Source organism: Pleurodeles waltl, chromosome 2_1 (assembly GCF_031143425.1).
Source record: "Pleurodeles waltl isolate 20211129_DDA chromosome 2_1, aPleWal1.hap1.20221129, whole genome shotgun sequence".
NCBI lineage: Eukaryota > Metazoa > Chordata > Amphibia > Caudata > Salamandridae > Pleurodeles > Pleurodeles waltl.
Genome location: NC_090438.1, coordinates 529,730,630 through 529,874,808, shown reverse-complemented (window position 1 = coordinate 529,874,808; position 144,179 = coordinate 529,730,630). Strand labels below are relative to the sequence as shown.

The 144,179-nt window shown below is 46.2% G+C and overlaps 1 protein-coding gene across 1 annotated transcript; it reads left to right on the top strand.

The window, feature by feature from the left end:
• The first annotated feature begins 44,582 nt into the window (after nt 1–44,582).
• Nucleotides 44,583–121,202, top strand: LOC138265975 (selenoprotein T2-like). Its single transcript, XM_069214215.1, has 6 exons — nt 44,583–44,805; nt 50,099–50,209; nt 60,454–60,580; nt 78,342–78,429; nt 110,077–110,240; nt 120,893–121,202. The coding sequence occupies exons 1-5, from the start codon at nt 44,624–44,626 to the stop codon at nt 110,196–110,198; spliced, it is 630 nt and encodes a 209-aa protein (XP_069070316.1). The 5' UTR covers nt 44,583–44,623; the 3' UTR covers nt 110,199–110,240; nt 120,893–121,202.
• The last annotated feature ends 22,977 nt before the right edge of the window (nt 121,203–144,179 follow it).

Here is a 144,179-nt window from a genome sequence, read left to right as displayed (position 1 = left end):
GAATGACTTGTCATGGGTGATGGTACAGTGAAATACCCCTTCCAATGGTATCAGTGATGTCACTCCATAGGTGAATGCATTAGCATTTGTGGATCGCAATGTGGGGAAAGGTCCAAGCAGCAGGATTTGAGGCTTGCTGATCATGGTTACTGATGTGCCAGTACCAATGAGAGAAATAATGGGAGTTTTGCTGACGTATACTAATCAGTCAGGCAAGCTTGATTCGGGATGGACTGACCACAATAGGTGGGCATCTCCAAGAAGCAGCAGACTTTAGTGCCGTTGTACTGCACGGGGGTTTGTTGAATCTGTTGTGACTTCCATAGGGTCAATCTTGATGCCATTTTTGGTGAATATATAGCTGAAGAACTCAACGCTTGTTTCAAAGAAGGAGCACTTCTCATGGTGGAGGTTGAGGCCATGGTCACACAGTTGCTTCAACACAGCTCTTAGCCATTGGTTGTGTTCCTCAGCGGTATCGGAGTACATCAGGATGTTATTGCTGATGTTCATTACCCCTTGACAGCCAGCAGTCCTCATGGAGATCCAACTTGTGGTATCAGGAGTTGAGATCCAGTTTGGAAAACCAGTGGGCCCCCTTTAAATCAGCAATGAGATCGTAGAAAGTTGGTGTAATGTGCCATTCTCTTTTAATGGTCTTGTATGGCTGGCGCATGTCAATGCAAATGCTGATGCTGCCCAGTTGTTTCTGTTTGCTTAAAATTACCATAGGTGAGGTCCACAAGGGTGCAGCCGGAGACCTTTTTGAAGACTCCAGCATCCTCCAACTTTCCTAACTCACTTCTTACGAGGGAGGAAGTTGAAATGGGACTGGGTGTGGGGCAGGGTGACTAACTTTGTTGATAAGCTGATGTGTAGCAAGACTACAGGCCTACGGAGGCAGCCAAGTCCTTTGAAGAGGTTAGGGAAGTCTTTGAGGATGTGATCCATGCTTTGGTCATTGACGGCTGTTGCACAATGGACTAGCTGGTGCTCTTTCACTATGAAACAGCTAAGAAGGGTTTAAATCCCCCTAGTAGCGACAAAGAACTTGGTGTCACAGAATGACTTGTCATGATTGATGGTACAGTGAAATACTCCTTGCAGCGGTATCAGTGATGTCACTCCATAGGTGAAAGTATTAGCATTTGTGGATTGCAACGTGGGGAAAGGTCCAAGCAGCAGGATTGGAGGCTTGCTGGTCATGTTTACTGATGTGCCAGTACCAATGAGGGAAATAATGGGAGTTTTGCTGACGTATACTGTAAGGAAATGCCTCCTTGGCATGGTTACTCCCTAACATTTTGCCTTTGCTGATGCTAAGTTATGATTCGAAAGTGTGCTGGGACCCTGCAAACCAGGCCCCAGCACCAGTGTTCTTTCCCTAAACTGTACCTTTGTCTTCACAATTGGCACAGCCCTGGCAATCAGGTAAGTCCCTTGTAACTGGTACCCCTGCTACCAAGGTCCTTGATGCCAGGGAAGGTCTCTAAGGGCTGCAGCATGTCTTATGCCACCCTGGGGACCCCTCACTCAGCACATGCACACTGCCTCTCAGCTTGTGTGTGCTGGTGGGGAGAAAATGACTAAGTCGACATGGCACTCCCCTCAGAGTGTCATGCCAACCTCACACTGCCTGTGGCATAGGTAAGTTACCCCTCTAGCAGGCCTTACAGCCCTAAGGCAGGGTGCACTATACCACAGGTGAGGGCATATGTGCATGAGCACTATGCCCCTACAGTGTCTAAGCAAAACTTTAGACATTGTAAGTGCAAGGTAGCCATAAGAGGATATGGTCTGGGAGTTTGTCAAACACAAACTCCACAGTTCCATAATGGCTACACTGAAAACTGGGAAGTTTGGTATCAAACTTCTTAGCACAATCAACACACACCGATGCCATTGTGCAATTTATTGTAACATACACCCAGAGGGCATCTTAGAGATGCCCCCTGAATACCTACCTGACTTCTAGTGTAGGCTGACCAGTTCCTGCCAGCCTGCCACACACCAGACATGTTGCTGGCCACATGGGAAGAGTGCCTCTGTGGCCAGGAACAAAGCCTGTACTGGGTGGAGGTGCTTCTCACCTCCCCCTGCAGGAACTGTAACACCTGGCGCCCCAGGGCATCCCAGCTAGTGGAGATGCCTGCCCCTCCGGCCACTGCCCCCACTTTTGGTGGCGAGGCTGCAGGAGATAATGAGAAAAACAAGGATGAGTCATCCACCAGTCAGGACAGCCCCTAAGCTGTCCTGAGCTGAGGGGACCCCTGCCTTGAGAAATCCTCCATCTTGAGTTTGGAGGATTCCCCCAATAGGATCAGGGATGTGCTCCCCTCCCCACAGGGAGGAGGCACAAAGAGGGTGTAGCCACCCTCAAGGACAGTAGCCATTGGCTACTGCCTTCCCAGACCTAAACACCCCCCTAAATTCAGTATTTAGGGGCTCCCCAGATCCCAGGAAATCAGATTCCTGCAACCTGAAGAAACAAGGACTGCTGACCTACAAGCCTGCAGAGAAGGAGGAAGACGACAACTGCTTTGGCCCCAGCCCTACCGGCCTGTCTCCAACTTCGAAAACCTGCTCCAGCGACGCATCCGACAGGGACCAACGACCTCTGAAGCCTCAGAGGACTGCCCTGGACTAAAGGACCAACAAACAAACAGCGGCCCTGTTCAAAACCAGCTACTTCTTTGCAACAAAGAAGAAACTTCCAAAGACTTCACGTTTCCCGCCGGAAGCGTGAGACTTCACACTCTGCATCCGATGCCTCTGGCTCGAGATCCAGAGAACCAACACCTCAGGGAGGACTCCCCGGCGACTGCGGCCCGTAACTAGAGACGACCCCCCTGAGCTCCCACAGCGACACCTGCAGATAGAATCCAGAGGCTCCCCCTGATTGCGACTGCCTGTAACAAGGGACCCGATGTCTAGAACCAACACTGCACCCGCAGCCCCCAGGACCTCAAGGAACCGAACTTCGATGCAGGAGTGACCCCCAGGTGACCCTCTGACTAGCCCAGGTGGTGGCTGTCCCAAGAAGCCCCCCCGTGCCTGCTTGCACCGCTAGTGTGACCCCCGGGTCCCTCCATTGTTTCCTACCTGAAACCCAACGCCTGCTTTGCACACTGCACCCGGCTGCCCCTGTGCCGCTGAGGGTGTATTTTGTGTGGCTACTTGTGTACCCCCCAGTGCTCTACAAAACCCCCCTGGTCTGCCCCCTGAGGATGCAGGTACTTACCTGCTGGCAGACTGGAACCGGAGCACCCCCCTGTTCTCCATAGGCGCCTACGTGTTTTGGGCACCTCTTTGACCTCTGCACCTGACCGGCCCTGAGCTGCTGGTGTGGTAACTTTGGGGTTGTCTTGAACCCCCAACGGTGGGCTGCCTATGCCCCAGAACTGAGACTTGTAAGTGTTTTACTTACCTCCTAATCTAACCTTTACTTACCTCATCCAGGAACTGTTGATTTTTGCACTGTGTCCACTTTGAAAATAGCTTATTGCCATTTGTACAAATACTGTACATGATATTGTTTTCATTCAAAGTTCCTAAAGTTTCTAAGTGAAGTACCTTACATTTAAAGTGTTTAATGTAAATCTTGAACCTGTGGTTCTTAAAATAAACTAAGAAAATATATTTTTCAACATAAAAACCTATTGGCCTGGACTAAGGCCCTCATTACAACCCTGGCGGTCGGTGTTAAAGCGGCGAAATACCACAAACAGTCCGGCGGAAAAAGAATGGAATCATGAACATGGCGGAAACCGCCAACATAGACAGCCACTTTAACACTCCGACCGCCACGGTGGTAGAAACAAACACTGCGGCGGTAACCGCCAACAGACAGGCGGAAGACAATGTACCGCCCACCATATCACAAGAGGCCTATCCGCCACCTTTTCTGGGGCGAAACCAACACGAACAAAAACACGGCGGAAACAGTACACAGAAGGGAAAACACTCACCTCTCCACACCCCACGAGGAACCAGGACGCCATGAAGCCCGAATTGCAGATACTGCCGATGCTGGTCTTCCTTCTCTTCTATCAGGAGCATCAAAGACGGCGGCGATGACAACGGTGAGTACTGCACCTACAACACAGGGGAGGGGAGAGGGAAAAGAGAGTGACACACATACACAACACACAACACCCCCACCCCCACCCTCACCCACAACACCATACACACAAATTCATGCAGCAACATTACACATACACCCCCGACCCCCTGGAGGAACGCAAGAACAAAAGGAAATGATTTGAACGAATGTAATCAAGTGAAATCTCATTATCAAAGTTCAAAATCCAGTAAATACAATTATGTACACCAACTACACAAGTCCGGATAGTACACCAATCATTGTCCGTGGACCACTGGGCCCAAAATGCATGAGCGAAGCCCACACTAGATACCTGACTGGAAACGGAGAGAACTCTGAAGGGGCATCTGATCGAAATGAAACACGCTCCTCAGGGGGAGGGGGAGAGGGGCACCTCAGCCAGATGAACGCACGACGCCACTGTTGCACGAGGGGGCTCCATGCCCACTGCTTTATCGTGGGGAGTGCAAAGCCACAGTCTCTCAAGTCTCTCCAGTGGGTGGTTTGCCCACTGCTTTATCCTGGGGAGTGCAAAGCCACAGTCTCTCAAGTCTCTCCAATGGGTGGTTTGCCCACTGCTTTATCCTGGGGAGTGCAAAGCCAAAGTCTCTCAAGTCTCTCCAGTGGCTGGTTTGCCCACTGCTTTATCCTGGGGAGTGCAAAGCCGCAGTCTCTCAAGTGGATAAAAGTCTCCACTGGACTGAGATAGTGGATGTATCTCTCCACTGGTTCTGGAGGGGGGCTGGTGCCCAGAGTGCTTCATCCTGCCAAGGGCTGAGGTAGTGGATGTATCTCTCCACTGGTTCTGGAGGGGGCCTGGTGCCCAGAGTGCTTCATCCTGCCAAGTACTGAGATAGTGGATGTGATTCTCCACTGGTTCTGTAGGGGGCCTAGTGAACAGAGTGCTTCATCCTGCCAAGGACTGAGGTAGTGGATGTGATTCACCACTGGTTCTAGAGGGGGCCCGGTGCCCAGAGTGCTCCACGTGCAGTGTGGCCGGTACAATTCACTCACCTGGGTGTGCGTGGCACAACATTGGCGAGGTACAGGTAGCATGATACGCCATGGAGGCAGCGACATACCCCACACTGCTCCGGCTTCGCATTCCACCTGCAAGTGCCAACAGTGATGACAGTAATACTTCATGGAAGCTGCCCAGGGTCCTGGAACTCACCACCAGCCTCGGACGACTGACCACTGGGGATGGTAGGCATGTCAGCGGTGGTGCCACTGTCCGATGACGTCGCGGGGCCGCTGGCGGTTCTTGCGGCGGTGTCTGTGGCGGCGTTTCTGGCGGCGGTGTCTGTGGTGGCGGTGATGGCAGCGGGGTCTGTGGTGGCGGTGCTGGCAGCAGGGTCTGTGGCGGCGGGGCTGGTGGCGGGGCATGTGTCAGCACCTGCTGAGGGAGAAAGCAGGATGTCTCCTGTAGCCTCGGACGGCTGCCCACAGGGGAAGAGGCTGGGGACTGTCGCAGTGGCTGTAGACGTGCCGGAGGCAGTGTAGGTGGCCGTGCAGGTGGCCGTGCAGGTGGCGGTGTTCGCCGCCGTACAGGTTGGCGTGGACGTGGACAGAAGGTGTGACACTGGTCCCTCAGTCTGTGCCACCATGCCCTCTCCTGACCTGCCATTCTGTTTTTGGACATTCCCCACCTTTGATGGTGGCGCAGTTGTCTTGCCACTATCCCCTTTCGTTTTCGCTGACCCCTTGGTGGCTGGTGGTTTCGGCTTCTCCCTCCGGGATGTAGGCACCTTTTTCACCTTGGCAGGTGGCGGAATGTCCTTGCCCTCGCTACGTGGCACACTGGCAGCCCTGATGGTTGGCGCACTCCATGACCCCGCAGTTGCTGGCAACACTGTGCCAGGGGATGTGGTGGCTGAGGTGCTGGGCTGGGACCTGGAAAGCTTGGCCCTAGGGGAAGGATAGGGGGGTGAGGTGTAGGGAAGAGGTCAATGTTAGCCAGGAAAAGTTTTTTAGACACACTGGGACGAGTAGATGGAGGGGGTTTGGGAGTGGAGGAAGAGGTAGTGGTTGTAGGAGGTGTACGTCTGCTGAATTTGGGTGAAGGTGCATGGGCCGGAGGCTGTTGTGAGGTGGATGGCTGTTGGGTGGGTGTGTGCCTGTGTTTGTGTACTTTGGGAGGAGGGCTCACAGACACACTGGTACAGGACACTGGGGATGTGTGAATGGTAGTGGTGATTGCATGTGAGCGGTGTGTGTTGATGGGCGTGCTGGTGATGGAGGTAGTGGCTGAGGCTGTAGTGCATGCAGGTGTGAGTCGAGACGAGACTGGGAGGGAGGAGGGAGACTTGGAGGAGGGGGGAGATAGTGGATGAAGTGGATGTTGGTATGCGTGCATGGGTATGTTGCTTGTGTGGTGCTTATGTTTGCCTGAGCCACTCTTGTGTGTTGATATGTGTGCATGCTGGTCTGTTGGTGTGCTTGGTCAGAGGTACAGGGGATTGGTTCTGGGTGGAGGAGGTTGGAGGGGAGGCTGGACACAGGGACAATGGCTGCCATCAGTGCTGAGGCCAGAGCCCGAAATGCTCTCTGTTGGGCTGCCTGGCCAGAATGAATGCCCTCCAGGTGTGCATTTGTTTGTTGCAAATGCCTCTCAACACCCTGGATGGCATTCAGAATGGTAGACTGCCCAACAGTGAGGGATCTCAGGAGGTCAATAGCCTCCTTACTGAGGGCATCAGGGCTGACTGGGGCAGGGCCTGAAGTGCCTGGGGCGGAGATGCCCACCCTCCTGGGTTAGCGGGCACGGGACAGACGCTGAGGGGCTGCTGGGAGGGCGGTGCTGGTGGAGGGGTGGAGGCTGTACCTGTTGATGAGGTGGGCACAGAGGGGCCCGCCACCACAAGGGAGCTCCCATCAGAGAAGGAGTTGCTGTCGATCCTGTCCCCGCCTTGGAGCTCCCCTCGCCCTCTGTCCCACTGGTGGCTTCAGACTCCATAGCTTCACCCTCCAGGGCCAAGTGGGATGCAGCTCCCTCCTGCTCCGGTGCCAATGCTCTTCCGCCTGATGATGCTATTGCACACAAGAATAGGGAGACCACAAAAAGGTGGGGAGAAAGACAGAAGAAAGACATGTTCAGTGCATGCAACACCACTACTATTGGCGGACACAACAGACAGTGAGCAGCCCTCTGCACTACGCCATGCACTTATAGTTCCTAGATTTTTCACATGCCCATGGGGTACGAGGCCTAAGCCCAATTGCTGCACACCTGGAAGTCACAGGAGCCTGACTAGGTGTAGATGGCTCTTACCACTAGTGGGGTTGGGGTGCCACATAGCCTGCCTCACAAGGGACCTTGCCTACCAAGATCGCCCTGGCCTAGGGGAACCCACTGACCACCTCCCCCGCCCAGACACTTCGTAATGCGTGCAGAGTCAGCTGAATGAGAGTGTACTCACCCCCTTGTGGCTGCTGTGATGCCCTCAGTCGCCCATCCAACTCCGGATAGGCCACCGCCAGGATCCGGAACATCGGGGGGGGTCACGGTGCGACGGGCACCCCTCCCACATTGGTCATCCCCAGCTGGGCCTCCGCAGTCTTCTTGCTCCAGCGGCGCAGGCCCTCCCATCTTTTACGGCAGTGGGTGCTCTGTCTGTGGTAGACCCCCAGGGTCCGGACATCCTTGGCGATGGCATGCCAAATAGCCTTCTTCTGGTGGGTGCTGACCTAGAGAGATGGTACAGGGGGAAAGGACATTACTCACCCGGCCGGACCATCATACTCATTGCCCACCAGTTCCCACCCATGCCATGACGCACATACACTCACCATCTGCACATGTAGGCCTCAGCCCTCCCATATATCTTCCTGCCACACCACTCAAAGCAGGAATTGCCCATTCAGCATGCTCACAGTGTACTCACCTGTTTGTCTGGAGGACCGTACAGTTGCGTGTACTGTGGGAGGACCCCATCCACTAGTTTCTCCAACTCCTCTGAAGTGAAGGCAGGGGCCCTTTCCCCAGACACTGTAGCCATCATCGCTTCCAGACACAGGTCACAGCAGCACTTGCAGTGTAGGTCCTCTCCTGTTGAAGGTCAGGTATCAAGTGAGTGAACAGACAGAAAATGGCGGTCACATCCGCAGTGGTGTGTACCATCACCGCTGGCGTACATCGTCATTGGCTCCTCGGACCCATAGGGCCCAATGTTAACCAATGCTGAATTGCGCCACGGTCTTCGACCGCCCACCGCGACGGTGTACAATGCCAGTGCAGTTACCTCTTATCCCCTTGTCCCACCTTACAGGTCAGGCAGCCGCCATTTCAGGCGCCATTTCAGGGGGCCACATGGCATTAATAATAACTGTGTCACATCTGTCTAGGCCTGGAATACTCACAGTTACAGGCACATTGCGGATTAATACATTTCTGCAAATGACATTTTGTGATACCTGTTGGCTGACTCTCTGCTCGCTGTTCTCCTCCATAGGGCACGTCTGCAGGGGCAGGTGATGAGATGGCGGCATCCTCCGGTGTACAGACCCCTGGTGGACCTGTCGACAATGGAAGAGAGACACAATATAGTCACATACAGACTTGATTGTGCAACAATCCAGGAACTGTGTGCCCAGTTGGAGTCAGACCTGAGGTCATCTATCCGCCATCCCACAGGGATATCCCCTCTGGCAAGTGGTTCCTTTCAAACAACAGTGGCCATTGTATCAGGGATATCCCAGCCAATGTTCTCTAACGTGCTGTCTAGAGTGTTGTCTGCTCTGCTGAAACACATGCGCAGCTACATCGTGTTCCCTCAGATGGAGGATTTGCCCACAGTGAAAGGTGACCTCTATGCCCTGGGACATATCCCCAACATCATTGGTGCCATTGATGGGACACATGTGGCATTAGTACCCCCACGCAGAAGTGAACAGGTGTACAGAAACCGGAAGAGCTACCATTCGATGAATGTGCAGATGGTGTGTTTGGCAGACCAGAACATCTCCCATGTGAATGCCAAGTTTCCTGGCTCAGTGCATGGCGCTTACATTTTGAGGAATAGCAGCATCCCTTATGTGATGGGGCAACTCCAGAGGCACTGTGTGTGGCTAATAGGTGAGGCCAAGGACCCAATACAGTGTGAATAGGTGTCTGGGTATGGGGTTGTCCCTAAGGGTTAGTGTGTGTCTAACAGTTGTCCCTTGATATTTGCAGGTGACTCTGGTTATCCCAACCTGTCATGGCTACTGACCCCAGTGAGGAATCCCAGGACAAGGGCAGAGGAACGCTACAATGAGGCACATGGGCGAACTAGGAGGGTGATCGAACGCACAACGGCCTCCTGAAGGCCAGATTCCAGTGCTTCCATATGACAGGTGGTTCCCTATACTACTCACCAAAGAAGGTGTGCCAGATCATCGTGGCCTGCTGTATGCTGCACAACCTGGCTTTGCGATGGCAGGTGCCTTTTCTGCAGGAGGATGGGCCAGCTGGTGGTCTTGTGGCAGCTGTGGAGCCTGCGGACAGTGAATAAGAGGAGGCAGAAGAAGAGGATATCGACAACCGAAACAACATAATCATGCAATACTTCCAGTGAGACACAGGTAAGAAGATGTCACTGCCTCCCACATCTCAATTGTTGGAGCTAGCATAAGTCTGTCATTTTCACTCAGTATATGGACCCTGACTTGTCACTTTGCCTTTCCATTTCACAGATGTGGGTCCCACTTTGTGCCCTCTGCTATATTTACTCCTGGCCTACAGCTGTGTTACATCAGTATCTGCACAAGTAAATTGACATTGCTATATTCCATGGTTATTGCAACCACAGATTGACTCCAGATTGTTTTGTGATTGAAGTGTGTTTATTTCTGTGCTAATAAGTGGAGGGGGTTGTAAAATGGGCTGTAGGGTGGTGGAGGAATGTCCATGGCAGAGTCTGGTCTATTTGTTTCACAGGTGCATTATCCTAAGGGGCATAGGAAGTGGAGCAATGGCAGTTTAAGGATGGGTGGGGTGAAAAAGTGGGACAGAAGGGTGACATTCAGGGGCGTCTCATTTCCTGGTGGGGGTCTTGGCAATGTTCTCTGTCTTGTTCTTGGATCTTAGGGACCGTTTGCGGGGTGATTCTCCATCTGCAGGGGGTGGGGTGCTGGTGTCGTGTTCCTGTGGCGGTGCCTCCTGTCCACTAGCGCCGGTGGAGGTGGAGGGCTGTTCATCGTCCAGGCTAGTGTCAAGGGCCCCTTGTTGTGCCACTGTGTCCCTCCTGGTGTTGACAAGGTCTTGCAGCACCTCTGCAATGGTGACCAGGGTGTTGTTAATGGATTTCAAGTCCTCCCTGATCCCAAGGTAGTGTTCCTCCTGCAGCCGCTGGGTCTCCTGAAACTTGGCCAGTACCATTGCCATCGTCTCCTGGGAATGATGGTAAGCTCCCATGAAGTTGGAGAGGGCCTCATGGAGAGTGGGTTCCCTGGGCTTGTCCTCCCCCTGTCACACAGCAGTCCCCCCAGCTTCCCTATTGTCATCTGCCTCTGTCGCCTGGACCATGTGCCCACTGCCACTGCACCCAGGTCCCTGATCTTCCTGTGTTAGTGGGGTTGCCTGGGTTCCCTGTAGTGGTGGACACACTGCTGGTTGACGTGTCCTGGGGACAGAGGGATGGGCCCGCTAGGTGGGTGCTGTGCTGGTGTTTCCTGAGGGGGGAGGTTCAGTGGTGGTTTGTGACTGTGTCAGGGGAACCGACTGTCCCGAGGTCCCTGATGGGCTGGGCTGGTCATCTTGATCCAGTTGTGCAGAGCTGCTGTCATCACTGTGGGTCTCTTCTGTGGGGGGACTGGATATGTCTGGCACCTCCTGCCCGGTGACGTTGGGTAGGGGTCCTGTAGGGGTGTAAAAGCATGATTATTGCATCTGTGTGTGCCAACGTGTGCAATGGGTGAGTGACCCTCTACTCCAGTGCTTGCATTCTTGGCTTGGTCCTTGTGTGATAGATGGTTTGGGGTCTGTGTGGGTATCTGTACTTGACATGCTTTGGTGACGGGTGTCCATGCATTGGTGTTACATGCAGGGCTTGTTTTTGGGATGTGTGGGTTGTGTTGGTGGGGTATCTGTGGGTTGTTGGGGTGATGGGTGTGAGGGTAAGGGTAAGGGTGGGGTATGTGATGGCATGCAGGTAGGGTGGGGGATAAAGTAGTAAAGATTTGCCTTACCAGAGTCCAGTCCTCCTGCTACTCCTGCGAGGCCCTCAGGATGCAGTATTGCCGAGACTTGCTCCTCCCATGTTGTTAGTTGTGGGGGAGGAGGTGGGGATCCACCGCCAGTCCTCTGTACTGCAATCTGGTGTCTGGAGACCACGGAACGCACCTTCCCCCGTAGGTCGTTCCACCTCTTCCTGATGTCATCCTGTGTTCTTGGATGCTGTCCCACTGCGTTGACCCTGTCGACAATTCTCCGCCATAGCTCCATCTTCCTTGCAATGGAGGTGTGCTGCACCTGTGATCCGAATAGCTGTGGCTCTACCCGGACGATTTCCTCCACCATGACCCTGAGCTCTTCCTCAGAGAACCTGGGGTGTCATTGAGGTGCCATGATATGGTGTGGGTGATGTGTGAGATGATGTGTGTTGTGATGTGTGAGGGGATGTGTTGGTGTCTATTGTTTGAGGTGTGTGGATGTTGTGTAAGTGATGGTGTTGTGTGTCTGTGGGTGCTGGTGTTGTTTAAGGTAGTGTCTCTCTCTCTGGCCTGCTTTCAAATTTCTGGTAGTAAGGGTGTGAGAAAACAGGGCTGATTGCAGAGGCCCCCTAACTTTTTGCCCCCATTTTCCACTTTTTGCTGGTGTTTTCCTGACTCTGATGGTGCCCTGAGTACTGCTAACCAGTCCCAGGGCCTGTGCTCTGTGTAAAATGGATATGCAGATTAGGCTAATTATAATTGGCTAAGTTAACCTGCCTATAAGTCCCTAGTATATGGTAGGGCATGTAGGTTTAGGTACCACAGCATAGGTAGTGCACCCATAGGTGCACTGCTGAGGTGCCCAGTGTCTGGCTGCTTTTAAATTAAAGTTATATGCAAATTCGACTTTGGAATTAAAAGTAGTTCCAAAGACTTAAACTACCTTATTTTTACATATAAATCACCCCTAAGTTGTGCCCTATGTGCCCCTGGGGCTGGGTGCCATGTAACTATAAGCAGGGACTTTATAAAAATAGTTTTATAAGCCCTGGTGAGGTAAAAACAGCCAAATTCGTTTTTCCCTCATTGTAGTAAATGGCCTTCATAGGGTAGAATGGGGAGACTTTATTTTAATTTTTAAAGTCTCCTTAAATGATGCATACTAAGAGTTTGGTATCAAATTAATTGTTGCAATAAATCCCACAACTTCCAGTTGTGGGATTTAATATAACTTGTTCAGGTAAAGAGGTTTAAACTTTACCTGAAAAAGTTGCCAATTTCAGCCCTGCATTGTTTTTGCTGCTGTGCTCTGATTGGCCAGCCTCAGCAGCTTAGCCAAGCTGCCTTGATGAGGTGTGAAGTGGCCTGGCTTCACACAAAGGAATGTGCCTGTGGGAAGGAATCTCCCCTCAGCGGATGGTGAGGCAGGAAGGGAGAGGGCTGCCAAACTGGTCTTCAAGGGCAGAGAAGGACATTTGGAGCAACCAGCAACACCCCCACATCCTGCAACCCCAGACAACTAGGTGCCCCCTTGATTAGATTAGGAGAGGGCAGGAGAGGGGTGTGTTTATGATTTTTAGCCACACCAGTGGGTGGGCTCAGCCAGATGTAACCTCCAAAAATCAGATTCAGCCATGATGGATTTTTAGAGAATGTTGCCTCCTGGGATTGATTTTTGCCACACTTCCCAGGAAGTGGTCATCACAGGGGGAAGGACCCTGCACCTGATTGGAGAACCAGGACATCCCTGCTTTTCACCCAGGAGCAAGGATAAAACTGGCAGGCCTGCACCCACGCCGCAGATCCCTACCACATCCAACAAGGAAGAACAACAGAAGAAGAAGGACTGCCCTGCTGGACCCCTGGCCTGCACCTGGAATCTGCACTCAGAAGGACTGCACCAGCTGCACACTTGGGCTTCAAAACAAGAAGGACTTTGCCTGGCTTCAACTGGTTCAAGGAGGGACTCCCTGTTTGCTACAGGTGAAAAATTGTTATCCAGAGTCCCCTGCACCAACTCCTGAAGAAAGCAACCAGCTGACCACTGTCCAGTGGCCAAAAAGGAGTTTGTGCCAGGTGCATTCTGAGAGCTGTAGTCCGCACCCCCCAAGGACCATCTCCTTGGGGGTGCCACAGGCATGGGCAGTGCAGGGGCCCCATAACAGGGCCCCATATAGATTTTCAGTGTCTGCTGCGCAGACACTGAAAATCGCGATGGGTGCCACTGCACCCGTCGCACCCCTTCAACTCCGCTGGCTCCATTCGGAGCCGGCTTCATTGTTGAAGGGGCTTTCCCGCTGGGCCAGCGGGCGGCCTTCTGGCGGTCGCCCGCCGGCCCAGCGGGAAAGTCAGAATGACCGCCGCGGTCATTTGACCGCAGTACGGTCTTTTGGCGGTTCCCGCCAGGCGGGCGGCTTCCGCCGCCCGCCGGGGTCGGAATGACCCCCTAAGTCCGAAGGTAAAAAGTTGACCGGGACCTCCCAGCCAGCGTCTCCGAGGAGGGCTCCATGGACGTCGGATCAAGATCCAGGTTTACCCCGGTCGAAGGATTTTCACCTCGAAAAAACGACTAAGTCCGAAGGTAAAAATCTCCACCGAGGATTCCAGCATCGCGTATCCGGAGAAGGGCTCCAGGAGGTCGGATTGGACTGGCAGGTTCGTCCCGCTGAAGAAAATCTTTGAAAAAAAGACTAAGGGGGTGATTCTCACCCTGGCGGGTGGCGGAGGCCGCCCACCAGAGTTCCCCCCTCCAAAATACCGCTCCGCGGTCGTGAGACCACGGAGGGTATTCTGACTTTTGCACTGGGCTGGCGGGCGGCCGCCAAAAGGCCGCCCGCCAGCCCAGTGCAAAAGAGCCTTCCCACGAGGACGCCGGCTCAGAATTGAGCCGGCGGAGTGGGAAGGTGCGACGGGTGCAGTGGCACCCGTCGCGTATTTCAGTGTCTGCAAAGCAGACACTGAAATACAAAGTGGGGCCCTCTTACGGGGGCCCCTGCAGTGCCCATGCCATTGGCATGGGCACTGCAGGGGCCCCCAGGGGCCCCACGACAACCCATACCGCCATCCTGTTCCTGGCAGGAGAACCGCCAGGAACAGGATGGCGGTATGGGCTGTCAGAATCCATCTGACCGCGGCAAAACCGCCGCGGTCAGAATGCCCTGCGGGGCACCGCCAGCCTGTTGGCGGTGCTCCCGCCAACCCTGGCCCCGGCGGTCCATGACCGCCGGGGTCAGAATGACCCCCTAAGTGCGAAGGTAACATTTTAACCGAGGCCTCCCGCGGCCTGTAGCCGAGCAGGGCTCCATCGCGGTCAGCCTGAAACTTTGACTTTGCCCCGGTCGAGGTGCAACCAGATGACCCGATTGGCGCTTTTTGTTTCTAGGCGCTAAAAATATAATAATTCTTTAAAAATTAATATCTCCGGTTCCCCTTATCTGATTTTATTCGTTTTGGTGTAATTTTAAAGATAAAAATATAATCTATTTTTATAAATTGGTTTTGGATTTTTAAACTGTTTCCTGTGTTTTATTTAATTACTGTTTTGTGATATTTGAATGCTTTACACTCTGTCTCCTAAGTTAAGCCTTGACGCTCGTTGCCAAGCTACCAAGGGTTGAGCTGGGTTTAATTTCCTGAGACCTAACTGGACCTAAGTGGAGGTTAGTGGCCTATTGCTAAGTGTAGGTACCTACCTGCCCTTACCAATAACCCATTTTCCAACAAAGGGTTTGTGGGTAATGTGGGTAATGTAGGTGTGTGTTTTATATTGGATTGGGTGTGTGGGTGTGGTGTGTGTATGTGTATCAGATGTGTGTATTTCGAATTGTCCAATGTGGTGGTGTTTTGTATATGTGTGTGTATTTTGAGCGCAGTGGTGTGTACCACCAATGGTTTACCGCGGTTGAAAGTCTGCCGCGTTGATTCGTGGGTCATGATAGTGTGGGCGTATTCTTGTTGGCGTGACGGTGCCGGTTTTGTTATCGCCAGTTTATCACTGACCTTTCGTGTGGCGGACTTGTGTGGGTGTCCGTATTGTGGCGGATTCCGAGCTGTGGGTCGTAATACCTGTAGCAGAATTCTGCGGCCGCAGCGGTATGTTGGCGGTCTTCTGCACGGCGGTAAGCAGGATTTACCGCCAGGGTTGTAATGAGGGCTTAAGTCTTTGAGTGTGTGTTCCTCATTTATTGCCTGTGTGTGTACAACAAATGCTTAACACTACCCTCTGATAAGCCTCCTGCTCGACCACACTACCACAAAATAGAGCATTAGAATTATCTACTTTTGCCACTATCTTACCTCTAAGGGGAACCCTTGGAATCTATGCACACTATTTCTTACTTTGAAATAGTATATACAGAGCCAACTTCCTGCATATACTTATTAGTCAGGCAAGCTTGATTCGGGATGAACTGACCACAATAGGTGGCCATCTCCAAAAAAGTTGCAGACTTTAGTGCCGTTGAACTGCACAGGGGCTTGTTGAATCGGTTGCAACTTCCATAGGGTCAAACTTGATGCCTTTTTTGGTGAATATATAGCTGAAGAACTTGACGCTTGTTTCAAAGAAGGAGCACTTCTCATGGTGGAGGTTGAGGCCATGGTCACACAGTCGCTTCAACATGGCTCTTAGCCATTGGTTGTGTTCCTCAGCGGTAGCGGAGTACATCAGGATGTTATCGCTGATGTTCATTACCCCTTGACAGCCGGAGAACACCTCCCTGATAGTATTTTGAACACCTTGGCTGCGAATAATATCCCGAAGCTCAGGCGCTTGTAGCTCCTCTGACCTAGGTGTGTGCACAATTTAGTGATGTACCTGCTGCACTCATTTAGGTCGATCTTTGAAAACCACCAGGTTCCCATGAAGTGTGCAATAATGTCATCCATCATGGGTGTGATGTGTCTCTCCTCTTTGTTTGGAAGGCACATATCTATCTACAGACATATTTTGCCTGGATGCTTAGCTTTTCTGCAACAATGATTCAGGACACCTGTAGCAAGGCCAGGAGACACCGAAATTCTTCAGCTTGTCCAGTTACTGCTGAACCAGAGGCCGTAAGTGAAAAGGAACCCTCCGGTCTCATAGTGCCACTGGTTTGACTGTTTTGTCTATATGGAGCTTTATAAGGGGGCTGGGGAACTGGCTTAGTTCATGCATCTGGAAGTCCTGAATATTTCTAGTGAAGTATACCAGACCCAGGTCCTCCACCGTATGACACTCAATGAGAGTTTGGGCTTCCCTTTCAATGATGTAGAACTTTGAGGGAGTCTCCTTCTCATTCGATCGTACATATATATTCACTGTGCCTTTCAATCGCAGGGGCACCTGCCCTCTATATGTGTAGATCCTGGTTGTCGATGGTGAGGGAAATGGCCTTGAGCACAGGAGCTCATCACATTGACAAACACCCCATGCCAATGGGTGTTTGATGGTTCTGCCTGCCACACACACTATGCCAGTGGAATGTGTCTTCGGAGGGTGTCTCATCTCAAGACTGCACAGCAGCACGCTGCATGGGGCAGGGCTCTGGGTTTCTGGGTCAGTCAGTGAGAGCCATTGAAAGGCATTTGCTGATGGTGCTCTTCCCTGTGCCTTCCCTGACATATTTTAGCAAAGTGGTTGTGCTTGCCACAATTAAAGCACATGTTTCCCTGGGCCGGGCAGTTCTCTAGGGGATGCTCCTCTCACCTACAGTTCCTGCACTTTGCAGCAGCAGCCACTGGTTCGGCTGCTTGGGGGCCAGTGCTTTTTAATCTGGTGGACGCTGCATTGGTTTCCCGTTTAACAATTGGCGACTCGCCGCTACTGCGGCTGTGGGTCATGACAATGTCCATTTATGCTGCCTACGCCACTGATAGGTTGTGTGACCACGCCAGGATGAGGATATCATCAAAAATGATGTTTGGTTGCCTAAAGATCAGACCCCGTAAAGTCTTGGACAGGCATCTTTGGATGATCTGTGCTTGGATCTCCTTTGGCTGGTCAACAGAAGTGCAGGTGCTGGCCAATTGTCGAAGGTTGGCATAAAAGTTGTCAATCGACCCCCTTTCACGTTGACACCATTGGTTTAGTTTAAAACACTCAGTTGGGGGTCTAAGTGGGTGATGATGGCCCTCACAGCTGCGTCATAGTCATCATCTGCACCCATGTTAGGGAGGTATTTAAAAAGATTGTAGACCTCATCCACCCTTGTACTGAAGTAGAAAGGAATGCATGACTGTGCCATCAGGTTGGCGGGAGGCTCTAAAGTAATTGTTCAGCCACGTCTTCCATCTGGGGGCAGCACTGGCAGGATCCTCTAGCTCACTGAAGGGTTAAAGCGCTACCACCAGGTTGTGCTGCGAATGGGCTGTTGGTATAGGTGGCGCCGGGGCACACTCATCATTGGAATTGTTTGCCATTGTGCGTGAATCGCTTGACCTGCGCAATCGTAGAATGAGCTATCACCGTACCTCTAGAGCTGGTCTTGGAGCAGTTGGTTCTCAACAGGGGACACTGCACAGTCCAATGATGGATTTTGGCAGGTCTGTTTAGGAGGAGATGACCCTCCAACCCAATGGGTCTGTGCTGGCAGTGTCCCTCTCCTCTGAGCATGTTGTATGAGATGCTTCCTTGACTAGGTGCCCTAGAGCGCTGAGGTGGGAGTCACCATTTGAGGGCAGTGAGGTTGAATAAAGTCCATGTTCTGGCTGTTCCCATGCCTCAGTGTTGCTGTGGACAGCCCAGGGAGAGAAACCACAAGCGCTGACACAGGTGCAGAGTTCAGGGCTGTTGCACCTACTGACCTGCAAGAGTGGAGCCACGGAGAGCGGCTGTGGAGATCAGGCAGGAGCGAAGCGGCTCCAGGTGCATCCTTATTGCCAGTGTAGTGCAGCCTTCACAGTGGGCCTACGTAGTGATAAATGCCCGAGCACAGAAGCACACAGGTACTCTGGTAGGGGCAAAGACCCTGAGCCACCTTCAGCCCTTTTATTTAAAACCTTTGGGCATGCCTAGCCAGAGGGTGACGTCTGTCACATCCGGGTCAGGAGGTCGGGCATAGTGGTCGAGTGCATATCTGTCAATAGACCCTATTCAGGCGGGTGACTTCTTATTTTTTAAGCTAATAATTGCTTCATTTTAGATTACTCCCACCTGAAATTAGCTCTGCTTCAATAGAGGGAATTGGGAGAAACCCAAGTCAAAAAGGAAGATCATCCTGGAGTCCTTATGAAGTCATCTGATGACTTCAGCTGGGCTATTCCTGTAATTATCTGGGGATGTCATCCCAAGCCATCCTGAAGTATGCCTATAGGGCGAAATATTTAAATGAGATGACTCTAGAGTCATCACAGAAACTACTCCAGGATGGATTCCTGATTACTTCTGTTAAAACGTGATGATAATTTACTACTGCAGGATTACCCCAGGATGATTTCTGGATTAGGCTGGATACTCCAGGATGGGTTCTTGATTACTTCAGTGGAAAACATGTGATGATCATTTACTACTGCAGGATGATTATAGGATTAGGCTGGATTAGTTCAGGATGATCCTAGGAGTATTCCTGGATGGGGCTGTATTATTACAGAATTATGTTGTGATGACATAAAAATGAGGCTGCATTACTCAAGGATGGCACCAGGATAACTTTAGAATTAGGCCATATGATGCTGTAATGATGGAAATGTATTGACCCAAGATAGCATCTGGCTGTATTACTCCATGATTTCAAGATGGGGATGTATAACCCTACAACAGTGGTTCTCAACCTTTTGACTTCTGTGGACCCCCTTTTAATCATTACTGGAACTCAGGGAACCTACTGCATTATTGCTGGAATATGGGAGCCCCTGATGAGTCATCACTGGAAAGCAGGGTCCACAGCTAAGCATTTATGATTTGAACAGCAAAACAATGCACAGCAAATACAGAAACAGGTATTTATCAAACAAACACACAAATGATAAAGGGGGTCATTACAACATTGGCGGTAAAAGCCACTTACCACCGTGCAGAAGACCGCCAACACACCGCCGTGGCCGTGGAAATCCGCCACAGGTATTATGACCCACATCCCGAAATCCGACAAAATGCAGACACCCACACAAGTCCGCCACACCAAAGGTCAGTGATAAACTGGCGAAAACAAAACCGACACCGTCACGCCAACAAAAATACGCCCATGCTATCATGACCAACGAATCCATGTGGCTGTCTTTCAACCGCGGTATTCCATTGGCGGTACACACAGCCGCGCTCACAATACACACACTCCTACAAAACACCACCACATTGGACAATTCGAAAGACACACACCTGAGACACATACACACACCACTCCCACACACTCAATACAATATAAAACACACACCCACATCACCCACAAACCCCTACGACAACAATTGAGAACGAAGCACAGAGAGAGACACCACCATCCACAAACTAGCAGCCACAGACACTCAACACCATCACCCACACTACTTCCACGCACAAAACACCACACACCACTACATATCACTACACTTATCACCACATACACCACCCCACACATCACCTACACCACCCCACGGCACGGCAAAGACACCCCAGGTTCTCTGAGGAGGAGCTCAGGGTCATGGTGGAGGAAATCGTACGGGTAGAGCCACAGCTATTTGGCTCACAGGTGAAGCACACCTCCATTGCTAGGAAGATGGAGCAATGGAGAAGAATAGTCGACAGGGTCAACGCAGTGGGACAGCACCCAAGAAATAGGGCCGACATCAGGAAGAGGTGGAATGACCTACGGGGGAAGGTGCGTTCCGTGGTCTCGAGACACAACATCGCGGTACAGTGGACTGGCGGCGGACCCCCACCTCCTCCCCCACAACTAACAACATGGGAGGAGCAGGTCTTGACAATTCTGCATCCTGAGGGCCTCGCAGGAGTCGGTGGAGGAATGGACTCTGGTAAGTCAAATCTTAACTATCATATCCCCCACCCTACCCGCATGCTATCACATACCCCCACCCTCGCCCCCACCCCTATCACTCCAACTCCTCACAAATGTACCAATATCACAAACCACACATCCCAACACCAAGCCCTGCATGCAGAAACAAAGCATGGACACCCATCACTAAAGCATGCCCACTGCTCATACCCATAACACCCCCCTCAACCATCATCACACAAGCCTGCACACAGGAATGCTAGCACTGGGGTACACGGTCACCCACCCATTGCACACCATGAAACACACAGATGCAATAATCATGCCTTTCCACCCCTGCAGGACTACTACCCAACGTCACCAGACAGGAGGGTCCAGACATCTCCACTCCACCCACAGAAGAGGCCCACAGTGATGACAGCAGCTCTGTCCACCTGGATCTAGATGACCAGCCCGGACCATCGTGGGCCTCGGGACACTCAGTTCCCCTCACACAGGCACAGCCCACCACAGACCTTCCACCCTCTGGTAACACCAGCACAGCACCCACCCAGCGGGCCCATACCTCCGTCCCCAGGACACGTCAATCAGCTGTGTGTCCACCACTACAGGGAACCCAGGATAACCCACCACCCCAACAACAACAGGGACCTGGGGGCAGTGGTAGTGGGCACACGGTCCAAGGGACGGAGGCACAGGAACACAGGGGAACTGGGAGGGCTGCTGTGCGACAGAGGGCGGACAGGCCTAGGGAACCCACACTCCACAAGGCCCTTTCCTCCATCATGGGAGCATACCACCACTCCCAGGAGACAATGGCAACGGTACTGAACAAGTTTCAGGAGACCCAGCGCATGCAGGAGGAACAGTATTTGGGCTTCAGGGAGGAACTCAGAACCATCTTCACCGCCCTGGGCACCATCGTAGGGGTGCTGAAGGAGATACTGAACACCAGGAGGGACACTGTGGCACTCCAAGGGGCCCCTGACACTAGCCTGGACGATGAACTGCCCGCCACCTCCGCCGGCGCTAGTGGACAGGAGGCACCGCCAAAGGACCACCACACCAGCACCCCACCCCCTGTAGACGGAGAACCACCCTGCAAGCGGTCCCTGAGAACCAGGAACAAGACAGAGCACGATGCCAAGACCCCCGCCAAGAAATAAGACCACTCTGATTGTCATCCTACTGTCCCACTTTGTAACCCTGTCCATATTGGAACTGCCCCAGCTCCACTTCCTATGCCCATATGGGCAATGCACCTGTGAGACTAATAGACTGGACTCTGCCATGGACATTCTTACACCATCAACTCTCACCATTTTACAACCCCCCTCCAATATTTAGCACTGCAATAAACACCCTTGAAGCACAAAACCTGGAGTCAGTCTGTGATTTAGAAAATGTATATTAGCAATGACAGTGACAAAATGCTTTTTCAAATGTAATGTCAACATACCTATGTCACACATCTCAAGTCCATGAGGAATCTAAGCAGATGACACACATTGGAAACCACACCTGTGAAACCGTAATGGAAATGTACAACTCAGTTACCATATACTGGTTGAAATCAACAGACAGGATAGAGGTAGAAGTGTGAAAGTACTTGTAGTAGGCAGGAATGTATTCTCACCTGTGTGTCACTGGAAATATTGCCGGATAACTGAGTCCCTGTTGTCAATGTCTTCTTCCTCTGCTTCCTCCTCATCACTGTCCACAGGCTCCACAGCTGCCACAACACCGTCATCTGGACCATCCTCCTGCAGAAAAGGCACCTGTTGTCGCAAAGCCAAATTGTGAAGCATACAGCAGGCCACGATGATCTGGCACACCTTCCTTGGTGAGTAGAATAGGGAACCACCTGTCACATGGAGGCACCTGAACCTGGCCTTCAGGAGGCCGAAGGTGCGTTCGATCACCCTCCTAGTCCGCCCATAGGCCTCATTGTAGCGTTCCACTGCCCTGGTCCTGGGATTCCTCACTGGGGTCAGTAGCCATGACAGGTTGGGGTAACCAGAGTCCCCTAATAGCCACACCCGATTCCTCTGGAGTTGACCCATCACATAAGGGATGCTGCTATTCCGCAGGATGTAGGCGTCATGCACTGAGCCAGGGACCATAGCATTTACCTGGGAGATGTACTGGTCTGACAAACATATCATCTGTACATTCATCGAATGATAACTCTTCCGGTTCCTGTACACCTGTTCACTCCTGTGGGGGGGGACCAGAGCTACATGGGTCCCATCAATGGCACCTATGATGTTAGGGATATGTCCAAGGGCATAGAAGTCACCTTTCACTGTAGGCAAATCCTCCACCTGAGGGAAAACGATGTAGCTCCGCATGTGTTTCAACAGGGCAGACAACACTCTGGACAACACGTTGGAAAACATAGGCTGGGACATCCCCGATGCCATGGCCACTGTTGTTTGAAATGACCCACTTGCAAGGAAATGGAGCACTGATAGCACCTACACTTGAGGGGGGATTCCTGTGGGATGGCGGATTGCTGACATCAGGTCAGGCTCCAACTGGGTACACAGTTCCTGGATTGTGGCACGGTCAAACCTGTAGGTGATGATTAAATGTCGCTCCTCCATTGTCAACAGGTCGACCAGCGGTCGGTACACCGGAGGATTCCGCCATCTCCTCACATGTCCCAGCGGACGGTGCCTAGGAAGGACAACAGCGAGCACAGAGTCAAACAACTCAGAGGTATGTACCCACAGTCTACACAGAACACAAAACATAATCCAAAATGTTGCCTGTATGTGTGTTGAGTCTAGGGCCTAGGTATGTGTGACGCACTTAAAAATTAACCCATGTGGGCCCCTGAAATGGCGGCTGCCTGACCTCTAAACTGGGACAATGGGATGTGAGGTAACTGCGCTGGCGTTGTACACCGTCGCTGTAGGCGGTCAAAGACCACGGCGCAATGCTGCGTTGGTTAACATTGGACCCTATGGGTCCCAGGAGCCAATGACGAAGTGCGCCGGCGGTGATGGTACGCACCGCCGCGGACATCACCGCTGCGGACGTGACCGCCATTTTCTATCTGTTCAATCACTCGATACCTGATCTTCGACAGGAGAGGACCTACACTGCAAGTGCTGCTGCGACCTCGGTCTGGAAGAGACAATGGCTCGTGCGTCTGGGGAAAGGGCCCCTGCCTTCACTGCACAGGAGTTGGAGAAGCTCGTGGACGGGGTCCTCCCCCACTACACGCTACTCTATGGTCCTCCAGACCAACAGATAAGTACACAGGGAGCACATTGTATGGGCTATGCCTGAGTGGAGAGGGCTGGTTGTAAGAAGGAAGGGGCCACAGTTCTGCATGCATGAAGGACTGTGAATGAATGTGCCACATGGCAAGGGTAGGGATGTGGGCCACTCACTTCGACGGTGCAGTTGCTAATGACTTCTCTTCTTCCCCTGTACATTTCATTTAGGTCAGCGCCCACTAGAAGAAAGATATTTGGCGTGCCATCGCCAAGGACGTTCGGACCCTGGGGGTCCACCACAGACGGAGCACCCACTGCCGTAAAAGATGGGAGGACATTCGCCGCTGGAGCAAGAAGATGGCGGAGGCTCAGCTGGGGATGGCCTCCCAACGTGGGAGGGGTGTCCGTCGCACCATGACCCCCCTGATGTTCCGGATCCTGGCGGTGGCCTACCCTGAGTTGGATGGGCGCTTGAGGGCATCACAGCAGACACAAGGGGGTGAGTACAACATCATTCTGCGGACTTTGCGTGCAGTGAAGGTGTCTGGGTGTGGGAGGAGGGCTGTGGGTTCCCCTAGGGCAGGGCGAGTTCCGTAGGCTAGGCCCCTCCGTAATGCAGGCCATGTGGCACTCCACCCCACCTCTCTAGAGTGCCAAGTACAGGTATACATGCCCCTGTGTCATCTATGTGTGCAGATGTCGACCATAGCCATGTAGGCCATATCCCAGGAACTGCATCTGTAGAGCCCAACAGCGCGGTGTAGTGCAGGGGGCTGCTGTGTCTGTATTGTCCTCCAACGGTAGCGGTAAGCCATGCACTCAACCTGTCTTTCTTCTGTCGTCCCCCCTTTTTGTGGTCTCCCTGTTCTTGTGTCCATCAGCATCATCAGGCGGAGGTACAGTGGCACCGGAGCATGAGGGAGCTGCATCCCACATGGCCATGGAGGGCCACACAACGGACTCTGAATACACCAGTGGGACGGAGGGCGTGGGGAGCTTCACGGCGGTCACAGGATCTGCAACCAGCGACACAGACTCATCCTCCGATGGGAGCTCCCTTGTTGTGGCGGCAAAATCTCTGCCCCCCACTTCAACAGGTACAGCCGCCACCCCCCCTACCAGCAACGCCCTCCCAGCAGCCCCTCAGCCTTCGCCCCGTGCCCGCTCACCCAGGAGGGTGGGCATCACCTTCGCCCCAGGCACCTCAGCCCCTGCCCCTGTCACCTCTGCTGACCTCAGTGAGGAGGCCATTGACCTCCTCAGGTCCCTCACTGTTGGGCAGTCTACCATTTTGAATGACATCCAGGGTGTAGAAAGGGAATTGCAACACGCAAATGCATTCCTAGAGGGCATTCATTCTGGTCAGGCTGCCCTTCATCGAACCCTGCAAACTCTGGCCTCAGCACTGATGGCAGCCATTGTCCCTGTGTCTAGCCTCCCCCCTCCAACTTCCTCCATCCAGACCCAATCCCCTGTACCCCAGCCTATCCCAAGCACACCATCAGACCAGCATGCACACACCTCACCACACAAGGGAAGCTCAGGCAAACATAAGCACCACACATCCCACAGGCACTCACGCAAGCATCACACACATACAGACACAGCAACATCCACTGCCTCCACTGTGTCCCCCTCCTCGTCGTCTCCCTCCTCCCTCCCAGTCTCGTCTACACTCCCACCTGCATGAGCTACCACTACAGCCACTAGGTCCCGCACCAGCACACCCACCACCACACCCCGCTCACGTGCAGTCACCACCCCCACTACCATTTACATGTCCCCTGTCTCCTCTCCCAGTATGTCTATGATGCCCCCTCCCAAAGTACACAAACGCAGGCACACACCCACCCAACATACATCCACCTCACGACAGCCTCCAGTGCATGCACCTGCACCCAAAGCCACAAAAGTTACACCTCCTACAACCACCTCCTCTTCCTCCACTCCCAGACCCCCTCCAGCTACCCGTCCCAGTGTTCCTAAGAAACTTGGCCTCTTTCCCACCCCCCCAATTCATAGGCCCCGTACTAGCACCTCAGCCAAAAAATCTCGGGGACCAGTGGTGCCTGTTGTTAGAGGTATGTGTAGTGCACCAGGCACCAGGGCAGCCAGTGTGACACAGAGCCACAGCACAGCCAGTCCCCCCCCTGTGAAGCACCAGAAGTTGGACAGTGCCCGGCAGGAGAGGGGGAAGACTCCAGCCAGCAAAGCCGCTCACAAGGGTCCCGGGGGGAGTGTCCACTCAGCTGTGACTCCTCCCAAGGTGGGGAAGGGGCAGAAGAAATCGCCAAAGTCTGGGAGGAGCAGCACGGCGGAGAAGACCGCCATCATCCCCGCTGCCCAGGAGGCCACCGCCAGCCCGATCGTAAGTGGCCAGGAGGCCACCGCCAGAGTCAGTGCCCAGGAGGGCAGCCCGATCGTCACTGGCCAGGAGGCCACCGCCAGCCACAGCCCAGCTGCCCAGGAGTGCCCCGGCAGCCACAGCCCAGCTGCCCAATGAAGGACCGCCAGTCCCAGCCCAGCTGGGCAATGAAGGACCGCCATGGCAAGCACCGCTGAACAGGTCAGAAACTGCAAACTCACGCACCGCTGAACAGGGCAAAGACCGCCATGGCAAGCACAGCTGAACAGGGCAAGCACCGCTGAACAGGGCAAAGACCGCCATGGCAAGCACCGCTGAACAGGTCAGAAACTGCAAACTCAAGCACCGCCGAATAGGGCAAGGACCGCCAACTCAAGCACTGCTAGCCCATGAGCGGCAGGGGCGGTGACGCAACTGGGACCATCACGGGGAGAGTGATGCACTCTGGGCACCAGTCCCTCTCCAGAACCAGTGGAGACATGCATCCACTCAGTCTGTCCTGCACAGGATGAAGCACTCTGGGCACAAAGCCCCCTCCAGAACCAGTGGAGACATGCATCCACTACCTCTGTCCTGCACAGGATGAAGCACTCTGGGCACAAAGCCCCCTCCAGAACCAGTGGAGACATGCATCCACTCAGTCTGTCCTGCACAGGATGAAGAACTCTGGGCACCAGTCCCCCTCCAGAACCAGTGGAGACATGCATCCACTACCTCTGTCCTGCACAGGATGAAGCACTCTGGGCACAAAGCCCTTCCAGAACCAGTGGAGACATGCATCCACTCAGTCTGTCCTGCACAGGATGAAGCACTCTGGGCACAAAGCCCCCTCCAGAACCAGTGGAGACTGTTATCCACTTGAGAGACTGTGGATTTGCACTCCCCAGGATAGTACAGTGGGAAAACCACCCACTGTAGAGACTTGAGAGACTGTGGCTTTGCACTCCTCAGGAAGGTACAGTGGGCACACCACCCACTGTAGAGACTTGAGAGACTGTGGCTTTGCACTCCCCAGGATGGTACAGTGGGCAAACCACCCACTGTAGAGACTTGAGAGACTGTGGCTTTGCACTCCCCAGGATGGTACAGTGGGCAAACCACCCACTGTAGAGACTTGAAAGGCTGTGGCTTTGCACTCCCCAGGATACATCAATGGGCATGGAGCCCCCTCGTGGATCTGGTGTGGTGCACTCATCCGGCTGAGGTGCCCCCCCTTCCCTTCCCCCTGAGGTGCCTGTTGTATTTGTATCTGATGCCCCAGCAGTGTTCTCTCCGTTTTGATCAGGTATCTTGTGTGGGCCTCGCCCATGCATTTTGGGCACAGTGGTCCACGGACAACGACTTGTGCATTACCTGCACTACTAATCGTGGTGTATATTTTGTTGAATGTGTATATATATATATTTATATATATATGTAGATATTTGGTTACTGTATTTTGATATATTTCAATGGTTCCACGCATTTCCTTTTGTCTTTGCATTCTTCCGGGGGTGGTTGGGGGTTGTTACTGTAATGTTTGGATATGCATTGGTGTGTGTGTTGCAGTGGGTGAGGGTCGGGGTTGGGGTGGGGATGCTGCGTGTGTGTGTCCCTGTCTTTTGCTTCCCCCTCCCCTATGTCGTAGGTGCAGTACTCACCGTTGTCTTCGCCGCCGGCGTTGATGATCGTCGTATAGGAGCAGGAAGACTAGTGCAGGAAGAATATGGAGTTCAGGGTCCATGGTGCGCTCCTTCCTCGTGGAGTGTGTAGAGGTGAGCGTTTTCCCTTTGAAATGGCTGTTTCTGCCGTGTTTTTATCCACGGTGAATCCGCCCCGGAAAAGGTGGTGGATTGGTAGGTTGTGATACTGTGAGCGGTACTTTGTCTTCCGCCTGTCTGTTGGCGATGACCGCCGCGCTGTTTGTTTGTACCGCCGTGGCGGTCGGAGTGTTAAAGTGGCTGTCTTTGTTGGCGGTTTCCGCCACGGTCATAATTCCCATTTTTTTACCGCCGGCCTGTTGGCAGTCTTACCGCCACTTTAACACTGTCCGCCAGGGTTGTAATGACCCCCAAAATGTTTTATTCATTCACAAATAAACAAAAATCAACATTTTTATAGGAATGTTGGTGCTTTTCCAAAGGGCAAGACCACATGAAATTTCGCCCAACCTGTCAATTCGTGGCCCAGCTGTGACCATTGTAAAGCAATAGCTTTATCCTATGATCATTGCACTCACAGACCAGGCCTGGATTACAATGTGCAAACAGGTTCTCAGGTGAAGGAGAATGGAAGAACTGTAAATAAGGAAGGAAGGACACAGAAAAAGATGTAAAGCATCAAGTATAGGTGAGAAGGAAAAACATAAAAAGGGAGAGTGAGGAAGGGGAAGAGACTGGAGGGTGAGTCAGAGATAATGACAACAGGAAAGCGAACTGGGAAAAGCAGAGCCTGGAGTGGAAGAAAGGAACACGATGAGAATGAGAAGAAGGAAAAGGAGAAGGGGTAAAGGAAAGGAAGAAAAGGGGACCTATAAAGAAGAGCATTAACGGGGACAGAAAGGAGAGTGGAAGGGAAAGATTGAAAAGTGAAAAGCAGTTAGTGAGGGGAGAGCAAAAGCAGAGCTTGAAAGGAGAATGGATAATAGTAAAGGAGTGAGGTGAGAAGCAGAGGAAAACAAGGAGATAGTGTGGGAGAGGGAGAAAGTGTGTATCTCTGTGTCATAATACACACAGTAATGAAATATGTAAAGCTAAAGAATGACACAGCTGTATCATTCCCGGGCCTTCCTCGTTTAATGTATAGCTCTGCTTTACAAGGCACGCAATAGTGATTCTTAGGAAATTCCTAGGCTGCTAGGGTTTTCTGTCATCAAATGATGTTTTCCTGTCATTAGTATAGGTACTCTGATAAAGTGTCAGTGTTCCCATCAGAATTTCTGGTGGAGAATTACGGCGAGGCTCCACTCCTACCTCAGTCTGTCCCCTCTTGGTAGTCAATCTTTTTTCCCTCCTGTCATGGCACCAGCCCGTCACCATCCTGTGATCCTCTCTTTGCAGCAAAAAACACTTCTCTTTTAAAAACATCCGTGTCGCCTCCTGTTAGCCATCTATTCTTGTACCCCTTCTCCTGTGTCACCAAACTTCCACCTTCACTTATTTATTGACTTTATGCTAATCTTTGACCATGTATAGCGCTACGCTGCCTTCTGGCTAGAAATACCATATACATACATCCCGTCACCTGTCATTCTCAAAACATCAGGCTCACTTTTCTAAACTCTGCTGATGACTTCAAAAGCTTGATGATGTGAAAATGACTTCTACAGTTAGGGTGACCACCTGGCATTGATGCAAATTCTGGACAGGACTGTAAAAAATTCAGGACAAAGGGTCAAACTCCAGGACAAAATTTCAGGACAAAGGATCAAAATTCAGGATACAAATTCAAGAAAAAAGTCAGTTTTAAAGACACACGCAAGAGAGGCCATTTCTCACTATGTTGTCAGTGAATTTATTTACTTTTTAACATCACACTATTTATTCACTGTGGTCTTTTTGTGATTGCCTCCTGGTATGCTACATTCAGGTGTCACATACGTCCTTGTTCAGTAGTAAAAGAATGCCCTTCAGTACTGCGGCAAGGCCATCACCCCTACCCAAATCTCCCCAATCTTTCTTGAGGAGAAAGTAACAGCAAATTTTTGATAATGTTTCTGAACATTTTAAAACCCCTGGCAAACAGTTTGGGAAACATTAAGGTAATTAATCTTATGTAAGTTTAAACACATTGAGCAAAAACATCTAGCTTACCCCAACCACCAATGGACTTTCAATCTATTTTTTTTTTAAAGAGGCAGGGCAGATGGTGTGGCCGACAGTCTCACACCTAATGTGAGGTAGCCACAACTTGTCTGTAGTCTCACAGCACTACAGTGTATGTCTGGGACTCTATATTTATCTCACAAGTCTACTCTGCACTCTGACACTGCACCACTCTGCATTACTGCACTCTCTGTCACTCTATTGTATGCCACTCTACTCCACTGCACTCTATGCTACACTACACCATGTCACTCTATGCCACTGCATTCTGTGCCAATACACTCTAAACACTGCACTGTATGCCACTGCCCTCTACTCAGCACCAGTGTACTCTACGCCACTGCTCTCTGTGCCACTCTACTCCACTCTACATCACTGATTCTACTCTGCAACATTGCACTCTCCGCCACTGTACTGTACACCAATCTACTCTGTACTCCTGCACTCAATGCCACTGCACTCTATGCCACTCTACTGTGCATCACTCCACTCTATGAGACTGCACTCCACAGCACTATACTCTGCTCTGCACTGCACCACTCTACACTACACCACTGCACTCTCTGCCACATGAGTCTACTCTGCACTCTATGCCACTGCACCACTGTACACTACTGCACTCTCTGCCACTCTATTGCATGCCACTCTACTCCACTGCACTCTATGCCACTGTACTCCGTCCCACGCCACTCCATGCCACTGCGCTCTAAACCACTGCACTCTACGCCAATGCACTCTAAAAAACTGCACTGTACCCTTCATCACTGGGCTCTACGCCACTGCTCCTATGCCGCTCTACTCCACACCACTAAGCCACTAACCTTTAGCCATGAACAGCAGCCACTCTGGTGTATAACATGGCTAAAACACATTGGCCAAGCCAATAACTCTTGCGCAGACAAGACCTATTGGCTTTGCCAGTGTTTGTTAGTACTATGAGGTACCGAGGCCCCTGAAAGAACTGTGAATATGTAAGTTCTTATTTTAAACATGCATTCGATGCTTCGTCAGGGATAGTAAGCGCTATATAAATACACTTACATCAAAATATAGGCTGCTACAAAATGCGTAAATACATTTCGGTTAAATATTAAAAAGTGCTTCTCAAATACAAATTTGAAAAATACACAGTTTATACCTGTACTAACTGTTTTTATAACACTCCATTAAAACCACACACTCCACAGCTCACCTTGGAACACCCCTAAGGTACCTCTCTGAAAGAAAATATATTTGCCATCAGAAAGTTTTAAGTATCTCCTTTGTTTAACCCCTTCTGTGCCGCGGACGTAGTGGTTACGTCCCGCGGCACAGTGCTGCTGTGCCGAGGACGTAACCACTACGTCCTCGGCACACAGCCCAGAGGGAGCGCTCTCGCTCCCTCTGTGTGCTTCCCCCCACCCCCCCAAAGTCAGGGATGGAAGGGGAAGCCCTTCCCCTTCCACCCCCGACCCCCCCACCCCCCCATAATGACGTCAGCGCGCGATCGCGCGCTGACTTCATTATGGGGATTTCGCCGCACAGGAAGCCATTTGCTTCCTGTGCGGCGACGAGGAAAGAGGTGAGTTCCTCTTCCCGGTGGGTGGGGGGTTTGGGCTAAAGAGGCACCGGGGAAAAGGAAAGGCTTTTCCTTTCCCCCGGTGTCTCTTTGAGCATTCCTGCTGCCCGATCGCATTGCGATCGGGCAGCAGGAATGCCCACTAGACACCAGGGATTTTTTTTTTTAGTTGTTTGCTCGTGTTTCTTGCTGGCGGGGAGCGGCCCCTTGGGCAAGGGTCGCTCCCCTTGTGGGGGCAATTAGTTACGGCCATTTCTGCCCCCCTTGGGGGCAGATTGGCCTACTTTTTAGGCGGATCTGCCCCCAAGGGGGGCAGAAACCACTGGATCACCAGGGAATTATATTTTCTGTGCAGGTATGTTGGGAGGGGGTGCCCCCTTGGGCAAGGGGCGCCCCCCCCAAGGGGGCAGAGAACTGTTGGCCATTTCTGCCCCCCTTGGGGGCAGATCGGCCTATTTTTTTTAGGTCCATCTGCCCCCAAGGGGGGCAGAAGCCACTTAGGCACCAGGGATTTTGTGTGTAGTGGATGGGGGGGCGCCCCCTTGGGCAAGGGTCGCTCCCCTTTGGGGGGCATGTCTTTTAGGGCCATTTCTGCCCCCCTTGAGGGCAGATCAGCCTATTATTTTTAGGTTGATCTGCCCCAAGGGGGGCAGAAACCACTAGAACGCCAGGGATGTTTTTTTATGTGTTTATTTTTGTGGGGGGGCGTCCCCATGGGCACGGGGCGCCCCCCCAAGGGGGGCATTGACCTGTTGGCCATTTCTGCCCCCCCTGGGGGCAGATGGGCCTATTTTTCTAGACCCACCTGCCCCCAAGGGGGGCAGAAGCCACGTAGACACCAGGGATAGTGTGTGTGTGTGTGTGTGTTAGTGGATGGGGGGGGGCTTGGGCAAGGGTCGCCCCCCACTTTGGGGGCACATGTACCCAGGCCATTTCTGCACCCCTTGGAGACAGATCAGCCTATTATTTTTAGGCTGATCTGCCCCCAAGGGGGGCAGAAACCACTAGAACGCCAGGGATTTTTTTTTATGTGTTTATTTTTGTGGGGGGGTGTCCCCTTGGGCACGGGGCGCCCCCCCAAGGGGGGCATTGACCTGTTGGCCATTTCTGCCCCCCCTGGGGGCAGATGGGCCTATTTTTCTAGACCCACCTGCCCCCAAGGGGGGCAGAAGCCACGTAGACACCAGGGATAGTGTGTGTGTGTGTGTGTGTTAGTGGATGGGGGGGGGGCTTGGGCAAGGGTCGCCCCCCACTTTGGGGGCACATGTACCCAGGCCATTTCTGCACCCCTTGGAGACAGATCAGCCTATTATTTTTAGGCTGATCTGCCCCCAAGGGGGGCAGAAACCACTAGAACGCCAGGGTTTTTTTTTTATGTGTTTATTTTTGTGGGGGGGCGTCCCCTTGGGCACGGGGCGCCCCCCCAAGGGGGGCATTGACCTGTTGGCCATTTCTGCCCCCCCTGGGGGCAGATGGGCCTATTTTTCTAGACCCACCTGCCCCCAAGGGGGGCAGAAGCCATGTAGACACCAGGGATAGTGTGTGTGTGTGTGTGTGTTAGTGGATGGGGGGGGGCTTGGGCAAGGGTCGCCCCCCACTTTGGGGGCACATGTACCCAGGCCATTTCTGCACCCCTTGGAGACAGATCAGCCTATTATTTTTAGGCTGATCTGCCCCCAAGGGGGGCAGAAACCACTAGAACGCCAGGGATTTTTTTTTATGTGTTTATTTTTGTGGGGGGGCGTCCCCTCGGGCACGGGGCGCCCCCCCAAGGGGGGCATTGACCTGTTGCCCATTTCTGCCCCCCCTGGGGGCAGATGGGCCTATTTTTCTAGACCCACCTGCCCCCAAGGGGGGCAGAAGCCACGTAGACACCAGTGATAGTGTGTGTGTGTGTGTGTGTTAGTGGATGGGGGGGGGCTTGGGCAAGGGTCGCCCCCCACTTTGGGGGCACATGTACCCAGGCCATTTCTGCACCCCTTGGAGACAGATCAGCCTATTATTTTTAGGCTGATCTGCCCCCAAGGGGGGCAGAAACCACTAGAACGCCAGGGATTTTTTTTTATGTGTTTATTTTTGTGGGGGGGCGTCCCCTCGGGCACGGGGCGCCCCCCCCAAGGGGGGCATTGACCTGTTGGCCATTTCTGCCCCCCCTGGGGGCAGATGGGCCTATTTTTCTAGACCCACCTGCCCCCAAGGGGGGCAGAAGCCACGTAGACACCAGGGATAGTGTGTGTGTGTGTGTGTGTGTTAGTGGATGGGGGGGGGTTTGGGCAAGGGTCGCCCCCCACTTTGGGGGCACATGTACCCAGGCCATTTCTGCACCCCTTGGAGACAGATCAGCCTATTATTTTTAGGCTGATCTGCCCCCAAGGGGGGCAGAAACCACTAGAACGCCAGGGATTTTTTTTTATGTGTTTATTTTTGTGGGGGGCGTCCCCTCGGGCACGGGGCGCCCCCCCAAGGGGGGCATTGACCTGTTGGCCATTTCTGCCCCCCCTGGGGGCAGATGGGCCTATTTTTCTAGACCCACCTGCCCCCAAGGGGGGCAGAAGCCACGTAGACACCAGGGATAGTGTGTGTGTGTGTGTGTGTTAGTGGATGGGGGGGGGCTTGGGCAAGGGTCGCCCCCCACTTTGGGGGCACATGTACCCAGGCCATTTCTGCACCCCTTGGAGACAGATCAGCCTATTATTTTTAGGCTGATCTGCCCCCAAGGGGGGCAGAAACCACTAGAACGCCAGGGATTTTTTTTTATGTGTTTATTTTTGTGGGGGGGCGTCCCCTTGGTCACGGGGCGCCCCCCCAAGGGGGGCATTGACCTGTTGGCCATTTCTACACCCCCTGGGGGCAGATGGGCCTATTTTCTTAGGCCCACCTGCCCCCAAGGGGGCAGAAGCCACTTAGGCACCAGGGATAGTGTTGTGTGTGTTTTTTTTGTTTTTTTTTGTTTGAGGGCTGTCCCCTTTGGCAAGGGTCGCTCTCCATGGGGACACAGTACTAAAGGTATTTTCTGGCTTCCTTGGGGCAGACAGGCCTATTTTTTTAGTAGGCCCATCTGCCCCTATGACAGAATCCACTTAGGCACCAATTTCTAAAATGTTTGATGGTGGGGTGTTTGTCAACTGAAGAAGTCTTTGCATTTGTGATAAAAAAAAAATTCCTCCTTTTTGTTCTAGTTCAAAGCTTTTGCTTTATTTGCTGTGGCTCCTTGCGGTTTTGGCGGTGGTTGACCTGCAGTTTGCACAGTTGCATGTTTTAGGTAAGTAAAAACAATTTACTCCAAAGGAGTATTGTTGCCATGCATGAATGACATGTTTGTAGGGGGTGTACTAAATGCAGGATTGTGTGTGAAATTGTCCTTAGGTTTGTGCACAATGATATTTGTTGTGTCTTATTTCTAATTTGCCTTTCTTTCTTTCTTTTTAGTGGGATATCATTGGTGATTGCTGTGTAGTTGCTGGTGAATCAAGCTTTTTCAGGCAAGTGAGCGGTATAGTTTTTGAGTTTGTAACTCTTACTAACAAAGCTACACTTTGTTACTTGTCTTACACAGTGCTGGTTGTTGGTGGTGAATTTGTCCAGTTAATTTTAGCAGGAGAGATCATGGCTAGCCGCAGGATGACCGCTCAGCAGGTGGTTGGTATGCTTTTTGAGTCACAGTCTGATCATGACTATGAGACGGACTCTGCATCTGAGGCAGAGGAGGAAGTCAGAGATTCTGGCAGTGATGTTTCTGTTGGAGGGGAATCTTCTGATGATGAAGCCACACTCAGTGCAGATGAAGGTTCTGTTTTAGAGGAGGACATTGATGTGCCAATAGTGCAGCAACCTGGGGCTGAAAGGTTTCCCGTTAGAAGACCTGATGTCTGGGTTGCCCCAAACATGGAGCAGCCAGAGTTGCCTGCCTTTACTGGTCTCCCGGGGTGTAACGCCAATACAGAGAACTTTATGCCTATCAATTTCTTTGAGTTATTCATGGATGATGTGTTTTTGGAAGAGATTGTTGAGCAGACTAATTTGTATGCGGAGCAGCATTTGAGGGACAACGCTGCTAGACTTAGGCCACACTCTAGAGCTGCCCAGTGGATTCCCACAAATTTGGAGGAGCTAAAAAAGTTTTTGGGTTTGACTTTTTTGATGGGGTTGATAAGGAAGCCGTCACTGGCTTCTTATTGGTCTACTAGTCCCTTGATGGCAACAGCTATATTTCCAGCTACCATGAGTCGTAATCGGTATTTGCTTCTTCTTAGGATGCTGCATTTTGTTGACAATGCATTAGCCTTGCCACGAGATCACCCAGATTCTGACCGTCTTTTTAAGATTAGGCCTGTCCTTGATCATTTTGTAGATCGGTTTTCGGAGGTCTATGTTCCAGGCAAAGAGATAAGTGTGGACGAGTCTTTGGTCCTCTTCAAGGGTCGTTTGGTTTTTAGGCAGTACATTCCTAGCAAAAGGGCACGATATGGAATTAAATTGTATATGCTGTCTGAAAGTAGGACAGGATATGTGTATAGTTTCCGTGTGTACACTGGTAGGGATTCCAATATTGACCCCCCTGGTTGTCCTCCCACTTTTGGAGTTACTGAGAAAATAGTGTGGGATCTTGGTAGACGACTGTTCAACAAAGGTCACCATTTGTATGTAGATAACTTCTACACTGGTGTGCAGTTGTTCAAGGAATTGTTTAGAGTGGACACAGTTGCTTGTGGCACAATCCGTTCTAACCGGAAAGGCTATCCAAGGGAGCTTGTCTGTAAAAAACTTGAGAGGGGACAGTGCTGTGCCTTGCGGAACGAGGAGCTGCTAGCTTTGAAATTTTCAGACAAGAGGGATGTCTACATGCTAAGTACCATCCATGATGAGAGTACTTCCCCTGTGACTGTTTGGGGCCAGGTTGCTGAAGTGCGCAAACCTGTGTGCATTTTAGATTATAATAAGCACATGGGAGGTGTAGATAGAGTTGACCAGAGGTTGGAACCTTATACTGCTATTCGTAAGTCTTATGTTTGGTATAAGAAGTTAGCACTTCACCTCTTCCACTTAGCAACCTTCAATGCTTTTATTGTGTTTAGGGATAGGTCTCCAGACTCAAAGATGACATTTGTGAAATTTCAGGAGTCAGTGATAGAGAGCCTTATTGTGGTGGAACAGGCCAGAGTTCCTAGAGAAGCAGTGGTGGAGGATGTGGCTAGATTGAAAGATCGCCACTTTGCTGAGCACATTCCTCCCACACCCAAAAAAGACTTTCCAGCTAAGAAATGTAGAGTGTGTTTTCGAAGAGGTATCCGGAGGGAGTCTCGAATGTACTGCCCAGATTGTCCTTCAAAGCCTGGGCTGTGTGTCGGTGCTTGTTTTAAGAATTACCACACCCAGAAGAATTTCTGGGAACAACCATGAGTGTAAACTCATGTCTGTTTTGTATTTTCATGTGTTTAGTTTCATGGTTAGCATTTCTGTCATGTTGTTAGTTAGAGCTTTTGTGTTTGTTGTTTTGTAATTCTTTCTACTTAGTTAGGGGTTCCTCTGTTAAAAAAAAAAAAAATATGATGCCATTGTGTGTGGAGTGGGGCTTGGCTGAGACTGTACATATTGACTTGATGTTGGCTACTGCAACACACTGCAAGCCAAACACCAGTCCACACACTCCCATCAGCTGGTGTGATTGTTGTATCAGGCATGTGGGCGTATGTAAGTGATGGGCCCTTGAGTGGCGCTGTCTGTCGATGTGAGTGTTGTAATGTGCTGGGCCCGTGGCTGGCGGTGTGAATGGCCTTGTGTGTGTCATGTATGAAAGTTGTGTGAATGGACTGTAAAGCGGTTGGTGCCTTGTCGCGGCTTTACAGCTCACGAGCTGTGAGTCATTGGTTCAGTTTTTTGCCTTTCAGTTACTAACAGTGCTTTTCATTTTTGTGAAAGCTCTTGTTAGTAAAATTTGATCCACTGAACCATCACTCACCCTCGTGCCAAATCCAACCAGTATGTGTGGTAAAAATGACCAAACCTGCTCCGCTGTAATCAGGCGTCGCAGCACACCTATGACACGCTAGGTGCCTCAGGTGGGACCCCGATGATGAAGCATGCCACCAACTTGGTTGGTGGGTGAGGGGTCTTTTTCACATAACCTAAGTGTGTTTCTTTTCAAAATTTTAGTGTTTGCCACATCACGGACGTATGTGGGCACATCAAAACGATATATTACAAAACTACCTGTGTTTGGGGGGGAGAGGGCACCTATGTTTTTGGTCCTGTGTGCGGCCTTCATCTAGGGAAACCTACCAAACCCAGACATTTTTTAAAACTAGACACCCCAAGGAGTCTAGGGAGGAGTGGCTTGCGTGGATCCCCCAACATTTTCTTACCCAGACTCCTCTGTAAACCTCAAAATGTGCTTAAAAAAAACATATTTTCCTGACTTTTCTTCGTACGATCACCACTCCAGCACAAAATTCCTACTCCCCAGTGTTCCCCTCAGTCTCCCAAATAAAATGACACCTCACGTATGTGGGTCCCCAAAGCAGAGTCAGTCTAAAGATGTATAAAAGAATATGTCCTTATAAACTCGCAGTACTATCCCCTGTATCTCTACAAGTTTTGGGCCTTATTCTGTTGGAGGCACCTGGCCCACCCACACAACTGAGGTATCATTTTTATCGGGAGACTTGGGGGAACGCTGGGTGGAAGGAAATTTGTGGCTCCACTCAGATTCCAGAACTTTCTGTCACCGAAATGTGTGAAAAATGCGTTTTTTTAGCCAATATTTGAGGTTTGGAAAGGATTCTGGGTAACAGAACCTGGTCAGAGCCCCTCAAGTCACCCCATCTTGGATTCCCCTAGGTCTCTAGTTTTCAGAAATGCACAGGTTTGGTAGGTTTCCCTAGGTGCTGGCTGAGCTACAGGCCAAAAACTACAGGTAGGCACTGTTTTCAATGAAAAAATGTGATGTGTCCACGTTGCGCTTTGGGGCGTTTCCTGTCGCGGGCGCTAGGCCTACCCACACAAGTGAGGTATCATTTTTATCGGGAGACGTGGGGGAACGCTGGGTGGAATCAAATTTGTGGCTCCTCTCAGATTCCAGAACTTTCTGCCACAGAAATGTGAGGAACATGTGTTTTTTTAGCCAATTTTTGAGCTTTGCAAAGGATTCTGGGTAACAGAACCTGGTCCGAGCCCCGCCAGTCACCCCTCCTTGGATTCCCCTAGGTCTCTAGTTTTCAGAAATGCACAGGTTTGGTAGGTTTCCCTAGGTGGCGGCTGAGCTACAGGCCAAAATCTACAGGTAGGCACTTTGCTAAAAACAGGTCTGTTTTCTGTGATGTGTCCACGTTGCGCTTTGGGGCGTTTCCTGTCGCGGGCGCTAGGCCTACCCACACAAGTGAGGTATCATTTTTATCGGGAGACGTGGGGGAACGCTGGGTGGAAGGAAATTTGTGGCTCCTCTCAGATTCCAGAACTTTCTGCCACAGAAATGTGAGGAACATGTGTTTTTTTAGCCAATTTTTGAGCTTTGCAAAGGATTCTGGGTAACAGAACCTGGTCCGAGCCCCGCCAGTCACCCCTCCTTGGATTCCCCTAGGTCTCTAGTTTTCAGAAATGCACAGGTTTGGTAGGTTTCCCTAGGTGGCGGCTGAGCTACAGGCCAAAATCTACAGGTAGGCACTTCGCTAAAAACAGGTCTGTTTTCTTCCAAAATTTTGGTGGTGTCCACGTTGCGCTTTGGGGCGTTTCCTGTCGCGGGCGCTAGGCCTACCCACGCAAGTGAGGTATCATTTTTATCGGGAGACTTGGGGGAACGCTGGGTGGAAGGAAATTTGTGGCTCCTCCCAGATTCCAGAACTTTCTGCCACAGAAATGTGAGGAACATGTGTTTTTTTAGCCAATTTTTGAGCTTTGCAAAGGATTCTGGGTAACAGAACCTGGTCCGAGCCCCGCCAGTCACCCCTCCTTGGATTCCCCTAGGTCTCTAGTTTTCAGAAATGCACAGGTTTGGTAGGTTTCCCTAGGTGGCGGCTGAGCTACAGGCCAAAATCTACAGGTAGGCACTTTGCTAAAAACAGGTCTGTTTTCTGTGATGTGTCCACGTTGCGCTTTGGGGCGTTTCCTGTCGCGGGCGCTAGGCCTACCCACACAAGTGAGGTATCATTTTTATCGGGAGACGTGGGGGAACGCTGGGTGGAAGGAAATTTGTGGCTCCTCTCAGATTCCAGAACTTTCTGCCACAGAAATGTGAGGAACATGTGTTTTTTTAGCCAATTTTTGAGCTTTGCAAAGGATTCTGGGTAACAGAACCTGGTCCGAGCCCCGCCAGTCACCCCTCCTTGGATTCCCCTAGGTCTCTAGTTTTCAGAAATGCACAGGTTTGGTAGGTTTCCCTAGGTGGCGGCTGAGCTACAGGCCAAAATCTACAGGTAGGCACTTCGCTAAAAACAGGTCTGTTTTCTTCCAAAATTTTGGTGGTGTCCACGTTGCGCTTTGGGGCGTTTCCTGTCGCGGGCGCTAGGCCTACCCACGCAAGTGAGGTATCATTTTTATCGGGAGACTTGGGGGAACGCTGGGTGGAAGGAAATTTGTGGCTCCTCCCAGATTCCAGAACTTTCTGCCACAGAAATGTGAGGAACATGTGTTTTTTTAGCCAATTTTTGAGCTTTGCAAAGGATTCTGGGTAACAGAACCTGGTCCGAGCCCCGCCAGTCACCCCTCCTTGGATTCCCCTAGGTCTCTAGTTTTCAGAAATGCACAGGTTTGGTAGGTTTCCCTAGGTGGCGGCTGAGCTACAGGCCAAAATCTACAGGTAGGCACTTTGCTAAAAACAGGTCTGTTTTCTGTGATGTGTCCACGTTGCGCTTTGGGGCGTTTCCTGTCGCGGGCGCTAGGCCTACCCACACAAGTGAGGTATCATTTTTATCGGGAGACGTGGGGGAACGCTGGGTGGAAGGAAATTTGTGGCTCCTCTCAGATTCCAGAACTTTCTGCCACAGAAATGTGAGGAACATGTGTTTTTTTAGCCAATTTTTGAGCTTTGCAAAGGATTCTGGGTAGCAGAACCTGGTCCGAGCCCCGCCAGTCACCCCTCCTTGGATTCCCCTAGGTCTCTAGTTTTCAGAAATGCACAGGTTTGGTAGGTTTCCCTAGGTGGCGGCTGAGCTACAGGCCAAAATCTACAGGTAGGCACTTCGCTAAAAACAGGTCTGTTTTCTTCCAAAATTTTGGTGGTGTCCACGTTGCGCTTTGGGGCGTTTCCTGTCGCGGGCGCTAGGCCTACCCACGCAAGTGAGGTATCATTTTTATCGGGAGACTTGGGGGAACGCTGGGTGGAAGGAAATTTGTGGCTCCTCCCAGATTCCAGAACTTTCTGCCACAGAAATGTGAGGAACATGTGTTTTTTTAGCCAATTTTTGAGCTTTGCAAAGGATTCTGGGTAACAGAACCTGGTCCGAGCCCCGCCAGTCACCCCTCCTTGGATTCCCCTAGGTCTCTAGTTTTCAGAAATGCACAGGTTTGGTAGGTTTCCCTAGGTGGCGGCTGAGCTAGAGGCCAAAATCTACAGGTAGGCACTTTGCTAAAAACAGGTCTGTTTTCTGTGATGTGTCCACGTTGCGCTTTGGGGCGTTTCCTGTCACGGGCGCTAGGCCTACCCACACAAGTGAGGTATCATTTTTATCGGGAGACGTGGGGGAACGCTGGGTGGAAGGAAATTTGTGGCTCCTCTCAGATTCCAGAACTTTCTGCCACAGAAATGTGAGGAACATGTGTTTTTTTAGCCAATTTTTGAGCTTTGCTAAGGATTCTGGGTAACAGAACCTGGTCCGAGCCCCGCCAGTCACCCCTCCTTGGATTCCCCTAGGTCTCTAGTTTTCAGAAATGTACAGGTTTGGTAGGTTTCCCTAGGTGCCGGCTGAGCTAGAGGCCAAAATCTGCAGGTAGTCACTTCGCAAAAAACACCTCTGTTTTCTTCCAAAATTTTGGTGGTGTCCACGTTGCGCTTTGGGGCGTTTCCTGTCGCGGGCGCTAGGCCTACCCACGCAAGTGAGGTATCATTTTTATCGGGAGACTTGGGGGAACGCTGGGTGGAAGGAAATTTGTGGCTCCTCTCAGATTCCAGAACTTTCTGTCACTCAAATGTGAGGAAAATGCGTTTTTTTAGCCAAAATATGAGGTTTGCAAAGGATTCTGGGTAACAGAACCTGGTCCGAGCCCCGCCAGTCACCCCTCCTTGGATTCCCCTAGGTCTCTAGTTTTCAGAAATGCACAGGTTTGGTAGGTTTCCCTAGGTGGCGGCTGAGCTAGAGGCCAAAATCTACAGGTAGGCACTTTGCTAAAAACAGGTCTGTTTTCTGTGATGTGTCCACGTTGCGCTTTGGGGCGTTTCCTGTCGCGGGCGCTAGGCCTACCCACACAAGTGATGTATCATTTTTATCGGGAGACGTGGGGGAACGCTGGGTGGAAGGAAATTTGTGGCTCCTCTCAGATTCCAGAACTTTCTGCCACAGAAATGTGAGGAACATGTGTTTTTTTAGCCAATTTTTGAGCTTTGCAAAGGATTCTGGGTAACAGAACCTGGTCCGAGCCACACAAATCACCCCATCTTGGATTCCCCTAGGTCTCTAGTTTTCAGAAATGCACAGGTTTGGTAGGTTTCCCTAGGTGGCGGCTGAGCTAGAGGCCAAAATCTACAGGTAGGCACTTTGCTAAAAACAGGTCTGTTTTCTGTGATGTGTCCACGTTGCGCTTTGGGGCGTTTCCTGTCGCGGGCGCTAGGCCTACCCACACATGTGAGGTATCATTTTTATCGGGAGACGTGGGGGAACGCTGGGTGGAAGGACATTTGTGGCTCCTCTCAGATTCCAGCACTTTCTGCCACAGAAATGTGAGGAACATGTGTTTTTTTAGCCAATTTTTGAGCTTTGCAAAGGATTCTGGGTAACAGAACCTGGTCCGAGCCACACAAATCACCCCATCTTGGATTCCCCTAGGTCTCTAGTTTTCAGAAATGCACAGGTTTGGTAGGTTTCCCTAGGTGGCGGCTGAGCTAGAGGCCAAAATCTACAGGTAGGCACTTTGCTAAAAACAGGTCTGTTTTCTGTGATGTGTCCACATTGCGCTTTGGGGTGTTTCCTGTCGCGGGCGCTAGGCCTACCCACACAAGTGAGGTATCATTTTTATCGGGAGACGTGGGGGAACGCTGGGTGGAAGGAAATTTGTGGCTCCTCTCAGATTCCAGAACTTTCTGCCACAGAAATGTGAGGAACATGTGTTTTTTTAGCCAAATTTTGAGGTTTGCAAAGGATTCTGGGTAACAGAACCTGGTCCGAGCCACACAAATCACCCCATCTTGGATTCCCCTAGGTCTCTAGTTTTCAGAAATGCACAGGTTTGGTAGGTTTCCCTAGGTGGCGGCTGAGCTAGAGGCCAAAATCTACAGGTAGGCACTTTGCTAAAAACAGGTCTGTTTTCTGTGATGTGTCCACGTTGCGCTTTGGTGCGTTTCCTGTCGCGGGCGCTAGGCCTACCCACACAAGTGAGGTATCATTTTTATCGGGAGACTTGGGGGAACATAGAATAGCAAAACAAGTGTTATTGCCCCTTGTCTTTCTCTACATTTTTCCCTTCCAAATGTAAGACAGTGTGTAAAAAAGACGTCTATTTGAGAAATGCCCGGTAATTCACATGCTAGTATGGGCAGCCCGGAATTCAGAGATGTGCAAATAACCACTGCTTCTCAACACCTTATCTTGTGCCCATTTTGGAAATACAAAGGTTTTCTTGATAGCTATTTTTTACTCTTTATATTTCAGCAAATGAATTGCTGTATACCCGGCATAGAATGAAAACCCACTGCAGGGTGCAGGTCATTTATTGGCTCTGGGTACCTAGAGTTCTTGATGAACCTACAAGCCCTATATATCCCCGCAACCAGAAGAGTCCAGCAGACGTAACGGTATATTGCTTTCGAAAATCTGACATTGCAGGAAAAAGTTACAGAGTAAAACTTAGAGAAAAATTGATGTTTTTTTCACCTCAATTTCAATATTTTTCTTTTTCCGTTGCTATTTTCTGTAGGAAACCCTTGTAGGATCTACACAAATTACCCCTTGCTGAATTCAGAATTTTGTCTACTTTTCAGAAATGTTGCGGTTTATGGGATCCAGCGTTGGTTTCATGCCCATTTCTGTCACTGACTGGAAGGAGGCTGAAAGCACAAAAAATCGTAAAAATGGGGTATGTCCCAGTAAAATGCCAAAATTGGGTTGAAAAATTGGGTTTTCTGATTCAAGTCTGCCTGTTCCTGAAAGCTGGGAAGCTGGTGATTTTATCACCGCAAACCCTTTGTTGATGCCCTTTTCAGGGAAAAAACCACAAGCCTTCTTCTGCAGCCCATTTTTCCAAATTTTTTAAAAAAAATGAAATTTTCACTGTTTTTTGGCTAATTTCTTGGCCTCCTTCTGGGGAACCCACAAAGTCTGGGTACCTCTAGAATCCCTAGGATGTTGGAAAAAAAGGACGCAAATTTGGCATGGGTAGCTTATGTGAACAAAAAGTTATGAGGGCCTAAGCGCGAACTGCTCCAAATAGCCAAAAAAAGGCTCGCCACAGGAGGGGGAAAAGGCCTGGCAGCGAAGGGGTTAAAGTCAGTGCAGGTTTTCAAGCCCCTTTACATTTGCAGATTTACCAGTTTGCACATTTGCATTTCTTTAGGGGAGACACCCTGGCAAGAAGGCCTTTTCTTATCTGCCTGCCCCTCCTTCCCAGCACAGGAGACTCCCTGCCTTTCAATCCAGCTGGAGGAAGTAATTTCACCCTGCCTTCGGTGTCCTTTTGGTGAAAGTCTAAAATTACGGACAAATGCGTCCATTAAGGCTTTCATCACGGACAACGGACGGGACGGCAGGGCGAAATTACGGGCAGTCCGTGAAATTTACGGACGGGTGGACACCCTATCTACAGTAGTTGGGTGAGCATCCAATCACTCTGGGATGGCTTCTAGAGTCATCCTGTTTGACCTGGGAATACATTCTACCGATTATATTTTTTTAAATCTCCCATCTTCCTCTTCTAAAATGTTGGCATGTGTGCTAGTGGCTACATGATATATTTATAAATATGTATAACTAACACTGTTCTTTTACGTAAAGTCAGTTTCTGCTTGCCCCGCAACCGCTTAACCTTAGGTGATTTACGAATTTCTGCTAACAGGGCATATGCGAAGCAGATCTGATCCGCGGAAAATCGAGAGCAAATTTTAAAGCATTTAGTACATTTCACAAAGGGATGGAATTATTTCCCCTTAGCAACTAAACTCTTAGAGAAAACGACGTGCTTTTGGTTCCCAATAGTTTAATAGTGGACGGTGGCCTAAACAGCGAAGGAAAGCTTAAAGTCACACCAACTATAATACTCATTCAGCATTTCACGCTTTCTTAACAATACCCCGGGGGTACTGCAGAGAGTTTAATGTAGTTTCTAGGCTACCAGAGCGGAAGTGACGTAACGTCTAGTTGTCAGCTGATGCCGGTGGCCAAGCAGTATGGCTGAGTTTGGTCACTCTGGGCTTCTCGCTGCGCTGCTTTTGTTCAGCGCCCTGACCCTACGCGACATGTACATGGGCAAAGAAGATGTGGTCACACCAGAGAGGGAGGAAACGCGAGAGCTGAGGAGACAACCTGCCGCGCCGCTCTATACCGGGCCCGCCCTGCGCTTTCAATACTGGTGAGAGTTGATGGCGGCGGAGGCAGGGGTGGGTTGAGAATACATAAATGCAGGCTGATACAAGTTAAGACGGTGTGTGCAACACGAAACCAGAGAGTGGAGACCACTTTTCATCATGTTCGGGGCCTGTCGCGCTCAGTTCTCAGTGTCAGTTTTGCAATCATGTACGTTCACACATGGCACATGCTAGTGACGCTCCCTCGTTTAGTGGAGGTGACGAGCGACTCTATTTTTTCTGGGCTGTTTGTCGTTTTTTTAAATTTTATTTATAGTTTTTAAAAATGTAATTATAGTAAACATCAGCGGGCAAGCAAAGTTCACAAGACGCTGTGCCACAGCATCTATTTAGTGATCTTAAACGTTGACCAGTGTGAAACTCAAAAGCGTGTGGCATCAGTATGTTTCTAGAGCAGAGTTTTTCAGACGTTTTTGTTCTCAGTCCTCTTTGCAAAATGTTTTGAGGTAACCCTCCTCCTCTAAACCTATATGGCAAGAATAAGGGGAGCAGAAGGGGCAGGGCTCAGTGCAAGGTGCGGGTCTTATAGGATCATTTTAGGAGTACACTTTCTGTAGCTCAAAAACCATCATGAAAAAGGGAAACTTTATCAAACAAAAACAGGTATTGACCAACAATACTTTGTCTCATAATTGGGGAGTTATGAGCGTCTTAGACTCCTGGGTTCCAATACAACCACACTTGCTACATTACTTATAGGTGTGATCTTTCGCCTTCTCATTGCCTCAAGGGTGCCATCAGCCATCACACTATTAAAGAAAATAAGGGATTTACTTGGTCCTTCAGCAGTTGGACTCAAGTCTTGTAGTGTGTCTCCCAGCCTTCCTAGAGGGAAGAAACCGATTGATGTGGGGGTGTACTGACTGACATCACCCAACAGAGAAGAGCAGTAACAACTGCAAACGCTATGCAGCCAAGACCATTGTCGTCGAAGATTTGCGCTGATGCTGCTGGGAGAGACCCCAAAGCACCTGTGGACTCCGAGGTGCCACAAGAAGAGAGATCCTCAGCAGCCTAAGGGAACCTGTCAGTAATCTCCAGACTGGAAAGTCTACAGTTCTGTGCCTGAGCAGAATTGTTGCATCCGCCAGTCACCTCACTGAATGCGCAACCTGCCTTAGAACACAAGTTGATCCTAAAATGCAGCCAAACAAACCAGACTACTGAACATTGAGAGGGGAAGGGACCTACTAGAGAGCCAGAACAGCAAACCTTAGTGGCAGGGACAATAAAGACTAAACAATGAGTCATTAAGATCTTGGAAGCTTCTCAGACGCAAAATGATGAGATTGAACCCCAAATTACCTGAATTTAGAACACTACGCCTGTGGCCTACTAATGTGTGTACTATAGAGTATAATGTATAATGAAGTACTTTTCTTTTATTAAAAGGAACCTCTTCGCTGGATGATATTTGTGTGAACATTGAGTCTCAAACACCCCATACTACCGCCCTCTTGGTCTTCTCTCCCATTCTTTCCCTTGAGTCAAGTGTACTTAGGGCGCAGTTGGTGATAAGTTCGAATTTCAATAGTAGGTTAGTCCCCAGGATCGCAGCGGTAAAAGGCACCAACTCCATGATTATGGACGAGTAACTCGAGCCTACACCCAGGACCCAAAACATTTTCTGACAAAAACTCCATCTGATCTGGTATGATTTCTAGGTCATTCTGAAAGGCACAATGAGGATTTAAAATATTATTTATTCTAGAAGGGTAACTGTAATCTGGGGGCTATTGGGAAAATGCTTGCTTTGAGATTTTGCCTGGTGTGATGCTTGTATCTAAAGTGTGAGATTTAACTTCTTGTGTACATGGATCCTCATTTGCTGACAATTTTGTTGTGCAGGTCGGTACCATAAGACTGATAATTAGCCTTACGTGTTAATACAGATGTTCTTGAAGACTTTCCTTCTCCATGCGGATTTACTTGCTTTTTCTTTGCTCCTCTAAGAGGTTAGCCGCTGTATTCATAACTCCTTTGAGAAGGGCAAACATTTAACCGGTTAAGCCTTTTAGAATTGTATTACATTTGCCCAGATGCAATAACGCTAATATTGTATCAAATGATGAACGTTTTCTTGAGGAATAACAAGTAAATTTTTTCTATAGGCGAAGGTGGACTAGTGTGTTTTGTAATTTTTGCCATTTTTGATTGAAAATTTAGGCTGCTGTCCATTAAAGAGCCCAAATATTTGAGTGTAGAAAGTTGCTTAGGGGAGATGCTTGGGCATGTTTTTTTTTTCCACAACAATGGTAAATGTAAATCTTTTATTTTTTGTGGAAGAAATTTGATCTTCTGGATTTAGCTGTTTTTGAAACAACAAATCAATATTTTCCAGATAACGTAGGGCATCACAAAGTGTTTTTATGTCCATTTTGGAAAACTCTTTAACTACTTCCATGGAGATGACGTCTGGGAGCTGTTCTGTGCCGCAGTGCTTGTGTGCTGAGGACACCTCCCAGCTGTCTTCGCACGCAAGGCACGAAATCATGCTGGTGCGGGCACCAGGGGGATTCCCTGCTCAAAGAAACATCCTCAGGGGCTGGGTGAGAGCTTCCCCAGCACCCAAGGCTGTTTCTTTGTTTTTAATGAAATGACATCAGTGCACATGGCGCGCTGATGTCATTTAATTGAAAACGAAAGAGAAATGAGCCAATCGGCTTATTTCACTTTCTCTGCGTAGGTGCCTCCAGGGCTATCTCAGCCCCCCGAACACCGATCCAGATGGGAGAGATATCATTGGAAAGGGCAAGGGCTCTCTCCCAGTAATTTTCTGGCAATATTCAGTCTTTCTTCCCCCGCGTGGTGTGGGGGGGGGGGGCAGAAAGCACACTAGGCACCAGGGATTTGTTTTGTAAATAGTGTAAGGGTGGGGGTCTGCACATGATGGGCATGCCAATGCCCCCACCCCAGTGGGCATAATCTTTATGCCAGGTAGTAAAGAAGTTTGTGGATTCCTGCTATTCCAGAAGTTTCCATCTCAGAAATGTAAGGAAAATGCGTGATTGCAGGCAAAGTTGGAGGTTTGCAGGGCATTGTGGGTAAAAAAGCATAATGGTATTGACATATCATTCCATCCTAGATTACCAAAGGTGTCTAGTTTAAGTTGGATAGGTTTCCCTAGGTGGTGGTTGAGCTAGGGTCCAAAATCTAGAGCTACACACATCAGAAAAAGTGGGTCAGTTTTTTCTGGAAAAATGTGCTGCATTCAGTTTGCGTTTTGGGCTGTTTCCTGTCTCGGGCACTCGGTCTACCCACACACGTGAGCTACCATTTTTATCAGGAGACATGGGGGGAATGCCGGGTGGAAGGAAGTTTGTGGCTCCCCGCAGATTCCAGACCTTTACATCACGGAATTGTGTGGAAAATTATTATTAATAATTATTTTTTTTAGTCGAAGTTTCAGGTTTGCAAAGGATTATGGGTTAAAAAAAATGGGGTGAGAGTCATGCAAGTCAGCCATCCTGGATACCCCTAGGTGTCTAGTTTAAAAATGTACAGGTTGTCTAGGTTTCTCTAGATGCTGGCTGAGCTAGGTTCCAAAATCTAGATCTACCCACATTGGAAAAAAAGGGCAGTTTTTGTTGGAAAGATGTGCTGTGTCCATTTTGCTTTTTGGGCTGTTTCCTGTCGCAGGCACTAGGCCTAACCACACAAGTGAGGTACCATTTTTATCGGGAGACTTGTAGAAGCATAGAATTGTAGAACATTTATTATTCATTGGATTTCACTGCAATTGTGCCTTTCAAATGTAAGCCGATGTATAAGAAAGATGACCGTTTGAAAAATATCCTCCAAATCATATGCTAGTATGGGTACCTACAAATTCAGAGACGTAGAAATAACCACTGCTCCTAAACTCTACATCTTATGCCCATTTCAGAAATACATACGTTTCCTTGATACCAATTTTTCACTATGGCTCAGTACTCAATAAAAAACGCCTTTGTTTGGCACAGATCAGTTGTTTCCTCTGGGGTAGCATGCGTTCTTGGAAAACCTACAAACCCTATATATCCTCACAACCAGAAGGGTCTAGCAGACGTAATGATATATTGCTTTTGCCAATCATACATTGTGACAAACGATTACAGAGGAAAATGTTATCACAAATGCTCATTTTTTGTCCTACTGATTTTCAATATTTCTTTATTTCATAGTTATTTTACTTAGGGAAACCTTGAAGGAACTACACATATGACCCCTTGCTAAATTTGGAATTGCCTCTACCTTTAAGAAATCTAAAGCTCATCTGGATCACCCATGTGTTTCACACTGGTTTGTTTTCACCACAAACTTGGAAGTAGGTTGAGAGCAAAGAAATAGGGAAAATAGGCTACCTCTTAGAAAAATGCCAGAACTCTGGTACAAAATCAGGTTTTGTGATTCAGATCTGCATGATCCTGAAAGCTGGGAAGATGGTGACTTTAATACAGCAAAATGTTTATGGATGCCATTTTTAGGGAAAAAACACACATTTTTTATTATTTCTTAAAAAAAAAAAAAAAAAGCTCTACATTTTGATATACTTTGGATTTTTACTTTGTCCCCTCCAGGGAAATCCACAGACCCTTGGTACCTTTTGAAGTCCCAGGTTGTCTGTTTAGAAAAAAAAAGTCACAAAGTTGACATGGATAGCTTATGTGAATAAAAAGCTATGGAGCCCTAAGCGCGAACTACCCTGAATAGCCAAAAAAGGGATCGTCACGGCGGGGGGAGGAGGGCCTGGAAGGAGGGAGGCCTAGCAGCAAAAGAAGCAGTGTGCCATTGGCATGTTGATGGATGTTCATTTTAGTGTTTCTAGATAGAAGACCAAATTGCCCCATTTAAACATAAAAAATGGGAGATGATGGTGGTCATCTTAAGAAACACCACTTTTCTGTGAGGGGTGTTGTGATTTGGGTGCTTTAGCCTGTTGGAATTGAGATTCACATTTCAGGGATAATGACATGCAATCTAAACTGTTGTGAATTGACTGTATATGGGCTAATATGTCATAATATTCAATATCAAACTCCTGTTAGTAGATCTAACGGGACTGGGAGAGACACATCCCATAATCTAAAACATGCAGCACACCATAGTGACCATTTCAGTACTTCATCTTCAACAAAAATCAGATTGATTTTCAGAATTCTTTCTTGCAGCTATCTTAATATGAAGAACAGGGGACTCCATTTTGATTTGTGTATCCCTGAGCGAAAGATGAATTAAAGAGTTAGTCATCGCATATACTTTAATAAAATAATTTCTATATTTTTTAATTGTTAATAGTATTTCCTGAGGCTACAGGAGGGTGTTCGAGGAGTATTCGCGGGCCATCAGGCAGCTGTACCCGGACATCCATATTGAAGGAGACAACTACCCCCCTAAACCTATTTTAAGGTAAGCAACATGCTATGGTTAAAGTGGATGGTGATGATGATGCACATGCTGTTGATAAGTTCAAGTTAAAGTAAATCAGATGAGGCATCTTCCAAACTATCATTCGTTTCTTAAAATATTTGCAAGACTCCCAAATTGGATTCCTTATAACCCAGTTGATATGCTAACATAATCATAAACATTCTTTATTTGAAAGTGACACACATTCTACCTTTGCCATTAGAAGACCGTTTATGTGTAGCTTTGAAAGGTCATGTATTATACAATCCCAACATGTCATTTTTCTGTGAATCTAATGAAAACTCCTCAAATCCTGTAGTATTTGAATGTGTAATCAGGACTTACAGTGTGTCAAACCTTTCCTTGCTCTAAGCCAATGTCAAAGACCTTTTAAAAACTATACAAAAATATTTGATTGATTCGCCTTTATTTATACTGCTCAGTCCTACTCTTATTCTTACTCTATGCTAATTTGACATTGTTTCATAAGACTCTTTACCAAAAGGGTATGTGGAGTAACTGCTGCGTATTGCCTTCAGCGGCCACTAACCAATTGTCTATTCAGATTAAAAGTTGGCCCTAAATGTTAATATGAGAGGAGGCTAATAACTACTAAGTGTATTTCCTTCAGTTGTGGTCAGTTGCCACGGGGGCTGTCAGATTGAGAGCCACTCTGTCTGTGGTGAATCAGATTATGTATCTGAGTCGTGGCTTATGACAGACCAGGACACAAGACTAAGTGAGGGGGACAGTGGCTGCACAGGCATGTAGCCCATTGCTTTAATGTGTGTGTGAAAAAACTGCTTTTTTCAGTGTCCCCCCACTTTTTGCCCCCATTTTTGACAGATTCTGGTGATTTCTGATTGATTCTGCCCTGCCTCTTTTAACTAGTACTCTGATTAAAGATATATGGTAATTGGTGTAATTTCAGTTGGTACGGGCAATCCAGTGGTAAGCGGTAGTATATGGTAGTGCATGTAGGTTTAGAAGCCCAGTAGATTTAATGCACTTAAGTGTTTCCTAGTCAGAAGAATCTTGAATCTCCACTGTCCACCCTCAACTGCTGGCCTCCACTTTTCTCCCCAGAATGATTTACTTATGGCCGTAGCCACCTTAAATGTGGACCTTGAGGCAATCGATAACTCCCAATTGACGATGGAAGCCCTAAAGAGAATATTAAAAAAGCAAAGCAAGCAAGTATCCAGGGGGCTCAACTTAAGCAAAATTATAGGCATTCATTCACTAGAGGGCCTAACTCAATCACATAGTAGCCCTCATCTACAACCCTATTTGAAAGCTGACCTGGGGCATCTAGCCTTCTGGAAAATATTAATGATCGGGCTTTTGCCTATGTGCATAAATGAATATTGAGCACATTGGGACACTCCAAAAGTCATAAAATAATTGTCGCTTATGTTCCATTTCCCCCAGAATCTGCTATTCATGTGATATACTGTTGTCCAGCACTGCTTGTTCACAGATGGATCTTTCATCAGATTGGCAAATTCATGGCCATGGCTGCACTGAGTGGCTGCACTGAGCCTTCATGAGGCTACGGTCCCAGATTAGAAACAATTGAATGCCATAGATGTACTTTTTTGCAGGCACTCAGGTTCTCCAGGTTTTAAGCGGCGCAAATATGAGTTGCACTAGCATGATACTGTTGGGGGCACAACTATGCAGCAACAGCTGCTCATTTTTTTTGTGTGGTGGGCATGTATTATATGGGGTTTATGCTTTGCAAGAACATTGTGTATTATTTTACATGGCTGCACGGTGCAGTATTTTTAAATTATGCAGTGGCTGCAATTGATTTTCTTTCTGCCATTTCATTCAAGGGTCCCGTGCATGGTGAGCATGTATTAGTTGAGGTTTAGGCGTTGCAAAGACACTGTTTGCAGTATTTTATACAGCTGTACTGTACATGACTTTTAAACTTTGCAGTGCCTGCAATGGATTTTCTTCCTGCCATTTTATTCAAGGGGGTCCCGGGTTCACACATGGTATGTTAGGCTTCGGCCCCATACAGAGGACGGGTTTAAGCCTTATGTTTTTCATACTTGCTTGCACTTTAACATATTGATTGTGTTATTGTTTTATGTAAGTGTGTTTTTTTTTTTTTTTTTTTTTTTTTTTTTAAACAGTCTTGAACTTGTCGCTATATTTTTGTTATATTTAGGAAGCAACAAAGATTGTCATAAATTGATTTTGTACCGTTCTAACGGGTAGTTATTATTTCTTTTATTAGTGCTGCTTCTGCCATAATGGTTTTAAGTAACTTCAATGAATTCCTTTACTTTTCTTCCCAACGAGTACAACTCCAAGTATATGCAAATGATTAGCAACTTTACCTAGCTTTGAAAATTCAACAAATTGCTCAATTCAATTCACCAGTCTAATAGACCTGCAAGTTTTCTGCTCAATCTTACTTTTTACAGTAGGAGTGAAATATATGTTTGAGGTACAGGTATCCCTCACAGGTTGGGAATAGTGTAGGGGTGAAGTCAGATGTTTGGAACATGACTCTCTCTTACACCCTTCCAAATGCAAGACTCACTTGCGACTGATCCTGACACAATTGACCTTTCAGATAGGGTCTTGAATATTCCTGACTGCATCTTTGAGAAAATGATGTATTATTTTGGGGTGGATGAAGGTTTCAGTAATTTAAACCACAGTTCAACCCCTTGTAGTAATAGCACAGAGCAGACAGGCTTAACTTAAGAAAGTGTGTAAAGTATTTAAAAGTAACTAAAGAGTTAAAAAGCCCGAAATACAACATAATAAAATCACACTGTAGTTTGTAAAAAGTAGAGTAAAAGTTCATGAACAAACTGAAAACATTTGCAAGCTTAAAAGGGATCAGACGGGACCAGAACACAATTCTTGTATATCACCTGTCTGGTTGCTCAAGGACCCTGCTTTACCTTATCAGATTTCATATTTTGCTGTGGGCTAAAGTCTAACTTCATACTGGATTTTGCTAACTCATATTTGGGACACACTAGAGAAAGGGCTCAACCACTATTTCTAATATTTATAAAAAATTCAATTAGATGGTGACGTTAGACATTTGGTAAATATTTAAGAAAAATAACTTTCATAAAGGTACATTTTCCTTACCTGAAGCTTCTGGGGTCTAATTTGCATTAGACTGCCAGCAGCTGCCCAGCCAGTGCCTGACCTTAATGAGGTGTGAATACTTTTCCCAGAGCTGAAACAGTAGCCTAGGCCCGGTGACAGAATAGGCTGGGCATGAGGTGTGGGACACCTTTTACCCATAGCAAGAGCAGCTGGGAGGGTTTAGGATTTTCATTTACTCCAAAGGGGCAAGGGTGAGACCTGTCCATTCCCCGTCAAGTGTAAGGGGATTCCTGAGGAAGGGAAGTCTTTGATCTTCAGACTGTTTAAACACCAGCCCAGTAGGAGAGGGAACTGCTCCAAAAACCAGTTTGGTATAGCTGAGAAGGAGGGGACTGCTCATTTCCCTAGACATAATCCTGGCTAGCTCGCAGGCTCTCCTCCGGGGCAGAAAGTGTATACTGACTTGGATTTCCCTTTGACTACTGCACTGTGGAATAGAGTGGAAGAAGGCAAACAGGATGTGCTGGGAAGGGCTGACCCAGAAAATGTTTCTTATTGGTTAAGGAGTGTCCAGATGAGAGTCCCATGCACTGGCTTGTGAAACCTTCAAAGCTTGCACTTAACCCACTGCTAATACAGAATACTTCCCGGACCTCCACAAGGAAGAAGAGGACTGAAGATGATGTCTGAAACCTGTGAGGCGACCTGAAGAGCTTGACCTGCTTCCACTTGTATCCAGGGCAGTTAGATGACCTCCTATGTAGTTACAGAGACATCAAAAGCTACAAGAGGCCTTTTTGCCTTAAGTGACCAGTTGAAACTTTAGGAGAACCGAAGCCTGCTCATTCGCTCTGCTAGACTGAGGCCTAACCCTTTGCTTTCCTGGAGGTTCTTCTACAATTAGTAGTGTCTAGAAGGACTTCTTTTGAAATCTCTATTAAAAAAACAAAAAAAAAATTTGCACTTCCAGACCTCTGTGGACCCGGACCAGCCACCCAAGTCGTGCTGCTCAATACACAACATTACTTAGCTAGGAAACCAGGTAGGGCACCTTTGGAGCTTTTTTACCGCCTGAAAATCAAACTCAACCGACCCTCGTGGGAAGCCTATAACAATTTCAATGATGCATCCTTCTGTCTTGCCCTGCTGGAGGAATCTGTGCTCCAAACAAGAGGCCAAGTTCGAAGGCAGAATTCCTGACTTAGAGAAGGCGTCAAAACTAGCTGACCAACTAGAGTACATCACTGGGTGAGAAATGTGTGTTTTCCTGGTCTTAGCTTGTCTGTGTCCGTACCTTACTCTTCTTTCTTAACGCTAAACCCAACGTAACATAATTGTTCTTTCTCAGTCTCATCTTATGTACTCGTCTTTTCTATGATATTCAGTTTGTCTGCTCTTTCTGCAAAGAACTTTAAGGACTGTTAGAAATGGGGTTCTTGGTTGGCAGTCAGGTTACCCCCCTGTCCAAGCAAGGACCCTTGCTCTATTCAGGGTAAGTCACACACAATCCAAATTATCCTGTGCCCACCCTCTGGTAGCTTGGCACTGAGCAGTCAGGCTTAACTTAGAAGGCAATGTGTAAAGTATTTGTGCAATAAAACAGGCAATAACACAGTATAGCACCACAAAAATACACCCCACAGTGTTTAGAGAGATATTTATCTGATAAGATGCAGCTCAAAACGACTAAGATGCAATAAGTATATGTTGAAAATATCTCTGTAGTAATGATATAAAGTGTCTTTATTCTTTTAAAAGCATTAACTGTCTCTTTCAAGCACAAAGTACCTAGTTTGTGTTTAAAATCTCCAAAGAACTGCAGAGGAGGAGATGCGTGGCAAACAGGGAGGCGTGTATCGATTTCTCGGGCTGCACACGGCAATGCATCGTTTAGTTTTCACGCAGGGACGGCTTTGCGTCGATTTCCAGCGCTCCGTCGTGGATCCTCTTCGAGTTGCGAGGTTTTCAGACGCCCCGGGGACGATGCGTGGGTTTCTGGACTGAGTCTCAGGGGCTGCGTCGATCCGGTGGGCGTTGCGTGGAAATTTCTACTGCACGGCAGGCTCTGCATCGATTCCTCTCTGGAAGTCAGGCTGCATCGTTCCAGCTTGGCTGTGCGTCGATCCAGTGGGCAGTGCATCGAATTTCCGGTCACTACGCTGGCGCTGCGTCGATCTCCTCGTTGCGAAGTCGGGCTGTGTCGTTCCAGTTCGGCGTGCAGTGAATTTTTCACTGCGATGCAGGCTGTGCATCGTTTCTGGCAGGCTGTGCGTTGATTTTCGCTGCACAAGGTGTCCTCCTTGTAGAGATGAAGTGTTTTTGGTCCTGAGACTGCCACTCTCAGAACCACTCCGACTCCCACTGACCACGCATGCAACCTAGGATTCATCTTGGACCGCTCACTATCCATGACCCAGCAAGTCAACGCCATCTCCTCCTCCTGCTTCAACACCCTCGCATGCTCTGAAAGATCTACAAATGGATACCCACCGAAACCAGAAGAACAGTCACCCAAGCCTTCGTAAGCAGCAAGCTGGAGTACAGCAATGCCCTCTATGCAGGAACCACGGCCAAACTCCAGAAGAGGCTGCAACACATCCAGAACGCCTCTACGCACCTCATCCTGGACATCCCCCACCACTGCCACATCACAGACCACCTGAAAAACCTGCACTGGCTCCCAGTCAACAAGAGAATCACCTTCAGACTCCTCACCCACGCTCACAAAGCACTGCACAACACCGGACCAGAATACCTCAACAGACGACTTTCCTTCTACAAACCGACCCGGCATCTCCGCTCCACCGACCTCGCCCTCGCAACCGTCCCATGCGTACGCAGAATTACAACTGGCGCTAGATTATTCTCGCACCTCGCAGCCAAAACGTGGAACACTCTTCCCACCCACCTGCGCCAGACCAAAGACCTCCTTACCTTCAGGAAACGTCTCAAGACCTGGCTGTTTGAGCAGTAGCAGCATCTCCCCCCATTCTTCCCCCTCCCCTCCTCAGCGCCTTGAGACCCTCATGGGTGAGTAGTGCGCTTTACAAATTCCTTATTGATTGAGACTTCAGGGAGCAGGCGGCAAGCTCTATCCAAGCCTTTGGAGAACACTTCTCACCACAGCCAGAGAGCAGCAAGGCAGCAGTCCTTCACAGAAATCAGTCAGGTGAGTCCTTTGGGAAGCAAGGCAGTTCTTCTTGGCAGGATGCAGGTTCTGGTTCAGGTTCTCTTCTCCAGGAAGTGTCTGTAAAGTAGAGTGTCTACCTCAGAAGTGTCTGTGACAAGAGTGTCTGAGTTGGTAGGAGCAGAGGCCCTGTTTAAACACCCAAATGTGCCTTTGCAGTGGGTAAGACTTCAAAGAGTGGCTCAGAAGCGCACAAGGTCCCTTTTTAGTTCCATCCTGCCTGCCAGGGCCCCAGTAGGGGGTGTGGCAGTCCTTTGTGTGAGGGCAGACTACTGTCCTTTGACATGTAAGTGTCAAGCCCTCCACCCTCCCAGCCCAGGAAGACCCATTCAAAATGCAGATGTATGCAAGTGAGGCGGAGTATCCTGTGTTTGGGGTGTGTCTGAGTGAATGCACAAGGGAGCTGTCAACCAGACGTGGATTGGAAGACACAGAAGGATTTAAGTGTAGAGAAATGCTCACTTTCTAAAAGTAGCATTTCTAAAACAGTAATATAAAATCCAACTTCACCATTAAGCAGGATTTTGTATCACCATTCTGGCCATACACAATATGACCTAGCTACTCCTTTCAGATCAGGATCTACCACACAAACAGTGTATGAGGGTAGCCGCAATGCTATCCTTTTAAAGGAGCAGCCCTCACAGCAGTGTAAAAACGAATTTAGGAGTTTAACACTACCAGGACAATAGAACACACATGCTCATGTCCTGCCTTTTACCTACATAGCACTCTGCCCTATGGGCTACCTAGGGCCTACCTTAGGGGTGACGTATATGTAGAAAAAGGGGAGTTTAAGGCTTGGCAAGTACTTTTAAATGCCAAGTCGAAGTGGCAGTGAAACTGCACACACAGGCACTGCAGAGGCAGGCCTGAGTCATGGTTAGGGGGCTATTTATGTTGGTGGCACAACCAGTGCTGCAGCCCACTACTAGCATTTAATTTACAGGCACTGGGCACATGTAGTGCACTTGGCTAGGGACTTACAAGTAAATTAAATAAGTCAATTGAGTATGAGCCAATGTCACCATGTTTTAAGGAGAGAGCATATGCACTTTAGCACTGACTAGCAGCGGTAAAGTGTGCAGAGTCCTAAAGCCAGCAAAAATGAGGTCAGAACAAGGGAAGGAGGAAGGCAAAAAGTTTGGGGTTGACCCTGCAGAAAGGCCATTTCCACCAAGGACCATTAGCAGTATACTGGTACTGATCCATTTTTTTTTTTCTTCAAAATACCTCAAATTTTGTCCACCCCTTCAGGACTTTTGCTGTGGAGGAGATCCAGTCCGGATTTTCTGTTTAGCTTTCTTCTTTTTCTTGGTTTCCGGAGCTTTCTCCTTCACTGAACCCCTTTTTCGTTTTGAGTTGTAGTTTTGACACATGAGTACCGAACGTATCTTGCCCTACACTGGGATGTACTTCCCAGATAATTTTAGGTAGTTCACAAACTTGCGTGTGAACAGCAGCCAAACACTGGCATACAGCCAGCAATGGTTTGTCTTCTCAAATACTACTGAGAACTATTGAGGAGAGTGTATCAAAATTTCCAATCATTGTCATACCCTAATTAACTGCCAAAGCGGCTCTTCCTCATTGTGTATTTGTTTCCGTACCTCTTGTAACACTGTCAAAAGGGGTGTCCCATATATAGCAGCATATATACTCCCCAATATAGTTCCCAATGTAGTACAGTTCTCTTTCCTGTGGTGTAGCATCTAATTAATCAGTTATGTGAGCAATCAGAAATGTGATTTCAACGTGCTTTGTGTGAGTGCTTTACCCATAACTGCCTGATTAGAGCGTAGATTGGCTGCAGCAGGTTCCTGTGCGGCTGCAATAACTAACTTACCAGCCCTTATTATCCATCATACATAATGTCAAAGTCCTCTATCTACAGTCAGTAATAAATATTTCAGTTCCCTAGAGTTCAAATTGGTCCTGTTTTAATAGTCCAACACCCTCTAAAGATCAAAGGCTTAGCCAAATTCCCAAGTTGAGACTGGAAATCAGGAAGACTGAAACCCCCCAAACCTGCCACACTTTACGGAGGTGCATGTTGGGTAACACCCAGCCATGTGAGACTCCATAATTATGTGTGTTAATGGTTTCAAGAAAAGCTTATTGCTTCCATGGGCGAACATGCACAAAATAGCCACACTATATATTTAAAAAAGCTGTATTACAATGATGGGCCTTGCCTTTTGTATATTATATAATAATTAGATTTTGCTATGAAAATAAACAACATATTTAATAAAACCGGCAATTAAACAGTATATTACAAAGATTTGCAACCTGTTTGATGGTGTTCATTAAATCAAAGCACTGGTTGATCAAACCTCATAGCTAGACACTCTTAGCCCCATTTGTTACCTAGATGACCTGTTACACACAAACATCTGCTGGATAGCAAAGTTGTTTTCAATCCTCTACTGTGTTTTGGAAAGGTCACATTTTGTCTTGTCATAGCAGACCATAAGCTGAGAGAAACACAGGTAAGGATTGACTCGCAATGCCTGCATCCCTATGCTTATGTTTGCAGTTCAAAGCTCCCAAGAAAAGCTGAAGATGTGTCTTTCACTCAATGGTTTGGAAGTAGTTCACACTCAAATGAACTATCTTGCTTACACAAGAGTGGTGCTGTTTTTATTGGTAGAAGTCTGGGTATTACAAAGTGATAGCATTCATTATTGTACATCTATGCTTGAGTTCACAATTTTCTTTCATTTTGTAAAAACGTTTTGTACAGTTTACACGAGGAATCGAACATATTTTTCCTGTTTCCATTCCAAACAAAGGCAGGCATGGAGTTAGGCGAAAATCTGTAAGAGCTGGGCTTTGTTTTAGGCACCTGATATTGTTCAGCTCAAAAGACGAACAGAAAACTTGGAGACTGATGAGGGGGTTGATTAATTCTGACGCTTGCGCAGACCCCTGTGCAAACCCCTGTTTATGCTCAGGTTGAAATTACGAGTTTAGCTGTATTTGACCTATCAGATAATTACCGCATGCGTTAAATACCTCAACTGTTGTTAAATTTCGGAAGGTCAAACCTGCCAAAAGTTAACATGGATAAGTCATATGGTATGTACTGTCCATGTGCATTACACATGAAATTCTGTATGTTATTCCCCACAAACAAATTACACCTAAACTCGTTATCAGGCCATTGGTGTACTCCAAGCCTGAAGCAACCAGGCAATAAAGATATACTAAATTAACCAATGTTTTATGCAATAAAAATTGCATCTTAGTGATATGAAGTTGAATCAAGCTGCAGAAGAGAAGTGACATTGCAAGGCTTGGTTGGCTCTTCCTTTCACTTCAGCACTGCATAGTCTGTGTTTTTATCAGTCATTCATTCCTCTATTTTATAGTTTTCCTAGCCTGATTGATGTAATGTAAAAATTCCAGGTGGTACCATTTTCCGCAACATCATTTAGTAAGTTTTAGTAGTTGATTTCATGAGTGATTTCACAGTGGTATTTTTGGTTGTTCGTCACAAATGTTCCTTTATTGAAACACAAAGTTTACTTTTTTATTTATACTAAATGCAGTTTAATCTGTGACTTAATGCTACTCCTTTCAATTAGTAAGGGAAAGTGTCTAGCAGTGACCCAAAATGAGAACTTAACCCAGGTGAAAAATATTTATTTCATTGGAACACTTAGTGAAGCTTATAAAATGGTGCTTTTTTAAATGTACACAGTTTGTATACGTTTATGGAATCTAGTAACATACTAATTTGCACAAACTTTTAAAACTATTTTTTAAACTCGTTTGTCACACTGTATTTATTTTAATAACCGAGCAAAAGCAAACTAAAACTCCTGGATGTGTTTAAAACTAGCATCTTGGATGAGGGGGCAGTCAAGAGACTATAGGAATATTAACCAAGGCCAATTTAATTTATAGAAAAATGTGCAGCAGTATACGTTCTCTTCAACCATTGACGAGTATTGTTTTTTCTTGGTAGACACATTGCTACATTTCTGTCCTGCCTCAAGTTTGTAGCACTTGCACTGATATTAACGGGACAAAACCCATTTCCTCTTTTTGGAGTGGATACCCCCAGAATCTGGACTTGGAGCCAAGAAAATAAGGTGAGTGCAACAGACAACTCTTTATTGGTAGTGGATGCACATACAGAAGTATATTACTTGACAGACAGTTTTTCATTTAACAGCTGTATACACTTACTTCTAGAATCCCAGGTGCTATGAAGTAGATGTTATCAGATTTTTTTTTTACATGAGTACTGTGATCCCTCAAATCGGACGTAGAATGCAGACAGTCCTTCAGCATGGCAAATTATTAACAATTATAAATGGTACAGAGGTGGGAAGGAGGTGCTTCTGGACAGTAGAGTGGTAGCTGTGCAAAACGTGAACACCTAAACATGTGCGAGTGTGTGGATATTTCCACATATTTTGCAGTTTCCTCGCCCTTAAATGCACAAAAGCTGGATTGATTGCCTTTACATGGTGAGAAAGGAATGGGTACACATGCGTATTAGATGAGGTAACACCAGTAAGGGGATACTCAGTGGGTATTCCTTTATTTATGACGTTTTGAATAATGCTGATCCTGTGGCTTTGTATTCACTGCAGATCACTTTTTTGTGGATAATTCAAAAAGAAAAGTCTCAATGAATCAAGGGCTGAAGAAGGATAGACGGTCTCCAAACCATCCTTTCATCAATGTTAGCAGGGGTGTAATCCCTTAGATACCCCCTCTTGAGTCAAAGCATGCTACTCTTGTTTTCCCTGATACAGCAAATGTGCACTTAAGTCTGCAATTGATAGATTTATGCATTTTTTAGACGGCCTGACATTCAGTAGGAAGGACTACATACGATTGAAGGACACAAAGATACGTTTTCTCCATTATATGGTATGGAAATTCCCTCCTGTTTGCTGTATTTCTGAACACTTTACAGTCGAGTGGGAACTTTTTTCTAAACCGTTCGCTTCCAGGCCTTTTTTGGCTATTTGGGGCAGTTTGCTCTTAGTCTTTCATAACTTTTTGTCCACACGAGCTCCCCACGCCAAATTTGCACCCTATTTTTCCAGCATCCTAGGGATTGGAGAGGTACACAGAATGTGTGGGTTCCCCTGTAGGAGACCAAGAAATTAGACAAAATACAGTAAAAAAAATAATATATATATATATTTTTTTTTAAATGGGGAAAAAGGGCTGCAGACGCAGGCTTGTGGCTTTTTCCCTGAAAATGGCATCAACAAAGGGTTTGCGGTGCGGAAATCACCATCTTCCCAGCTTTCAGGAACAGGCAGACTTGAATCAGAAAACCACAATTTTGGCATTTTACTGGGACATACCCCATTTTTAGGTCGAGCGTTAGCGTTCGGCCTGCTGTATACTAAAGTATACAATAGAGTGAGTTCCAGCGTTTTGATTTGTTAGTTACAGTGTCCTTCAAAAATCCTTGCTTGCTAGTGGTCAGTTCTGCCTCTTTGTCCTGCCTTTTTTCACTTTGGGAGCAGCACAAAGTACTGTGTAATTGCACTATGTCCTGTTTATCTCTTCTGTAAGGGACTTTTTTGGGGCATTTGCCTGTTTCACCCCAACAGTGTGGGTGCTTGTTCAGTCCCTCCTCCCCACCAGCTCCCTCTGTAAACATAAACCAGCAGCAGAGGGGGGCTTTTCCAGGGCCAGCTCGCCCTCGCTCTGTTTATTTTCAGTCTGTGTGGCAAGAAAAGTCCACTCAGTAATTTACAACGCTAGGAGCTCTAACTCGAGCAAACACGAGAGCATTGCATTCCCCCACCCCACCCCCAGCTTTGTAAACTCCTAACCGGACTTTTCTTGCCACACAAATGAAAAAAAAGCAGCGTGATCGCGCTATGTAAACCCCAGCGCGATCGCGCTGCTGTTTTTTTTTTTTTTTTTTTTTTTTTTTTCATTTGTGTGGCAAGAAAAGTACAGTTAGGCGTTTACAATGTTAATAGCTCTAACTCGAGCAAATGCGTGACCCATTACATTCAAAATGCTCATTAAATCCTCTATTTTAAATGCTCTGGGTTACGTCCGATTCTCTCATCTTCTCACGCTGCTGCAGCCCCTCCCCAACCTAGCACGACCATCAGACGGCCCCTCTCACACACTCAACTACAATGGACAACCCTGACCTGACACAGCATGTGCTGTTTAAAAAGCTCTGGGTTACGTCCGATTCTCTCATCTTCAGACGCTGCAGCAGCCCCTCCCCAACCTAGCACTACTATCAGACGGCCCTTCTCACACACTCAATTACAGTGGACAACCCTGACCTGACACAGCATGTGCTACGCCTCCTTGGACCCCCCCTTAAGGCATGACAAGGAGGAGTCACCAGGGGAGACGCTGCTTCTGAACAGCAGCGTTCATTCTCCCCTCCCAAGGACGATTAGTTGCTGCTATGCAGGAGTTCTCTCTTCGTTATCCCACTGAGTGGCAACACCTCCATTCACTCTGGCCGGGAGAAATATCTCTTCTACACCATCTTAACAAATCCAGAAATAAACGTGAAGGCAAGCCCCCTTCTTGCACTTTTTTCACTTAATAGAGCGGCTCTGTCACTCTGTAAGTGCCATCTGCAACATATTCGCCATGCCTTACAGGCAGAGGGTAGCCAGTCTTTTCTTTACTTTTGTCAAACCAGGGGCCCACAGAAAGTATTTAGGAGTTGTTGAAAAAAATCAGATCTTTCATCATGGAATCCTTTCTCAAACATCATGAAAAATAATGCCCTTTCTTACAATACAAGTGAAACTGAAAGAGACAGAGGTCTGTAGTTTAATGCTTAGGACGCAACAGTGGGTCATGTGCTCTCTGCTGGGATGTTTTCCTATGTTGAACAGGTTTTCCTCTGCACACGCCCTGCTCTCCCATTCTTTCTGTGGTCGTTAAATGGATCGTTGAGTTAATGACAACTGTTACAGTGCCTTGAAATGCCGGAAGATGCTTTTGGAATGCTTTTACAACAACTCAAATTGTACGCACCTTTCCTCTTTTTATTCCCTGTTTCTGGAATGCTCTGCTTTTGGACTCTGTTACACTAGTGTCTGCAACTCATTTCATTCTTCCACACCGAATACATCATCGTCCTTTTATCACATTTCCGACACGCTGTGCTGATTTTTTCCATTTGGTTGCCAATAGTGGACTCAAGCACTTTTTCTTGGGGGCTAAGGTTTATTCATGGCACAAGTCTTAAAGAAAATAAGTGGGGGGACTGACCAAGTTAGACACTATGCAAGTGACATCACAGCACATGACACCACGGCGTGTGAAATCGCACCTGGAATCACAGGTAGTGGCATCACAACTCATGACCTGACAGGAAATGACATACAAGAAGTGAGACCTGGTCTTAAGACCTCACGCATATGCTTACCGCAAGAAAGCAAAGCCTTAGCTAGGGATCCCTTTGCCCGTCCCAGGCGGTCTCCCATCCAAGTACTAACCAGGCCCAACCCTGCTTAGTTTCCGAGATCGGGCGCATTCAGGGTGGTATGACTGTAGGCAGAAAAAGCTGCAGTTTCAGCTCTCTTCTGCTCGCCAAGCCCACCGCCCGGAGCCTGCTGCGCTTAATCGCACCTGCACAGGCTCCCCTTGGGAAGTCGGACATGCGCTCACTGCCGGAGGCCCAAGGCCCCAACCCACATGGAACATCATGTTCGGTGGCATGTGTAGCTGCAGATACACATGCTGTGCATAGTCCGCCGTCTGGTGTTGGATCGGAGTGTTACAAGTTGTTTTTCTTCGAAGAAGTCTTTTCGAGTCACGAGACCGAGGGACTCCTCCTCCTTTGTTTCCATTGCGCATGGGCGTCGACTCCATCTTCAATTGTTTTTTTTTCCGCCATCGGGTTCGGACGTGTTCCTTTTCGCTCCGGGTTTCGGGACGGAAAGATAGTCAAAACTTCAGAAAACTACATTGGTATTGTTTCGTTCGGTATCGGGTTAGATAGAATCGACACCGAATCGTGAAGAGCTCCGGTAGCCCTTCGGGGTAACTTCGACCCCCCCGTCGGGGCCTGGTCGGCCCGACCGCGTGTAACATCGACACCGATGGAACGGACCCCGTTCCGATTCTGTCCTAAATGCCACAGCAAATATCCATATACAGACCAACATTTGGTCTGTATCTTGTGCCTGTCGCCCGAGCACAAGGAAGAAACGTGTGAGGCCTGTCGTGCGTTTCGGTCCCGAAAGACGCTCCGTGACCGAAGAGCCAGAAGGTTACAAATGGCGTCCACGCCGACAGGACAACGAGGGTTCGAGGAACAAGGAGAAGAAGAGGAAGCCTTCTCCATCCATGAATCGGACTCGGAGGAGTTCGACGTCGAAGAAACCGTGAGTAAGACGTCGAAACAAGCACCACACGGGAAAACAGACAAGGCCCAGGGGACGCCACTGCCAACAGGCCATGGCTCAACCCATAAAATAGGTGACCGTCCATCGGCACCGAAAAAGGGCGAACTGGTGCCGAGATCGTCCGACTCGGGTCGAGACAAAGGCACGCAGCAATCTCGGGACCGAGAAAGTGCTGCCGAAAAGGGTCGACGCCGAGACAGCGGAACCAAAGCTGCTCGACGCAGAGACAGCGGCACCGAGGACGATCGACGCCGAGATGGCTCGACTACAAAAAAGAGAAAATTCTCCTCGGAGCCGAAAACAAGCAAAGACACAGTTTCGGTGCCAAAACGCCCAGCAACCGAACCGACTGCCAGCTCGTATTCAGAGGAACAATCACTGTCCTCTCAAATGCGCAAACACAGATTTGAAGAAGAGTTACAATCCACTGATGTAGACCACACCCAGAAGCGGATCTTCATACAGAGTGGGACAGGGAAGATCAGCACTCTTCCCCCAATCAGGAGGAAAAGGAGACTAGAGTTCCAAACACAAGAACAAACACCACAAGCAAAAGTGGTGAAGAAAGTAACTCCACCAGCCTCTCCTCCACCTGTAACTCATACATCACCGGCACAAACTCCGTCACATTCACCAGCTCATACCACCATGAGCCAAGATGACCAGGACGCTTGGGACCTATATGACGCCCCAGTATCAGACAATAGTCCAGAGTCGTACCCTACCAAGCCCTCACCACCTGAGGACAGCACAGCGTATGCACAGGTGGTAGCTAGGGCAGCAGAGTTCCATAACGTGTCGTTACACTCAGAACCTGTCGAGGATGACTTCCTTTTCAACACCCTCTCCTCCACCCATAGCACCTATCAAAGCCTGCCTATGCTCCCGGGAATGCTAAGGCACGCAAAACAGATCTTTAAAGACCCTGTCAAAAGCAGAGCGATAACTCCACGGGTGGAGAAAAAATATAAAGCACCGCCCACAGACCATGCTTTTATCACATCACAACTGCCACCAGATTCAGTTGTAGTAGGGGCAGCTCGCAAGAGAGCCAACTCGCACACATCAGGCGACGCCCCACCTCCGGACAAAGAGAGCCGCAAGTTCGACGCAGCTGGAAAAAGGGTTGCTGTACAAGCTGCAAACCAGTGGCGCATCGCGAACTCTCAGGCGCTCCTAGCGCGATATGACAGAGCCCATTGGGATGAGATGCAGCATCTCATCGAGCATCTACCCAAAGAATTACAGAAACGGGCAAAACAAGTAGTCGAGGAGGGACAAAATATCTCTAATAACCAAATACGCTCCTCTATGGATGCAGCGGATACAGCTGCAAGAACAATAAATACCGCGGTAACCATAAGAAGGCACGCATGGTTGCGCACATCCGGGTTTAAACCCGAGATACAACAGGCAGTGCTCAATATGCCGTTCAACGATCAACAATTGTTTGGACCTGATGTGGACACGGCAATTGAAAAATTGAAAAAGGACACTGACACAGCCAAGGCCATGGGCGCACTCTATTCCCCGCAGGGCAGAGGCACTTTTGGCACATTTCGCAGAACACCCTTCAGAGGGGGGTTTCGGGGTCAAGCCACACAAGCCAGCACCTCACAATCAACACCGTCTACCTACCAGGGACAGTACCAAAGGGGAGGCTTTCGGGGCCAGTACAGAGGGGGACAATTCACTAGAAACCGGGGAAAATTTCAAGGTCCCAAAACCCCTACAACCAAACAGTGACTCACAAGTCACTCAACCCCTTCACACAACACCAGTGGGGGGAAGACTAAGCCAATTTTACAAAGCTTGGGAGGAGATAACAACAGACACTTGGGTCTTAGCAATTATCCAACATGGTTATTGCATAGAATTTCTCCAAATCCCTCCAAATGTCCCACCAAAAACACAAAACATGTCAAAACAGCATTTAGACCTTCTGAAATTAGAAGTTCAGGCATTACTGCAAAAGGACGCAATAGAATTTGTACCACGTACACAAAGGAACACAGGAGTTTACTCACTGTACTTTCTAATACCAAAAAAAGACAAAACACTGAGACCAATCTTAGATCTCAGAACACTAAACATCTACATCAAATCGGAACACTTTCACATGGTCACGCTACAAGACGTATTACCACTGCTAAAACAACAAGACTATATGACAACCTTAGATCTCAAGGACGCGTATTTCCACATACCGATACATCCCTCGCACTGGAAATACCTAAGGTTCGTATTCAAGGGAATACATTACCAATTCAAAGTGTTGCCGTTCGGTATAACGACCGCACCAAGAGTATTTACAAAATGCCTAGCAGTAGTAGCTGCACATATCAGAAGGCAGCAAATACACGTGTTCCCCTACCTAGACGATTGGCTAATCAAGACCAACTCCCTAACAAAGTGTTCACACCACACAGAGTATGTCATACAAACCCTCTACAAACTCTGTTTCTCCATCAACTATGCAAAATCACACATTCTGCTGTGCAAAACACAGCAATACTTAGGAGCGACAATCAACACAACAAAGGGGATAGCCACTCCAAGTCCACAAAGGGTTCAAAACTTTTACAAGGTTATACAAGCCATGTATCCAACACAAAGAATACATGCAAAGATGGTATTAAAACTCCTAGGCATGATGTCTTCATGCATAGCCATTGTCCCAAACGCAAGACTGCACATGAGGCCCTTACAACAGTGCCTAGCATCGCAATGGTCACCGGCACAGGGTCACCTTCTAGATCTGGTGTTGATAGACCGCCAAACATACATCTCGCTTCTATGGTGGAACAGTATAAATTTAAACAAAGGGCGGCCTTTCCAAGACCCAGTGCCACAATACGTGATAACAACAGATGCTTCCATGACAGGGTGGGGAGCACACCTCAATCAACACAGCATCCAAGGACAATGGGACGTACATCAAACGAAGTTGCATATAAATCACCTCGAATTGTTAGCAGTATTCCTAGCGTTGAAAGCATTTCAACCCATCATAACCCACAAATACATTCTTGTCAAAACAGACAACATGACAACAATGTATTATCTAAACAAACAGGGGGGAACACACTCGACACAGCTGTGCCTCCTGGCACAAAAGATATGGCAATGGGCGATTCACAACCACATTCGCCTAATAGCACAGTTTATTCCAGGGATCCAGAATCAACTAGCAGACAACTTCTCTCGAGATCACCAACAAGTCCACGAATGGGAGATTCACCCCCAAATTCTAAACACTTACTTCCACATTTGGGGAACACCTCAAATAGACCTATTTAAAACAAAGGAGAACGCAAAATGCCAAAACTTCGCATCCAGATACCCACACAGGCAGTCTCAAGGCAATGCTCTATGGATGAATTGGTCAGGGATATTTGCATACGCTTTTCCCCCTCTCCCTCTCCTTCCATATCTAGTAAACAAATTGAGTCAAAACAAACTCAAACTCATACTAATAGCACCAACATGGGCAAGACAACCCTGGTACACAACACTACTAGACCTGTCAGTAGTACCCCATGTCAAGCTACCCAACAGGCCAGATCTGCTAACACAACACAAACAACAGATCAGGCATCCAAACCCAGCATCGCTGAATCTAGCAATCTGGCTCCTGAAATCCTAGAATTCGGACATTTAAACCTCACCCAAGAATGTATGGAGGTCATCAAACAGGCTAGAAGGCCATCCACTAGACACTGCTATGCAAGTAAATGGAAAAGATTTGTTTGCTACTGCCATAGTAATCAAGTTCAACCATTACATGCATCTCCAAAAGATGTAGTAGAATACTTACTACATTTGCAGAAATCAAATCTGGCCTTCTCTTCCATAAAGATACACCTCGCAGCAATTTCTGCATACCTGCAAATTACCCATTCAACTTCACTATTTAGGATACCTGTCATTAAAGCGTTTATGGAAGGCCTAAAAAGAATTATACCACCAAGAACACCACCTGTTCCTTCATGGAACCTCAACATCGTCTTAACGAGACTCATGGGTCCACCTTTCGAACCCATGCATTCTTGCAAAATGCGATTCTTAACGTGGAAGGTTGCATTTCTCGTTGCCATTACATCTCTAAGAAGAGTAAGCGAAATTCAAGCGTTTACTATACAGGAACCTTTTATTCAAATACACAAAAATAAGGTAGTTCTAAGAACTAATCCTACATTTTTACCAAAAGTTATTTCACCGTTCCACTTAAATCAAACAGTAGAACTACCAGTGTTCTTTCCACAGCCAGACTCAGTAGCTGAAAGGGCACTACATACATTAGACATCAGAAGAGCACTAATGTACTACATTGACAGAACAAAACTAATTAGGAAAACAAAACAACTGTTTATTGCATTTCAAAAACCTCATACAGGAAACCCAATATCAAAACAGGGTATAGCCAGATGGATAGTTAAGTGTATCCAAACCTGCTACCTTAAAGCAAAGAGAGAGCTGCCCATTACACCAAAGGCACACTCAACCAGAAAGAAAGGCGCTACCATGGCCTTCCTAGGAAATATTCCAATGAACGAAATATGTAAGGCAGCCACATGGTCTACGCCTCACACATTTACTAAGCACTACTGTGTAGACGTGCTATCCGCACAACAAGCCACAGTAGGTCAAGCCGTACTAAGAACTTTATTTCAAACTACTTCCACTCCTACAGGCTGAGCCACCGCTTTTGGGGAGATAACTGCTTACTAGTCTATGCACAGCATGTGTATCTGCAGCTACACATGCCACCGAACTGAAAATGTCACTTACCCAGTGTACATCTGTTCGTGGCATTAGTCGCTGCAGATTCACATCCGCCCACCCGCCTCCCCGGGAGCCTGTAGCCGTTTGGAAGTAATCTTCAACATTTGTACATTTGTAAATATATTACTTAAACTTTATTTTGTACATACTTATTCATTCCATTGCATGGGCACTATTACTAACATACACAACTCCTACCTCACCCTCTGCGGGGAAAACAATCGAAGATGGAGTCGACGCCCATGCGCAATGGAAACAAAGGAGGAGGAGTCCCTCGGTCTCGTGACTCGAAAAGACTTCTTCGAAGAAAAACAACTTGTAACACTCCGACCCAACACCAGACGGCGGACTATGCACAGCATGTGAATCTGCAGCGACTAATGCCACGAACTGATGTACACTGGGTAAGTGACATTTTCATTTTAGGGTCGAGCCTGCGTCGTATGCGCTTGCGCATGCGTTTCGCTTGTGAGACGCATTAGTAGTTGGAAAAGGGCTCAGAGCCACGCCCATGTCACGTCAGTGTCTTTCATTGGTTCATGGGCTTGCCTTTCAAAATATGCCTTTTCCGGTGGTTAGCCCTCCTCGAGCACAGCGACCAAGTACTAAAAACATGCGAGGCCTCGCTGTTTTCCATCCGGTTTGTGGACTATTTTTTATCTTTTTTCACAGCGCGATCTTGCTTGGCAGAAGTTGAGCGCCTTGCATGACATCGACCCTGTTACATAGTTAATTGCCCTTTTGCCTGTTACGTGGATAATTGCACTTTTGCCGCTACGTTTAATGTGGCAAAAACAGTCCGGTTGGGAGTTTACAACTGCTAATAGCTCTAACTCAGAGAAATGCGAGACCTGTTGCATTGCAAATGCTTGTTACTATTGTTTGTGCTTTAGCCTCCTTCCAGTTTGTGACACAAATGGGTGTGAAACCAGTGCTGGATCGGGGACAGCTGAACATTTCTGAAAAGTAGACAAAATTCTGAATTCAGCAAGGGGTCATTTGTTTAGATCTTACAAGGTTTTCCTACAGAAAATAACAGCTGAAATAAAAAAATTATGAAAGTGAGGTGAAAAAACCAGCATTTTTCTTGACGTTTTACTCTGTACCTTTTTTCTGCGATGTTAGATTTTCAAAAGCAATATACCGTTATGTCTGCTGGACTCTTCTGGTTGCGGGGATATATAGAGCTTGTAGGTTCTTGAAGAACTCTAGGTACCCAGAGCCAATAAATGAGCTGCACCTTGCAATGGGTTTTCATTGTGTACCGGGTATACAGCAATTCATTTGGTGAAATATAAAGAGTGAAAAATAGGTATGAAGAAAACCTTTCTATTTCTAAAATGGGCACAAGATAAGGTGTTAAGAAACAGTGGTTATTTGCACATCTCTGAATTCCGGGGTCCCCATACTAGCATGTGAATTACAGGGCATTTCCCAAATAGACGTCTTTTTTACACACTGTCTTACATTGGAAGGAAAAAATTTAGAGAAAGACAAGGGGCAATACCAGTTGTTCTTCTATTCTGTGTTCCCCCATGTCTCCCGATAAAAATGGCACCTCACTTGCTTGGGTTGGCCTAATGCCCGCAACAGGAAACTCAACATGGACACATCACATTTTTACATTGAAATCTGACGTGTTTTTGGAAAGTGCCTAGCTGTGGGTTTTGGCCTGTAGCTCATCCGGCACCTCGGAAAACCTAGCAAACCTGACATTTCTGAAAAGTAATCAAGAGAAGGGGGAGGGACCGGGAGATTGATTGGTCCAGTGTACACTCTCCCTACAATAATGCAATTTAATTCAAGTACACTGTTCCATAGAGAGAAAGAGAGACTAGAGAGACCTGAATTATCAGGAGCGAGAACCCTCAAGCATCACTATGGATGACTCGCATCATCATCGGGTAAAGCTCCTCACCAGGCCGGCAGTGCAACGCCTGATGGGCTCCTCACACGGAGGAGCACTCAACCGTATTGTTCTGATAATTACTGATGAACAATAGTTATCGAAATGGGCAAGCATCCATTCATACGCCTGTACCCAGAGGAGAGAACAAAAAGAATATAGAGTAAAATTGGTTAATCATTCCTACATATATCATCATTTTAATCAATAGTCAGGGATGAAGCCAAGATTAAAAACGGGAAAGTAATATAATGAGTATCTATGCTCAATTACTTTCAATAAGCAGTGAACTTGGAGCAAAACCCACTAGGAATCCTCCTTAATTAGGGTCAACATGTTTCGCGTCGTGCGGTCCCCATGGATCCAATGACGCTTCATCAGGACCAGGATATTAAAACGCTCTTCTCCAATTAAACAAAAATTATGAACACAAAGCCGGTCACTTACATTGAAGATTAATAGGCTAAGTCACAGTCAGGTCGCCCACCCCCAAGTCAGGAACGGACTCCTTGGTACACACGTCCCCTAGACTCGGCTATCAGCTAAACATAGTGAGTGTAAATATAAAACAACAAGCAGTCTGTTAGTAGGGTAATGAACAATGTTCATATTGATAGTCAGCATAAAAATACCACAAGGTCTCTTCAAATGGTACCTGGACAAAAAACGAACTGTCAGTACCAGTGTCCAGTCACCAAATTAGTGAACTAACACAAATTGCGCGAAAAGATAGAGGGCGCAGGGTGAACACCATCATTATGCAATAAATATCATGCAGTGTGTGAACATCAGCATATGGTCATCATTAGTCTGTGGTGGTTAAATATGGTAATGAAAATGAGCCGCCCTAAAATTGAACATATATTGGGGCAGGTGCCTAGTGTTTCATCCTTGTAACTGGCATTTAAAAATATCGAGAATCCGATACCAGAAACAGTTAAGGAAACGCACTCGATCGGGATGTAATGAGCCCAAAATGACCCCCATAAACAATGCGAATGCCATTCACTCCGATATCACAGAAACGAGTGCATAACTGGAACGGATTAAGTTCCAGGGTACTCACTGTTAATGCCGCCGGTCCAGACTATGGACCTACCCTCCAGGACGTGAAACCGCAATTACATGCGGTTTATCGTTCTCCGGGTATTTGAAGGCGTTTAGAACCCGGAAGTTGTATACGGGGCGCGTCTCAAAGAACGTGAGACAACGAAGAAGGACTGCTCATAGTAGTGAGCGTCTAAAAGGAAATAGACGACGGCCAAATATTCTCGGCCATCTTGGATGAGGGGACAAAGGCTATGTACATGCAAAGTTCAAAAGAACCGTCCCCTAACATTCGGGCCATCGTTAATGATAAGAGTCAATATCCTATGGCTATTTAAGGTGTAAAAGTCATAACGTGGGTGGAAACAAGGGCAAAACCCCCCTTAAAGGGGATATTGTTTCAGTCCATGTAAATAACGAAGTTTTAAAGGTGTTAAAAGTAAGTCAAAGTGGTCAAAGTAATCACCCTTAAACTTCATCAAAGGAAACCAAACAGAAATTGCTGAAATGTGATGTTGGAATATTACAAGAATAATTCCTTCATAAGGTCTTGTTAATACTGAGTAAAGTCAAAGTGTATATTTATGATTTACGCTAATGAGGTCCACGGGATTTCGTCATTGAGGCCCGTATATTGGTTCCCAATTTGAACACCCATCTTTGTTCTGTCCTAAATAGGAACCCTGAATCATTAGGTCTTATTTTAGGTGCTTCCAGGATCACCCACCAGAAGTCATCAGGGGAGTGTTTTACCGTTATGAAGTGTGTACTGAGTTTAGTGGTGATCCTTTTGCACCTGATGTTACTCCGGTGTTCATTGATGCAGTTTTTTACCGGTCTGGATGTCATGCCAATATAAAGTAAATCACAAGGACAGGTAATCATATAAACACAGTTCTTAGTGTTGCAATTGGTATGTGTTTTGAGATGCCATATACCTATCGGATCTAGATTTACTGATGATACATGTCTGGTGTACACACAAACACTGCAATTACCACATGGATGGTGTCCTATTACCGGGGGAAGACCCCACAATGTCTTCTGAGTGTTGGCAATGATTTGTGGTCGTGGTCGGGCATGAATTACCATATCCTTAATATTAGTCGAGCGTTTGAAAGCAAAAAGAGGTCGGGAGATCTCACAACCACCACTGGTTAGAATAGACCATCGTTTATTAATCATTTTCTTGATTGAATTTGATAGGGGAGTAAACGTGGAAACACATGTAATTCTTGACTGTGGTGTTTTATCAAAAGATGTAAGTAAAGATTCCCTGTTGTTGTTTCTTGCTCGTTTACGTGCCTGCTTCACAATTCTAGGGGGATAGTGGCGTTCTAGAAGTTTCTCTTGTAGGGCATCAGCTTGATGATCAAACTCATGGGAAGAGCTACAGTTCCGTCTAAGTCGTAAGAACTGGCCAACCGGTAAGTTGTCTCGTAATGATTTAGGATGATGACTATCATATAACAACAAAGAGTTACGATCAGTAGGTTTGTGATAGATGGAAGTGGACAATTTTCTATCAGTTATAGTAATCATTAGATCGAGAAATGGTAATTCTGTGGAAGAAACAGTGGACGTAAACCTTAAAAAAGGGTCATGGGTATTGATCCACGTCTTGAAGTGGGCCGCCAAAGTCAACGGCCCATTCCATATAATCAGGACGTCGTCAATATAGCGGCGCCATAGTACCACATGATTTGAAAAGGGATTGCAAGGTGATAGAATAAATTTTCTTTTCAAAATCATACATATACAAGCAAGCCAGGCTAGGAGCAAAAGTGCTGCCCATCGATGTCCCCCTGACTTGATGGTAAAGCTGATCCTCGAATTGAAAGTAGTTTTCAGTCAAAGCTAATCTAGCTAGGTGCATGATGAAGCAGACTGGAGTAGAAAGTATAACAGATGACTCCAGAAGGGCTGCTTCTATAACTTGTAGGGTAGCTTCCTGTGGAATGTTGGTATAGAGTGCTTCAACATCCATAGTTATTAGGGCTTGTACACTGTCAGAGTTATTAACTGACTCAATCAGATTGAGGACATCTTTAGTGTCCTTCAGATAAGTTGGAGAATTCTTAACCAGAGTCTGTAAAAAATGATCACAGAACATTGATAATGGTTCTAAAACTGAACCTATCCCTGAGACAATGGGGCGTCCTGGGGGTGGTGTAATGTTTTTGTGGATCTTTGGTAAACAATAGAAGTAAGGGACACGAGGCTGTGCGGTATTCAGGAAGTCCGCCTCCTTGGGCGAGATCCAGAGATTGTTCCTAGCTTCTTCAATCAGAATCCTAATCTGAGTCTGTAATCTGGTGGTAGGATCCTCCCTAATCTTAACATAGTAGGTGGCATCACTTAACAGACGTAGGCATTCTTGTTTATAGTCTGAAGAATTCATTATAACAATGGCACCACCTTTATCAGCCTGTTTTATGGTGATCTGGGGGTCAGATGCTAGATCAAGGAGAGCCTTCTTCTCTTTGTTAGGGATGTTAATGAATGGATGTCGAGGGCATAATTTATTTAGATCAGTGAGTACTGCTTTCTCGAAAGTCACAACTTCACTGGGCATGACCACTTGCGGTGGCACAAAAGTCGAGGGTTTCTTTAACCCTGAGTCACACTGTGTAAGTTCTGTTTTCTTGTCCTTAAAAAAGAAATGTAACCGGATCTTCCGAAAGAATTGAGCCATTTCAATGTGTAATCGGAAGAAATCCTCTTCAGGCGTAGGGACAAACCCCAAACCCTTATTAAGTACATCTGTTTCTATTGATGTAAGTTGTCTAGATGATAAGTTAACAACTAAGTTGTCACCGAGGGTCTTCTTGTTTGGCTCCTGGTCAACATCTGGGGTTTTACTCTATATTCTTTTTGTTCTCTCCTCTGGGTACAGGCGTATGAATGGATGCTTGCCCATTTCGATAACTATTGTTCATCAGTAATTATCAGAACAATACGGTTGAGTGCTCCTCCGTGTGAGGAGCCCATCAGGCGTTGCACTGCCGGCCTGGTGAGGAGCTTTACCCGATGATGATGCGAGTCATCCATAGTGATGCTTGAGGGTTCTCGCTCCTGATAATTCAGGTCTCTCTAGTCTCTCTTTCTCTCTATGGAACAGTGTACTTGAATTAAATTGCATTTCTGAAAAGTAGACATCTAAGGGAACCCAGGATAAATTGTGGCGCTCTCACCAGGCTCTGTTACCCAGAATCCTTTGCAAACCTCAAAATCTGACCAAAAAAAACACTTTTTACTCACATTTCGGTGCTGCAAAATTCTAGAACCTGAGGGGAGCCACAAGCGTCCTTCTACCCAGTGTTCCTCCAGGCCTCCCGATAAAAATGGTACCTCACTTGTGTGGGGGGTAGGCCTAATGCCTGTGACAGGAAATGCCCTAAAACACTACGTGGACACATCAAAATGATCAAATACAAAACTACCTGTTTTTGCAGGGGTGGGGGGGGGGGGGCGCTTCTGCATTTTTGGTCTTGGGCGCAGCAGCCATCTAGGGAAACCTACCAAACCCAAACATTTCTAAAAACTAGACACCCCAGGAAGTCCGGGGAGGTGTGACTTGCGTGGATCCCTCAGTGTTTTCTTACCCAGAATCCTCAGCAAACCTCAAATTTAGCTAAAAGAAATCACATATTTCTCACATTTCTGTGTGGGATCACCGCACCGGCACAAATTTCCTACCACCCAACGTTCCTCTCAGACTCCCGGTAAAAATGATACCTCACTTGTGTAGGTGGACCAAGTGCCTGTGACAGGGAAGATCAAAAACAATGTTGCAAATGAGGGGGAACCAAAGGGAGTCCAAAAGGCCAGTTTGGGAAAAAAACAAAAACATTTTTAGGCTGTTAAGTGCAGCAGAATTTTTAGCAGTATAGATGCGACAATGCTGAGTGGTAGGAATTTTGTGGATTCCGGAAGGTTCCATCACAAAAATTTGGGGAAAATTTGTGATTTTAAGCAAAGTTGGAGGTTTGCAGGGCATTGTGGGTAAGAAAATGTGAAGCACACCACCTTGGACTCACCCAGATGTTTAGTTTTCAGATGTGTGCAGGTCTCGTAGATTTTTCTACATGGCAGCATCCCAAAGTCCAAAAAGTGCAACCCTCTCCGTTCCAAGTGGGACGGTTTTTGAGAGTTAGACAAGCTCTCATGGCCCAAATGCAAAGCCAAAACCCAAAATATTCAAATGTCTTCTTGCTTGCCATGGGATAAGATGTTTTAGTATGCGGGGAAGAGTGCTTTCTGCCGACCCTGCCCCTCGGGAGTGGATCGAGGGTAATTGCCCTATCAGCCCAAATGTGGGCAGAACGACTTTGTCCCCATTTATTTGCGGTGGGGGTATGGCCATAACCCCACCCTATTATTATTATTTTTTTTAAACTTCTCAGATGGGCTTTTTGCCCCCACTTGGGGGCAGATGGGCCTTACAAAATTAAGGTGATCTGCCCCCAAGGGGGACAGAAATGGCCAACTGTAATGCGCCCCCAGGGGGAGTGACCCTTGCCCAAGGGGCTGCCCCTCAAACAAAACACACATAAACACGCACACACACCAGTCCCTGGTGCCTAAGTGGTTTCTGCACCCCTCCTCTCTCCTCCCCCTCCCCCCCCCCCCCCCCCGCCCCCCCCACAGGGACAGATGGGCCTAATAAAAATAGGCTGATCTGCCGCCATGGAGGGCTGAAATGGCCTAAAATAAATTTTACCCCCAGGGGAGCAACCCTTTCCTAAGGGGTCGCTACCCATCTGTAAAAAAATGTAAAAAAATCCCTGGTGCCTAGTGGTTTCTGCCCCGCTTGAGGGCAGATCGACCTAATTAAAATAGGCTGATCTGGCCCCAAGGGCAGCACAAATGGCCTAAAATAAATGTGCCTAAGGGGTCGCACCCCACATGTAAAAAAAAAAAAAAAAAAATCCCTAGTGTCTAGTGGGTTCTCTTCCCCTCCACACCCGGGTTGCAGAAAAGGTCTAATTAAAATAGACAAAGCATTTCTCTTCCGATCGTGCTGGAAGCTGGGCTTCCCGCGAGATGGCAAGCGACCTCTGATGAGGTCAGTGTGCAATTGCGTGCTGATGTCATCAGACGTCACTGGAGGGAGGCGGGGTTGGAAAGGGAAGCAATTCCCCTTCTATCCCTGAGTGGGAGTGGGTGGGTGTGTGTGTGTGTGGGGGGGGTGAGGGGGGGGGGGGTGAAGCCCCAACTGGGGGTTGCTAGCACTCCACCCGTGGGCTGGGTGCAGGACGATCTGGTCTCATCCTCGGAACAAGGGAACTGTGCCCGAGAACGAGACCAGCTCGTACTGGGCACCCAGTGGGTTAAACAAATTGTCCTAGCTGACGTCAATATCTTTCATAGCGTGTCATTACCGTAAATGACTTTTCAAGGCTTTCCTGTATTGTTTCCTTCACTTACCTAAGCTCTGTTTAAAAAAAGAAAAGCATGGAGTATAAAGACAGCTAACCCAAGCGTAGAGGACATAAAATGCTACTGTTTTTGTATTACGTTTGAAAACTAGAGATTGTGAATAGTCATTAGGAAGTTATACACTTATAAACATGTTACTGATGAAGCCTATTGCCACTTTTTGATTTGGTTATTTTACTGTAACTGCATATGTCGGCCCTGCTTACGTTTGGTGTCGCAAGAGTTTGACAGTGCCTTTACACCTCTTCCACAAACAGCCTATTTATCACTGTTTACTGAACACATACCTCTCATTTTTGTTTTCAGATCTTTTCATGCCTAATGACTTTCTTCTTAAGTAACATGCTAGAAAGTCAGTGCCTGTCCACCGGGGCTTTTGAAATAACATTAAATGGTAAGTTACTTTTCCTTGTGGAAACCATGATTTTTATTATTTTTATGTTCAGAGCCAATGTTTTATCTGAAAATGGCAATGTGGCCTGCTTCTATCAAATCGGCCTTTCAGGTTCCTAGATTTGTTAATTGTTAGTGCCATCTGTGTGTAGTACTTGTTAGTGCCAATCGTGGGGCCCTGACGCCATAATGGATGAACTTGCTATGTATGGTGTGTAGAGTGTATCCCTATAGCATGACCTCTGTAGAAAGGGTTTGGTTGTGTATATAAGGGCTAGAGGGATGCGCTCATTGTGTTGCTATTTCTTTGGTGCTGCACTTAAGTGTGCTGGTGACACAGAAGATTGTCAGTTAGAAAGAACTGTGCTTACTGTTTCTTCCTCACCTCCATGGTTGGTGCTATGATTGTCAGCTTATAGGACCAGCCTATGTTGTGGTGGTAATCTTGGTGGGAGGCAGAGCCAGGTGTTTGGAACAGAATGGTGTTTAGAGGGCTTTAGAACTGTAAGTTGTAGAGTAGATTCTTGTTCATAATAGAGAGAGTCCCAGAGCTTGGCTGTCTGTACTGCAAAAGTGGTCACACCAGCCAGGACTTAATAATTTTATGTTGGTGATAAAGACTAATTCATAATGTGCCAGGTTCAATTTGAGATCAACCTAGTGTGGTATCGGTCTATTGATGAATGGAGACATCAAATGGGTCTAGCATTATAGAACAAGGAGTTCCACACAAAGGTTGTAGATTATGGGCACTTGATTAGAGCCTTGGGAGCGCACCGTACGATGGAGGTGGCAGAGCAATAGTAAATGAGGAGAAGAGGAATTCTCGCTGAATGTGAGGGAAGCTTGAAGGCGGAGTCAGTGCACAGAGCAGGTATGGCACGAGTGCCGTTTGGTGCCTCTATTTTCGATCTTTGTACCGCAGCTTTCTCCGCTTGCTGCAGCTTTTTCTGTCCAGGGGCCAGGGGTTGAGGAAGTGGAAGGCAGGGTTTGCTGGCACTGACCTGCCTGGGGGCCTGGTTCTTGATTGTGTGCTCCATGTTCCTCCTGTGCGCTACAGATGCCGTAGCGGCAACCGCTCAATCCTAAGGAGTTGGAATAGTAGTGGGTGGAAGTGAGCGGGAGAGAGTGCTTAGCGGCGTCGGAGAGAGAGTCCTTCACCCGGTGCTCCTGTCACCATCGGTGAGTGGAGGTGGCCAGATGTCACAGAAGTGGCCCGGTTGAGGACTGAGTGTGGCTTGCAGCCTGGCTAGCCCCCATTTTTGTGGATTATTTAACTTCTATTGCCCTACCACTATCACTCTACCACTATTGCCAACACCGCCTCTAATTGCTTCTGACTGCTGTATTTCTGACTGCTGTACACCAAGTGCTGGTTATTGATTAGATTGTACTCTACATTGCACACTGCATTTAAAAAAGTGTCATAAAACACCTTAAAACTCCTTAAAGCACTGTGAAAAAGTATTCTGAAATGTAGATTGTAGCACGTTGAAATATTCTACAAGGGGTAAGTGTGTTGAACAACAACAAGAGGTGAGTGGTAGGAGGGTGAGGTGGTGTCACTGGCGTGCTTGGCCCCCTGCTACTAAATTATACCACATTACATACCACGAGGAATAGATTGGAAATAGAAAGAAGGGTTACTGCAAAAGGGTGAGATTGCGTCGCTGGAATGTTCGTGCCCCCTGGCAAAGTTGTAAGGTGAAGTACAAAGCGGCACAGTATAAGCGGAGAATAACTGGAAGTGTTCCTAACACATGGTGGTGCTTGGGGGGGGGGGGGGGGGGTGGCATGAGGAGCCAGTTTGTATCAGCTTTGCCATTCAGGACCTATTCGCCATAATCGTCATCCAGCAGAGCGGACTGGCCAGAATCCTCAACTCCACCCACCACTCATAGTGACACAAAGAGCGTGAGGCGGTGTCCTGGGTGTGATTGCACCCCCTTCTTTATTAACATCCTAAAACCTCCCACCAGCACCTGAGTATTAGATCGGGCAGAACAAGAGGCAAGACCCCAGTCTCTAATAAGAGAAAAAGGGACCATCAAGTGAAGCAGTATCAAAAAGAAGGGTTAACAGGGCAACATGGAGAACTAGCACAAACAGTATATATACCAGTTGCTCATCTTCAGATTATTGCAACTCGGATATGAAAAATGCAACAGGAGTGGCACAAGAAGTAGTTCGAGAAGAAGTAGATAAGTCTGAGTGGCCTCCAAAATGCTTAAGGGAACAGGAGTCTGCCCTAATAAACCGATCTCCACAACTTGACAGACTTTTTCGGTCCTCAAGTAAGCAAGTTAGCGAGATGAGCCCAACACCAGGGCACTGATGACTCCCTCCAAAAAAACAGCACCGATGCAGTGGGCCTCCCGCAGCTGGTCCCTATGAGTTAGATCATGAGGCCACCACTCTAGGGGCACCAAAGGCGTTAGCATCAGCATCAGGAGGTCAGGAACCTATAGAGTCATGGAATGCTGTCACAGAAACTCTTGCCTGGCAGGATGAGTTGTATAAGGTAGGCACTGACATGAACACTGATATTGACAACTTCACTTAAAAGCCCCAAGGTTAAGTTTTATTCCTTTCCTGCTTTAAAAGCAAGAAGTAATAATGTGCTGGAGTTGGGTGCTCCTAGTTTGCCCAGTAAAAGCAGGGGGTCAGGTGCAGGGGACTTGACCCGGACAGAAGGTGGCGACTGGGTTACTCCCACTGGAGATCAAATAGCTCAACCCAATCAAATTGGGAAATTAGATGACCCCCATACAGACCCGTAAGTTACAAAGAATCTGACCAAAATGTGGGTACCAATATTGAATTCAATGCAAGCGACGGTAAGGCCCCTCAGGCATCACTCAAATAAAATGGATATCCAGGTGGCTTTTTTAAACACCTTGGCTGTTTTCGTCTCTGGAATTGATGAAAAATTGAAGAAATAAATGCCTTAATGGCAAGAGTCCAAACAAATCAGCTCAATGACTTTACCATCTATTCTTTTGAGGTCAACAGATTAGTTCAATTGCTGGCTGTTCTGAAAGGAATTCTGGGAGGAATTTGACCCAGCCCCACAAGGTGGGGCACCCAGGCCAAGCAGTTATTAGATACCCCGTCAGAGGGACCGCTGGAGTGCAGTCACTTAATTGAACAGGAGGACCAGGTTGAAAGAGCAGATCCCTCAGAGGAAGCTGGCATAAGACCTGTTTTAAGAGAAAAGCAGAGAAGTGCCTCTGGTGTACAGGAGGCTTTGGCCTATTTACCAAGTTCCACAGAGGCAGAAATAGAAATTGCTCCTCTCTCCTCATCTGACCAGGAGGGAGAGGAAGCGTGCAAGAAAGGGCAGGAGCCAAAGTCAGAGCAAGAGCCAGGAGGAAGTCTTAAGCCAATTGATCTGAAGCCAGCATGCAACACGCTTGAGCCGGAATCTACATCAATAGCAAGACTCCAACTACCCGACGTGGAGTCTAGGTCTACCGATCTCAATATGCTCAGTGGAAAGGGTGGACCTGGGCCTGGCGTGGTAGTCAGGTAACAGGTTGCCAGTTAGGAATCCCCAAGAAAGAGGAAGCCCAATCTAGCTCTGTGATAGAACAGGCTCCTCAAGCAACAAGGTCACAGTCATCAGTAAATGTGCCCTCAGAGAAAATAGGGGGTTCTATTGGTGGACAAATAGGAACAGTAATTTAGAGCCCAGTGGTAGGAAGGGACCGTCTTGAAAGTTATTATAGTACTAGTGCATCAAATAGAGTGCATAGGGTTCATCAAAAATTAAGGTCTAGGGGGTCCTCAGGATGTACTTAACCACACAAGTATCCTAAAACTAATAAAGGCACTACCTTGTTGAAATCATGTAATTTCTGACGAGATCCTGGCTACAAAGTTTTTACCAGCTTGAGTGAGAGCATTCAGATCCAACTTTAGTCACATTTGTGAATTCAGATCTCCCCGCCGTGGTCCTAGAACGGAAAAAGCTTCTGAAGGCATGGGGCATTGAGGTTACAACCTACCAAGGCAATAGATACCCCTACTTGCTACTAGAGGAGCATGGTCCTGACAAGAACCCACTCTTACCTTGGTCTGTCTTGAGAGGGGAAAATGGGAGATGCAATTCCGGGGAGCCCCCAAAGAAGCTGTAGGACAGTCCTCTGGAACAGTCCAAATCTTGAGAGGAGAGGAGTGCTGGAAAATTATAACAAAGTGCGACACTCAAGACAATTGGAGCTGGCTTCCCTCTGCGCTATCACAGGGAAAGTCTCTTAAGAGTTGAACATCAACACAGCTGACAACCCTTACCCAGGGTATTTGTTCTAGGAACATAAGGAGCCTACAGACAAAAATTGAAGTCCCAGCTATTAATTAGTTTTTAGGTTCATTTAAGATGATAATGATTCAAGACACCTGGGCGCAAGACAGTATTCCTGTCATTGGTTATGAAGAATTTAACAACCTGGCAGAGAAAAGCAACCCAATCGGAAATGCAAAAGGCAGCCTGTTGATTTACATTAATTCCAATGTGGCCTTTAAGATTTTATAACTTCTTCATGACTGTGCACCTGGATAGCTGGGCAAAGAATATGCACAAACCCTTTGTGCTTATTAATGGATACATCAATCTGAAAAGTAAGGACGCAGTGGCAAACAAACTCTCTGCACATCTGTTTCATTAAAAAAAATTCAAGCTTCCCACCATATTGGTTAGTCACAGGAGATTTTAATCTTAACTTATTCCATCCCCGAATGAAGAGCATGCAGAAATAGCTGGGTTTGTTTCAATTCAAAGCATGCCACATTACATCAGGAAAGACAAGCCTAGAAAGAAGCTAATAAAGGCGTATGAGTTAAAAGCCCTGTTGGCCCTGAGTGGTCTGAAGCCGACAGACATCTCCCCAGCATGGACAAGGGCCACAGGTGAATCAGTCTTGCACTCAGACTACACGCTGGTAAATTTCCCATTGTTTAAGCAAGTAAGTGACTTCAGAGTGTTACACCGAGAGGCCAGTGTCCACAATCAACAGATAATCACAGTACAGGCAATTGTGCGCAAGCAGGAAGCCGTGGTAGCCGTTCAGGTAGAGATTGGCACCAAAAACTTAAAGCGCCTGAAGTGGAGCTCATGTACAGTCAAGGCTGAAACGGAGGAGGTAGTGGCCGCTTCGGAATGCATGGCAACAGAAAATGCAAATCTGTATGGGAGGTTTTTGCTAAGGAACTAACAAATAAATTCACTGCTAAGAGAGTGAAAAAAGGTAGCCCGTCTCGGGTGCCATGAGGACGTATCTATGCCATGATCAGTGCGCCTGAGAGAATCTACAGTGTCCAGGCTGCTGAGGCAATTGCGTAAATCTCCTGAGGATGAAATGCTAGTAAGAAGCTTCCGGGAAGATAAGAAAGAATCAAAAAGGGAGATATAGTGCCATACAAAATCCAAACTGGAAACCCTGTGGGCCAAATTGCTGTATGCATCTAACTCAGCTGACTTAAAATGCTTTTGGAAACTCCTCAATAATATTGAAAACATTCCAGGTGCAGCCCATAACAAAAATATAAGTGAGAATGCCTGGGTCAGTCATTAAAAAGAATTCACTCCAAGGAAAGCACTCCGGGTGAAAACATGCCAGTGCTTGGGGAGAGTTGCAACTGGACTACCTAGGCACAACCCTCCTTAGCATTTACTCCTACAGAAATAATTAGGATCATTGAATAATCATGAACTGATTATGCCCCGGGCCCCAATGGGCTTCCACAAGCTCTGATTAAATATTCAACATCAAGATGGGCAAACTTTCTTGCAGCACTGTTTAATTATGTTTTGGCAACAGGGGTTATCCCAGCTTGTTGGAAGGGTTCAATAATCTGTCCCATTTATAAGGGGGGGTATCGTCTCCTCACCAAATAATTATCGCCTAATCACTCTGCTTGTTTTTGATCTTAAGTACTTCTCTATGCACCTTCTTCAAGATCTAGAGACATGGGCTGTCGACAACGGCAGATTACCCTTTAATCAAACCAGATTCACTTAGAACCAAGGCACAGTAACAAACCTTCTGGCCCTGGGTCTGACCCTCAATAGAGCCAAGGCTACAGAGACTCCAACTTACATGTGCTTCATGGGCTTTAAGGCAGCTTTTGACTGTCCCGCATGGTAGCCTCTGGGCAGAACTGCAACAGAGGGGGGTTAAAGTCAAATATTTTTAGTGAAATTACGCTATTATATTGTGACACATGGGTCAAGATAAAGCTCGGGGAGGGTACACATCTGTCAAGGGAAGTCAAAACATCAGTCGGCATAAAACGGCTGTGTTTTAGCACCACTTCTCTTTAATTTATACATTGCAGATCTCCATGGGCGGTCAGTCAGCACATGCACCCAGCCTTGGTGGTCAGCAACTTTCCAACATGCTGTTTGCAGATGACCTGTTGTTGCACAGTAATACAAGAATAGGCCTACAAAGACTGCTGAACTGTATAGGGGCATATGCAAAGAATAATGAGCAAGCTGCTGAAGAAATGCTGGCAAATCTAGTGTGGTTGGAAATTAATCTTGAAAGGATTATTGGTGCTTATAAGAAACATCTAAAAAAAACTTAGAGCTGCTTAAACTGGGCAATTTGTGGGATCTTAACATGTCTGAGGCAGCATTTAGGAAAGCAGTAAACAAATCCGTCAAACTGCAAACTTGGACAGAAGACAAGGAGTAAGTATCTGTGCAATTGCATAGGTGGCTTGTCTTAAAATCTTATAAAACTCATAAAGAGTCATCTATTCTGGATGCCCCCACTCCCCACTCCCTGAAGATAAAGCAGAGATTTCTAACACTAAGATTTGGTGATATTCCAATGAAAGATCTTCAGCCAAAATGGAGGGAAGATTTCCAAAGCGGAAATCAGAAATGCCTCCTACGTGGCTTGGTCGAGGAAACATTGCTGCATGTTATTTGTATATGCCCAGCCCTGGCCCACCAACGAAGCAGTACATTAAAAAAGAATTCAACGCATTGGGGATTATATCCTGTAGACCAGCCCTCCTTGAGTCACTTGACCCAAAGAATATTATGTTGAACATCAGGCTGGTACAGTTTCTGCAAATCTTTAAATCACTCACCAGGTGTTATAGATGAATAATCACGAAGGCCTTGAATAAAACTATTAGTGTTAGTTTGCACATGACAATTTAGCCAGCCGTCAGTTTGTCTGCTGTTAGACTTTTAAACCTTACAGAAGACATCAATCTTAGTTTTGTAAATCTATGCTCTGGCTTTTTTTGCACAGTTTGTACAAGCCGGTGTATCACAAACTCGCCTGGTCAAAATTATGCCTCTCAGATGTAAGTTTTATTTAGAGGTCTAAAAAACTTTACACTGGCTTTCTTGCACATTCTGTACAAGCCGAGCATTGCTTGAAGAGTGGTTTATTTGTACCCCTTTGTATAACTTTGCACATTGTATTTGTCATTGACCTCTCTAATATTGACAATCTTTTTCGAACTGTACACAAACTGTTCTGACAGTGTGGGAGGTAGATCTCCCGGCATGTCATTTGCACTCCTTGCATAATATTGCACATTGCCTTGGTTAGTAAACACATTAATATGGATGACCGAGCTGATTTGCACATGATCCAGGGTGGATTTTGTGGGACCTGGGCTGCGTGTCATCATGTGACTCGTTTAAAGTTGTCATACTGTGTCGGTTAGTCCTGATATTTTTCATATTTTGATACTTGTCGAAAACTGCATGATTGGTCTTTGCAGATTGTTTCTTTTTAGTGACAGTGTTAATGTTTACACTTTGCATTGTGCTGTGTTCGGTTAGATTGGCTTCTCTTTTGGCTTTTGGTGTTTATGGCTTTTATTAACTAATTAATATTATCTTTCATTCATTAACCCCTTCACTGTCAGGCCTTCCCCCCCCCACTCCTGTGCCAAGCCTTTTTTTTGGCTATTTGGGGCAGTTCGCGCTTAGGTCCTCATAAAACTTTGTCCACATAAGCTACCCACGGCAAATTTGCATCCTTTTTTTCCAACATCCTAGGGATTCTAGAGGTACCCAGAGTTTGTGGGTTTCCCTGGAGGAGACCAAGAAATTAGGCAAAATACAGTGAAAATTTCGTTTTTTTTTGTTTTATTTTGTTTTGTTTTGCAAAACACAGGAAAAAAGTGCTGCAGAAGAAAGCATGTGTTTCCCCCACCCCCCCACCCCCGAAAATGACATCAACAAAGGGTTTGCTGTGCTACAATCACCACCTTCTCAGCTTTCAGGAAGAGGCAGACTTGAATCAGAAATCCACATTTTTCAACACAATTTTGGCATTTTAATATGACATGCCCCATTTTTACTGATATTTTTGTGTGCTTTTTGGCTCCTTCCAGTTAGTGACAGAAATGGGTGTGAAACCTATGATGGATCCCGGACAGTTAAATATTTCTGAAAAGTAGACAAAATTCTGAATTCAGCAAGGGGTCATTTGCGTAGATCCTACAAGGTTTTCCTACAGAAAATAACAGCAGAAATAAAAAGATATTGAAATTGAGGTGAAAAAAACTGCCATTTCTCTCCACGTTTTACTCTCCAACTTTTTCCTGCAATGTCAGATTTTCAAAAGCAATATACCGTTATGTCTGCTGGACTCTTCTGGTTGCGGGATATTTAGGGCTTGTAGGTTCAGCAAGAACCCTAGGTACACAGAGCCAATAAAGGAGCCGCACCTTGCAATAGGTTTTCATTGAATACCGGGTATACAGCAATTCATTTGATGAAATATAAAGAGTGAAAAATAGGTATCAAGGAAACCTTTGTATTTCGAAAATAGGCACAAGAATAAGGTGTTGAGAAGCAGCAGTTATTTTTACACCTCTGAATTCTGGGGTCCCCATACTAGCATGTGAATTACAGGGCATTTCTCAAATAGATGTCTTTTTTACACACTGTCTTACATTTGGAAGGAAAAAATTTAGAGAAAGACAAGGGGCAATAACACTTGTTCTTCTATTCTGTGTTCCCCCAAGTCTCCCGATAAACATGGCACCTCACTTGCTGGGGTAGGCCTAATTACTCGCGACAGGCAACGCCACATGGGCACATCACATTTTTACATTGAAATCTGACGTGTTTTTAAGAAAGTGCCTAGCTGTGGATTTTGGCCTCTATCTCAGCTTGCACCTAGGGAAACCTGCCAAACCTGTTCACTTTTCAAAACTAGACACCTAGGGGAATCCAGGATGGAGTGACTTGTGGGGCTCTCACCAGGTTCTGTTACCCAGAGTCTTTTGCAAAACTCAAATTTGGAAAAAAAAACACTTTCCTCACATTTCGGTGACAGAAAGTTCTGGAATCTGAGAGGAGCCACAGGTTTCCTTCCACCCAGCATTCCCCCAAGTCTCCTGATAAAAATGGTACCTCACTTGTGTGGGTAGGCCTAGTGCCCGCCAAAGGAGAGGCCCCAAAACACTAAATGGACACATCAAAATTATCAAATACAAAACTACTTGTTTCTGCGGGGGGCAAATGCGTTTTTGGTCCTGGGCTCAGCAGCCGTCTGGGTAAACCTACCAATCCCAGACATTTCTGAAAACTAGACACCCGAGGGAGTCCAGGGAGGTGTGACTTGCATGGATCCCCTCGTGGTTTCTTACCCAGAATCCTCAGCAAACCTCAAAATTAGCCAAAAAATCAAATTTTTCCAACAGTCGTGTGGGATCATCGCACCAGCACAAATTTCCTACCACCCAGCGTTCCCCCTCAGTCTCCTGATAAAAATAATACCTCACTTTTGTAAGTGGTCCAAGTGCATGTGACGGGAAGAGCCATAAACATGTTGAAATTGAGTGGGAACCAAAATGGGTTCAAAAGGGCAGTTTACAAAAACAAAAAACATTTTTAGGCTGACAAGTGGGGCAGAATTTTTATTTGTATAGATGCGACAATGCTGGTTGGTAGGTATTTTGTGGATTCTGGAAGGTTCCATAACAAAAATGTGGGGAAAGTGTGTGATTTCAAGCAAAGCTGGAGGTTTGCAGGGCGTTGTGGGTAGGAAAATAGTGCAGGGTGCATTTAAAGCACACCACTCTGGACTCACCCTGACGTTTATTTTTCAGATGTATCTGGGTCTCGTTGAGTTTTCTACATGGCAACACCCCAAAGTCCAAAAAGTGCAGCCCTCACCATTCCAAGTGGGACGATTTTGAGAGTTAGACAAGCTCTCGTGGCCCAAATGTAAAATCAAACCCCAAAATAATCAAATGTCCTCTTGCTTCGCGTTCTTGCCATTGGGATAAGATCTTTTGGTGTGTTGGGGGGGGAGCTGAAAGACTGTTACCCTCTTCAGTTGGGGTGGGGGCATAACCATGCCCGTACTGGTTTGTAGCCACCACTCCACTATTTTTATTTTATTTTTTAATACCCTGGCATCTAGTGGGCTTTCTGCGACCCGCCCCCCCCACCCCCGGAGTGGATTGGGGGTAATTCCCCCATCTTCCCACCAGTGGGCGGAACAACTTTGTCCCACTTATTTGGTGTGGGGGTATGGCCATAGCCCCACCCTCTTCTTTTTTTTTTTTCTTTTTTTTTTTATAAAGTTCTTCCCTGGTATCTGGTGGGCTTTGTGCTCCTTTGACGGAAGATGGGCCTTAAAAAATAGGCTGATCTGCCCCCAAGGGGGGGCAGATACGGCCAACAGTAATGTGCCTCCATGGTGAGTGACACTTGCCCAAGGGGCTGACCCCCCAAACAAAACACACACACGTATCCCGGGTGCCTAAGTTGTTTCTGCCCCCCTGGGGGCATATCAGCCTTATAGAAATAGGCCAATCTGCCCCCAAGGGGGGCCGAAATGGCCTAAAATTAATTTGCCCCTCACTGGAGCAACCATTGCCTAAGGGCTCGTTACCCATCTGAAAAAAAAAAAAAAAAAACCCTGATGTTTAGTGGTTTTGGCCCCCCTTGGGGGCAGATCGGCCTACTTAAAATAGGCCGATCTGCCCCCAAGGAGGGCAGAAATGGCCTCAAATAAATTTGCCTCGCCTAAGGGGCAGATTGGCTTAAGAAAAATAGGCCCATCTGCCCCCAAAGTGGGCAGAAATGGCCTAAAGACAATTTGACCCCCCCCCCCCCTTTCCCTAGGGGAGCAACCCTTGCCTAAGGGGTCACTCATCCTGTGTAAACAATAAAAATAAAAATAAATCCCTGGTCTCTAATGGTTTCTGCCCCCTTGGGGGGGGGGAGGGTGGAGAGGAGCAGAAAAGGCCTTAAAAAATGCCCCCCAGGGGAGCAACCCTTGCTCAAGGGGTCGCTCACCTTTATTGTTTATACTAAAAATAACAAAGTCCCTGGTGTCTAGTGGGCATTTCTGCAGCTTGATCGCTTCACAATCGGGCTGCAGAAATGCTCAGAGAGCCATCAAAGGAAAGGAAAGGAAAGGCCTTTCCTTTCCTTTGATGCCTCTCTGCCTGCCCCCACCCCCAGATCGGAAGAGAAATGCTTGCATTTCTCTTCCGATCGTGCTAGAAGCTGAGCTTCCAGCACAATGGGGGTGGCCTCTGATGAGGTCAGCGCGCTGACTTCATCAGATGTCACTTGGGGGAGGGGGTCCGATGGGGGTGGCCTCTGACGAGGTCAGCACGCTGACGTCATCAGATGTCACTGGGGGAGGTCAGGGTGGAATGAGTGGAGCTAGCTCATGGGGGGAGCGCTAGTGCTCCCCCCATGTGCCAGTCCCAGGATGTAATGGATATGTCCTTGGCACCTGTGCGCTGCAGCCGAGGACGTAACCGTTACGTTCATGGCGGGAAAGGGGTTAGTTGAGTCAAATTGCAGACATTGGTGTTGGTTGGTGAGGAGCATTCCAAAGAAATTGACTGCTCTGTTAGACATGTTTATTCAGATGGAAAGAGAGTCAGGAAAGATTTTAAAATCAACATGCCATCCAGTACCTGGTATTTTGCAGTTTCAGTACTGCTGATTAGATGAAGCCAGTTAGCTAGTGTTGGCAAAGAGTATGTTGGTCAGTGTGGGTAGAAAGAAAAAACAGATATAGGGTGAGCAGAGAGGGGCATAAGACGGAAACTGGAGTAATGTGTTGGTACTGAGATGTGTACTTAACCTTGATAGAATGTTGCAGGACTATGCAACCTTCTTCTTTCTCTACTTTTTGTAGAAATAAACTGAACGGTGTTTGAGCTACTCTCATGGCTTTATGAAAATGTTCATATACCTTAAGCTGAAAGTATTGAGGCATTCTGTTAGGGCCATGGAAACTAGAACTCTATTAAAACAAACTTTTTAATATTATTTCAAAAGAACACATCACGCCAAGGCTGCAGAAGAATTGGGTTGTTTCCCAATCACAATCCCTGATATCAAGTGGCCAGTCTTAGTTGGATTTGAAACTTCACAAGATACACTATAGATTTCTCCTATCCAAGAGGGATCAGATAGGTTTGTTGTGAAGGTACAGATGACCAAGTTACTATTATAAATAAACCCATTTACGCTCCTGGCCGTAAGGTTTTCTTTATTATCTGAAACTGGTAGAACAGGGTAGCAAGTAGTACACCATGAGAATGAAGGTTGAAATGAAAAATAGCATAACTTAATGGAACAGCTTTTGGAGACCAATCTGATCCATTTGAGAATCTTTCTTGGTATATGCGTCTTTGCGGCATTTCTTTGAGAAAATATAAAATTGTTTTATCCAAGTTGCATGGCAGACAATTGCTTGATTGAAATGTTGCCTGGTGAAGTCATAGGAATGGCTGAATTAGAGCAGGTTTCTGGTAAATCGCCCAAAGGAAAAGTTTGAAACGAGACGGATGGCTCATATTTCGGTTGTGATTGTGCAGGATTTTTCATTGCTGCGACTAAGACATTTGACTAGATGGTTTCCTCTTTCTTACATTGTTGCAGAGATGAAACTCCAAGCATTCATTCTTGAAACCATGTCCATATATTGTATCTCCACTTCTATAAGAATATGGTTGAGTGCAGTCTTGTCTCAAGGATGCCATTATGCTTGATGCAAAGTTTTGGTAGCTTGGTCCACGTGGCATCAGAAAAATGGAAGAAGCGGTAATGCTCAGTGTTGATGTGTGATCAGCACCACTTAGTGACAAGTGGGCAAACAGCCCTGTGTAAATCCAGATCCTTGGATTGCTTTGGAAAAAGGATACCCAGAAGGATTCTTTAGAACAGACTAACCAAAAACAAGTTGGAGTCATAGCACTTCATATATACATATAATTTCTCCTTCCATGCATGGTTTCCATATACAGTTGGTTAGCTATGGTATTTATTCCAGGCAGATGCTCACCCTGGGTTTGTCTTGCTGCTCCGTTCTCCTGCCTGCCTCTTGTGCTGGTTTGATCGGTTACTTTTTAGGTTTGCTCTTGATTATTGGGTTTTATCTCCGTCTTAATTAAATTGGTATCCCAGTCTGCGTTCTTTGCAGTCCCGTTCTCTGCTCTGGAATTTGTAAAGAGCCGTATAACAAGGACTAGTTTATTTCACTCAGTGTACCTGCCGGTAACACATTACTTATACACTTCTTAATGACAACACAATCCTGATTCATATTTGTGTATATCAATTGCTTCACTGGTTATATAAAGCAGTAACCACCTTCTTGTTTGACTCAATTTGGAATTAACATTCCAACTACTGTTCTACTATGCATGTGCCTCCTAAATGTGCTGAGATATTTAGACCTCTATTTCATTAATTCATTAATTCTTTAATAAAAGGACCTAAATAAATTCACAAACATCTCACTTATTCAAAAGTACAACATTGGTTTCAAAATTCAAAAAGCATCCCCTAAGAAATTCAGCCCAGTCAGTGTTTGTCAAAGACAAACTTTATGCATTCTCACCAAGAAACAAATGACTCGCGGTTTTTATTTTGTGTTGTTTTTTCAAAGCCTCAATTAACCCAAAAACTGTCTGTACATAAGAATAATTTAAAAAGTATGCCATGCATAAAAATAAGTGTGTATGTACCTTGAAAAGAAAGATGTGTGTCAGGATGTGCGAAGGTGAGAAGGGGAGGTGTGGAGTGGTGGGATATCTACAACTTGTCCCTTGCTAAAGTAACTACTAGATTCTCTGTTCACTAGGGTGGGGCCAGTTTGTAATGATTGATCAGTGGCAGTCTAGGCTTATATAAATCTTTTAATATCTAGAATTGTTTTTACAAGATTTATCTTAATATTCATATACATAAGCTCACACCTGAATGTAGCAGCATCCTAGTGTGCCAAATTCTACCTTATCAATATAGACCCTTACATTATAAAAATGAAATACTTGACCCATGTCCTCACTAAAATTTTATAAATCAATATATAGACATATTCCTTTAGACAAGTTTTACCTGTGAGTTAGTAGCATGTTCAAACGTGCACACATTTTGTTTATATCATATGTTTTTAGTTCATCTCACCCTGGTAATACAGGTGAAAAAGGACAAACTTATATTTAAAACCTATTAGTGATGGTGGCAGTTTAAGAAACTGTATCACTATCAATTTAGGAATCTTTAGGAAATTAGTATATGTGTTGTTCGTCAGACATAGTTTGTCACCTTTCCTATCAGAAAGACATCCCACTATACCTCCATGAAACCCTATGTGTTTCACAATCAGATATCTGGTAAAGGCAGAATTTGATAACACTTCAGTTCCTCATCATCTGTCCGCTGTAGTTGCATGCTTACAAAACGGACAAACTGCTTCTCTTTGAAAATCCCAGTACTTAATAGTTACGCTGCTAAGCCTTTTCACACCCAGTGCCCAGTCATTTTTTTGGGCTATTTGGGATAGTTTGTGCTTAGGCCTCCATAACGTTATCCACCTAAGCTATCCACGCCAACTTTGTGTCCTTTTTTCTAGACATCCAGGGGATTCTAAAGGTAACCAGGGTTTGTACAGTTCCCTGAAGGAGACCGAGAAAATAGCCAAAATAAAACAATTTTGTTTTTTTTAAATAGGAAAAATGTGAAAATGGCATGAACAGATGGTTTGATGTGCTAAAGTGACCATCTTCCCAGAGCCGAATCAAAACACGTTTTGTTTAATTTTATTTTTACACACCATAGTCTTTTCAAAGAGGTAGTCAATTTTCCCAATGTTTTTGTGCTTTCAACCTACTTTTAGTTTATGGTGCAAACCAGTGTGAAACCCCAAAGCGATTTTTTCTAAAAAGTAGACAGAATTCTGAATTCAGCGAGAGGTCATATGATCCCTCGAGGTTTTTCCAAACAAGCTGTTGTCATAATGAAATATTGAAAATGAGTAGGGAAAAAACAGCCATTTATGACAGTGTTTTCACTTGTAACTTTTTGTCACAATGGCCATTTTACAAAAGCAATGTACCATTACGTTCACTAGGCCCTTTTGGTTGTGGGATACATTTAGAGTTTGTAGGTGCTTCGAGAACCCGAGGTACCCAGAGCCAATGACTGAGCTGGACTGTACAGTGTTTTTTAATTGTGTACTGAGTAGAGAGACCTATTTAAATGGTGAAATATGTAGAATGAAAAATGGGCATGAACGTAACCTTTGTATTTCTGAAATGGGCACAAGATATGGAGTAGTGGTTACTTGTACGTCTCTGAATCTGTCGGTACCCATATAAGCATATGATTTAGGGGGTATTTTTCAAAATGTCTTCTTTCTTACACACTGGATTATGTTGTGAAGGGACAAATGCAGCAAAATGCAGTTGGTAATAATAATTATCCTACTATTCTGGGCTCCCACATGTTTTCTGATAAAAATGGGACCTCATTTGTGTGGGTAGGCCTAGTGCCCGCGACAGGAAATGGCCTAAAATGCAACATGCATACGTCACATTTTCTCACACAAAACTGACTCTTTTTTCCGCAAAGTGGGTGTTAGACCTGGCATCCTTAGGATGGTCGTACCCCAGACATTTTGCCTCTCACTTGTAAGTCCCTTTTAAAATGGTATACCATATATCTAGGGCCTGTAAATTAAATACTACTAGTGGACCTACAGCACTGAGTGTGCCACCCACTTAAGTAGCCCTGTAAACATGTCTCAGGCCTACCACCACAGAGTCTGTGTGTGCAGTTTCACTGCCACTTAGACTTGGCAGTTAAAACCTCTTTCCAAGCCTTAATCTCCCCCTTTATTACATATAAGCCACCCTTAAGGTAGGCCTTAGGTAGCCTGTAGGGCAGGGTGCAGTGTATGTAAAAGGCAGAACCTGTACTTTCAAGATTTACATGCCCTGGTAATGAAAAACCCCCCAAAGTTGTGAGGCCTACTCCTCTTGTAGGCTAGCACGGGTAATTCCTTAATATACTTTTAAGCTGTAGATCCTGAAAAGAATAGCTTCATCGTGTTTTCATATCATTGGAATGGTAATGATAAATCATCTTTAAATGGTAAAATTGGATTTATTATTACTATTTTAGAAATGCCACTTAAAGAAAGTAGGCATTTCTCTGCTCTTCCTTCTGTGTGTACCTTGCAGCCTGTTTCTAATACACATCTGAGCAGGGTGAGAGCTACGCTTTGTGCATTCCACCTGACAGAAAATACAGGATGGATAGGCATGACAAAGGACTCATCTGCACTCTGATGGGCCTTCCTGGGTTCGAAGGGTGGAGGGCTGTTCACACTTACACTTCAATAGAGAAGTGCCTGTCCCGACACAAAGGGGTGGTTACCCTCCTACTGGTAGTGTGGAGCCAGGGCCTGGATAAAAGGAGAACCTGTGCACTCCAAGGAGCTGCATTGAAGTCACTCCCGCTTCAAAGACAGTTTTTGGTATAAGTTCTGGGGCTCTGACCCCTTAAAATCAGATCAGTATTAGACTTGGGAAGAACTCTGCTGTGTAAAGACTGTGGTGCTACAAGGATTGTCACACTGTTCAGAGGATCTGTTTCTCTGCATTGTTGAGCTGCCCTGCTGCCTGCTGAGCTCTACCTTGCTGACCAGCACTGGACCCATCCTGCTGAGCCAGAGTGTCTGGAGACAGAGTCGCCAAGGGCTTGCTGGTTTGCCCCCCTGTTGATCTGCAGTCTTAGGGTCATAAGACTGCTTGCAACTCTCCTGGTGCTGCTGAACTCTGCCATCTGTGAGTCGTACCCTTGCCTAAGGTGCCCTCTCCAGTCCTGGACCTCAGAAGTGGGTTCTGCAGCTGATCTTTCATCGCCTCGAGTGTGGGATAAATGCTGATGCATCACTCCCTCAGCGCAGAGGCTGGGCGACCACAGTGGATTCACGGCCTGCACAGCTGGGTGCCGACACATTGCATTCACTTCATTGAGCCCGATGACGAGCAGTGACCTGACTGCGTGGAAAATACAGACACATTGTGCCTTCGACATTGGCTCTTTGCTCCATCAAAGGTACTTTTTCAACAGACCTGTGTGGGTTCTGTAGCCGGCCTACCCTCCATTGCGGTCAGCCTGAACTTTGGTTTTGGGTTGGTCCCTCGCGACCTCAGTTAACCTTTTTGACTGTTGGTGACTTCTAAGCACTATTTTACATTTAATCTTTAAAATTTAATATCTCAGCTGCTACTGATTGGATTTATGTCATTTTTATCTTGTTTTACTCTGATAAATATTCTTCTTCCTGGAGGCAGATTGGAGGTAGGAACCTCCAATCTGCCCCAAGGCAGGGGCGATGGGGGGCAGAATGTCTTTTGGGCCTGGAGGGACGGGGGGGCAGCCCATTGTGAGGGCTATCCCCCCACCCCTAAAAATCTACTCCCTGGTGGGCTAATGGGCGTTCTGCCCCACTGGGGGCATATTGGAGGAAAACACTTCAAAACTTCCCCCGACCTGGGTGTTGGTGGGGGGGGGTTCAGAAAGACTTTTGGTGTTTTTTTGGGAGGGGTAGGTGCCAGGCCCAATCCCCGAGTTGTCAGCTTGGAGGGAGCACTAAACCATTGTGAGTGGGCTGCTCCACCCCTCAGACGAGCATTGGCAAAGCCAATAGGTTTCACCTTTGTTTTTTTCTTTTGCATTCTATCTTACTATCTAACTGGCTCATAAATATAAGAAAAATGTTACAATGTTTTTTTGATAAACCATTAATTATTTATGTTGCTGTTTATTTCAACATACATCTCAGCATAAACCATTATTAACGGTTTATCAGATTTAAAGCAAACATTAGTATAACATTTTTGTAATATTTATAATTCCGTTAGGTAGTAAGATAGACTGGCCTGAGTCCAGTCCAGGAGAGAGCACGAGCTCTGTATGAGACAGAGATCGCATAACGCTGAGAGGGGCTGTCCCTTCGATGTGGACACAAAGTAGTCAGGACCATCTCTAGGTCGACCACGCCCCTTACAGCTTGTGTCACAGCCTTTCTCTTTGCTCCTTCAGCCATCTGAAGATCTGATTAAAATCTAAAAGTGAATCTTATTAACATTGTTGTTTTTTTTTGTTTGTTTTTTTGCTGTATAAAATATTAACTTCATTGATATGAGACCTGCACTTCTTAAATTTGAAACAGAAAGTTCTAGCACTTCTCTGTGCTGCTACAGTACTTTCAGACTGAGAGTACTGACCCTTCTTAGTGCAAACAGCTCCTCTCAGAGAGCGACTTTTAGCGCTGCTATTCACGGTTTGATAATTCAGCAACTAGACTGTGCCTTTTCGACTGCACCGCTCCTTAAGTTTAAATGCCTTATTCAGAATGTATTGCATTGTAGCATAGTGCCACTCTTTTGACAAATCCTCACAGTTTGATCCTTCGATCACTGCAGGTCGTTACCAATCCTTTCAGGAAGTACCTCCACCATCCATTTAGTCTAAAAACGTCTCCCAGCCCCTTTGGAACAGGCAACAACGTGAGTAGTTTAGTCATGGTCAAATGTTGCCCTGTACATAAGAATGCTGACACCAGTGGCTCTGCAGAATGAATGAGGACAACTAGTTTTTTTTTTTCCTTTTTGTGAAAGTGTTTACCTGTGGATATGTACCTGTGGTTGAACTTATGAGTACAGGCATACGCACAGTCAGCGGAAAGAGGAGTGTTCAGCATTAGGAGGGGAGTGGGCACTTTAGTGCACTCTTGTGGGAGGGCACTGGTCACCAGCCAATGCTGAGTCCCTGGAAGCAATACTTTGGCCACGTGCCACGGCAAAGCAGAGGAGGAAGACCTGCAGAGTGAAACCAGATGACAAGTTGACCAATAACACGTAAAGAAAAAACACGTCGGACCTACCCAATGGTAAGTATCGTTAGGTGATGGGTGGGCTCATAGCCCAGTTTTGTGTGTGTGTGTGTTTTTTTTTCTTTTTCTTTTATTTACAAGAGATTTCGCAAGGACTGTTCGCAAGCGTGCACGTTGAGGTGAAACCTTAAAATAGGCTCTGTGGTCTAGTGGGTGGATGCCTGCTTGGTGATCGCCCTCCTGAAGCGATACCTAAGCAGGGAATCCACAAGGGAGTGGTACCTTTGGAAAGGGGAGATTTTCCAATGACACCCCCCTCGTCCAGATTGATGCTCAGGGGATCGATGCACTGAAAATGAAATAAACCCATCGGCTCATTTCACTTTCAGTGTAATAACATCAGCGTGCAGTGCACACCGATCATCATTACATTGTAAGGCTGCTGGGGAAGCTCTTCCCAGCTCCTGAGGCTGAAATAAAAAAAAGGAAATCCCTCTAAGTGTTCATACCAGAGGGATTTTCTGCTTGTGTACGAGGATGGCCTGGAACAATCCTCAGCACACAGGCACTGGTGTGGAGGACGGCACTGAGCCATCCTCTGTACTGAACTCGTCAAGGCTTTCATAGATGACCATAAAGTGAGTATTTACACCAAGGGCACTTCATGCCCCTTCTTGTGACACGTCCTACCTGATAGAGACTTCTAGTTGCAGATTCCTTACCTTAGAATTTCCCCCAGACATCATACTGGATCCGGAGATTTTTTTTCGAGCAATACCCTTGCGCGTTGGTAGGTGGCGTCGGTCGACTCCACAGGCGTCGTTGCCATCGTAGTCAGGAATCTGGTGAAGAATCTGCAACTAGAATATGTCTCTACCAGATATGTAGTTACCGAAGGTAAGTAACTTGTACTTCATCTCTACCAATAGGTTGGGTTTCCAGCTCTCTTCCCAAATTCCTCCAAAAGTACAAAGAAAATTTGTGTTCTTTAATGGTTAAATGCATACTCATGTACTGCATTGACGGAACAAGATGCTTCTGCAAGACAGTACACTTGTTTTTTCCCTTTGCTCCCACGCACAAAGGTCTCCCAATACCCAAGTAGAGTATTGCAAAATGGGTGTACGACTAATCCAAGTCTGTTACGCATGTGGAAAGCTGGTAAACACTGACACACCCAGGATGCACTCCACATACAAGAAAGGATCTGTTGTGACTTCATTGGGCAATATCGGTCTCAAGGACAAGTGTAAGGAAGCTCGTAAGTCATCTCTGCATACTTTCACCAAACAGTTAAACACTACAATGTGGATATCCATACTAGGCGAGACTCAAGTGTGCAGAACAGTATTAATTTATTTTACTCTGGCTTCTACTTTGTTTAATCAGCCATAGCCCTTAGGGGATGGGCACTCCTGTTCATTTGATGCGCATCATGTGATCTACAATTATAGAACACAGAAAATGTTTGCAGCTTTTTCTGTTGTGTAATCTCACGCTCCCCTTAAATCCCCTATGATTGATGAGCATTAGGGTTGCTAATAGTCTTTGCAAAGCTTATTTGCATCACTTGAATGGACAGAAGCACCTATTTTGATGAAGAAACAATTACATCATGTAAGGTGGATTTTGAGTACTGATGCATTGTGGGTTTCTCAAATGTGATCATGCCTCTTTCTTCTAACCAACCCAAATGCATAAAAAAATACAAATTTTAATATTCCGAATTTCCCCTAGATGTTATAAAAATCTTTATCATATGAGCCTACAGCACAGACTGCAACCTGATTATTTCTGTCACGTAACATTTCCCTTCTTGCCTCTCTAAGGCTAAAGTAAAAAACAATTACCTAGCTAGCCACAGAAAGCCTTGTGTCCATAACACATTGTTCTTTGATGCATAGGTAGTCTTGAAATGCAGCTGTCTAACTTGGCGTGGTAGGTAATTTTGTGTTCAAGATCTTTACTGTTTTCCATAAGAATGTTTTGTGGGTCTACTTAATTTTTGAGTAGGTCTTGACTTGGATTTTCGCATTTATGCCCAGAGTATCGGTCAAAAACTTCAGAAAACACAAGTCCTGACACAGTTGGTACTTTAGGTCTAGGAAATGGAGACATGGATTGTAGTGTCTCTGTTCTGTGAAGTAGTGTCTCTGTTCAGTGACCTAGATGGATAAATATAGGCTTGATGTTTGAAAGGGAGCACAAAAGCTGATGTCCTCAGTGACTACGATGTTCTTAATCTCCACATGCTTATCCATGTTTCAGAGTGTTAATGAAGTAGTGCCGAACCATAGATGATTGTGGCTGATGAAAAGTTTGGGGATCCACCTGGCTAACAGAAGAATTCCAGCAAAAAATGGTGGGAGGCTGAGACTTCATTCAGGTTTCACTCAGTATTTTACGGAGGAGTTAGCGTTTGTCTTCCTTCCACCGCTTTTGTTTGATCAGTTGAACCAGATGGTCCCCCAAGCCTTTTCATAAATAGCTGGAGTTTCTGGAGACAGGAGACCCATTTTAGATTGGAGACTCATCATGGTCTTTTACATGTTATGCCTCCATAGGGTTTGCAACATTGGTCTTCAGATGTGAAGAAAAGACTTTTGTGGTTAGAAAAACATTTTAAATGGAAAATAGTGAACAAAAGTTAAGCTCCTCTGTGTTCTAAGTCTCTGCTCTAATTGGATAGAGCCAGACTGATTCTAGGGTCTAGGAGAGCGTAGGTTATCAGGGTCAGTCACAAATCTTGCTTTGCCAGTCCCCAACAATACACTTCCTCCCTGCCCCTTTTAACAGCTACACCTCCTTTCCACTTCCTGGTCACCTACTGAGGATGCGTTGTCTGCTTTTGGTTCACTAAGACCTCCAACAACTGCAGGCACGTCATACTACATTGAAGTGTTTACAAGGATACTCAGTCATTTGTGGATGATACTTTAATTCACATCAGTCCAAACTCCCACAAATACCCTTGAAGTGAATTTAGAAAACAAGCCTAAAAGGAGACCAGAGAATGGCCTTCTTATCTTTCAAGCTCCAGGACCTGCATAAGTTTCATGTCTCATTCGCACAAGCAGCAGCTGCCTATCTTTCTGTTCCTCAAAAACATCAGTGAAAAAACATTAGAAGGGGATAATGATGAAAGTCTGTATAAATAGGTTTCTCCTTCCTGAAAATGTGTTTGGGTATATTTTTGGTGTGACTTTGACGGGCTTTGTCACCAATGCAATGCAGGAGTTGGGTTTGTATTGATGACCACACATACTGATAATACTATAGCTAGCACGGAGAGCCTCCTAGGCAATATGTAGTAAAGATAAATATAATCTGCTTGCTGGCGGCCATCTCTTGGCTCCAGGTTCTCCCTCAGGTCAGGAGAGCCCCTTTGGTAAATGAAAAGCTTTCCCCTTTACAGTGTTGTCTCTTGTCAATGGATTTTTGGTTGGAATCAAAGTGTGGCACAAACCAACCGTACCCTCAATCAGGAAAGCACTTGTTATACACCAGGGAGTATGTAAATGTCTCAGTGCTAGTATAGTGGCTGACATCCTCCACTCCTTCCAAGCTAAATCAATCTTTCAGAGGTAGTAGATGATCACGGTAGTGTGGCAATGCCCACAAGACACAGGTGATTTACCCTGGGAAACCGGCATAGTTGAAACCATCGTTGCTATCCCTTGGGAAGACAGATTGATGCATTGCTCCTAAATGCTCCCTTTTGGATTGAGGAAAGCATGCGAGATAGTGATTTTTATCACTATTCTGTACTAGTGAATTGGTTGGAAATGCAACATCCATAGCACACTGGGAGGAAACCTTTGGAAATGTAAGACTTTCCTCTTTTCAGCAGTACCCCTCGCCCCCATTGTAATATGAATCATTATGTTCAGCTTGGGAACTCTGTTCCAGCTGTGTATAGCCTGTTACCCTTCCAACATCCATTGCCACACAAAATGCATTATTTTCTCTAGGGAAAAGTTCATCCTATGAGGCAGCAGATATTTGTTTGGTACCATTCAGAAAAAAAGTAAGGGACCAGAGGCACAGCACTGCAAATTACACTGATTGTGTGTGTCTCACCATTGGAATGGATAAGCAGTCCTCATTTCGTCTGTTTAACTTCTGAATTGATTTCTGCCTGGGAAATATTAGCATGACTACAGTCCTAGTGCAATTATTATTTTGGTAGCTATGCCAGCAGCCACTAATAGGATTCTTGTTCAAGCGATGTTAGATTTTCTCCAGTTTTTGAACCGGAATAATTTTGAGGTGGAAGGAGACTGTTCTGCTTCTCCAATATGCCCCCTTCCGGGGAACCTGGAACGCTATCTTAGACACCATGGATAGTTTTCTGCAAAAAAATAATAATAAATATATATATATATATATAATAATGTATTCAATGGCATGTGTAGCTGCAGATACAAATGCGCACTGTTCCTGCCATCTAGTGTTGGGCTCGGACTGTTACAAGTTGTTTTTCTTCGAAGAAGTCTTTTCGAGTCACGGGACCGAGTGACTCCTCCCTTTCGGCTCCATTGCGCATGGGCATCGACTCCATCTTAGATTGTTTTCTTTCCGCCATTGGGTTCAGACGTGTTCCTCTTCGCTCCAAAATTCAAATAGGGAAAGTTTAAAAAATCATCAAAATCGGTCGGTATTGTTGCGTTCGGGACTGGTTTTCTATAGATACATCAGCACTGACGAGACAACTGCTTTGGCGGCCCTTTGGGGCTTCCGCACTCAACCGAGGCTTGGTCGGCCCAACCACACCCGTCGTCAAAGACTCATGGACCAGACCCCCTTCTGTTTCTGTCCGACGTGCCACGCCAAGTATCCTTATACAGACCAGCATCGGGTCTGTAATCTGTGTTTGTTGCCAGAACACAGAGAGGATACCTGTGAGGCCTGCAAGGCTTTTCAGTCGAAGAAGACCTTGAGAGATCAATGAGCAGGGCGCTTGCAGATGCCATCGAAGTCGACACAACACCTCGACGTCGAGGAGGAAGAGATGGCTATCTCGATCCAGGGTTCGGAATCGGATGACTCCGACAGAGACCGACCACTGACGGCAGGACAAAAAGTGAGTACGCTTGCCCTGACCCAGCCCCAAAGTCAGTTGAAAAAACAGAAGGCCTCGGGGACGCGACTGCCGGAAGGCCATGGCTCGACCCACAAGAAAAGCGGTGATCAAATAACATCCTCGGCACCAAAAAAGGCCAAGATCGTGCCGAAGTCTTCCGTCTCGGGTCAAGAAACCGGCATCGAAAAGAGTCCTCATCGATTGGTCGAATTGAATAAGCCTCGGAAGAACCTCTCGGAGCCGAGACCAACCGTAACTATGGGTGTTTCAGTACCGAAAAAAACGGCTTCGGAGCCGAAAAGACTTCTTATACAGAAGAACATGGGCTCTCCCAACAACTTTGAGAGGCACAGGTTTGAGCAGGAGCTGGATCTGGAGGAGCTTGACCAAACTCAACCAAGGTTACAAATCCAGAAGGACACTGGAAAAATTCAAACCATCCCTCCGCTCAAGTTTAAAAGAAAATTGGCCCATGCGCAATGGAGTTGAAAGGTAGGAGTTACTCGGTCCTGTGACTCGAAAAGACTTCTTCGAAGAAAAACAACTTGTAACACTCCGAGCCCAACACTAGATGACAGGAACAGTGCACAGCATGTGAATCTGCAGCGCAACACGCCACGAACAGATGCACACTGGGTAAGTGACATTTTCCATATACATATATATATATATATATATGTTCGATGGCATGTGTAGCTGCAGATACACATGCTTTGCACATCCCGCCATCTAGTGTTGGGCTCGGAGTGTTACAAGTTGTTTTTCTTAGAAGAAGTCTTTCGAGTCACGAGATCGAGGGACTCCTCCCCTTTCAGCTCCATTGCCCATGGGCGTCGACTCTATCTTAGATTGTTTTTTTTCCACCATCAGGTTCGGACGTGTTCCTTTTCGCTCCGTGTTTCGGTTCAGAAAGTTAGTTAGAATCTCGGAAAATTCGACGGTATTGTTTGAGTTCGGTATTGGGTTAGTTACTACAGATCGACACCGACTTTTGAAGAGCTCCGGTGGCCCTTCGGGGTTTTTTCGATCCCCTGTCAGGGCCTGGTCGGCCCGGCCACGTGTCTCTTCAAGGCTGATGGAACGGACCCCATTCCGATTCTGCCCAAAATGTCACAACAAGTATCCGTATACAGATCAGCATCTGGTCTGTAACTTGTGTTTTGTCTCCAGAACACAAAGAAGATACTTGTGAAGCCTGTCGAGCGTTTCGGTCGAGGAAAACATTAAGAGACCGAAGAGCGAGAAGACTGCAAATGGCGTCGGCGCCGACAGGACAAAGGCATTTGGAGGAGGAAGAAGAAACCTTCTCCATCCAGGAGTCGGACTCGGACTCGGACGAGCTCGATCCCGAAGAAACGCCTAAAACCGTGAGTAAGACGTCGAAACATAAAACTCACGAGAAGACCACAAAATCCCATGGGACGCCACCGCCAACAGGCCATGGCTTAACCCGTAAAATAGGTGACCGATCATCGGCACCGAAAAAGGGCACTCTTGTGTCGAAGTCATCCGACTCCGGTCGAGATACCGGCACACAGCAATCTCGAGCCCGAGACAGCGGCTCCGAGCAAGTTCGGCACCGAAATGGGTCGGCACCGAGAGACCACGATGCCGAAAATAAAGAAAGTGTCGTTGGAGCCGAAAAAGGCTACCGAAAAGGTTTCCATTCTGAAACATCCAGCCTCTGAACTGAAATCAGGTTCCTACACAGAGGAACAGGGGTTGTCCTCCCAAATGCAAGGACATAAGTTCGGACAAGAACTAGAATCAATGGAGCCAGACTACACTCAAAGAAGGCTCCACATTCAAAAGGACACAGGGAAGATAAGCACTCTTCCCCCAATTAAAATGAAAAGAAGACTTGCCTTTCAAGAAAAGGACAAGCAGCCACAAGCAAAGGTGGCAAGGCAAACAACTCTGACACCATCTCCACCACCATCAATGCTCACATCACCAGTAGCTACTCCACCACTGATGCAATCCCCAACGCATACTGCAATGAGTCAGGACGATCACGACGCATGGGACCTTTATGATGCGCCAGTATCGGATAACAGCCCAGACTGTTACCCAGCGAGACCATCCCCACCTGAGGACAGTACATCCTACACGCAGGTGGTCTCAAGGGCAGCGGTTTTTCATAATGTCACCTTGCATGCAGAACCGATTGAGGATGACTTTTTGTTTAATACACTATCCTCCACTCATAGCCAATACCAGAGCTTACCTATGCTACCTGGAATGCTAAAACACTCCAAACAGGTGTTTCAGGAGCCTGTGAAGGGCAGGACCATAACTCCAAGGGTGGAGAAAAAGTACAAGCCACCGCCTACATACCCTGTGTATATCACGCAGCAATAAACACCAGACTCTGTGGTAGTAGGGGCAGCTCGCAAGAGAGCAAACTCTCACACCTCGGGAGACGCACCACCTCCAGACAAGGAGAGTCGCAAATTTGACACTGCAGGGAAAAGGGTTGCAGCACAAGCATCAAACCAATGGCGCATTGCCAACTCACAAGCACTTCTGGCAAGATATGATAGGGCTCATTGGGACGAAATACAGCATTTCATAGAACACTTACCCAAAGAGTTCCAGAAAAGGGCACAACAAGTAGTAGAGGAAGGACAAAGTATCTCAAATAATCAGATACAGTGAGCAATGGATGCAGCAGATACAGCTGCAAGGACAGTAAATACTGCTGTAACAATAAGGAGACACGCATGGTTGCGTACGTCAGGATTCAAGCCGGAAATACAACAACCCGTGCTGAATATGCCTTTTAATGGACAGCGGTTGTTTGGACCGGAGGTGGACACTGCTATAGAAAAACTTAAAAAAGACACTGATACGGCCAAAGCCATGGGCGCACTCTACTCCCCACAGAGCAGAGGCACATTTCGCAAAACACAGTTTAGAGGGGGGTTTCGAGGACAAGCTACAGAACCCACAACCTCACAAACAAGGCCCACTTATCAAAGTCAATATCAGCGGGGAAGTTTTCGGGGGCAATATAGAGGGGGACAATTCCAAAAGAATAGAGGGAAGTTCCAAAGCCCCAAAACTCCTCAAAACAAGCAGTGACTTCCAAGTCACAAATCCCCAACACATAACACCTGTGGGGGGGGAGACTAAGCAATTTTTACAAACATTGGGAGGAGATAACAACAGACACTTGGGTACTGGTAATTATCCAGCATGGTTATTGCATAGAATTTCTCACATTCCCTCCAAACATTCCACCGAAAACACACAGTATGTCAAAACAACACATGGATCTTCTAGGACTAGAGGTCCAGGCATTGCTACTAAAAGGAGCAATAGAATTAGTACCAATTCAACAGAAAGGAATAGGAGTTTACTCTCTGTACTTTCTCATACCCAAAAAGGACAAAACACTGAGACCTATATTAGATCTCAGAACATTAAATACCTACATCAAATCAGACCACTTTCACATGGTGACATTACAAGACGTAATCCCACTGCTGAAACAACAAGACTACATGACAACACTAGACCTAAAGGATGCATATTTCCATATACCGATACATCCTTCACACAGAAAGTACTTAAGGTTTGTATTCCAAGGGGTACATTACCAATTCAAGGTGTTGCCATTCGGAATAACAACTGCGCCAAGAGTTTTTACAAAATGCCTGGCAGTAGTAGCTGTGCATATCAGAAGGCAGCAAATACATGTGTTCCCGTACCTAGACGATTGGTTAATCAAAGCCAACGCACTAGAACGGTGTTTACAACACACAAAGTACGTCATAGAAACCCTACACAAACTAGGTTTCTCAATCAACTACACAAAGTCACACCTTCAGCCGTGTCAGACACAGCAATACTTAGGAGCAACAATCGACACAGCAAAAGCGATTGCCACTCCAAGTCCACAACGAGTACAAGCATTTCAAAATGTAATACAGGTCATGTATCCATACCAAAGAATACAAGTCAAAATAGTAATGAAACTCCTAGGCATGATGTCCTCATGCATAGCCATTGTCCCAAACGCAAGATTGCACATGCGGCCCTTACAACAGTGCCTAGCATCACAATGGTCACAGGCACAGGGTCAACTTCTAGATCTAGTGTTGATAGACCGCCAAACATACACCTCACTTCAATGGTGGAACAATATAAATTTAAACCAAGGGCGGCCTTTTCAAGACCCAGTGCCTCAATACGAAATAACTACAGATGCCTCCATAATAGGGTGGGGAGCACACCTCAATCAACACAGCATTTAGGGACAATGGGACTCTCAGCAAAAACAGTTTCACATAAATCACTTAGAACTATTGGCAGTATTTCTAGCGTTAAAAGCATTTCAACCAATAATAAGCCACAAACACATTCTTGTCAAAACAGACAACATGACAACAATGTATTCTCTAAACAAACAGGGAGGAACACACTCAACACAGTTGTGTCTCCTGACACAGAAAATATGGCATTGGGCGATACACAAACCACATTCGCCTAATAGCACAGTTCATTCCAGGGATTCAGAATCAATTAGCAGACAATCTCTCTCGGGATCACCAACAAAACCACGAATGGGAGATTCACCCCCAAGTACTACACATTTACTTCCACAATTGGGGAATACCACAAATAGACCTGTTTGCAACAAAAGAAAACGCAAAATGCCGAAACTTCGCATCCAGGTACCCACAAGATCAGTCTCTGGGCAATGCGTTATGGATGAGTTGGTCAGGGATATTTGCATACGCTTTTCCCTCTCTCCCACTCCTTCCATATCTAGTAAACAAGTTGAGTCAAAACAAACTCAAACTCGTACTCATAGCACCAACTTGGGCAAGACAACCTTGGTACACAACACTACTAGACCTCTCAGTAGTGCCTCGTATCAAACTACCAAACAGACCAGATCTGTTAACTCAACACAATCAACAGATCAGACACCCCAATCCAGCATCGCTGAATCTAGCAATGTGGCTCCTGAAGTCTTAGAGTTCGGACACTTAGACCTTACACATGAATGTATGGAAGTCATAAAACAAGCTAGAAAACCAACCACTAGACATTGCTATGCAAATAAGTGGAAAAGGTTTGTTTATTATTGCCATAATAATCAAATTCAACCTTTACACGCATCTGCTAAAGACATCGTAAGCTACTTGCTACATTTGCAAAAGTCAAAACTAGCTTTTTCATCCATTAAGATACATCTTACTGCAATTTCAGCTTACCTGCAAATTACTCACTCAACTTCACTGTTTAGGATACCAGTCATAAAAGCCTTTATGGAAGGCCTAAAAAGAATTATACCACCAAGAACACCACCAGTTCCTTCATGGAACCTCAACATTGTCTTAACACGACTCATGGGGCCACCTTTTGAGCCCATGCACTCATGTGAATTGCAATATTTAACATGGAAAGTTGCATTTCTAATTGCCATCACATCTCTAAGAAGAGTCAGTGAAATCCAAGCATTTACCATACAAGAACCATTTATTCAAATACACAAGCATAAAGTAGTTCTACAGACAAATCCAAACTTTTTACCAAAAGTCATATCACCGTTCCACTTGAATCAAACAGTAGAACTACCAGTGTTCTTCCCACAGCCAGATTCTGTAGCTGAGAGAGCACTACATACATTAGACATCAAAAGAGCGTTAATGTACTACATTGACAGAACAAAACAAATTCGGAAAACAAAACAATTATTTGTTGCTTTCCAAAAACCTCATACAGGAAATCCAATTTCCAAACAAGGCATTGCTAGATGGATAGTTAAATGCATTCAAACCTGTTATCTCAAAGCAAAAAGAGAACTGCCTATTACACCAAGGGCACACTCAACTAGAAAGAAAGGTGCTACCATGGCCTTTCTAGGAAACATTGCAATGACTGAAATATGTAAGGCAGCCACATGGTCTACGCCTCCTACGTTTACCAAGCACTACTGCGTGGATGTGTTAATAGCACAACAAGCCACAGTAGGACAAGCAGTACTACGAACTTTGTTTCAAACAACTTCAACTCCTACAGGCTGAACCACCGCTTTTGGGGAGATAACTGCTTACTAGTCTATGCAAAGCATGTGTATCTGTAGCTACACATGCCATCGAACGGAAAATGTCACTTACCCAGTGTACATCTGTTCGTGGCATGAGACGCTGCAGATTCACATGCACCCACCCGCCTCCCCGGGAGCCTGTAGCCGTTTCGAAGTTGATCTTGAACATTTGTAAATTTGTAAATATATCACTTTAAACTACATTATGTACATACATGTTTACTCCATTGCATAGGCACTATTACTATAATACACAACTCCTACCTCACCCTCTGCGGGGAAAACAATCTAAGATGGAGTCGACGCCCATGCGCAATGGAGCCGAAAGGGGAGGAGTCCCTCGATCTCGTGACTCGAAAGACTTCTTCGAAGAAAAACAACTTGTAACACTCCGAGCCCAACACTAGATGGCGGGATGTGCAAAGCATGTGAATCTGCAGCGTCTCATTCCACGAACAGATGTACACTGGGTAAGTGACATTTTCCATATATATGTGTGTGTGTATATATATATATATGACCTTTCCCAAGAAGAAGACCTTTCCCAAGAATACCTATATATATATATATATATATATATATATATATATATATATATATATATATATATATATATTTATATTTATATATTCTTGGGAAAGGTCTTCTTCGCTTTCTCATTTCCACCATCTGCATTTCAGCTTCCTCGTGGGAGCTGAACAGGATTACTGCTGCAATCTCTTTCCACAGGCTGAAATGCCCCCCTGGAAACCAGGGATCATTTACTGATTGCAGAGATCATTTATCGTCACAAACCTTCAACATGTAGGGGAAACAACCATACATTTGTTTCTTTGTGTATAAAAAAAAGTTATGAAGGCTTACATGTGAACTGTGCTGTATGACAAAAAAGGGATTGGCATGCTAGGGAGAAAAGGCTTGGCGAGTATTTAAGATGCAAGGTATTAGTGTGAAGACTGCATTCTTAGAATATCAAGTCTGATGGTATTTCTTTGTGAAAGAAAATGTTTTTGTCTTTATACATAACTTGCTGGAATACCCCAAATGTCTATTTCTTTAGTTTGCAATAGGTTCTTACTAGAACTGAACGAAGCGAACAGCATCTTTAAACTACATGTAAAACTTGGTATAAGCAAGAGAGGCTTTTGAATTTTGACTGAATAAATTTTGCTCACTGCCCTTTACTTAGAAGTTCACTTATTTATAAGGGATTACCATATTATGAAATCAGATCTGTCAAATAATGTGTTTGCTAAGCATTTCTGAGATGTGGTGACAATATCTGTAATTCTGTTATTTATTTTAGAACATCCCAAATGATGGTAAAAATGACTGTTTCTTGTTTTGTTTAATTAGATGTCCCAATCTGGTCAAAGTTGGAAGTTGGTTTTGTTCCTAATCTTCAGGAGCTTTTCCAAATTTTAGAGAATCAAATGAAGATGAATCCGATGGAGACACCTGCCTTCCGAACTCCATAACATCTTGTCTAGAATCACCAACAAAGGGCCCATTACAAACATGTAAGGAGGCTGTTACTGTTCTAAAGGAACATGCTTACTCTTAGTAAAGTCCTTTACTGCTGATTGCTCTTGTACAGTGAACACTTGTTTTTGAAACCTAGAGCTACCTTTTTCTTTTTAATAAGTTTCTCTTGCACTACTGCGTTTTATTCTGAAATGGAATGGTGCACAATTAGCTTTTAGCTAAAAGAGATCAATCATTGGAGTGCAGTTGTGTTAATACCTACCTTCTTCAACCTTGAACTCTGAGAATACTTTTCAGTCATTGCTGAAAGTACTGAAAAATGTGTTTTAGAAGTAAACCTGGGAAGACTAGTGGTCACAAACTGAGTTTATTGAACTTCTGTGTGTAAAAATGTTTGCAGATTGATTTATGCTTGTGGCTAACACCTGCAGCACATTACAAATCATATAGAGTTCACAGAGGAGGAAGGTTCTCAAATACTGCTTTGGTTATGGAGACAGAAGAGGGACTATGTAATCACAAGAGAGATGCATTTTGCTCCAGACTTCTTGTTTGGGGAGTACTTGTCCTTTATAAAAATGCTTGCTTCTAATAATGTATTCATTTTCATTACACATGTGAACTTATCAGTTGTGTCTCTTGTCCCGTCTCATTTCCTTCAAGATAAATTTGGTTTTTTTGTTCTCATATTTCATGCTCCTTTGAAGAGAAATTGATAGGGCTGAAAAGCTTGAGGCACTTCCTCTTGCCTGCCTCGAAGTCTTACTTTTGACATGTCATATGTTTGTAAAGACTTCACAAGTATGTATTCATTATTGTTTGACTATGATTTGCTCAAGTATTTGTTGTAGGGTGGAGTAAAGCTACCAATCCAGATGCTCTCCTGCATTTGATGTGTTCTGTTCTTGATTCCATATGCTTGTTAGATACTTTTCAGCACTTTTTTCTTTCTTAGCACCTTCTCTATAAACGGGTGTAGCAAACCGACATTTTCAGCAATGCTACCCCAGATGTACCATCTTTTTTTTCTGCACCCTAATTTTGCTGGTATTAGTGTATTGGTGTATTCTGTGCCCTCTGACACTGCTAACCAGTGCCATAGTGTGTGCGTTCTGGTCCTGAAATAGTAGTGCTAAAATTGGTTTCAGACATTTGTTCTTTTTATCTTTTTACCATCAATCTAGTAAAACTGTATAATGTGCTGAAAATGCACCACTGACGTAGAAGTTAAATGTTATATGTGGGCTCCGATGTGTATTGACAGCACCCACACATCTAACAACAAAAGTCTGCCAGGAGCTCCACAGTGCTCTAACTGAACTACAGTTTAAGTGCACTGCAGTCTAACATGACGGAAAGTGCCTTTCCATGTAGGAAAGGTCCATTTTTATAATTTCATGTCACGTCTCATGTGAACCCCATAAGGCCTCGAGGCAGGATGCTAATGGATGAAAATGTGACTGTATGTTATCACGGTCAAATATACCCAAAACATTTCCCTTAACAGGCTGAGATGGGAATAAAATGCTTATTTCTCATTTCACTTGAGGACATGCTACAAAAATGCTTTAAAAGTAATTCCTGCTTCATCTTCAAAATCTGATTTAATGCTGAAATCGGATTTTTTATAACGTAAGTGGATAAATAACTTTCGAAAAAAAATTACTTCAGTTGCTAAAACTTTTTTACTTCATAAAATGTACTGTAATTTCTAATGTTGTAATGTTAATTAATCAAGCAATACCTATTTTATTCGAACGCTAAATTAGAGAACAATATTTTGACCCCAAGAACAGCAAATGGATTATATCTGCTGGTATTTAGCAAGGAGTACCTATCAGCAAGTGGACAGGAACAGTTGCCTCTTTTGAAATGCTAGAAAGGACTTCTTATTTTGATTCCCTGGTCCCCACCAGTCAGCATGACTCAAGTCATAGTGAGTTTTCACACAGTCACATGGGAGGAGATCTTATCTACATAAGTAAGTGGCTAAAGAGCTGAATACAGTGCTATCTGGTAGGAGCGGGGTTCTATTATCTTGAAACCAGAGCTCTTGGGTACTTTTACACTAAGTTAAAGAGATGTGTGGCTAAATAAGGCCTTGTGACTGTTGGGATATAGGTAATGTTGTCTAGTAGGCTTTATCCAATCAGTTACTATTGCACAGGACAAATCTGGCACTTCCTCAGAATTTTCCTGAGAAGGCCCTGCTGAAAGAAGTGGACTCAAACATGCACTCAAGAACGCGCTGGATTAGAGAACAATATTCTGACCCCAAGAACAGCAAATGGATGATATCTGCTGGTATTTAGCAAGGAGTAACTATCCGCGAGTGGACAGGAACAGTTGCCATATTGAAATGCCAGAAAGGACTTCCTATTTTGATTTCCTGGTCCCCACCAGTCAGCATGACTCTAGTCATAGTGAGAGAAAGAAAACTGTTTTCATGCAGTCACATGGGAGGAGATCTTATCTACATAAGTAAGAGGCTAAAACAAATCTGGCGCTTCCTCAGAATTTTCCTGAGAAGGCCCTGTTGAAAGAAGTGGACTTAAACATGCACTCAAGAACTCATGACTCCTGCTAGCATCTAGGGACTAGAATGTCTCCAAGGGGCAAGTGGCTGGCTTATGGTTTGCCTGCCTCAGGGACCGAAAAATCAGAAGGATTCCTGATTCTAGGTGAGCCCACTTGATCACAGAAGACCTATCCCTGCTGTAAAAGTGGCTAGAGAAGATCTGGTGTCTAGAACCCTATCCTGAGGAGCCGAAGAGACTAGGACAAAACATTTCCTACACTTGGAATGGCTTAGTCATTTTTTCCACTACCAAATGACCAGGACAAAGTGCTGAAGTTTGTATTTGGGGGTTGTACACATAAAGCTGAGAGAGAAACAAACAAACCTAATTTCCTGGCCAAGAAAAAACAGGTTGTTTGTTCTTTGAGCTTTTTGCAATGACTTGGGGTAAGAGATATCCTTAGGCCTAGTCACTTAAAGGACTAGAATCTAATTTAGGAAGAAACAATCTTGGGTTACAAATTGGATTGAAGAACTTAAAGTTAGTAAGCTGCTTAAATAATGGACCAAGTGGAGAAGTGTGGCACAATGGTTAGAGCGGCAGACCCCGATGCAGAGATCTGGCCCAGGGCCAGGGTTCAATTCCCACCTTGGCGGGTCTTGGGCTCAATTCCCTTGGACCAGATAATTCTCACCTCGGTGCCTAATCTAATTAATGGGTCACACTCTGTAACTCTGGGCAATAGCTTACTTAGGTCAAAAGACCGCGGCGGTCATTCCAACTTTCCCGCTGGGCCGGCGGGCGACCGCCAAAAGGCCGTCCGCCGGCCCAGCGGGAAAGCCCCTGCAACGAGGAAGCCGGCTCCGAATGGAGCCGGCGGAGTTGCAGGGGTGCGACGGGTGCAGTGGCACCCGTCGCGATTTTCACTGTCTGCTAAGCAGACAGTGAAAATCTGTATGGGGCCCTGTGAGGGGGCCCCTGCACTGCCCATGCCACTGGCATGGGCAGTGCAGGGGCCCCCAGGGGCCCCACGACACCCGTTCCCGCCATCCTGGTTCTGGCGGTGAAGACCGCCAGAAACAGGCTGGCGGGAAGGGGGTCGGAGCAAGCAGCGCCGCCATGGAGGATTCCCTGGGCCAGGGGAAAACCGTCGGGAAACCGCCGGTTCCCCTTTTCTGACCGCGGCCAGAATAGCCCAGGAAGCACCGCCAGCCTGTTGGCGGTGCTTCCGCTGCCCTCCGCCCTGGCGGTCATGGACCACCAGGGTCGGAATGACCCCCTTAATCTCCACAACGGCCTTCACAGCGCTTGGATGCCTGGCTTCACCCTGGGGCTGTCCAGGAGTGGGTTCCTAACAGGGAAAAGCCAGGAGGGGTTCCACAGCAGTATGTGTACAGCACCTTGAGACCCTAATGGGTGAGTAGTGAGCTATACAAGTGTGAAGTTTACCGTTTTTTTGTGTGTTTTTTTTACCATGGAAGGTATGTATCCATAAAAAGTCACTTGGGACTGATACTAACTTTTTATCTGTGTGCTCAACTTCAAACCGTTTTATAGAGATGAGCACTGGGGCTACTTTTCCCTGCATCTTACCTTGCTGAGCACAAACTCTGCAGCGACAATATCAGAGGCCTTGCAGCATCCTAGACAGCAGATGAAGTAAAGGTTGCTGCTTCCACAGCAATAAGGCTTTCAATAACAGCCAATCCAGAAGTCAAGTAAGGACATCTGTCTTTCCATAGTGGTCTGCTGATAAACTGCTTACACATTGCATGTTGCCAACTGAATCTGATTGTTAGCCAATTTCTCACATCATGTTTGAGTTTTGACACCCATTATATAGTTGAATAACATGGTCATTTTTATCCTCTCAAGTAAACAAGTATAGAGGTGAGCTTGTGGGCTTATGCCAACTGACCCCAAACCTTGACTGGACTGGAGAAGTGCTCTTTTCGTGAAGTGTATTGAGCCCATATGACAAATAAACAGTGAGCTATTTGTTGCAGTGCACCTAGCTGCTCTGGCCTTTTTAGAACTTCTTACAAACAAACTACTGAGGGAATCCATTGTGGTGCCTTCAAAGCCAAAGTGCCAGCTTTTTACAGTTCACTACACAGATGGACCTCTGTATAGAAATTATCTACATACAGATTAATAAATACTTCACGAAGGAAAGAGTGACCAAACTCCCATACAAGCTTATCACTCCTAACATGGAAGTGCATCCTGCGTTATTTCTAGAGGAACCTTTCCCTGTGTAGGCTGTATACATATCTACAGAGCTCTTGAGCGACAGGCACATCTTGATGCCTTATGCCATTTTGCTTGGTACGTACTGCCTGAATCACAGTCAACCTTTCAAAACATAAAAAACATATCATCACTATGTTTTGCTGTGTTCCAGGGATTTAAATCTCTAGAAACCTTGCTCACAGATATTTAACAGGATGATTCTTATACAACCTGTCATGATCTGGGTGTCCCAGGGCAAATCAGCTGAATTATCATTGAAATGCAGCATGGGCTGCAAAAAAACAAACAAAATGTCTGCTGCGAACCTGGGAGTTGCCCTAATCATACAAGTAGTCCAGTAGGGCTGTACGATTGAGGTATGCACTATTCCTGTATTGTGCATTAGCCCCAGAAATGTTTTAATCTCGCAAAGTGAAGGAGAGCCAACCATGCTTTCTCAGAAACCGGTCAGCACACAACTTTGTTTGTTGCACAATTTCTTCAAGGAAGTCTTCATACAGTAAAAGATAGAAGTAGTGCATAGGCAAAAAAATGCAGTACTGAGCTTGCATATCGCATCTGCAGTGAATGGGACTGAACTAAACTAGGACACTGCAGATTAAGCACCCTCCCTGTGCTCATGCAGTACATGCCTGCAGTCTGAATTAGGCTACTATTACTGTCGGTCAGCTGTACAGTGCTTATGGAGGGACATCACAACTGCTGTGAGGCATGTTCTCTGAATCACTGGAAGACAAGTCATAGTCACATGGAACTCCAACTGAAAAATCACTTTGTGTTTCTGCTGCCTGACAGCCTCAGATGCTGTCTCAGTTTCAGATCCTGCCTCATAGCTCGCCTCCATTATTGGAGTTGGGCCTTGGAAAGTAGTCATCTGATGAGACACCATGTCCATTTTCTATCTAAACTTTCTGGCCTAAGCAGAATGCAGAGGTACTTGTAGAAATGAATGCTGTGGGAGTGCTATGAACTGAAAACATATAAAGCAGTGCGGTAAGAGTGTAGAAAATGTGATCGCAGCAACAGTCTCAGCAGGGAAAAAACACTTAACCCATTCCACACTGCGATGCAAAGCACTTCTCAGAGCAGCAAAACAGACAAATAATGAGAACAAATATTACACCAAGCAGCAACACACCCAGTAAGGCAAATGTGTGTATTTCCATAGTAATCCAGTATGCCAGGACAACCTTCTTTGTGAGAGAATAAGCTACTTGCGAAAGAGTAGGATTTGTGTGACTCACAATACACTTATTCATGTTCATCACATGCCTTCCTCCTCCTTCTACCATTCCGGCAGGTTTGAAATCATGCCCAGGCCCAGGTCAACCATGAGCAATTTGTTTTATTTTTATTATTATTATTATTATTATTTTGACTGGCGATTTACTTTTTTTTTTTATTTTTTTTATTGGGTCTCTAGTTGATAGAAGTTTGCACCATGTCAAAATAGGGACCACAGTCTTAGTCAGAGTTAGTCAGATACACACCCCAAATGAACCTGTGCTCACCCCCTGATAGGTTGGCACAGAGCAGCCAGGCTTAATTTAAGAGGTAATGTGTAAAGAATTTGTACAACACTTAATTACAGTAGCACAGTGAAAGGTCCAATCAGTAGAAGTCGGGATATGATTTTTTTTAATGATTACATGTGAAAATAGTGCACAGAAGTCTATAGCGGTCAAAAAGGTTACTTGTGGTCGAAAGGGACCGGTGCAAATCCAAAATCAAGGCCGACTGTGATTGAGGGTCGGCCAGCTACAGAACCTATGCAGGGTCCGCTGGACAGTACTTTAGTTGGAGCAGTGCGTCGAAGGGGAGGACACAGTGTGTCGCTATTTCTGCCAGTTAGTGCAATGCATGGCTTTTTGAAGTTTGTACCTGCAGAACCCATATCTGAAGCCCAGGACTGGAGGGTCGGGGTGCACCTCAGGCAAGGGTAGGACTCTCAGATGGCAGAGTTCAGCAACACCAGGAGAGTTGCAGGCAGTCTTTGATGTCCCTAAGACTGCAGAAGAACAGGGAGCAAGCCCTTGGACACTCTTGGATTCAAGGATGTAGGGAGCAAGTCCAGACCCGCTCATTGCAGGACAGAAGCAGCAGGCCCACACAACAGAGCAAACAGAAAATATTGCATTCCCTCTTATAGTATAGCACACAGCAGCAATAAGCCAAAACAGCAATGCAGTTGCAGAGTGGCAGTCCCTCCTGGCAGCGCAACAGTCCTTTTTCCTGGCACATTGTCCTTGGTTCCAGTAGCTACCTGGCTTGGGTAAATATTTATACTATGGTCCCCTGGTTCTGAAGGTGGGAGAAACTTCTGGAATTCCTTTGAAGTCCACAAGGTCCCTGTCCTGCCCTCCCTGGCTCCAGAAACTCTTCAGAAGGTTATGCAGCCCTTTGTGAGGAGAGGCACAGCCTTATTCAGGTGTAAGTGAGGCAGTGCTAAACTCTGCCCTATGTCAAGCTAGTTAATAGGCCATTAAGGCCCATTAAATCACACTAAAGCTCCTATTGTGTAAATGTTAAGAGGGAATGCGTAAAGTCCAGGTGTCATCTATCTCAGATGTATTTCAGAGACAGGCAGAGGCACAGAATGGCCAAAGTAATAAAATGCCAACTTTTTTAAAGTGGCATTTTCAGACTTACAATTTAAAATCCGATTTCACCGTAAGTTGTGGTTTTAAATTGTGAGTCCAAGGGCACCAAACTCCATATTTCTATCTTTTCCCATTTGGAAATTACTCTTAAATATGTTTTAAGGTAATCCCAGTGTTATCATATGAGAGAGCTAGACCTTGAAGTAGCGGAAAAACAAACGTAATGGTTTTTCACTATCTGGACATGTTAAATTAAAAAGTACATGTCCAACGTTTAAATATGCTGCACCCTTCCCTTGAGACTAACCAGGACCTACCTTATAGGTGACTTACATGTAATAAAGAAGATTTGGGCCTGGCAAGTGGGTTCCCTTGCCAGGTCGAAATGGCAGTTTAAAACTGCACACACAGGCTCTGCAGTGGCAGGCCGGAGACCTGGTTCAATGGTTACTGTAGTGGGTGGCACAATCAGTGCTGCAGTCCCACTAGCAGCATTTAATTTATTGACTTTGGGCACATGTAGTTCTCTATACTAGGGACTTAAAAGTAAATTAAATATACCAATTGTAGAGAAGCCAATGTTACCATGTGTTGGAGACCAGAGCACCTGCATTTTAGCACTGGTCAGCAGTGGTAAAGTGTCCAGAATCTGAAAAAACAGCAAAAATTAGTCGGAAAAACAGGAGTCGGAAGGCAAAATGTCTGCAGATTACCCTCAGAAAGGTCCATTTCCAACCACTTTCCTGGTGTTTTTTGCCCTAAAACTTTTGAAATTAATATCTTTGGTGAATTATATTGGTGTATTATTTCTCATTAAATCTATGTTTCTAAATTGGTTTGGAAACTGTATTGTGTTCTTTACTTTGGTATTATTAGTACTGCTTGCACATTTCACACACGTCTGGGGATTGCATTGCTGCTTGTGCCATAGCTCCTAGAATTTGAGCAACGGTTCTCTCAGAACATTAGTTTGACCTAGCCAGAGTGGGATTATAGAATTCGTTGGATCTTCTTATCTCGAAAGATGGTTTGCTTACTGCAAAAAAACAAAAACCAGTTCCTATATTGGCCTGATCATCTTCTAATTACTGTCTCTCTAGTTTATCACTTATTAAAACTTTTGTCCAATCTAAAAACGAGTTAATCTGATTTCAGGACTCCAAAAAACCTTCACCTTAATAACTTTATTTGTGGTTACGCTCCACAAACTCTCTCCTATCAGTCACCATGATGATGTCAATGCTTCCTATCCTACCTTCAGATTTAATGAACGTGTGTCTGAACTTCTAGACAACTTAGCTCCTCCTAAAAGAAGAAAAAGCATTCTGCTCTCTGGTTCTCTGAAGATCAGACTGAGGAAATAATATGTTTGAGTGTCTGAGAAAAAGCTGCAAACATTGCCTACTGTCGCTCAATCTGGACCCTCTTGAGGCTTCCAGTGGAGTCTGCAGAAGAATCTTTCATTGCAAAGTGAATAGCTGCCTAAATCAGCTATTTGCTAAAGGTACAGGAGGGATTAGTCCCACATTACCCCACTGTATTGGACTTGAAGACCCGTCTTCCGAGTCTTTGCTAAATTTTTGAGCAATCATTTCCTTTTCTCCCATACTCCAATATGAACACACTTTGGCTATGTCTTGGAAGAATCACTAAAATAAACCTTCCAAGCACTTCATGGATCCTGTTCCAGAGAATGTTGGCAAAGAGTTGTCCTACCATATTTCGCCTCATTCGGCCTTTTATTTAATGTGTTTCTCAGACAAATTGTGTTCCCAGAATGCTTTTGGACTGCCCAAGTTATTCGCTACTGCAGAAACCATCAGCGGATGAGGGTTACCTCATTAACTTTCATCCCGTCTCCAAGATTTCCTTCATCTGTAAAATTGTTGAGAGCTGTGTTGCAACACAATCGTATCAACATATGTTTGAAAATGATATCTTTGAGTTCTAATCTAGGTTTGCATGTTTGCAGCGGGTGGTAATTTAAAATCTGGTGCTCCTGTGTCTCCGCAGAAAAGTCCAGCTAAATCGTGATGAGTCCCTTAGAGTTGTACTCAAGAACTCTGGGATCTTATGTCATCAGTATACTAATGATACACGGGTCTATCTGAAGATTTACTCTCCTTAACAAATCTTACATTTTGCTTTCACTTTAAAATCTTTTCACAACTGGATGCTCGCCTACCATCTAAAACTCAGTTTTACAAAACCAGGTTTCTTCTTCTCTGAATCATGTTTTTTTGCCCTCTACCAATTCAATCCTGGTTTCACTTGATGTCCTTGACTGCAAACCTGCCATCATTAACTGCAAAAAATCCTTGGGTGCCATTCTTGGTAAAAGACTATGTTCAGACACATTAACTCAAAGGCCAAGAGTGGGCATTTTCAACTGTGATTGCTCTGGTGGATTTGACAGTGTTTCCCTGAACTAGACCTCAAATCTCTTGTTCAGTCTCTTGTATTAAGGGTTGACTACGCAACTCTCTCTTGACTAGACTCCCCAAAGTGTGCCTAACCCCACAAAAAGCAGTGCTGCAGTCTGCAGCATGCATTGTCTGAGGAACCTGAAAATGTGACTACATTACACTGGTGCTATTAATTCACTAATAGCTTTCATTTGGGGACAGAACGCTTGGATCATTCTTAAGGTTCTAACCATCTATTCCCCTCTATCTGGCATTGAAGTTGAAATTATCTGGCTGACATGTTGTTACGAAGTGCTGGTTCACTGCTTCTAGAATCAGCATTCATAGAACAATGCATAATGGCACAATCCATTCAGGAAGTGCAAATAGAGGTTCAGAACTATTTGCTTACTGGCTCTGCCTTTCACATATCTTCTTGCTGATTGTTCCCCTGCCTCCTTCCACAGTAAATCCTACCCATCCTATCGTGCCCTGCACTGCTGTATTGAAAGTCATACACCGCCATCATCTCTGATCATCAGTCACTGTCCTTTGCTTATTCTCCGGACAATGGTCAGCCAGTTGTTTTATTTTACGATATGGTTTGTTGCAAATGTGTATTGTTATTTTGTTTATCTTCCACTTTGTGTCCTCGGTTTTATTCAACTCACTATTATATATTGTTTTTATTAATATTGTTGGTCTGCTCATCTTCTCATGTACCTTATTCTGGTTGTAAAACCCTGTAACGCCATTGAGCAATATGTAACTACTTCATCAAAACGTAAATGGGTATTAATGACCAGATCCATTTGGTTACACTAGTCTGAGACTGTCATTAGTGAAATTTTAGTTCCAGGTATAACAAAAAAGTATGTATATGTGTAATATTTTCTTTGTGTCTTTCTAGGTGGCATAGTGGAGATTTCCTTTAATGACTAAGTTTGTGTAGTGGATTCAATGAAGGCATGTATTGAAAACGGTACTAACTGTAAGTGCAGGCTGGAAACACAAGCCACTTCATGGACTGCAATCTACGGGGGAATTCTCCAAATGGCTACAAGGGCTACCATGTCTGAAAGAAAATATCAACTTAAATTAAATTGAGGGTGACAAATGAACAAAGGACAGTAATAAAATGACTAAAATGTATGTGTGAATCGAATTTACCAGATAATTGTATTTCAAAATTAATTAAAAAGTGAATATTTATAAATGTTTTTTGGTGTACCAACATAATTTATGTATAGCTGTTGTGCCAATGCGACCTCCTTGTGTGATGTTGCTACAAACCGCATCAGCCGGCTGTCTTGCACAACATTGCATACAATACTTCATAAAGTGGGCTGTGGATCATCCCCTTGCTCATGATTCCATGGTTTTCTGGTCTGTCCCTTTTCCTTGCTCCTTATTGGGATGTGCCTGTCTCTCTCTTAGAGCATTTCTTCTTTACCCTCACATTTTATTCTCTGAGTTGTATCCTTCCTCTGCTGATGTCATGGAACTAATTTATTTCTTTTCATGTTTAATTTCTTACTTAGCACTGCTTGGGAGCAAATGTTCAGTGCCTTCCGCAGTTCTGTGTGTACTTACAGCTCACTTGCACTCTTTCCCTCACTCCCCAATATTCTCCCTTTCACCCTCCCTGTGACTACTGCGCACATGTTCTCCAAGCTCCACTCTGTCTCTAGGAAAGTTTTAAAACGTACAGGCATTGGCAAGGTCTTTTGTGACAACCTGCCATCTTGAAAGTCTTTGGTGGCTGCTACATTGTGTCACACAGTGTGGTGTTGTGGTATTACTGCCATTTAAAAAATATAGACAATAAAGTTTTCATACTCTAAAAGTGGGTGACCGGTTGAGTGATGCAACATAGTGCAATGCAGTAACCATCGTATGTGTATGAAAGTGATTTCTGATAGAGACTTTAACCCCAGATTTCTCACATTTTGAATATTTCGTAGACATTGGACTGGGTCCAGGAACTTTTTCAGCAGTACCTCTGCATGCCGATAGGTGGCATTGTGTGACTCCGCATTGAAGCCACTCTATTCTGGAAATAGCGTGTGGACCCAATTGAAGTCTGCTGATCTCTGTTCCTTTCTTTCTGTGACACCAGATGAGGATTTGAGCTTCTTTTTGTCCCTTTGTGACATAACCCCATCAGGATGGCCTATGGTGCCTGGGGTCCAGTCACAACTCTTAAGGCCTGCAGTGACTGCACATTGATGAACCCGATGACCAGCATCAGACTGCAAGTTGAAACTCCAAATCCCCAAACACTGCATGACTGCTGCTTGTTGGGACCGGTCCATTTCCAAAGGTCTGTCTCTGCCCCTTTCCCAGTCTACAAATCGCAGGAGCAGCTCCTAAGGTTGTTCTTCATTGCACCCCAAACTGACAAGTAAGTCGAAGAAAAAACATAAAAAGTCTAAGCAGGACTCTGCCCCTTCTCGCTACTCACATAGTCCTGAAAAGGTGGGAGGGTGTCACCATGCCTTATGATTCTGCTCCCAAAGACAGTTTGTCAGAGCCTATCCCGCAGCCTGTACCAAAACAACCAGAGTAGTCGAGGTGCCCATTGTGATCTCGGACTCATGAGTCAGCGCTACTACAACATCAACTGAGGCCACACTCTACTTCTATTGATCGCCAACTAGCACCGATTGACACTCCACCTCTACATTCCTTGTTCGGTACCGATTCCAACACTTTTTTTAAGCTGGTGATGTAATTGCCCAACCTTAGCATGTAGAGAATTTGTATGCTGCTAGGGGCCTTGATACCTCTCGTGATTCTGATCTTCTGACACCCTCAACCCAGGTCCTGCCACTGAGTAGAGAGCATAATTTGCAGTGGTCATGCGGAGAGCAGCCCCTACCTTAGAGATCAAAACCAGCTTCAGCCTGGACAAACTCCCGCTGAGCCCTTGATCCCCTTTAACATATTAGCATACTACTAACTGATATTCTGTTGGAGGCATGGGTCAAATGTTTCTCTGCCCTCTGCCGTTGCACTACTGAGCTGCCCCAGGCCACCCCACATTTTTGTCTCCGCATCCATCTCCAGAAAGTTAGGTGGTGCAGGAATGGACGAAGACACAAAACTTTCTGACTACTTCCCCCGATAAGGAGTCCAAAATTGTAGATACCTTCTAGAAGGGAACATTTCCTTCCACTAGTTTGGCCCTCAGGTCCTTTAAAGCCAGTTGCTTACAGGACGGTTGTGATGCAGCCAAATTCACAATTTGTTGTGGCTTGAACACTAACGATTCTAATCAGTGTCACCATTCGTCGTCACACTTGGTTACAATTGGGGGGGGGGGGGGGGAGTTCTCTGGTGATGTTCAGTCATCCCTTATGGACATGCCCTTTGACAGGACTCACCTCTTTGGGGACACATCAGCTCCTGCTCTGGAACTGTTAAGAGAGGAGGGCCACAGCATGCTCCTTGGGCTTATCTGCTTTTCCATCTGCAGCAGCTCTATCATTCCTTTTGCGGTTTCAGCAGAGGTGTCCCATACAGCCAGTCGATTCAGCAAGGTATCCAGCCATTTCTTCGCCATGGTGCCCATCTAACCCCTCCTCCCTCCCTGTGATCGGTCAGCGTGCCCCCTTTCCCATATCCCCATCTGCTAACTCCTTTTGTGTGCTCTTAGCAGAGCACGGCCACCTGGTTGGATGCAGGTTCCATTGTTCATTTCCAAGTTGGCAGGCCATAACATCAAACACATGGGTCCCACAGACAGTCCAGAAAGAGTATGCTTTGGCCTTCATTGCCACTCCGCTGCAACTTCCACCGTACCAGGAATGACTGACTGAGGATAGCCATTGAGCCTATTGAGACGATGGCTGTGCTATAATTCGGCAGTGGTTGTTATTACTGCTACTTACTTTCTGGTGCCGAACAAGGACAGCAGCCTTCGTCATATTTTAGACCTGCATCATTTCAACGCCTTCGTCTGGAAGGGCTAATTCAAGATGCTTACTGTTGCCCAAGTCTTTTCTGCCCTTAGCCCTGGGAGATCATGTTGAATCTGCAGGATCCCTTTTTTTTTCTTTTCTATATACCTGTCCTGCAGGCCCATCGGCGCTACCTGATGTTCGTGGTGGAACAGGAACATTCACAGTTTGCTCTGCTCCCATTTGGTCTCATTAAGTGCCCCATAGGTGTTCATGAAAGTGATGGCAGTCGTAGCAGTGCATCTTCGGAGGTCTAGGGTCCTAGTCCTCTCCTACCTTGACAACTCTTTAAGGCAGGCTTGTCCAAGGCAGTCGTCCATCACCTCAAAACTAGCAAACCTCCTGTCTTCTTTGGGGTTCACTATCAACATTCGGAGATCATACCTAACTCATACTGAGACGCTCCCCTTTTCTGTATAGGGTTCGGTTTTGTAACTTTTCACCTGCAAGGAGAGTTCAGGCCATTCAGGCTATAATTCCTTTCAGCCTCTGCCCTGGGTATCGGTGAGGTTGACTCTGAGGCTACTGGGAGTGATGGCCTCCTTCATCCTGCTGGTCAAGCACCCCGACTCTGCAGTGAGATGTAAAGTGACAATGAACTCAACATCAAGGGGACGTCTCTGACCATGTCCATATTTTGGATGAGACTACAAAATATCTGCAGCGGTGGTTGCTGGACAGCAGCAGACCTTTCTCCCTAGCCCACCCAGAGCTGACAGTGGTGACCAATTAGGGGTGGAGTTCAGGGGCCTCTGGTTTCCAGCTCCATATCAACCTTTTGGAGTTGGAGGCCTTCCACTTGGCTTTGAAAGCCTTTCATTCTCCATCATTGGTAGGTTAGTGTAGGTGTTCATGGACATCACCACTGCCATGTGGTAGGTATTGCAACAAACAGGGCACGGTGGGGTCACTGACCCTTTGCCAGGAAACACTGCGCCTCTAGATGTGGCAGGACTATCAGAATTTTCCTGGTGGTGAAGCACTTGGCAGGATCTATGAATGCCAGGGTGTATGAGCTCAGCCATCAATGCCTAGTGGAAAACAAGTGGTAGTTGCACCCAGAGGTTTTGCAAGGTCTCTTCTGTGAATGGGGAGAACCTAAGCTCGATCTATTTGCCACAAATGAGAACATGGAATATCAGCAGTTCTGCACATTGGAGTTTCCAAGGCATGTCTTACAAAGAGATGTGTATTGCAAAACTACAGCAAATAGCCACTTTCAAGGAGGCTGTGTGGCAGCTTTTTCAAGTGCTTCCTGCTCACTCTGGTGATCCTTTGGGCACCACAGAGCTGCAATGGACTCCCTCAGCACCAGCTGAACCCCGAAGGAGCTGCTCCTTGGCCCATCTGAACAATTGCTCACAACTCCACTTCTACTGGACCCCAACTAAGACACCGGCCTCAGACCCTGAGTAGTCATCAGGTCTCGTTCAACTCTGACTCCAACACAGGATATCCAGAATGTTTCCCATGAAAACATTGATGAGGTGGACAGCCTGCTTCCTCCCCACTACCAACTACACTGATGATGGGCTACACTTGAATTTACAGCATGCCAGTAGGCTGGATACATCTCCAAAGCCAGAGCTAGGCTCACCACCTGAGCCATCAACAGAAGAATGTGCCTCGCAGTTTCACAATAGTGTTGTGAAGAGCTGCAGACGTGCAAGATTTAAAGTTGCCTAATGTTGAAACTAAGGCAAATGTATTAAATCTTCAACCAGGTCTAACCTCTTCTTAACCACAGTTGCCTTTCAGCGAGGGTCTTAAGGACACTGTCATGGCCACTTGTTCCAGCACAGACCGGTCCATTGTGATCCTGATTTTGTTTTGACAAGGCATCTTATGCTTGAAAACCTGTTGGTACAGGTGTCGAGGAGTAACTGCCACATAAACCAGTTCTTCAATTATAGAATCAAAACATATTGATGCCATTTGTTGGAAATGGCCCTATCTGCAGGGTTATCATCCCCAGACTTATTGCCTTTCTCCTTCTATTTTTCTGACCAACTTTTAGTTGGCTTTATTAGTCTGGGCACTTTACCACATCAGTGCTAAAGTGCATGTGCTCTCGCCCTAAAACTTTGTATAATTGACTTACACCTAGGCCCTTGTAAAGTGGTATGCCATGTACCCAGGGCCTGTAAATTAAATTCTACTAGTGGACCTGCAGCACAGATTCCATCACCCATAGAAGTAGCCTTTCAAACTTGTCTCAGGCCTGGCACTGCAGTGCCTGCATGTGCAGTTTACTGTCACATAGACTTGGCAAGATCAACTACTTGCAACATATAAGTCTATTTCTTATTGCAGTCATCGTAATGTTTGACACTTGCCTAGTTAACAAAGTTATTATTAGTTCATGTTATGTTGGTCTATGTTTATATGCAGTACATAAACCTATTTGTATCAAATTCAAATTTTATTATGATCATGTTATGGAGCTCCTGAGAGATCCACATGAATACAGGTACAAAATCATAAAAGTTCCACATATTATGATACATATTTCTTAAAAGGGGCAAAATATATAAATACATAATAAAATAGTTCATTATTTAAGACACAGGATTCAGTATATCTGCAAAAATGATTATAAGAACTTAAAAATCCTGTAACAAAATCTTTCATTGTGGGGGGTGTAACATAAATCCAACGCCTCTCTGTGGGATCTGATATTGAGCTGTAAAAAGAGGGGTTTCAACCAAAATTTCCTTGGAACGGCAAGAGCCGGACAAACAAACAGGACATGTGAAAGAGACTGTACCCCTCCTTGACACAGATCACAAGCACTAGTTGTGCCATCCCACCTTGAGGTGAGATCCTTCAATGGCAAACTAGTTAGTCTAGGCAGGATACACAATCGCCTCACCCCATGGTTTAAATTCCATGTCAAATAGGGTTGCACCATTTTCATAGTTACCGAGGTAGTTAACTTCTCTAAACCTCTTCTTTTGCGACACACCTCCATGTCTATCGAAAAGCCTTTGGACCATGATGCTTCCTTCAGAATTGTTTTTAATGATACATAGGGAATTGAAGGACAAAGCTCCAAGTCTAGCTCTAAGAGTTGAATAGCTTTGATGTAATTTAAAAAAAAAAAAAAAAAAAAAAAGATTTCTCCCTCAGATTGTTAAAGATCTCACTATAGGCCAGGTTTCTCAATGTACAATCCTCACTGTGCATGAGGTTGTGCGCCTTTCTTATCACTGCCACAAGGCCTTGCACAAAGGTGTTCCTAATGCTAAATTCAAGGCGTAATGCAGCCCCTGAGAATGCATGATTACTTGAAACCATGCGTCTCAGAATGCGGCCTTCCGTCTTGTCCAAAAAAAAAAACATTTGGTTATGTCCATACACTCTATCGTATATAAAAGAGTCGCTGGGATCGTGACCTGGTAGGCTGATAGTAAATGGGAGAAATGGCATTTACCATTTGCCTTTCATAAAAGGCCGATAGGTCTTGGCCTAGTGAAAGAGCCTTATTGGTATCATGACGGATGTGATCAGACTCTTTTATTGAAGCCGAAAAGATCCCACCTAAAAACTGGTATGATACTTGCTGTTCCAGCTTATGTTGACCCATTACCCAAGTGAACAAGACTTTTCTTCTAAGAATCTTCCCAGAGAAGCAGACCACCTGAGACTTAGCTGTGTTAATTTTCAGGTAGTGCTTCTCTGAATAGATTTTTATGGCGGCCAAGCGATGGTTTAGGCCTTTTGGGGTAAGGTCATTTACTACTATATCATCTGCATACATTAGGCACACAATTGGCTGGCCCCCCACCGCAGGGGCATCGCCAGAGGAGGTCTTGAGGCGTATGGGTAGGTCATGGATATAGAGGGAGAAGAGCAATGGGGCCAGTAAGCAACCTTGTTTTAAGCTGTTTTTTGTTAATGCCTTTGAAGATAATCCCTGTTCTCCGCCCATTGAGCTTTTACACCAGGTTGATGAGTGCAGGGCAATCACCAATTGCAGGGGGACAGATGGTACCCCTAGATCTTGGAGTTTATCTCCACAGTAATCCCCTATCCACTCTGTCAAATGCTGTGGAATAATCGATAAATGCTGCATACAATATACCTCCCCTATTCTGGACGTACTTATCGATAATGGTTTGCATGATCAAGATATTGTCTAAGGTATTATGGGTTTTTCTCAAGCCTGCCTGTTCCACTGGTAAGATACCATTTTTCTCCACCCAATCAGTCAGTTGTAGGAGGATACTTTTCGCAAATATCTTTCCTGTAGCGTCTAATAAGGAAATTTGTCTGTAATTTGATGGGATTGATCTATCTCCCTTTTTATGTATCGGAATTACTATACTACCTGTCCATGATTCCGGGGCAATACCATTTGCATAGCAGAGGCCAAAAACTGGTTGGAGTAGTTTTGCCTAGAGCAAAGGCTTCCTTTTATTGAAGGTCATTGGGATCTCATCGGGGCCCATGGCACCTGAAGAACGCATTGATGTTATGATCCCTTCTAGTTCTATCACTGTTGGTGCCCCAGTATTATCCCTTTCTCCCCTCTATTTAATACTATCTCCTTTCTCCCCGTATCAGCACCCTGATTTTCAGCATAACGTTCTTGAATATACAGTTTCCAATCTTCCTCTGCTATCGGGGCGGCCGCTAAGGTTTTAAATTTCCGCACCCCTCTGAAATAATAGGCCAGAATAATCTGTGGTTTCTCTTTAAGGATGCTTCCCTCAGTGCCACCCACTTCTGGTCCTCCTTTTTTTTTTTTTTTTCGAATTCTCAATTTCAGACTCGATCTTCTCTTTAATTTTATTTCCCTATTCGTCTCCTTAGACTTATACTCCAATTGTCGACGTATTAGCTTATTTATTACTCTTTTCAAGTTCAGAATAGGGAGGTGTTCGTTCTCCACTCTTGTTATATTACGGTAGGGCTGCTTATGTGAAGTAATATACTTTATTAAGTTGGAAAATTGTATTAAGGCATCTTTCCTCCACACCTCCAGATTTCCCGTGATGCTCTCCAACAATGGCTTAATCAATAGCATTTGAACTGTCGACCAAGACATTCTCCTGTTTTTTCCATTAATACGTATATTTATGCCTTTTGAAGACCACAAATCTGTTGCCCCTAACTTCAAGCATAAAGAGAGCCTTAAGATTTTTTGGTCCCTGTATGGAGTGTGAAATACTTCCATATCCTCAACTTTTTGAGCCAGGTTATACGAAGCACAGATGTAGTCTATTATGGGGTTATTCTTAAATGACTTATGGGTAGGGGCTGCGGGTGAGTCAAAACTGTAGTGCCCATTTAGAATGATAGAGCTGCAAGCCCTTAGGCCTTTCAAAAGGGATATTCCTCTTTTATCTGTCCTAATTCTAGGAGGGAACTTGATAGAAGGGATATTCAGCGATTTTTCTCTGTCTACGTTACTAAAGGAATAAAGCTTAGTGTTAGAAACTTTACAATTTAGGTCCCCCACTACAATTGTATTAACGGGGTTTCTTATAGCACAAATTTGTACAAAGAGTTGTTGTAATATAGCATCCCATTCTTTTTCGGGAGGGATATACACATTTATTAATTGTTAGGGGTATTTTCTCACCCTTCTCCCCTCTGAGTTGTACTTGTCGGGGAGGCTGACATATTCCCAATTACATCTGTTACTTAAAAGCACTGCAATACCCCATTTAGCATGCCCTTTTTTTGAAGGGAAAGCTTTTGTGCTTAAAACCGTGAAACCTGGACAGGTAAACTCATTTAAACACCAAGTTTCTTGAATAAAAATCACATCAAACCTCATGGAACACAAGATTTATAATTTACACTGATCCTTCCCTAGCCCTGCCACATTCCAGGAGAGCAGGGTAGGGCCAGAGCTAGTAACAAGACTGGGTCAACTTCTCCCTAGGCTTACGTCTATTCAGTGCACCCGCTAGCCAATTCCAGTTTTCTTCTATGGCCCCTTAGCCCTGTGATTTGGGCCCTTCCACCATGTTCACTACCCTTATACCTTGATGTAAAGAAACTTTCACGCTTTCTCCTGAGGTAAGAGAAGGTTTTCCCCCCCAATTCATGACTGAGTTTACAGAATCTGATCAGTGAGTCTTGGACAGCCCACCCAAATACTGTGACTTCTCCCGGACTGGGATCACATCTATTCCCCTGCGTTGTAGCTCGGCACTATTAGCCAATATTAGTTTCACAGTAGTTTGGGAAAAAAATAACCTTTGTCTGATTCCTGCCTTTACTGTGGTCAGGAAAGACCCTCACAATATCGGTCCTTTCATTTAAATTGAGCTCATCTATTTCCGAAAAGCATGACAATAAGAACGATCGATTTAGGCATACATTTGAGTCAAAAATAGCCAAGAATTCCAGATAGTCAGGTAAGACGGTCTGCCCATCGGGGGCTTTATCCCCTCTGAGTTTTCCTCCCACACTCTGAAAACTGAATCCCGGATGAGCACCCTTAGCCACGGAGTGAGCAAGATCAGGGGGAAACATGGTGGTAGAGTCAAAACTAGCACACAAGATCACTGGAATCACTGGGTCATCCGTCTGAACCAGGACTTGTGCTTGACCAGCTGCAAACACACAGTCTTGTTCAGAGAATTCTTCAAAAGGGGGCCCTGTTTCACCGTATATTCCACCTGATCTCTCTCTTCGAACGTAACCTTCCGTTCTTTTTTTTTAATGATTCTCCGATTTCTTTTCCTTCCGGACTTTTTCCCTCTTATTTTGGTTATTCTGCTGGCCTGCCCCAAATCGATTTCAATTTGTTCACTTTGTTCTACTGGATCCGCCTGCTTTATAGGTAGGTGATCTTTAGGAAGAAAGATTGGAAATGGGGACTGCTTCCTTAAACTGGGCGATATGCACCAATGGAATAGTATTAAGCACTGAGTGTGATTTAGTAAGCAGATTTTCCAGAGAGTATATCTTGTTCTCTTCAGAGGCCTGAATAACTGTTTTAGTGTCACCTTTGTCAACCTGTGGTTTTCCAGCTTGAGTTCCGCTATCAAGGAGAGAGGGTTTATCACCTTCAATCTTCAGGTCCTCAGTACTTGGAAGTTGCAGGGTAATACCATTTAAATTCAGGCCCAAGCTCTAACATACTTCTTTTTTAGATGTCATAATCCACTCTGTCGGCGAGTGGCTCATGTTTTGATTTGCTAGTAAAACTTTTAAAATAAAGACCAGGATATCTTGAGTGTGGTCTGAATTTTTTTTACCATTTTCTCCAAAAGTTCCAGGATAGATGATAGAATTCTTTCAAGACACGTGAGAGAATCGGAGAAAACTGCATGTTGTGAAGGTGGACACCCTAGATCTGGGTTATCACATTGAGTTAAGTCAAAAAGGAAATGATCCGAGGGGTACTACTGAATAGATTTAGCAAGGGGGAGTCGATATTAAGGTGTGCTTCTACGGACATCGTTGGTATAGTTGAGGGCGCTAATCTGCAACTGAGCACCTCATCCAGGTCTATATCAGGGAGAGTGAAATCTGTGACTTTGACCTGACTTGTCCCCCCCACAGTAGGGGTGACAATAGCCCCAGCCGACCCCTCCATAGCAATAGTGCCCTCACCTACCAAAGCATTCAGATCGTTGTTCTGAACAGGTCCTAGAGAGGATTTATTAGTGGCACCAGGGGGGTGTTTTGCCTTAACCACTATTTTCTCACAAAAATCCTTCGAAAGGAATGGCAGGATAGAATTCAGACTTTTTATATTTAATTGTTGCACCCCTTTGTTTCTCAGGGGGTTTGATTTTGTTTTTTACATGCGTCATTCTGTTGGTGATGTTCTTGGTCACACTCTCGCCGCGAAGAGGCTCCGATACACCACAGTCTCAAAAATAGGCGATATCCAGGATAGTAGGAAAGTACCACCAGATCCCGGATGCAGCAGGAAAGGGTGAGACAGGAACCGGGAGGGCGGAAGCGGAAAGGCCAACTAGACTCCCAGCCCTTCTAACACTCCCAGCACTCAACACTCCTGTTCCTCTCCCCCTACTGCGGACTACAGCTCGGGGTTTTCAAGACAGCACCAGCAGATTCCGCATCCAAGCCAAGCAAAACCCAACAATAGTCACGATTACTATGGTGCCTTTGTAAGCCAATGGGAGACCATGGAAGACAATGGGAGGCACTGAGGGCCGGTGGAAGGGGACAGTGCCTTTTATGTCTCCTGCAAGCCAATAGGAGTCAGTAGGAGACTATAAAAGCGATTGGGTAATCAAGGCAGTATGAGGCGGTTAGTCAGATGAGTGACCGGGGGGGTGAGGATGAGGCAGCCCCCTCTCTCCCCCTCGCCCCTTTACCCCAGTCAAAAGGTCTAGACCGGCTTCCACACTCATGCGCTCGAGCCCAGTTCTCCGGCGGGCCTCCCCTCCCTCCTTCTGCTCCTTTGGCCCTCTTTCCCCTGCGCCGCTCCTCCCTCTAGACTGCTGCTTGCCGGCGTCTCCTGTATGCGTGGCTCTCGGTCCTGACGTAGCGCCGCCAGTCGGCTTAGTCGCCGGCCAACACACCAGTGTCGAAGCCCACCGTCTTCTCCAGCTCAGGGCTCAAGGTGTTTGGGGGGTCTCTTGTGAGATGTCAGGCGCCCATTGGAGCCCTACAGCAGCAGCGTGAAACCTTGAGACTCGAAACTGGAAGCGGAATCACATCCGGGTCAGCGGCGGCAGAGTCAGCACCGGCAGCGGTCCTATTTGTATATAATCATGAGTGGTGTATTTGTTGTGTCACTGGTGCGAGTGTGTTGCACAAACACTTTACAAATTAGCCCTGGGGGTAAACCTGTCTGCTCTCTGCCAAGCTACGATAAGATCCAATGCTGCTTGAAGATACGGAAACGCTGCAGGATGTATTGGACCGCGCGGCTGTTTCCCGAACCTAAATTTTGATTAGATTCCAATCGAGAGATACGGACGGAGACTACCTCGTTATAAGGGTTTTTTTTGGACTGAATATATGGCATTAAGACTTTTCACCTAGTTATTGAGAGTTTCTCAACTTCACAATCCAATTGAAATGAAGCCCTGATGAAGTCCTCAAGAGAGAAACTTCTCAGAGGATGAAACACGTGTTGGCTGTTCTTGTGGAGGACAATAGAATATTATGAATAAAACTGGACTCTGAGACAAACACGAGTTTGTTATAATTCACAAAGAAGATTGGACTTTTGAGTAAACTTCTAATTGATGATATGAGTGCTCTGACATCTGTTCTTTTGGGGGGTGAGCACAGTTTATCTTTGATGTATAACTGATTTGCCCTGACTAGAGTGGTGGTTTCTGCCTGGCCGTGGTGCATACCCTAGCCAACCCGAAACCCCATTTCTAACACCATCCAAAAGAGAATGCTCTGTTAGACAAATTTAGCCTTGTGCTCCGTAAACAGTGTTCCTTCTGGGCAGGTACACACAATATTTATAGAACATTGCAAATGAGATCTTGCCGGCTTTCTCAAAAGACCACAGGACCTCACTAGCACAAATATTACTTGATTTCCAGGAAGCAGCGAAGTATGTCTTACATGCTGGCTTGGACACTGCAGAGTTCTGCAAGAGCTATGGACCCCATTGTAGTGCTAAGAAGGCATGCTTGTATGTGATTGATTTTTAGTGCATGTCCAAGCATCCCTTATGTGCAGGCCCTTTAATGACTCTAGATTGTTTTGAATGAAGGCTTAATCAGTGTGCAAATGATTTAAGAACCGTCAAGCGAAAGCACATTCATTTGGACTCTTGTCTAACTCTCCAAGCAGTTCCAATAACATTACAGGAAGTTGAGGGGTTATTTAGGGGGCTACCTACAGACAGTGCCAGCCCTCCCGACCTGTGCTGTAGGAGTAGGCCCAGTACTTTTGAGGCTGTGAATTCAGCTGAGGCCGATCACATGAGCAAGGAAAAGTCTACTCCAATACTTCCTCCTCTGCTGTAGTGGCTGTCGAACAGATTTAATTTCCCCTCAGTACCCATACTCACCTGGTAAGAGGCAGGGTGTGACCAGGGCCACTGGAATTATGCTGCTGCAAGGGACAGCTTATGGAGCAGGGTTGAGTAGATTCTGCGGCAAGAAAAGCCAAGTTATACAGCATAATGCAGCATATTTTGTTATGTATTAGTTCATTATTTTGTCACTTATCAACTTGTTAATTCTGTCAGGGGATTGGTTGTGCCTAATTACTACCAGTGTAACACCCAAATATAGTAATAAGCAACAGAAAGGTGACCAGTCAACGTTTTCAAAGGGCCTTCTGCTGCGTGGCAACGTGTATTTAGTAGCTTTTAAGCCGTTTGAGCTAAGAAATAATTTTTTGGGTAAAATATACAGATTATGTGGTAAATGATGGATCATTTGGCAAATGCGGCAAATCTATAATTGTGTGAAATTCAGTGGAACCTCACGTTTTCATAATTCCAGTGACCGTGGGTATGACCTTTGTTCCCTATTTGGAGATCCACCACATTGGGCAGATGAGTTCTGCACATTTAAGTGGCTATGCCGTCTTTAAGTTCCTCTCGACCCTGTTTTCTGCCAAAGTGACTGCCAGCAGACTATATTACCATCTTGTTTCAAGAAGTCAACCTTTGGACCATGGATGTCCTCAACCAGGTGCCAGCTTCGGGTACAGGCGTGGGGTATTATTTGCTCTCATTCCTTTTACCAAAGAAGGCCAGAGACCTCATACCTATACTGGACCTTTGCTCACCTTTCTGCAGAAAGACAAATTCTAATTTGTTTGCCATGTCCTAGATTATTTCTGGCCTGGTCCTAGGAAAACTAGAAATATGTTCCTGGACTTGCAGGACAAGCATTTTCATACACCCATCCTGTAGTTTCACATGTGTTATCTGTGGTTCACTGTGGGGTCTGAAGGCTTCCAATTTGCCCTGCTCCCCTTCGGCCTCACTTTCACCTCTCAGGTATTCAGAAATGTAGCACGCTGGTCGCTGTCGACATTTAGAGGTTGTGTAAACTGTTCCCATACCAAGACGACTGGCTTTCTCAAAGCAGTCTGTTTTTAGACCACATCTGGACATCAGATCCACATCTTCAGGGTTTAGCATCAATTAGCTGAAGTCCCACCTAGGCCTTACACGGGGAGATCCCTTCTTTGTGGTTATCTTAGAGCGAGACTGAGACATTCAGGATATGTCCCCAGTGCCTAATGCTTGTGAGAGATTCTTCAATACTGGGTTGGGGGGCATACCTGCAGGATGTGTAGAACAAAGCAAAGGCCTCTACAGCAGAGAAACCAAATCCAAATCAGCCTTTTGGATCTTTAGGGAATCCTTCTGGACCAGAAAACTTTCTGCCATCCATTAAGGGGAGTCTGGTTCAGGTACTCAGGGACAGCCCAATGCAACAAGAAGGGCAGAAAGGGCTGAGACGAACACCACATACTGGACAGCAGACAAGCCCCAGATATGAAGCTAAAGTATGGTAAAAGCAAGATCCTCAAAGGAATACAATCATTAAGAAGCCAGAAGGCTTAAAGAGCCCACTCCCAGTGCTAAGGGGCACCACCAGAAACAAAACAAAACTACAGCCGTGAAGACTGGCCCAGTGGGGCCCAAGGAAACCGTAAAAGCTGTGTGGTTCCCCCGGAAACTAAGTTCACTGGGTGATGAGTAGTGTCCCCCTCCTGATGACAGGAAGGCTCTCGGGGGAGGGCCAAGGCCCCTGAGAGATAAGAAATAGCTGTGGGTGAGTGTATGAATAGGCCTCACCTTGTGTGTGATTTTGTCTACAGAGGGCCATGTAGACTGACACTAGCCAAGAAAGAACAAGCAAGGCCACAAATTAAAAAAAGAAAAGGATAGGCTCAGGGCTTGGGGATAGCACCATAAGCAACTGAGCCTCCAAATTAGCTGGGGCCAGAGAGTACCCTAGAGCTCACAAGTGTGCCTGAAAAATGGGTGTATTCCTTCCGATGGTGCCCCAGAGATGGCAAGGCAGCACCAACAGGGCATAAACAATCTACTCACCCACTCCCTATGGTGAGTGAGATTTTATGAGGTTGAGCTATTTTTAGGACCTACTAATGGTTCTGGCCAGTGAACTTGAGTTGGAAAGAAACAGGTGTTCTTTTCATTCAGAAAATGAATGAGCAATAAAAAATGTATTTAAATCTTGTTTTATCTTTACACATTTGCTGTCTGTTAAAAAAACAGAGGTCAAATGTCAGTTTATCTTTTTAGTAAGTGCTGCTTATCTTATCCTAAAAAAATTGTGTTTATGTTTTTTCTCTTACTGGAGTTAGATTTTTTTTGTAAAGTGACTGTCTGACAATCATTGTGAAACAAAAGGGTGTTGGATGTTAAACTTTTGTTTCGAACACATTTAAATAGCTTGTAAATAGTGTAGGAGGCTGGACTGGCTTGTAGTGAGTACCTAGGGGTACTTGCACCTTGCACCAGGCCCAGTTATCCCTTATTAGTGTATAGGGTGTCTAGCAGCATAGGCTGATAGATAATGGTAGCTTAGCAGAGCAGCATAGGCTGAACTAGGAGACGAGTGAAGCTCCTACAGTACCACTTAGTGTCATATGCACAATATCATAAGAAAACACAATACACAGATATACTAAAAATAAAGGTACTTTATTTTTATGACAATATGCCAAAAGTATCTCAGTGAGTACCCTCAGTATGAGGATAGCAAATATACACAAGATATATGTACACAATACCAAAATATGCAGTAATAGTATTAGAAAACAGTGCAAACAATGTATAGTTACAATAGGATGCAAAGGAGACACATAGGGATAGGGGCAACACAAACCATATACTCCAAAAGTGGAATGCGAACCACGAATGGACCCCAAACCTATGTGACCTTGTAGAGGGTCGCTGGGACTATTAGAAAATAGTAAGGGTTAGAAAAATAGCCCACCCCAAGACCCTGAAAAGTGAGTGCAAAGTGCACTAAAGTTCCCCAAAGGACATAGAAGTCGTGATAGGGGAATTCTGCAGGAAAGACACAAACCAACAATGCAACAACGATGGATTTCCAGTCGAGGGTACCTGTGGAACAAGGGGACCAAGTCCAAAAGTCACAAGCAAGTCGGAGATGGGCAGATGCCCAGGAAATGCCAGCTGTGGGTGCAAAGGAGCTGCTACTGGACAGTAGAAGCGTAGGTTTCTGCAAGAAAGACAAGGGCTAGAGACTTCCCCTTTGGAAGACGGATCCCTCACGCCGTGGAGAGTCGTGCAGAAGTGTTTTCCCGCTGAAAGACCGCCAACAAGCCTTGCTAGCTGCAAATCGTGCGGTAAGGGTTTTTGGATGCTGCTGTGGCCCAGGAGGGACCAGGATGTTGCAAATTGCGTCAGGGGACAGAGGGGACGTCGAGCAAGACAAGGAGCCCTCTCAGCAGCAGGCAGCACCCGGAGAACTGCCAGAAACAGGCACTACGAGGATGCGTGAAACAGTGCTCACCCGAAGTCGCACAAAGGAGTCCCACGTCGCCGGAGAACAACTTAGGAGGTCGTGCAATGCAGGTTAGAGTGCCGTGGACCCAGGCTGGACTGTGCACAAAGGATTTCCGCCGGAAGTGCACGGAGGCCGGAGTAGCTGCAAAAGTCGCGGTTTCCAACAATGCAGTCTGGCGTGGGGAGGCAAGGACTTACCTCCACCAAACTTGGACTGAAGAGTCACTGGACTGTGGGAGTCACTTGGACAGAGTTGCTGGATTCAAGGGACCTCGCTCGTCGTGCTGAGAGGAGACCCAAGGTACCGGTGATGCAGTTCTTTGGTGCCTGCGGTTGCAGGGGGACGATTCCGTCGACCCACGGGAGATTTCTTCGGAGCTTCTAGTGCAGAGAGGAGGCAGACTACCCCCACAGCATGCACCACCAGGAAAACAGTCGAGAAGGCGGCAGGATCAGCGTTACAGAGTTGCAGTAGTCGTCTTTGCTACTATGTTGCAGTTTTGCAGGCTTCCAGCGCGGTCAGCAGTCGATTTCTTGGCAGAAGGTGAAGAGAGAGATGCAGAGGAACTCAGATGAGCTCTTGCATTCGTTATCTAAGGAATCCCAAGAGACAGAGACCCTAAATAGCCAGAAAAGAGGGTTTGGCTACCTAGGAGAGAGGATAGGCTAGCAACACCTGAAGGAGCCTATCAGGAGGAGTCTCTGACATCACCTGGTGGCACTGGCCACTCAGAGCAGTCCAGTGTGCCAGCAGCACCTCTGTTTCCAAGATGGCAGAGGTCTGGAGCACACTGGAGGAGCTCTGGGCACCTCCCAGGGGAGGTACAGGTCAGGGGAGTGGTCACTCCCCTTTCCTTTGTCCAGTTTCGCGCCAGAGCAGGGCTAAGGGGTCCCTGAACCGGTGTAGACTGGCTTATGCAGAAATGGGCACCAAATGTGCCCATGAAAGCATTTCCAGAGGCTGGGGGAGGCTACTCCTCCCCTGCCTTCACACCATTTTCCAAAGGGAGAGGGTGTAACACCCTCTCTCAGAGGAAGTCCTTTGTTCTGCCATCCTGGGCCAGGCCTGGCTGGACCCCAGGAGGGCAGATGCCTGTCTGAGGGGTTGGCAGCAGCAGCAGCTGCAGTGAAACCCCGGGAAAGGCAGTTTGGCAGTACCAGGGTCTGTGCTACAGACCACTGGGATCATGGGATTGTGCCAACTATGCCAGGATGGTATAGAGGGGGCAATTCCATGATCATAGACATATTACATGGCCATATTCGGAGTTACCATTGTGAAGCTACATATAGGTAGTGACCTATATGTAGTGCACGCGTGTAATGGTGTCCCCGCACTCACAAAGTCCGGGGAATTGGCCCTGAACAATGTGGGGGCACCTTGGCTAGTGCCAGGGTGCCCACACACTAAGTAACTTAGCACCCAACCTTTACCAGGTAAAGGTTAGACATATAGGTGACTTATAAGTTACTTAAGTGCAGTGTAAAATGGCTGTGAAATAAAGTGGACGTTATTTCACTCAGGCTGCAGTGGCAGGCCTGTGTAAGAATTGTCAGAGCTCCCTATGGGTGGCAAAAGAAATGCTGCAGCCCATAGGGATCTCCTGGAACCCCAATACCCTGGGTACCTCAGTACCATATACTAGGGAATTATAAGGGTGTTCCAGTAAGCCAATGTGAATTGGTAAAATTGGTCACTAGCCTGTTAGTGACAATTTGAAAGTAATGAGAGAGCATAACCACTGAGGTTCTGGTTAGCAGAGCCTCAGTGAGACAGTTAGTCATAACACAGGTAACACATTCAGGCACACTTATGAGCACTGGGGCCCTGACTAGCAGGGTCCCAGTGACACATACAACTAAAACAACATATATACAGTGAAAAATGGGGGTAACATGCCAGGCAAGATGGTACTTTCCTACACAACTCCCCCCCCAAACGAAGGACAATAAGACTAGCCATGACCTGATGAGTCTTCATTGTCTAAGTGGAAATATCTGGAGAGTCCATCTGCATTGGAGTGGCTACTCCCAGGTCTATGTTCCACTGTATAGTCCATTCCCTGTAGGGATATGGACCACCTCAACAATTTAGGATTTTGACCTTTCATTTGTTTTAGCCAAAGTAGAGGTTTGTGGTCTGTCTGAACAATGAAGTGAGTGCCAAACAGGTATGGCCTCAACTTCTTCAGTGCCCAGACCACAGCAAAGGCCTCCCTCTCAATGGCAGACCAACGCTTTTCTCTAGGGGTCAACCTCCTACTAATAAAAGCAACAGGTTGATCTTGGCCCTCAGAATTAAGTTGTGATAGGACTGCCCCTACTCCTAATTCAGATGCATCAGTTTGGACATAGAATTTTTTAGAGTAGCAAGGGCTTTTCAGGACAGGAGCAGAGCACATGGCCTGCTTCACCTCCTCAAAAGCTTTCTGACAGCTAGCTGTCCACAATACCTTTTTAGGCATCTTTTTGGATGTGAGGTCATTAAGAGGGGCTGCAATGGAGCCATAGTTCTTAATGAACCTCCTGTAATACCCAGTGAGGCCTAGGAAGGCTTTCACCTGAGTCTGAGTAGTAGGGGGAACCCAATCTATAATAGTTTGGATTTTCCCCTGAAGTGGTGCAATCTGTTCTCCACCAACAAGGTGTCCCAGATAAACCACCTTTCCCTGCCCTATCTGGCACTTTGAAGCGTTGATTGTGAAGCCTGCCTTTTGCAGGGCCTCTAAAACTTTCCATAGGTGGACCAGGTGATCATCCCAACTGGAGCTAAAGACAGCTATATCGTCCAAATATGCTGCACTAAAAGCTTCCAGCCCTTGCAGGACTGTGTTCACCAACCTTTGAAAAGTGGCAGGTGCATTTTTCAATCCAAAAGGCATTACTGTGAATTGGTAATGGCCTCCAATGGTTGAAAATGCAGTTTTAGGTTTAGCATCTTCTGATAATTTGATCTGCCAATACCCTGCAGTCAAATCAAAAGTGCTTAGATACTTGGCAGATGCCAGTGTATATATGAGCTCATCTGCCCTGGGTATAGGGTGAGTGTAGGAAAGTACCATCTTGCCTGGCATGTTACCCCCATTTTTCACTGTATATATGTTGTTTTAGTTGTATGTGTCACTGGGACCCTGGTAACCCAGGGCCCCAGTGCTCATAAGTGTGCCTGAATGTGTTACCTGTGTAGTGACTAACTGTCTCACTGAGGCTCTGCTAATCAGAACCTCAGTGGTTATGCTCTCTCATTTCTTTCCAAATTGTCACTAACAGGCTAGTGACCATTTTTACCAATTTACATTGGCTTACTGGAACACCCTTATAATTCCCTAGTATATGGTACTGAGGTACCCAGGGTATTGGGGTTCTAGGAGATCCCTATGGGCTGCAGCATTTCTTTTGCCACCCATAGGGAGCTCTGACAATTCTTACACAGGCCTGCCACTGCAGCCTGAGTGAAATAACGTCCACGTTATTTCACAGCCATTTTACACTGCACTTAAGTAACTTATAAGTCACCTATATGTCTAACCTTTACCTGGTAAAGGTTAGGTGCAAAGTTACTTAGTGTGAGGGCACCCTGGCACTAGCCAAGGTGCCCCCACATTGTTCAGAGCCAATTCCCTGAACTTTGTGAGTGCGGGGACACCATTACACGCGTGCACTACATATAGGTCACTACCTATATGTAGCTTCACAATGGTAACTCCGAATATGGCCATGTAACATGTCTATGATCATGGAATTGCCCCCTCTATGTCATCCTGGCATAGTTGGCACAATCCCATGATCCCAGTGGTCTGTAGCACAGACCCTGGTACTGCCAAACTGCCCTTCCTGGGGTTTCACTGCAGCTGCTGCTGCTGCCAACCCCTCAGACAGGCAGCTGCCCTCCTGGGGTCCAGCCAGGCCTGGCCCAGGATGGCAGAACAAAGAACTTCCTCTGAGAGAGGGTGTGACACCCTCTCCCTTTGGAAAATGGTGTGAAGGCAGGGGAGGAGTAGCCTCCCCCAGCCTCTGGAAATGCTTTGTTGGGCACAGATGTGCCCAATTCTGCATAAGCCAGTCTACACCGGTTCAGGGACCCCTTAGCCCCTGCTCTGGCGCGAAACTGGACAAAGGAAAGGGGAGTGACCACTCCCCTGACCTGCACCTCCCCTGGGAGGTGTCCAGAGCTCCTCCAGTGTGCTCCAGACCTCTGCCATCTTGGAAACAGAGGTGCTGCTGGCACACTGGACTGCTCTGAGTGGCCAGTGCCACCAGGTGACGTCAGAGACTCCTGCTGATAGGCTCCTTCAGGTGTTAGTAGCCTATCCTCTCTCCTAGGTAGCCAAACCCTCTTTTCTGGCTATTTAGGGTCTCTGTCTCTGGGGAAACTTTAGATAACGAATACAAGAGCTCATCCGAGTTCCTCTGCATCTCCCTCTTCACCTTCTGATGAGGAATCGACTGCTGACCGCGCTGGAAGCCTGCAAACCTGCAACATAGTAGCAAAGACGACTACTGCATCTCTGTAACGCTGATCCTGCCGCCTTCTCGACTGTTTTCCTGCTTGTGCATGCTGTGGGGGTAGCCTGCCTCCTCTCTGCACCAGAAGCTCCGAAGAAATCTCCTGTGGGTCGACGGAATCTTCCCCCTGCAACCGCAGGGACCAAAAAGCTGCATCACCAGTCCCTTGGGTCTCCTCTCAGCACGACGAGCGAGGTCCCTCGAATCCAGCGACTCTGTCCAAGCGACCCCCACAGTCCAGTGACTCTTCAGCCCAAGTTTGGTGGAGGTAAGTCCTTGCCTCACCTCGCTGGGCTGCATTGCTGGGAACTGCGACTTTGCAGCTACTCCGGCCCCTGTGCACTTCCGGCGGAAATCCTTTGTGCACAGCCAAGTCTGGGTCCACGGCACTCTAACCTGCATTGCACGACTTTCTAAGTTGGTCTCCGGCGACGTGGGACTCCTTTGTGCAACTTCGGCGAGCACCGTTTCACGCATCCTCGTAGTGCCTGTTTCTGGCACTTCTCCGGGTGCTACCTGCTTCAGTGAGGGCTCTTTGTCTTGCTCGACGTCCCCTCTCTCTTCAGGTCCAATTTGCGACCTCCTGGTCCCTCCTGGGCCCCAGCAACGTCCAAAAACGCCAAACACACGATTTGCAGCTAGCAAGGCTTGTTGGCGTTCTTTCGGCGGGAAAACACTTCTGCACGACTCTCCACGGCGAGAGGGATCCGTCCACCAAAGGGGAAGTCTCTAGCCCTTTTCGTTCCTGCAGAAACCTCAGCTTCTTCTGTCCAGTCGAAGCTTCTTTGCACCCGCAGCTGGCATTTCCTGGGCATCTGCCCCTCTCCGACTTGCTTGTGACTTTTGGACTTGGTCCCCTTGTTCCACAGGTACCCTAGATTGGAAATCCACAGTTGTTGCATTGCTGGTTTGTGTCTTTCCTGCATTATCCCTCTAACACGACTACTTTGTCCTTAGGGGAACTTTAGTGCACTTTGCACTCACTTTTCAGGGTCTTGGGAAGGGTTATTTTTCTAACTCTCACTATTTTCTAATAGTCCCAGCGACCCTCTACAAGGTTACATAGGTTTGGGGTCCATTCGTGGTTCGCATTCCACTTTTGGAGTATATGGTTTGTGTTGCCCCTATCCCTATGTTTCCCCATTGCATCCTATTGTAACTATACATTGTTTGCACTGTTTTCTAAGACTATACTGCATATTTTTGCTATTGTGTATATATATCTGGTGTATATTTCCTATCCTCTCACTGAGGGTACACTCTAAGATACTTTGGCATATTGTCATAAAAATAAAGTACCTTTATTTTTAGTATAACTGTGTATTGTGTTTTCTTATGATATTGTGCATATGACACTAAGTGGTACTGTAGTAGCTTCACACGTCTCCTAGTTCAGCCTAAGCTGCTCTGCTAAGCTACCATTATCTATCAGCCTAAGCTGCTAGACACCCTATACACTAATAAGGGATAACTGGGCCTGGTGCAAGGTGCAAGTACCCCTTGGTACTCACTACAAGCCAGTCCAGCCTCCTACATTGGTTGTGCAGTGGTGGGATAAGTGCTTGAGACTACTTACCACTCTTGTCATTGTACTTTTCATAAGAGAAAAATATACAAAACAAGGTCAGTGTATATACACATAGCCAAAAAGTTTTGCATTTCCTCTTTTCACTCTTTTCTAAGTGCTGAAAAGTACCTCTAAACTTTCAAAAAGTTTAAAAAGTTTTTTTCTGTCTTTCCAAAAAGTTCTGAAAACTTTTTTCTCTTTTTCTATCACTTTAACTCTCTCTAAAAATGTCTGGCACAGGCCAAAATGGTGATCTGTCCAAACTTGCATATGACAACCTTAGCTGGAAAAGAGCAAGGAGTCTGTATAGAGAGAGGTTTGAGTGTAGGGAAAAATCCTTCCTTGGAACTGTTACTTAACATGCTTAGAGAACAGGATAAGGCCATAGGTGCCTCATCTGTTGAAAAAGTACCTAATAGTTCCCAATCTGATTCAGGGACTCCCCCAGGAAAAGATTCAGGAAAGAAACTCCCTAGCCTGCCCATTACTAGACAGTCTAGCATAGTTGGGAATGATGATGAGCCACACCATACAAATAGTGTTGTCTCACATCATAGCAAAAGCATTTATTCTCACCATACTGGTAGTAATGTTTCTGTTAACCAAGCTGTTAGGGTGGCTTCTGTAAGGGACAGGTCTCCTTCTGTTCATTCCCATCATAGCTCTGTTTCTAGAAATGTCCCTCCCACCAACCCTGATGACAGAATGTTAGAGAGGGAACTCAATAAGTTGAGGG